At 40.0% G+C, this 144,179-nt stretch overlaps 5 protein-coding genes across 14 annotated transcripts; 1 reads left to right on the top strand and 4 right to left on the bottom strand.

Annotated features, from left to right (window-relative positions):
• Positions 1 to 53,106: 53,106 nt before the first annotated feature.
• Positions 53,107 to 61,233, bottom strand: pfkfb3 (6-phosphofructo-2-kinase/fructose-2,6-biphosphatase 3). 3 transcript variants are annotated; one of them, XM_061029299.1, is made up of 15 exons: positions 60,954 to 61,233; positions 58,998 to 59,126; positions 58,763 to 58,859; positions 58,614 to 58,680; positions 58,438 to 58,512; positions 58,293 to 58,349; positions 58,046 to 58,170; positions 57,627 to 57,834; positions 57,364 to 57,510; positions 57,158 to 57,262; positions 56,840 to 56,969; positions 56,583 to 56,710; positions 56,272 to 56,460; positions 56,031 to 56,053; positions 53,107 to 54,458 (listed from the first exon to the last, which is right to left on the bottom strand). In XM_061029299.1, the coding sequence occupies exons 1-15, from the start codon at positions 61,030 to 61,032 to the stop codon at positions 54,452 to 54,454; spliced, it is 1,566 nt and encodes a 521-aa protein (XP_060885282.1). In that variant the 5' UTR covers positions 61,033 to 61,233; the 3' UTR covers positions 53,107 to 54,451. The 3 variants fall into 3 exon arrangements, with proteins under 3 accessions (XP_060885282.1, XP_060885281.1, XP_060885283.1); XM_061029300.1 differs by lacking the exon at positions 53,107 to 54,458 and adding an exon at positions 54,468 to 55,639; XM_061029298.1 differs by lacking the exon at positions 56,031 to 56,053 and having other exon boundaries at positions 60,954 to 61,231.
• A 5,676-nt stretch (positions 61,234 to 66,909) lies between these two features.
• On the bottom strand, positions 66,910 to 80,479 carry rbm17 (RNA binding motif protein 17). 2 transcript variants are annotated; one of them, XM_061029789.1, is made up of 13 exons: positions 80,352 to 80,479; positions 79,890 to 80,026; positions 79,677 to 79,793; positions 78,846 to 79,012; positions 78,602 to 78,714; positions 77,518 to 77,568; positions 77,029 to 77,167; positions 76,069 to 76,220; positions 75,688 to 75,738; positions 74,763 to 74,842; positions 73,883 to 73,981; positions 73,705 to 73,777; positions 66,910 to 67,197 (listed from the first exon to the last, which is right to left on the bottom strand). In XM_061029789.1, exons 2-13 carry the CDS (start codon positions 80,010 to 80,012, stop codon positions 67,094 to 67,096), a joined length of 1,269 nt encoding a protein of 422 aa, XP_060885772.1. In that variant the 5' UTR covers positions 80,013 to 80,026; positions 80,352 to 80,479; the 3' UTR covers positions 66,910 to 67,093. The 2 variants fall into 2 exon arrangements, with proteins under 2 accessions (XP_060885772.1, XP_060885773.1); XM_061029790.1 differs by having other exon boundaries at positions 74,763 to 74,839.
• Positions 80,480 to 83,470: 2,991 nt separating this feature from the next.
• On the top strand, positions 83,471 to 97,354 carry il15ra (interleukin 15 receptor subunit alpha). 5 transcript variants are annotated; one of them, XM_061029344.1, is made up of 8 exons: positions 83,471 to 83,685; positions 85,392 to 85,586; positions 90,218 to 90,271; positions 90,511 to 90,570; positions 93,491 to 93,595; positions 94,885 to 94,983; positions 95,186 to 95,276; positions 95,482 to 97,354. In XM_061029344.1, the coding sequence occupies exons 1-8, from the start codon at positions 83,604 to 83,606 to the stop codon at positions 95,561 to 95,563; spliced, it is 768 nt and encodes a 255-aa protein (XP_060885327.1). In that variant the 5' UTR covers positions 83,471 to 83,603; the 3' UTR covers positions 95,564 to 97,354. The 5 variants fall into 5 exon arrangements, with proteins under 5 accessions (XP_060885327.1, XP_060885326.1, XP_060885329.1 ...); XM_061029343.1 differs by having other exon boundaries at positions 93,488 to 93,595; XM_061029346.1 differs by lacking the exon at positions 90,511 to 90,570.
• Positions 97,355 to 105,353: 7,999 nt separating this feature from the next.
• On the bottom strand, positions 105,354 to 115,292 carry LOC132956129 (alpha-2,8-sialyltransferase 8E-like). Of its 3 annotated transcripts, XM_061029341.1 has the most exons (9): positions 115,140 to 115,292; positions 114,952 to 115,047; positions 110,661 to 110,734; positions 109,197 to 109,271; positions 109,015 to 109,089; positions 107,758 to 107,899; positions 106,605 to 106,717; positions 106,404 to 106,496; positions 105,354 to 106,320 (listed from the first exon to the last, which is right to left on the bottom strand). In XM_061029341.1, exons 2-9 carry the CDS (start codon positions 114,955 to 114,957, stop codon positions 105,858 to 105,860), a joined length of 1,041 nt encoding a protein of 346 aa, XP_060885324.1. In that variant the 5' UTR covers positions 114,958 to 115,047; positions 115,140 to 115,292; the 3' UTR covers positions 105,354 to 105,857. The 3 variants fall into 3 exon arrangements, with proteins under 3 accessions (XP_060885324.1, XP_060885323.1, XP_060885325.1); XM_061029340.1 differs by lacking the exon at positions 115,140 to 115,292 and having other exon boundaries at positions 114,952 to 115,133; XM_061029342.1 differs by lacking the exons at positions 114,952 to 115,047; positions 115,140 to 115,292 and having other exon boundaries at positions 109,015 to 109,114; positions 110,661 to 110,693.
• Positions 115,293 to 128,309: 13,017 nt separating this feature from the next.
• Positions 128,310 to 137,822, bottom strand: LOC132956455 (alpha-2,8-sialyltransferase 8E-like). Its single transcript, XM_061029918.1, has 9 exons — positions 137,612 to 137,822; positions 137,430 to 137,525; positions 133,773 to 133,846; positions 132,259 to 132,333; positions 132,077 to 132,151; positions 130,813 to 130,954; positions 129,767 to 129,879; positions 129,565 to 129,657; positions 128,310 to 129,481 (listed from the first exon to the last, which is right to left on the bottom strand). Exons 2-9 carry the CDS (start codon positions 137,433 to 137,435, stop codon positions 129,019 to 129,021), a joined length of 1,041 nt encoding a protein of 346 aa, XP_060885901.1. The 5' UTR covers positions 137,436 to 137,525; positions 137,612 to 137,822; the 3' UTR covers positions 128,310 to 129,018.
• Between the last annotated feature and the right edge of the window lie 6,357 nt (positions 137,823 to 144,179).

The following is a 144,179-nucleotide window of genomic DNA, read 5'->3' as shown; positions in this document are numbered from 1 at the left end:
CACTCTCATGCTGACTTAGCCAATTTGTCTGAATAAAGATGATGGGCTCAGAGGGGAGAGGAAACTTTTTCAGGGTTTATTCTGATGCCAGACTATAGTGCTGGGCGATGTATCGTGAAGCTCGATTCGATCGATATTTAATTAATGCTTGATATGGAAAAGGGAACATTTTTTAATTTTTAACTTTTAAATTACTTCAAAGTTATATTGCGATATTTCGCTGCTCCGCGAGATTTCCGCGGCAGCGCTTGTTGCGCGGAGACGATAGAGCGGAGGAGACTCTACTCCTGCTGCTGAGTAGCCTAGCTCTTGTAAGCGACCAACACGGAGGAGAAAGAGAAAGAGAAAGATGCGAGCGAGGCCGAATTACTTCCAAAAAAAGGGCTCATAACGCAGGGCTCGACATTATAACTGGCCAGCTGGCCGGGATGAATGATTGACAGAGTCCAGCTGATTGCACGTTCAGCTGGCGGCTTCACTGCTGTCACTCCCGCGAGTGCGCTTGCTACACTCGAATTGTTCACTCACACACAGATTTTAGCGCAGGCTTTCTCTACCAAAACACACGTTTGGTAAAACGGTTTTAAAACCATCAGATCCCGTCAAAAGCCAAGATAAATCAGAATTCAAAGAAAAAAAATCACAGGAGAAGTTGAGAGTGACAGCAGGGCATGACGAAAACAGAACGGAAAAAAGTTTCAGCCACAGTGACAAACAGCTGGAGGAGCTGGAAGACTAGATCCTGGTAAAGATAAAAGTTATTCACAAAGCATCTTAGCCCTTAAGAGAGCACCTAAAGTAAAGATCTAAAGATGAAGAGTTTCTCACAGAGAAGAAAGAAGGAGAGATTCCAGCTCTATCACAGCCTCATATTAATATCAGATTAAGTAGACTCTTACAGTTAGCAGCATGCTGAATAAACATGAGCACATACATATAAGAAAAATACACAATATTTTTTAAAATTAGAGCTCAATTAATTAAATACAAGTTGTAATTGACTTTTGCATCAGAATGGTTCAAGAGTAAATTGGTGACTGTTATTCTTCAAATCAAAAGTAATGTTCCTGGGCCAGCGGCTACAGTGGTCGGGCCAGTGATATGTTTTTATATACAGTGGAGATTCAGTTTTATAGGCTACATTTATAAACTTTAATTAGATAAATATCGAGTCATATCGAATATCGACATTAGGCAAAAAAATATTGTGATATCAAATTTAGGCCATATCTCCCAGCACTATGCCAGACTTGATAAAATGTAACATGAGAGTTTCACCATTTAACTCAAAGCTCCCACTCTGAATGGAGCGAGTGAGAAAGAAAGAAAAAACCCTGCATCCTTGTGCATAACATCTCCAGACCTCTCCACTAGATAAGTCGTACAGAGACTAAAGTTAGCTCGTCACATCTCTTAGAGATAGGTGGAGGGGGTCAACAGGCGGTTTTGCAATGATTCCTTAAGGGGCACATTTTTACCCAAATGACACCATAACTGCTGATTTAATTATGACAACCAGCCCAAACACATGAAGATCTTGTTTACTCTGCAGCACAGTTATGGATGCATTTAATCCCCTGAGTTTGTTTAGTGAATTAGATTGCAAATAAATCAAAAAGACAAAGGTTTAGGGGGCGCAAAAAATTGTGTTCCTTTTGTGAATCAGGCCCTGCTGTAGTTTGTGTAAAAAGACAGGTATGCTGAAAGGTGGACAAAACCAACAACATGCATCCACAACAATAACACGTAACCACACCTGATGTGAGCCGTGCTGGATCAGGGTTTAAATAGGTCCTCTAAGTGTTTCTCCCTCATCAACAGAGCAGATGGAGCGTTCAGCCACACCGTAGATATGCTCTGCCTGTTGTGGTTTACAGATGATTTACAAGAAGTGGACCAGATAGCATTGAGTTTACAGAGGCTCTGCATGTTGTTCTTTATCGTGCACAAATATGTGTTGATGAAAGTAGAGGTGGAAGGGGTCCAGGTTTGTTCTGGAAGGAGCGAGGTTATTGGGAGGAATGTAGGAGAGTTTGGTAAGTACCTGTGGACATGTTCGACTACCCATGATGCTTTGCCTGATTGAGTTCGAGCGTACCTTATCGGAGTATCTCTCCCTGCTCAGTCTGAAGTCAATGCAGAGTTCTTGTGTCATGACGTCTTCAAACCAGTCAAGTGAGAAGGGGCAGCCTCATAACTCTTTCCCATTTGACATATTCAAGTGGATTAATTCCCTTGTTCACGCAAACCAAAATGGAAGTTTGATGACAGTTGAATAAATTTACCCCGGGGTATAACTGACCTAAAAAAAAAAAAGGAAAAAGTTTTCTGCCTGTTAAAAGCCTCTTAAGGGAAATTAATTTTTGACTAACAAAACAGATTTCAGGTGTTTTTATTTCACTTTGAGGAGTTTAAAGAAACTGTAAACCTTACTTCACAAAGCTAGTGGCTCTATTCAGGTTAAAAATATCGGCATCACTCAATCACATCGAAGTGTGTGTAAGAAAATAGTTTATTAATAAAAAGTCGTGATTTTTTTCACATTAAAAAAACGCAACCAGTGTTGCAATTTTCGCCTGCTGCCGCAATTTAGTTAGTAAAAAACATCGCAACATGCATTGCAATTTCTTTTAAAAGCTGCAGCGAAATCAGGCATTTTAGGCCGCAACAATCCCCTAAAAAGTCTGCAAAATCCTGGAGGGACTGCTTAACAAAACACCTCAGGTTGTTTAAAAAAGTATACCTTGAGAGTGACAAGCGGGTTTATTTACAGCCATTTTTCTTTTGTCCTTCTTGAGTGCACACTTTATAGTATTTAGTACGCAATCATAGACGAGTTCATAGGACCAAGGGGAGGTCACTTGACAGCTCAGCTATAGCATCACACACACAGTATATGCACACACATCATGCAGTGTCGCTGTTAAGTGCATCTGGGTTGTTCGGGTAGCAGGCAGAATGTCAGCTGTTTTGACCTGATTAAAAAGGAGGGAGAAGGTTAGAATGATGACGCAATTTAATGCATAATGCCTCATCTCGCTTAATCACTGATAAGGACCAGTGTTGTAGCCAAGTGTGTGTGTGTGTGTGTGTGTGTGTGTGTGTGTGTGTGTGTACGTGTGTGTGTGTGTGTGGTTGGGCTCAAGGCTTTCTCTCTATTCAGCCTTTTGACTCAGTGTTTCCATCTCAGCATTCTTCCCTTCACCTTTGCTCTGCTCTCTTAACCTTTCAGTGAATAACTGGCAATCAAATATGTATCAATTAATGAAATCTTCCTGCTAATCCATTGGAAATTTCAAATAGTGACGCCCCAGAGGGTTCACCTGTTGTTAAGGCGGAAGGTCAAAGATATCCTGGTATCATATCCTGGCATCAATCAGACATCAGAATCGCTTTGTTGTCTCAATAAATCGATTGGATCTTGTCATGGTGACACTGGTGTACAGAAAGTGGACTTCCATTATGCCAAAATCCATCGTTTGTAGGCGTATGATTAAAAGACATGAGGGTTATGATAATGGTTCTAAAACATTGTTATATAAAAAAACACATGCATCCAGCTAAGACCATATTTGGGAATGCTTTGGACGACCCAGTCCATGTGTTTTGATAATAAAAATACCCACTTAAAGCAAAGCACTGTGAACCTTTAACTTTTTTGATAGCAGTCCAGTAGTCAAACCTGCCTAACAAAAAACTCAAAATAGTCTAAAGCCATGATAATGTGGAGCTGTGGAGCAATTAAACAATGTTTGCAATACAGTCCAGGTAAAAATCCCTGTCATCACATGCATGAATTATAATGGTATTGACCAAAGAGGATATAGGAACATGGAGAAAATGGTTACGTCTTGTTTTGTGTGAAACAGAGAAAATAAAGAGTGGCAAAACGTTTGGGTTTGACGTGCTCAAAGCCTCTTAAATTAGTATCTGAAAAGACAGGACTTACCTTAGCTAATGTTACCCTTCATTGCTTCTCAGAGTTAACTTAGCAAACACTGTTTTGATTATTAGCACTAGCTAGTTGAAACCAACAGGAAGATGATACAGTTGGTAAGATCTGACTTTTTAGAGACACTAGCAAAGCCAAACATGATGGAAAGTTTGGACCACCATGTGAAAATGACAGAAATGAACACATTTGTTCATGTCACAGAGCTTTGTCTCCTTGACTGTTTCTACCTGGAAGTGACTGTATTTGCACGATTTGACAGTAAAGTTCTAACTCCACTACGTTAAGTGATGATGAGCCTCCTTTCAGCTAGTTATTGTTTCTTATACTGGTTTACATATAATGTCAAATACCAAACAATTGACAAACAACTTAGCGATCTGCAAAATGGTTGTATGTCAATTGTTGAGCACATAGACACCTTACAACTCTGTACATTTTGTACGTACTCTGCATCTTATTTGTACCAAAAGTAAAGTGAGAAGTATCCCTCTAGCTAATAATGTTACCTGAAGGCTGACAACAACGTCACTTATGCTATGTTACTCGTTTATTCTGTTTCGACTTCCAGCCCTACAAGAACTGGGGACTATGTGCAGACCACCTGGACTAGGTGTGTTTGTCAGACTTACATGTGTCTGTGTGTTTTAAAAGTCCAGTTTTAGGAATGGGTCCATAGGTGCACTGTCGTTTTGAGCTAAATGTAAATGTGCTAATGTAGACAATTCCAACAACAGGGTTACCATTTCTGTGGTAACCCTACATAAACAAAGCCGCAACATCTCTGTCCAGATGAGGCAGGCAAGACAAGGTAGGAGTTCACTGCATAAATCCACCCAATCTATGAGCAGTGGTTCTACATCTCTGGATGCAATTGTGCTCACTCTCTTCCAGCTCTCTTTCCTTTTTGCAAATTCACATAATAACATTGAGCACATTTGTCAGAAGGATCATCTATATCCAGAATAAACATGGACGCTCTCTGTGATGAGTGCATCACATTGAGAATCATTGTGTGGAAGCTCCAGGAGAAATGTAAAGATGGATTGCTGTATTTCAGGCACCTGATTTGCCAAGTATGCATGGATCCAGTTTGGAAACCAGAACTCTTTAAAGCTCATGAGGGCTGACCTACATACTGTATCTCTGTTACATTTTGTTTTCGAAGGACAAGACATGTAAGTACAAACAAAAAACTACCCAAAAGTGATGGATAATAAGTTAATAAGTCTACAGATGAATAAGAAATGTCCTCATTTTGAAATGGTTAATTTTTCTTTTTTTTTAAAACTGTTCATGAATTGTTCAGTCGTCCACTGTTGTGGTCTCTGGGGTCTACCAGGTCCCAGGTCTTGCTTCTTCCAACTACACCCAATATTGTTCTAGAGTAACCAAACAATTGGCTTTAGCAAATAAGAAATAAGAAATGCATCCAAAAAATAACGCAGGCTACAACTTAGTGCTGTGGTTGGCCATGGTACCTTCCAGCAGAGGTCCCCTAACTTTTCCTGCCGGGCCCCCCTTTGGTGGATGAAAATATTTAAACTATCTGAGAGAAGGACATCACATACAATCTGATAACTAGAGCTGTGGTTCCTCAACTTTTTCCTTGGAGCCTCAGGAATAATTGCCTTTAGATATTTAATGTAATGTGTAGTGCTACAGAATCACAATGTCAGTAAAAGAGTGGAGAAGAACATACTTTACTGGAGGACAGAACATGTGATGCATCCATTTCATTACATGCAGAGTTCGCAGTGGTTGCGTGCAGATAGTCCATGGTCGTGCATCGATTGCAGGGAATAAATGCACCACACCCTCCCACTCGCTCGAGGTGAATTCTCCTGATCATATCCTGCTGCGTTCTCACATCAGCTCACTCTGATTTCATGCAAAATAACAAACAACAAAGAGGCTGGCAGGAGAAACTCCGGATGAAGTCCAAGTGAATAATTTGTCTGTTTGTGATCAGACATACACCTCATCTTGAAAAACTTTAGGAGTTTTGTGAGAGTGTGACCCAGGCTTATATCAGTCAGTACAGAAGACTCTCTTGTAGCTGGTCACTTTGGGACATTAGAGTTTTATAGGTTAGGTTGTATATAGGTGAAAATAAAATATCGTTGACAGATCAGGATAAATATCCACACATCTTCAGGACAGGGTATTAGCACACATCTGCAGTTTTTTGGCAGCCTTTACCCAGTTACTCCGCTCGATTTTTCCACTCAGATCAGACGGTTATTATTGGTGATGATTTGACCTGCTCCTGCTTCTAACTCACATTACCCCTTTCCTGCAGTGAGGGTAAGCCCTCGCCAACACTGAGGCTTAAATGATAAAAAAATGAAATATTTGAGCTCAGGGCTTCATCCATCAAAGGCCGACACACTGGTATCCAACTTTTTTCCACCATGTGTGTGCCTTTTACGCTCTTATCTTAAGTGTGGTTTAAAAAAACATGCATTCAAATTATACAGCCATACATGGAAATGAGTGAGTGTTTGAAGAGTTTTAGTCCAAAGTAAAACTTTCAGCATTCAAGAGAACAACAAGCGTTTTATAAAAATGACTGATGGCACGACATTACCACTAAGTACACAAACCCACATTGGGCAGGGGGTTGATAAAATCACAGCATACTCGCCGACACAAGATATTAAACACGTCATCTAACAAATGTTTTTTGAGCAGCAGGAAGAAAAAAATTCAAGTTATCAAGCACCAAGCTTTCTCCCAGACCTCTGACACACATAGAAGGAAATTCATAAACATGTCTCAGCTGAGCCCTGAACCGGCTGATCCTTCTGTGTGAATTTGTGTGTCTGTGTGGCTTGACCCTCAGCATGCATGTGAATACATGAATATGAAACCAAAGTGATCCGACCGACACTCTGACCTCTTGGATTGCTTTGGCTGTCCGTCAAGATTTAGGTTTCTGTCTTTCTTTGTGCCCCTCCCCTGTCAAACACACACACAGATGTTGGCAAATACCAGAAACACATTTTTCAGCATGTTTACATTAGGAACAGAGTTATTGACTCATCTAATCTTTAAGATCTAAAAGTATTAAAGGCCCTCCTATTGGTTTTCAATGATTTTGATATTCAAGTGGTTGCACACTTACTCAACGTCATGGGAAGAAAAACCGATAAGAGGAGAAAGCTGGGAGTAATTACTTAAATTCAATATGAAAAAGTGCTTAGAGGAGACGTGTGTGTGTGTGTGTCTCTCTCTCTCTGTTAGTGAGAGTCTGAGAGAAAGTGTAGGTATCATTTCTATACCAGGCAGGTGACCGTTTACCTTCCCTGACCCTGACCCTGACTCTGACTCTGACCCTGACCCTGACCCTGACGTCTCCAGGCCCCTGAGGCATGCTGCTCAGTCAGACACCTCTGGATCAAGTTTCTACTTTTCAAATATCTGCAGGGTTTAGTTGTAGGTGTGTTACATTGTAGTGGTGAAATTCAGCGAGTTGTTTTTTTCTGCACATTTAGAGATCATAGTAGGAACACTGTAGACAACGCTGAAAAGAACAGCATGGTTTAATGGCCCCCAATAATAATCGTAGATGTGCCTCAGGTCTAGTGTGTGATGGAAATGTACAAAAAACGTCATTTTAATCCTACATCACAGAGCGGTATGTTGAGGACTGTTTCTGTCTGTATTTTCCTCTGTTCATTATTCGTTTGCTTCCCTCAGCTTGAAGCAGTGGCCTGCAGCAGTAACTTTGATGTTGATCTGTATCTTAGTGAAATACTGCCATGCTTGTTTATTTTGTCTCAACAAGGACTGGTTGTATAGTTCTCGCACAAAACTCCCATTTTAGCCTCGATGCACTTGCTGCCTGTGAAATTCTGGATGTGTTTTCAGATCATTTTAAGCACTTATGAAACACTTAATGGCATTGCTTCTGTTTCCATTTCTGATATTCTAAATCCTGAACACCACTGAGCTCTCCATTCATTCATGAAACCAAAAGCTGTTAAGTAACAGTGTTTCAAACTCTCCTCCCATTACATCAGCTGCTCTAAGTGCTTTTAAAAAAAACTGAGTATAGTACTTTTCTTGTATTAAGTTTTGATTATTTTTTTGTTATTGGTTTGTGTTTTTTTTATAAAGTGCTGTATCAATAAAAAAAAATTGTGATTAATCACAGTAGAGGCTATGATCAAACAGGATTAATCACAAAATTACAATACTTGTATGTAGGTTTAAAAAAAACAAAAAACAGAGGGTGTCGGTAGCCTAGCGGTTCAGATCTGGCCTGTCGCTCCTTCCCGCCTTTTCTTTCTGACTCTCTCCCCTATTTCTCGCTCTATCACTGTCCTATTTCTAAATAAAGGTATAAAAAGCCCAAATTTGACCAAAACAAACATTTAAAAACGTTTAAGCAGTTAAATGTGCTATACTGAAATGGTAAGAAAGCTAATAGCAGCCAATTGTCACTCAGCCAAAATAGCTGATTTGGGATTTTGGTGTGGCGCATCAGATTTCAGTGCAGGCCATGCCCTGGATTTTCTCTTCCTCCGTGGCAAATTTCCTGAGCCAACCAAGTTCATCACGCTAAACCACCGTCCTTACAGAGGCGCCTACTATGCAACATTATGGATACAATCACAGGACCACTTAGACAATAGGTTATCACAGTTTAAGGCACTTGAGTACAGAAAACCTACACCACATTTAGGTCTCTAATTAATCACTTAATGGATTAATGTTAAAAGCCATTATTTTGCAATCGTGTTTAAGTTTTTAATGCTGTGTTTTTTGCTGGTATTGATGTACAGTTGCTTAATGTTAAATGTCAATCACTTTTTAACATTCAGAGAAACAGAGCAGGCGTGTATTTTTCATGAAAACGTAACCTCGTAATTCTGAGATCATTATCTCGTAAATTCATAAAAGCAGAGTTGATTTTTAATTTCTCATGTGAATGCAAAATAATTCTGTAGTAACCTGTTAAGTGTTAAAATGATATTAGGTCTTCTTACTCATTATTTACTTTGTTTGTAGGATTTTTACAGTTAGTCTGGAGCTGGGTGATATAAAAACAACACGTGTGTCTTATAAAAACCTGCTGGGTGTTCACATGGAGTTCATTATTTCTATTTAGAGCCATTTCTCTTCACATATCCAATACTCATCATGCACACTGGGCACCAAACTTTTAGACCATTTTCTTTTATTCTTGTGAGCCATTCCTATCAGTCAGCAAGTCCAGATCATTCATGCAGGACTTCCATTGTTCCAGAAGTTTCCCGAGGTGTGAGGAATATTTGGAGTTATTGGATCTGCTGAAAAGAACGTTGTGGACACATCATTTCCAAATCCCAAATAGTAAACACACTCGATATTTTGGATCCTGTATTTGTGGGATAGTGGGAACCCGGAGGACAGCCAAGAACGCAGATTGTCCTGCTGAATTTAAAGATAGATAATTGGGAAGCAAACCGACAGAAGAGGGAAGAATAAACAACATCAGCATATCTTGTGTCAACGCCTTCTCTACTACTCCAAAATAGATTTTTTCGTTCTTTTTCGTTTGTGAATTTTAAGGAAATAGTCCATAAACTATGATCACCAATTCGTCCAGCCTGTTTGCAGGCTGCAATGTTAGGAACTCCAAAGTTGCATTTAACAGTGTGGAATTTTGTAAAGTTCCAGATTTGAGAGTCAAGACTCGTATTTATTTGTGGACTGAATCTGTTAGTGTGTGGTGTGTTGTTTTGGTATACTGTTGACCTTTAGGATATAAAATGTTCAAGGTCACATATTATTCTCCTCTTCAACCAGTTTAAATAAGTCTCAGAGCTCCCCAAAACATGTCTGTGAAGTTTCTTGTTCTAAATCCACTCTGATCCTGTATTTGATCATGTCTATAAACCCCTCTATTTCAGCCCTGCTCAGAACAGGCTGTTTCTGTGTCTGTACCTTTAAATATGTAAATGAGCTGTGTCTGACCACGCCCCCTCTCTGGAAGGGCCTGGGTGTCTCAGGTTTCTTGCTCCGTGTCCTATTGTTTACTGTGAGAAGGAAGTCTTTAGAGGACAGAACAAACACCCACCTGGGGGAGGGGTTACTGCCCTTTGTGATGTCATGAAGGGAAAATCTCCAAACGGCCTGTTTGAACACATTTTCTGAAAAGTTGAGCAGGTAAAAGACGGCGAGGATGGTGTGTACACAGACTAGGGACACATAGTGTTAAGAAACCATGGTAAAATGTATTTTGCATCATATGTAACCTTTAAATCTATTATTATATGTCGACATGTGTTGGGTCCACATTTTCAACATCTGTTAAGATATTTAAAAATATTTTCAGTGATGGCCTGGTTTTTAGATGTTGGACATTTTAGTTAGTGTAAAGCTGTTACGATTACTGACATTTAAAAGCATGCGTGACTAGTTACTTCATGTGAAATAGCTAAAAACATGCATGCTTGTATGATGCATTAACTACGTTAGTAACTGTTACTAATTTTCAGTTATGGCCCAACACTGGTTCTTGGCCAAGTTGCTCTCGCTGCTGCGTGTGAATGTGTATGCATGGATTAAACCGATGGACACCTTACATAGCATCCTCTGCCATCAGTGTGTGAATGGGTGAATGTCACCTGTGGTGTAAAAAGCACTTTGAGTAGTCAGAGGACTAGAAAAGCACTGTACAAGCTCAAGTCCATTTACCCTTCCTTCTCTTCCTCTCTCTCTGTAATTTTCTCCTCTCCCTCTCTGTTTTCCCAGGGGGTGAACCTTCCTCCTCTTCCACATCCCTGATTCAGAACAAGAAGGCCTGTAACCCCAGACAAACACACACACACAGAGTACCCTCAGCGCAGTCTCAGGATCAATTACTGAATTAGCATCCCAGACTGGAGTGCCAGTAAGAGAATGGTAGAGAGGCAGCAGAGAGTTATTTTTTATTAACTCTTTCCCCTCCGTTACTGTTTCCCTCGTGACTTCCCTCTCCATTAACAACCGTCTTCAACTGCAGCCTTTCGCTTTCATTGTATCACAGCTTAATATTAACAATCTTAACAATCAGGGGACCCAAATTAGTTTTTAAAGGGATGCACAGGGAGTGTTGTGGTACAAATGTTATTTGAGGAAAAATGTTCAAATTCTTCACAAATTCCACACCATAAATAAACCAAACCATTGATATTGAAGACCTATTCATATGCTCACACACACACACACACACACACACACACACACACACACACACACACACACACACACACACACACACACACACGTAACCAGAGCCATGTGATTTTTTTGACAGTAACATGAACCTATTCTTTTTAATCTAATGTATGCTCTCATGCCCCTATAGGAGCCTCTATGGTAATCTGTAGTGTGTGTGTGTGTGTGTGTGTGCGTGCGTGCGTGCATGTTGAGAGACACAGCTACTGTAAATGTTATTTTATCTCATCAAACACATTACCTATATCTCATATCTCACATTCCTGGACTATAATGGGATTAGATTTAATGGGATTATAAGTGAAAACCTTTAGATCACAATGTAAAGGTAATTAAACTGGAGTCTGGAATCTTCTAAGGGGGTCTGAAGAGGGACCACAGAGGCTCCTGAAAGGCTTAAAGTCAAAGTGATAATTGAGGCATTGTTAGACCAGAAAGGGGATCTTTATATGTTTGTGTTACCTATGTACACCTATGTACAATAAGTCAATTATGCTCTTTAGTGGGTCAGCTGCAGAGGCTATTGTGAGCTAAATGCTACAATCTGCATGCAAACATGGTTGCACTGAAAATGCATGATAACCCACTTATTTTACACTACTTAGCTTCTGTGTGTTTGCCAAGCAATGACCTCTAATGCTGAAAAAGAAAAAGAAAAAGAGTCCAGTAACCCCAATTACAATTTTTTCCAATTGCTAAAACATCATTTTGCAAACTAGGCTGGTTTTATCAAAATACTTAACACAATTCACAAAACCACACACCCAAGCTGCAAAATACCTCATATATCCTGCACAATGAAGCACTGCAACCAAAACTACATATAGCATTATCAAAACCAAACTTTTGCACCAAATGGCACACACTTCATTCATATTACCAGATTTTTGTCTAACCAACTACACACTGTTGGGCATAATGAAAAGCACTCTCATCTTTAGTATGCTTTGCCATAATACTAAAATTGTAGAACATTTTTCAGATCGTTCACATGCACAGAAATATTTGCAGATACACACACATACTGTTGAAACATTTATTATTTTATTTTTCAAGTCAGTGCAACATATACCAGTACAGTAAAACGGCTCAAGTTGGACTGCACTCTCTGTCCAGCCTTTCACATTGTCAGCCCATGGTTGATGACATGATCAACTAAGGTTGCTGATTTCATTTGAAAGTTGTTTTCTTCTGTGGCCATGAACTCCTCTACCAGCTCTACCCCTACATCTCACTCTTCCTCCCCCTCTCATTCTCACCCTCCCTCTTCCTCTTCCTCTCTCTGCAACGTCTTCCATTGTTGTAAAAAAAAAAAAAGGTGCTCACTTGTGGTCTTTTCATAGTGCTTACTTCCTGATTGAAGTGATAACAATTAACCATTGAGGTGTTTGGCCAGGTGGCACATACATTGGCCAATTAGCTCATGTAGTGTCATTTTGAATGGCAGTGTTTTGAAATGGCAAACATGTGACTTCATGTCAGATTGTTGTGTCTTATACAGAGAACCGTGTTCAGTGCATTTAAAAAGTGCCAAATGTGTGTAAAGCTGTGTTTAGACTTTTGGAGACTTGAGAAGAGGTTTTGCTCTCTGTAACACCCATGTTAAAATAAAATTTTAAGGCAGCAGTGTTTTCCCTACCGTTATATTAGGGGGGCGGCCTAACACACACAGCTGAATGCATTTTGCTAAATGTTTGTGTATTATTTCCTCCCTGACTTTTAATAGATATGAGACATCAGTAGCTGCTCCTGAGGCGGATGCATGTGTTTACTACCTTTACAAGTAACCAACAGAGAAAATACAAATGCTGATTTTAAAAGTAAATCTTATTGTCTGTATGCTAGCACTCCAGCTGCACTCCAAGTGAAGTTGCAGATGGGTTTTGCATCCTTGAGAGTTTCTAAGGAAAAATTCCTGGAGAAATTAGCTGATTAAGAAACACTATTGACAAAGGGTAAAGGACTATTCCACAATTAAATTCTTTGATTTCAATTCATCAAAACCATCCTAAATACCGTCATCAGCGTTCTCAAACTAAATATCATCTATATCATGAAGTGCGTACAGTAGGTGTCCATGAAAGAGCTGGGTCTTTAGTTTTTTCTTAAAGATGCAAAGGGACTCTGCAGATCAAATGGAGTTTGGTAGTTCATTCCTCCACTTGACAGCAGAGATATGAGATGTAATTTTCTTAGTTTAAGATTTCTATCAGATGTTCATTGAGCGATTGATTGATACAAGAATCACTGAAGACAACTACAAACTAAATCATGAAACACTAAAGACACACAGAACTCAAGAATGAAACAAAACACACTAGAACACAGAGATACATGAGGGTAATAAATGACTAAATAAAACTGAAAATAATGAAGACAAAACTAGGAAACCATGAACACTAGGAAACATTAACACACAAGGGAAACAAGCAACACTGGGATAAAACAGGGAAACTCAAACACAAAACCAAATCATGACAGTATTGGATGTAAGACAGCATAGGTTCAGTCCTTAAAAAGGCCAAACATAACACACATATCCTGAGTCGGTGCGGTATGCTAAAAGCAGTTGGCGAGGCAGCGAAAGGGCCAAGTTTTGACAAGTCTCTCGCTGTCCCACACATGTTCTTTTCTGCTTCACTCTTTCACTCTTCACATCCTTTTTCTCCCTCTCATCCCCTCCTCTATTTTCAGACGTAGCTCTCCTTCCATCTCCTCTCGTCCCAGACATGTCGACAGCATTTTTCTTTTTTGCCCAGGGAGGACAGACACACCATAAATTATTTCAGCACTCCTGTCCTGTATGAAGAGGCAGAGAGAAGGATTTAGGACATCAGAGGAACATCCTCATCCTGAACTTTGAAAAAAAAAGGCATTTCTTTTAGCAGTTTAAGTAAATGAAGACGTTCTGTTCTTAACTTTATTTTTTTGCAGTATATCACTTCATATCTTCTTGGTTCATATCTGCCTAGTTGTTCTGGGTTAAAAAAAATGTATTCCCACATTTGTTTATTGGTGAATGCTACTTTCCAAACCATCAGTCTTACAGCATTGTCCACTTCTGACATATGCCAGGTGTGTGGCTGAGAAAGGAAGTATCACTTAATTCACCACTTAACTTCTTCCATTGCTTTTATGTGTTACAAAAGTAACATTGAAAGCAAAAACATCTTTCCCTGACCCTTGTGTTGTGCGACCGGGTATGAAATACTGGTGCCTCATGGGAAAACATCTTAAGACTTGGGTTGGGAATCGGAGGGACGGTTCAATTCGGATCATAATATGGAAGTTGGTCTGGTAGCTGGAGAGGTGCCGGGGCACTTCCCGAGCACTGCGGACAGCAGTGTCAAAACTTAGTCTGGTGGAGAAATGATGGATAGAGAGAGAGAGAGAGAGAGAGAGAGAGAGAGGCAGAGTGATTATAGCCCTTTCTTTCATTGCCTTTTTCTTAATTCGTTGTTTGAGAAGTTGGTGAAATTTCACGTCTCTTGAGTTTGTGGTTTCACCAAAAAAGGTCTCAGCGGTTTCCCTCAGAGGGGACTGTTGATGTTTTCACATGGAATTAATCTGTTTATTTTCCTTTTTTAAAAACGAGTGCCTCTGCAGGTCCTGTGATGACAGACGGAGGATCTTATTTCACTTCACCACAAGGGGAAATGTCAGAGGTTTCAACACGGGGAATTAATTCACGACAGAAGCAGGAAACTGTCGGCTGACATAACACAGGGAAAAAAATAATATTTGACTTTGCGGTTAAATGCTTTTACAAACTCAGCAAGTTGCAGTTTTTGATGAAGACTTATCCAAAGCTTTTTACCAAGAATATTGTGTTAAGAATAAAGCAGGTAGTCAGTATTTTTTTTTGTGAAAAAAAAACTTTCATCCAACCTCATCAACATCTACTTCTCTCTATAAAAGATTGCAATAGAGGCCTAACCTGTACTGGTGGAAGTGTTTTGTTCTATTGGACCCTAACAAGGTCCAACATTTGAACCACAGTCTTTACCGTGGATGGTCATTAGCATTTCACGCTGTAGCGACCAATGTGCACTGCTGATCTAAAGTGGTCTAACATCTATATGTTAAGTTAGGGCGCACTCACACGAGGTATAGTCGTCATGTACCCCCCTCCCCATTCCCCCGCTGGCCTGCACTCACACTGCTCCAGGACTAACCGGGCCTGAGCATGGTTACCTCTTGAACATAACGTTGTAATACAACACATGCATGGCTTTACCTGATCATAAAGCGTGTTTAGTTTACAAGACAGGCGGACTCAAAATTAAGAAATAAAAAATAAAATCAGAGGACAACACAGATAACATGACAGCTACTTTACTGATTTTCTGGCTTATTTTTAGTCATTTTTAGTCAGAAACAGCCAGAACTCTCCGGGATTTCTCCATAATGAAGGTTGTCCCCGGTGTGTGCTCTTGCATGAACTGTACCGTGCCGAAGCACACCTCTTCAAAGCATGCAGGGACCAAGGGGATCGGAGCACTCACACTGGTCAAACGAACTGGACTTCAGGGGTAAAGCATGCTTAGGCACGGCCCGGATTGCCTAGTGTGAGTGCGCCCTTTAACTTTTGTGGGAATGTCTGTGACTCACTTAAATCTTCAAATCACATCCATAAAGCCTCCACATGCATCTGCTTTAATGGCTGTGTAATAAAGTAGCCTGTTCTATACCCGTTTACAGGAGAAAATGACAAACTGCTATTTCCCACGAGAGTAATATTAGTTCAGTGTTCATTTTCAGAAGAAGCTTTGGGACTGAGAGCTAAAGTTAGTCTTTATTCTGTTCAGCTGGAATCCACATTAAAATATCACTGACGTAAATCAGCAGAACGACCGCCTGAGCTTAAGAGACTAGATTTGTTAAATACTTTTTATCCAGTTGTGATACTTATCACATGGACATTTTTTATTAAAGCATTTAAATTCCGAGTCTCTCTCAGTTTTATTTGGATGCAGTCACACTGGTTGACCTCTTGTCAGTTGTGTGAATCAAACTTTTACATTTGGGAAAAAAAATGACTCAGCTGGGAATTGCTACTAAATTTTTTCCCATGCAGAAGTCTGACACAGGGATGTTCTGAAGCTCACCATGCAAATGCCAGTGAAGTGTGTCTTCTGATTTATGTCTGTGAAAGGGCCAAGGATTTAAGTATGATGTGTGCGTTTGAGTTAGGAGATAAATCACTTGCAGATATTTATATCCTAAGTTATTTATTTAGTCGTAATAATCAGGTGCTTTTTTCTACAGTAGTATGGTTGTGTTCACACTGCCCACCAAGCAGCCATTCAGAAATAATTATAGTCACTTAAACTGTCAATGCAGAGTTTTTCATGAAAGCAACGAGCTGTTTTTTACTTTACAAGGAATGAGTTCTCTGCAGGCTTTCAAAGAGCATTCTGGCTAACACAGGAAATCAGCATTGAAAGCACATGAAGGCAAGGCAGATCAAAGGAAGCTGGGAACAATTATGTTGTAAATTTTAAGGAATGGTTCAACATTTTTGGCATTTATTTGCTGCCAATGACGAGGTTCATACCACCTGTCATGTCTCCACATAAATACAAAGCTACAACCAGCAGCTTGTTAGCTTATGTAAGCACAAAGAGCTAGTCACATCAAAAACGCTCTGCACATTCTGACCTGTTGGTTTAATACTCTGTTTGCAGAGGTTTCTCTGCAACCTCCTTTAATGTGTCTACAGTTTTGCTTTTGTGAAAGTTAAACCATGTTGCCTACATTAGACAGAGTCAGGCTAGCAGTTTGCAGTACTTGTTATAAGCAAAGTTAGCGAAATAAGCTAATGTAACATAGGAGACTCTGCTTATATGAAAGTTATTCTAGATTCATGTTTTATAGTCTGGCGACCAGATTTGGGAAGAATGTCTTCCAAGCCACCTAGAAGGCATTAATGCATTAATGCATGTGTTGCCTATAGGAACCAAGTTGAAAATAATGTAATACATTCCCAAAATTAACATATTTATTTGAGCTTTGCATAAATAATCATCTCGTGATATTTTCTATAGCTTTAATCAATTTGACCCAGCAAATGTATATATTGACACCAAGATTGACCTTCTAAGTGGCTTCGAAGACATATTGGCACTTACAGATTTTACATGGGCGCCCTCTTGGAACCACCATCTTGATGAAGTGGCTCCCACCAAAAATGTAAAGCTTTGGTGATGGGGACTATGTAAATTTGGTGCTTTTGTCCATCATTTTGCTATGCCGCCTGACTATTAAGATACAAGAGTATCATCTCATTAAAACCGCTGCGAGAAAGAAAAAAGAGAATCTTTTTTTTTTAAAAGTCAAATTATATCTTTAAGTTCCTGTGAGGAGTTTTTATCTGGTTATGAAACAGGCTGAAATTAATATTGATGCCTCTTTATGACCTTCAAAAGCAAAAAAGACAATCAGCATAAACGTTGACAATATACATGTTATTTCTAATGTCTAATCGTTCTGCAGGAGGGTTGTTGCCGTGATTGAGTTAAGAACAAATGCTTTATCATCGAGAACAAATGCATGCAAGAGCAAAAACGATTTACAGATGGTTAAAAGGACTGGGTGCTGTCAGATCAAAGATGGAACTTAAAACAGAGTTTCAAATCCTGGTTCCCAGAAAAATATCTGTAAACTTGTTTCTTTCAATTCATGCCTTTCAGCTAGTGGATCTCTAAGCTATTGCATGAAATCAACTGAGCTGACAACTGTTTTATTATCAGGATGCTTAAAAATAAAAATGCCTGAGCTCTCAAAATTCCCCTAAACCAACACATACTGCATTAATAGAAAGATATGGCTTACCACAGTTGAAAATCTGGTGACATCAAAGTCCCTGAAATTGCATAAGGCTCCTGATGAATGTCAAAGTGAATTTGGTGTTATTCTGCAGATCCTAAATATGTGATTGTTTCATGACGTCAAAAGAAGGCCTCAGATCCTGTTTTTCAAAGCCTCCCAGCAGACTTCAGACGCTGTTATGTAATCAGGTTTTATTTCTGAAATGTCTTTATTGATAGATATGGAAGAATAATAAAATGAAGCCCTAAGCGATAAAACATGTCAGCTGAAATAAAAGAAGTATGGTTCAGTCTTGGCCCGTTCTTACTCTCAATCCAATCCAATCCAATCCAATCCTACAGAGTTGACCAAAGTGCTTTACATCAAATACACAAGAAGCAAAATAAGAATAGACAAAGCAAAACGAAACAAACAAACAAAGAATAATACCATAGAAACAAACAAAGTCTTATAGTGGGTAAAGGAACGGAAAAGCATACAGATACGCTTTCAAACTAGATTTAAACATGGGCAACATGGGTGCCAGTCTAACCTGGGGGTGGGGGGGGCAACATGGTTCTACAGTTTAGGGGCTACAACTGAGAAGGCTCCCATGTCTTTGAATACAGCAGCTTGTGTCGGCCAAACTGGTTTAGACACGTGAGGTACATAGAGGTGGGGGTATAAAATGGATTTATGCAAAAATCGTAATTATTATCTTCTGAGATTTTAAATCGATTCATAACTTAGTCTAGGGGCTAGTCAGTCAATCCCTGCTGTGCTATGGCTAGCTCTTAAAGTAGAATGCCAGATGGAGCAGCATCGAATTCAGCCAGTCTCACAGATGACTTGAGTAGAGCCTGATAAACAAACATTTAATCAATAAACTAATCAGAATCTATGAAAGAAAATAATTAGCATTTTATAATGAACATGCCAGTTAGTTGATAGTATTTACATAGAAGTTGGTCTGTGTTCAGAAAGCAGCACACAAGTGAGCTGAATAAGGCTTTGTTCTACACCATCACTGAACCTTGTGAGGAGCATCCCGATATAACCCTGGGTGTCCACAGTAGTGCTGAATTACATAAGAGCTGCAGGAAAAAGATGCCCTGAGAGATCTGATTATAGGGCAGTAAAACAATGTCACTGACTTCACTTCATTATGTTCTGTATCCTAAGAGAAGAGTGTTTATAGATCAAACAGCAGCCTTTTACATCATAGCTGTTATTTACCGTGTAATGGGTTGAATTCACAGAAATAATGGCTGTATTATATATATTATGCAATCTGGTTTTTCCGATAAAACCAGCAGACCGGCATCCTGGGGAGGGGGGGGGGTTGAGTTCTGCTTTCTTTGTGTGCCAAATTTTCATTCAATAAATACCTTCACGCTCAAAGGCAGAACAGCTGTCAAAAAAACGTATAGGCTCATAAATAAGGAATAACGTTTATGTCATTGTCACATCATATGAGAGTTGAAATTATTTTGGTTCCCCCAATGAGATGGTTGACTTTGAGAAGAAAGTGCAGCATGTTTAAACGTGGGCTCTGTTTTGAGGTCTTAATGACTACTTGGTGTGAAGTTCGATCGTCTAAGCCAGAAGCTGATAAACGGGATACAATGGCTTTAAAAATTATTATTTGGAGCACCTGCACCATGTGAAACAAATAAGGTATAAATCAAGTGAAGTTATCTCAAACAGAGTTTATTGCCTGCAATTTCCACATAGTCAGTGCCACCGTCCATCAGCGACGCTCCCTTAGCCGTAGTTCGCTGCCACTCTAGTCAGTCATTGTGTTCCCACAGCGAGCGCAGCAGTCGGTCTCCGGAAACTGCCACTAGCGCAATACGCTCTGTTTCAAATACGTTATTTTCAACGGAGGACACTTGGTAAATCTGCAGTTCCATAAACATTTGCAATCATTTCTATAGCAACATATTTGAGAAAAAAGTCCAGAACAATCCTGAAATCAGTGCTCCTCGAGATGTGGAGCCCAGGGGGAGGCATGGCAACATGAAGGAGGGGTGGCCCAGGCAGGGGCATGGAGGAATGGGAGTCCTGGGCCCCTTGATATCTGTTTGGACACCTCTAGTTCAAAGCAAAGTCTTAAACTATGATTGGCTTTTTGCAAGCTGGTAACTTTCAACTTATTTCAAAATAGCATGTTACCTTTTGTTAGAACTTTATATATATATATATATTATTTATTTATTAATTTATTTATTTATATATATATTATTATTATTTATGTATATATATATATATGTTACTTTGGACATACATCTTCTCTTGAAGATTTAAATGTTGCCCCTATGTTTATTTGAAGGCTTCTAAAATCTTTTAGACAGCTATTTGAAGGAATGAATGAATGATTTTATTTCGAAACAAAAATTTAAATAAGATAAATAAAAAGACAAAAGTAACAGAAAAGGAGTAGGAAGAAGTAAAAACTTACATATCCCTACACCTATGTTACATTTATTCTATTAGTTTATAAATTATTTCAACAAATGCAAATGACCCCACTCTGTTGTGTTTATTTTTAAAGTAAAAAATATATACACCGGATTAAAAAATCTTTTAGACAGCTATTTGAAGTAGATATGATCAGATATAAATATATATATATAATATGTGTTATTGATTCCCTTGTTTGCACAAACACTTAATGGGAAAACTAATTAAAACAATCTTGAGGGTATTTTGATACCATTTGGCTCTTTTATTTACCATTGTGTTTGGTTGAGGGGGATTTTGTCCTGCTTTAAATGGACTCTGTTATGGGATCAAAATAGCAATATGAACTGCCTTTCATAAACACATGATGGACGTAGTACTGTCCTAAGGCTCAGAGCACACCAAGAACTCTAAAACTGCACTGTTATTAAACTGTTGTATTCAGGTCATCAGACATGCTGACTTCCCCTTATGAAGCCCAAAATAACAGCGATAAACAACTGGTAACAAAATGTGATCTCTAAAACTAAGTTCCTGTGCTTGTCTTCATGTTGTCTGATTTGATCTAATTAGCAGCAGATCACTTTTTGAACGTTTCCTAGCTGAGTATCAATCTTTCGACCAATATTTGCTGGCTTCTTTCATCTTTTGATTTGCTCGTCTGCTATAATAACTTGATGTCCTGCCTCAGTTTGCTCATCTTCCATTTTTGTATAATCCCCAAGAAATGGTGGTGATTTAGGTACATGGATTTTTAAACATCAGTTCTCTCAGATAAATTAACTTCAGTAGAGCATTCCAGTTAGATAACAGGGAACAGGGTGAAGAACAGGGCTGTAGTACCATGCTGTGCAATGTATCCCTTCATTGTCCCTGCATCGGTCCATTGTGGGCCCTGTTGCAAATCAATCAGCAGCCACTATTTGATAGTAAGCCATGCAATGAGCCAAGCCAAATGAATGGTAAATGGACTTGAGCTTGCAGAGTTTGTATGAATGAAATGAAGTTGGTCATTGTCTGATGTCAAGTTTTTCCTTTTGGGATCTGCCTAAAACATTAACACATTCTTGTTGGACGTCTTTTTATTTGGCATGAACACTTCTTAAAATGACTTCTCAGAAAGTGTTCTGCATAGTTGAGCTATTGGAGGATTTGAGGATTCTCTTCATATCTCCCACTGAAAGTAAAAGGTTAGTTTTATAATGTCTTATCACAAGATCAGTGGGTTCCCTCCCACACTGCCTACTGTGGACAGATATGGTGTTAAAGTAGCAGTCTAACACTTTGTACTTGGATTTGACCTTTCTTCCCCGAGATGATTGACATTAATGTATGCTCTGGATGTAGATCTGTCACAGAGGATGTTAAACAGGCAACATGTCTCCAGGCAACAGCCAACAATACCCCCACTAAAGTATTTTCCTTTGAGGCTGGAAAACATTTTGTTGAAGCCCTGACAACAGTCCCAAGAGGCAGGATGGTAAAATTAAGAAAATTACCAGTTATAAGAGGAGCAAACATCTGACTATTTTAACAACTACCCACAAGGCTTGTTCTATCTTTGCCAGAATCTTAAAGTAATTTACTTACAATTTCAAGGATCATCATTCTTATCAGGTAGTGGGACCTAAGTTAGAGATATGAAACTTTATGATAAAATACAAATCCAAAAATGTAAGCGGTTCTTCTAGTATATCACGTTTTTGAAAAGGCAAGAATCAGGATGTTGTCATTGACTGAAATGTTTCCTCCATGAAACAGAGTGAGAGTGGTGAAGAGGTGCTGGCCCCATAACGGGTCACAACCTCCTGCGGTTATCGTGACGATACACCCGATGCTCAGAGACTAATCCAGCCGGAAGCAGAGATGAGTGTTAATCACTGCTCGTCTGGCTGCACGCATAGATTACACACGCACACACACACACATGCACGTGGTTATGTCATATTTATAAATTCTGCTCAACACAAATTGGGAAAATTTTACTGTAGCCTCAAACCATTTTTTCATGTGATTATTTCCCCTCCCGCCTTTCAATTTAAGAGTCATTAATACGTCGCTTATAACAAAATATGAATGCTCTAAACCCTACTGTGTTAACATTGAATCATAATTTAAACATTTAAGCCTCAAAAGAATAACTCATAATGTGTCCAGTTCCTTTTAAAACATTGTTCGTCTTGTCTCTTTCGTTGTCTTTTTTGCACCTGAAATTCTGAATTACCTCTTTAAAATGTTAAGATTTAACCCTAATTATAAACAAAAATACTACCTGAATCTGTCTTTTCTGGGACTTTATTGGTTAGCCTACAGCTGTCTGACAGAAACCCACCAGACTGGCATGTTATAAATCCAAGCTGCACCACAAGGGGTTAAAAGTCGTTTTGTTTCTTTTTCCCTCTGCGTAAATGCAGACATAATCTGGAGGGCGTAATCTATCAGAGAGGTGGCAGAGCCGGCCCTTAATCCCCCCCCCCCCCCCCCCCCCCCATCATCATCATCATCATCATCAGGGAAGCCCCTGCCAATCCATGCTGGATTGAACACATCCGTTTGGGCTTTACAATGAATGTCACTACTCTGATGAAGTGGAAAGCATGGGACGGGAGGGGGTAAAGAGGGAAGAGGAACAGTGTGAAGAGGATGGACAGAGATCAGGTGGATGTGGGCGGGCTTCACGATAGACTTGTTTAGAATCGGACGTGCGGATTACGAGGCCTTTTTCATTCACAAAGCGCTTTGCACGTCACAGCAATATCCTCGCTCACATTTGTCTCGGTGGAATCCTCCCTGACGTGACGTCAGAGCGTCTGAGCTGCAGACTGATGTGTTACATGATCAAGGCAATGATACAGGACAATTTCTGTATCTGTATGACAGTGATTCCCAACCTTTTTTACCTGGCACCTCACCCCATTTACAAAAAGCGGAGCTCCCCCATTACCAACAAGAAAGGTTGTACATTGCTGTCAAAGATTAACATCAATCTTAATAGTTTTCATTGATAAAATCCAACAGAATAAACCTACATTCAAGTGTCCCTACCAAAAGATCATTGTATAGACTATCCAGTTAGTGTCATTATTTTAGTTATTTAATATGTTATGTAGCTAATTTTGACAACCTCAGAGCAGACAAAGCCTTGTGCCTCCCTTTGAGATCACAGAATCTCAGAATATCTTTATTTGTCGTTGTACATGTACAACTAAACATGGTCAGTGCAAAAACATATACGTTCATATGCGACAGAGATCAGTAATCATTTGATGACGGATGTATAGTAGCCGGTCGAAATGAGATGTTGGATTGTTTTTTGAAGGATGCAGAAAAGTGCAGATGACTTCACAATAATCAGAGTTATATAACATCGCTTACACTCTGTAATCTTTGTAATCAAAGAGTGCTTGTCTTTGAAGGGGTGTTTAGACTTTGTGGTTAAACCGGCTGATTAACAAGTATCATTTATGGTGGGACACTTCGCCTCCTTCTCAGTGAGGTTAATGTTACAATGGTACCATTTGAGAGATAGCGTTGGTTGAGGGGGAATTTGAAGAGGACAGAAAGACACCCTTTGTTGATCGGGGGTTTCCGGATCTGATACATTTATGTCTCGATCCAGACTTTGCGTTGCAATGATGTTACAACAATGTCAGTGATATGTGTTGGATCACATTCACATTTTTTAAAAGACTTTTGAATTTCTATCAAATATTTTCCAATTCAAACTTCAACGTCTCAACCTGCAAATGGCCAACATTTATAGAGTAGGTGACTTTCTTTCTTTTTTTCTTTCTTCCGAGTCATCTCAAGTATGAGTTGACGTCATACGTCCACCATGTCACCATGTGATGATGCCGCCAGCAAAGAGCTCATGGATAAATCTGTTTTATATCTCATGCAGTTCTGTTCCTTTTTGTTGACAAAAAGAAAACACTGAAGCTGAATCATCATGGTGGGGGTCGGGACCCTTCGGGGAAATAATTTAAAATTGTACATTTTACCCACTATTGTAAAAAATTCCAAATTAAACCCATATTTCGATAGGCGTAGCAGTGCGCTACGTTATGTACATTTACCACTTCCAGGGACAGTGGGGGTCCCCAGACTCTGGCACACTGCCACGGGGCCCCGAGCTGAAAAGTTTTGAAACCCCTGGACTAACCCAATGGTTCTGAAACTGTGGGGAGACGTGACAGGGGGGCGTGGTCAGGGACTATGTCCGGGAAGCCCTTGATTGGTGCAACTCCAAAATCACAAACGATGGATGTCTTTTCCCCTCATCAGAGGCGGGATCTATGTGACAAATCAACTGCTGGGCTGTGTTAGTACACGCTGCTGTCAGCTTTCTTTACATTTCACTGTGGCACATTTCCTTTTGTTAGTTTGTTTAAATTCTGACTCTGGGCAAAACACTTTTGGAGTCCTGAAGAATGAAACTGTGAGGATTCAAATGTGCCACTCTGCTGTTTAACTCTTCAAAGTTCAAACAAATATAAAAGTGAAATTAACAAAAACAAATTATAAGGCGAAAATTTCATCAGAGTCTAAAAGTTATCTACATGAAATTGGTTAATATAGGTAGTGAAGTAAATTTAATGAATGTAGAGAGAAAGCCTAAATAACTGCTGTTCATTCACGTGTTGAAATTCATGTTCACAATGTTGATTGTATTTATTTATTTTTGGCTTTTTGTGCCTTTAATGGAGAGATAGGACAGTGGACAGAGCTGGAAATCAGGGAGAGAGAGTAGGGAACGACATGCGGGAAAGGAGCCACAGGCCAGATTCGAACCTGGGCCGCCCGCCCTGAGGACCAAAGCCTCCATACATGGGGCGCGCGCACCAACCACCGCGCCACCAGCGCCCCGTCGATTGTATTTTAATAAAGCTAAAGTTGGTCTTTCAGTCACCACTTTGTGAGGGGGGAGGGGCATGGACATTTCACCCCTACAAGGAGTGGTGGGGTGAGGGGGGGTGACTTGATAACCACTGGTCTAAACTTCTGCTTTTGGAGGCTACATCAGCTAACACTAAATGACACAACATGTCATGTGAACACAACAGCCTACGACCTCTATGATGCTTGTAAACATAAACTAATCAAATAGGTGACAAGTTTCTACGACCTTCTTCCCATTATAGTGTACTCTCACTTTATTTGGCTTCTGCCTCGTTCACATTTCACATTGTTGCTATTTCTGTTGTGCTTTATTTACAGCTGTGTAAAGGCCCAGTTATGGGAAATGTCTTTTTTCTGTAGCCTTTAATGAAAAAAACAGATTCTTCTTTATTTTCCCAAATCTGTGTGTGTCCTCGTCCTTGGACTTGGACCGATGTGAAGAGAAGGGAAGAGATTTGGTCCTTCAGCTATTTCTATTGGAAGACGTTCAACTATTTCTGAGTGATTACTACCAAATAGGAACATAGTAGGAAGCTGTAGGATGGCTCAGAGCCAAAGACAATACATCTGTCATCAGCTCCAGCTCACTCTGCCACTTGTTCCTCGTGTGCAGTAACAAATCCGGAGAAATACTCTTCTCGGTCACACTGCATTTCACTTCAAGAAGTTCCTGTCACCAGCTGAAGATTTTTTAGATTTGGCTCTTGAGGGGACGGCATATGTGGAAACTAAGCCCACCATGACTTTGTTTCTGATGATTTCAAATGTTCAAGATTACACGATGGTTTCAAACAGGCTATGATCACAAATACTTCGGTCCACTAAACAATTGCGCCTCTTTAGCTTGATTTTTAAGTTTTAAGGCCTCAAAATCTCAACAATCGATCTTAGTGTCTCCTTAGATCTTTACAGGATGTTCTTGCCCAAGTACCAGAACGATCAGAAATAAAAGAGTGCACCTCGAGTTATTCTGGAAGCAACTTGTGATGGGACTAAAGAGTCAAAGAGAGGGTGGGATGCAAAAACTGTATTGGGACAAATTTAAGAAAACATTATTAGAAAAACAAGGACATTTCATGTTCTATCCAAAGCCCTCAGAGAGTGCACAGGAAGAGTTCTTGTTTTCTGTGAGTGCATGTTCAGTTTATTAATCCAAAAAGCACCTAAAACCTACACTTTAGAGTCCATGAAGTGTTAAATCCTGTATTTTTTAATAGATCTTTTTGTGCCATTTTTGCCTTTATCAGATAGGAAAGCTGAAGAGAGACAGGTAATGTTGGAAGGAGAGAGAGTGTGTGTGGGGGGGTGACATGGAGCAAATAAACGAGGTCATATTCAAACCCACAGCTGCTGCTGCGACGAGGTCTACACCCTCCATACGTGGCACGCGACATAACCTCAAGGCTAACCCCCTACTTCCTGTATTTTTGACTGAAACATTAGGCTATAAGTAATAGCCTTATAGCACATTATTATTTGAAATACAATGTCGCCATCTTTTCTTAATCTGAAAGTGACAAAATCCAAATGCCTTTTCTAAGAACAGTTAGAGGATTCTACTAATGATGGTCCATCCAGTCAGACCGGATTAGGTTGGCTTGAGGTAGTTAGGTTTTTTGTTTTAGGCAATTAGCTTCCAAGCTAAAATAAATTAGCATACAAAGTGACTATTGGTATCGGCTCTTTTATCGCATATATGCACCAATATAACTAGATTTATTCACCAGTCAAAGAGCATTTTATTTGAGTCTCATTGCATTACACTAGCATTTCTCACCAGCAGAGGGGGCTATATTCAATTCAATTCAAATAACTTTATTAATAACTTAAGTTGTGTAAAAAAGCATCAGTGTGCACACAGCTCCCATGATTGACAGCTCAGCACAAAAAACAAACCAAACACACATATCACATATCAACATCCAAAACTCAATCAAAGAGCTCTGAGTGAGTGAAGATTGTAAACTATAACAAATAATGCATGACAGATCTTTGGATTACAACAAGAACTTCTTCAGAGTGTCAAGTGGTGATGCACGTACATGCACAGTTTTTTCTCTCCAGTTGAGTGATTGTCTTGTCTTTGTTATACTTTAAATCTTTGGGTATTACTGTAAATGGGTATATCTTCATCCATATCTCTAAAGGTCGAACATAGATCAAAGAAAGATATTTGCAGATTAATCATTATAGGATGTTTTTGCTTCCTAATATCTGTATCAGCCCCAAAACTCCTGTATCAGTCGGGCCTTTCTTAAAACAACTGTAAGACGAGTCCACTGTAGGTAACCATTTAAATCAAGCTTGTGTCAATACCAATAGAGGTGGCTTTGTGCTAGCAAATGAACATCTCAAACGTTCAAACACAAATAAGAAGTGGATGATCTGAAATGAATTAATATTTACTGGAGAGAAAAAAACGATCTGGTTAGCATAAGTTAGCACAAAGATTAACAAAAACATGCCTACCAACACCGAGAACCTGAGTGTTTTACAACTTCAATTTAGCTTTTTCTTAACCACTTGTTTTGACTGTTTGTGGTGTCGGCGTTTCCTTGAGTTTTTACCTTTTGAAAGAGCTTTGAAGCTAACTGTCTCTCAGTGTTTATCAGTCCCTGGAGGATTTTGCGGACTGTTTTGGGGGTTGATTTTGCTGCAACTTTTCAAGAAAATTGCAATGCAAGTTGCAATGTTTTTAGACATTTTTTTGCATTTAAATTGCGACACTAGTTGCGATTTTTTTAATGTAAAAAATCGAGACTTTTTAATATTTAACTATTGATTGAGTGATGCCTTGATTAAGCCATTAGCTTTGGGAAGTTACATATTCCTCTGCCTCACTCAGTGATGTCTCTCTCTCTCACGCGCGCACACACACACACACACACACACACACACACACACACACACACTCACACTCTTGATCTGATTTCATTACACATCCAAATTTATATTTTGCCTTTAAACATTTTACGACTAACTACTTTCATGAATTCACGAACGCACACACACGCACGAGTGCGCGCACACACACACTGTTTGTTTCGCAATCAGACAAGCTCTCTCCATGCTTATTTATTTAACTCGCCTTGCTCCTTTCAGCACTTGTAATCGATTCGGATGTAGCAGCCTCTGTCACTGTGATTTGTCTTGTATGTTGTCAGCGCGATTAAGTCATTCTCCTGGTGTGTTTTGCGGTAGATCGATGACTTTCGTTTGTGTTCCACCACAATGTTGCATGGGGTGCAAAAAAGTTTACCCCTGCATATCGGAGAATTGCCTTGCACGGTCCTTAGCTGAAGTTTTTGTTGGTAAATGTGCAACGTTTGTGTCGGACATGTCTGCATCTGCATATGTAAACAAGGAAGTGAGTTTGGTCAAATTGGTCACCAAACTTTGGTGACTTATGGCTCGCCGTTTTCGAGGGGGACTGCTATGATTGGTGAAACTCGCGGGGGAAACTATTTTGATGAGTCACATTTGCAGAAAAGTTGCGGTGATTGGACAAAATCGCAAGGTCGCCCAGATATCGCGGGGATTGGTTGAATTTGCGTTAATTGTTGTGATCACAACATGCTGCTTTCAGCTGTTACGCTCCGAGACTGTGGAACGACCTTCCTGAGGGTCTGAGAGGAGCCCAGAATATCGAGATTTTTAAACGCAGTCTTAAAACTCATTTATTCAGTCTGGCTTTTATATAGTGTTTTATATCAATTCAAATCTTAACATTAATGTATTGTCTTTTTATCCTACTACAATTTTAAATATTTTCCTCTTATATATTTATTTTAATATCTTGTTGCTTTTATGTGTCGTATTTTATTGTATTTTATTTTTATACATATATTTTATTTTTAATTCTTATTGGTTTGCATTAGTCTCTCAATGATTTTATAAACTACTTTTCATCAATAACTTTTATGCACTCTTGTTAAGCACTTTGAACTGCAATTTAATTTGTCTGAAAGGTGCTGTATAAATAAAGTTTGATTGATTGATTGATTGAACATTGCAAATTTTCAAAGATTTATTTTTGGGCTTTTTGGGCCTTTAATGGAGTGACAGGACAGTGGATAGAGTTAGAAATCAGGGAGAGAGAGAGGGTGGGGAATGACATGCGGAAAGGGAGCCACAGGCTGGATTTGAACCTGGGCCGCCCGCTTTGAGGACTATAGCCTGCATACATGGGGCGCGGGCACTAACCACTGCGCCACCAGCGCCCCAATCGTTATAATTTTTAACACAAATTCCATCCAGTAATTCTTCTGAAAACGCTGAAAAAAAATCATTAACTGTATCCTCTGTACCACGGTGAGTTTGTGTTCTCTTACTCAAAACATCAGTGTCTGGGAGTGAAGAGGCCCCTCCATTCCCAGCCACACATGACATGTTAAACATTGATTTAAGACGCCGGATTCTGGAGAAACCATCACACAGTACAGTGATCCAAGATGGCCACCGGTGGTCCCACAGTTACGTCTGTTCAAGTTTGAGCATAAAGGAACTGCACAGTGAGCAGTAAACATTTATTAAGAGTTCATAACTTCACGTAAGATCTATGCTGTACACATCAAGAAAACAAAAAAACAGAAAGATGAGACAAACTCATATTTAGCATCTGCTGCAGTTGATGCACATAAATGTGTAAGTATCTTAAGATGAACTGATGATTACAGTATTACATAAAATCAGTAATAAAATAGTTTGTTGTTTAATAGTTTCAATACATTATTTGTAAAACACTTGTTTCTCAGGAGCTCTGGATCGGTGGTAAAAGAACAATCATTGTAGGGGGGTGGCATGCCGGTAGCCTAGTGGTTAGTGCGCATGCTCCATGTACAGAAGCTGAAGTCCTTGTATATCGGGCGCCCCCGGTTCAAATCCGACCTTTGGCTCCTGTCGCGCTCTCTCTCTCCCTGTTTTCTGACTCGATCCATTGTCCCTCATCTAAATAAATAAAAACATAAAAAGTCCCAAAATAAATCTTAAGTCATAACACATTAAGTCAATGATTTCAATCATAGTTTAGAAAGTGAATGTGTCACCTGACTTTAAAGCAACTAATGTATTCAATTGAATGTTGATATAAGTATTTAGATTCAGAAATGTAGCTCACAAAAAAGGACAAAAAGTTGAATAACAATTTTTGCAGATAATTAGCGGAGTACCGCTAGAGTAATCACCTTTCTGACGTCATCAACAACTAAAATCTATTAATTTAGGAAAGAGCTGTTCTATTGGATTGCATAGGAGGTCAAAATGTTATGACAAATCGATGTGTATGCAATTTTATCCTATAAGTACTATAATCAATCAATCAATCATTATTTATATAGCGCCAATTCATAGTGGCAATTCAAGTGTTATCTATAGACGCTTTACAAAAGAGCATATGGGATAAGATGCAGGAAGGATTTCTCCTTTGTATTCCTCACGTTCCTGTTGTCCACACTTCCTTGGCGCTGAGGTGGAGGTCGGAGCAGGCGGTGCATGAATGAGGACCGGGGTTGTTTATTGGACGACACAGTCTGATGGTGGTGGCTGTGCGTCAGGGACGTCAGGTGGTAGTAGTGCCAGATCACCTCGCTGAGGGTTGGGGGGAGCTCCGTCTACTCGAGAGCCTGGCTCCTGATGCCGGGACAAGGCCTCCTGGGCTTCTGGCACGGTAACATTTACACCACGCATGGGTCTGTGTGTATGTTTATTTGTGAGTTAGCCTAACATAGACTGCAGCTAGTGTCCTCATGTAACTTCTTATTAAAATAAAGGCAGGCTTCCAACCACCACACAACATTGATCACGCCGGCCCTCCAAACAGAAATGAAGACAATCAAAACATCATTATGCAGCACTTAGACTCGCCCTCAGAGAAACTAAAAATATTGTTCTTCAAACCTGGAACTCATGCGCTTCAATCCTGACAAAAAGAGAACGCTCATTTATTCTCCTGACAGGCAGAAATATGTTTCTGACCCACTCAACTGCAGCGTGTAATGTTCCCTCTTTGTTGTCCTTCTGGACATAAAAACCTCTTGATCATACCACATGACTTTAGTGTTTGTTTACATGGAATTAAATGGCCCTTGTGATTTTGGCATCAGAGTTTCCTGGATAACGATCTCTCAATTTGACCGTAAAATTAAGTTGGGACAGAGAGCCAGACTTCAGCTCATGTCTAGACACTTTTATTACAGACGAGTTATCAGCTGTTATAGCGTTTAATGACCTGTTAAAAACAAAGTAATACATCTTTGAGGAACATTAGAATCTACATTTCAAAGAGGTAAACATATTTGACGTTAATTTGTGTAAGTTAAAATCAGAATATACCATGTCACATATAGTGCTGATTGATTCATTTGATCGTGTAACCTTCTATCAATATAACAAAAATACTTCAGTTATAAGTGGCAGCGTCTCTGTTTTAAGATGAGATGTTATTCAGGACTTTATTTTCAATGGTCTGATAGACATCTGCAGTGTGTGTAATGTACATCATCAAATCTTCAATCCTACAGCTCCATCTAGGGGACACTGTTATATCACACTTTTTAGACTTCTTTCAAACAGTCACAGTCTCAGATGGATAAGAGCACTTATAGTGAAACAGTGTTTCTTGGGGTGATGTTGATTATAAGTTTAACCCTTGGATGTTCTGTTAATTATTCACTTAAAGGTGCACTATGTAGATTTGGTAGAGCAATTTGAAAGTTGGAGAAGTGAAACAATTGTATTCTATATTTTCTGAACTAAATACACAAACTTTATTCAAAGGACAAAATGGGTCCCTGGACACTGTTTGGATCAGTGGTACTCAGCCTTGTTAGACCTGCACTGACAATGTTTCCTTTTTTAAATAATTACTTTGGATTTTTTGTTTCCAAGTAGGACGTAAAAGAGCCACAACTAGTCCCAAATGTGGCACATGTGGCTCGAGAGCCTCAGGTTGAGTATCACTGGTTTAGAGCTAAAAAGCTACCAGGAGAGTTACGGTTTCACTGTTGCGGGCCCCCCACCATAACTTCCTTCGTAGCACAATGTTCCTGGGACCACATTTTCACACTTCTCCAACCTTCACATTTCTCTACCAAAAACTCCAGAGTGCACTTTTAAGGTTTCTGACCAAGTGGAAATCTCTGAACTAGAAAAATTAACCCAATAAAAAGAGGTTAAAACTGAAGTTTTCAAAGCTGCTGTTTAGGAATGTCTCCAAAAGTGAGTCAATCCCCATTAGTCCTCAAAATGCCAAACTTTACAGGTTAATTAAGTTTGTTTATAGCATGGGGTGTGGAATGTTTTCATGTATATATATCTAAAACCTCTGTTAATGAGAACTGCCCTGTAGAGCTTAATAAATCTTCATGCTGGATGTCGACTCAGCTTGTTCACTCAGCAGTTTTTTGTTGTTCTGGTGACATTTGGAGGTTTTTCATGCAAATATCAGACACATTATTTCAGTCAAAGATCCAGAAGAGGTCAGTGTTTAGTTTTTTCCATTCGTGAAAATCTGTATGATTTTTTAAATATGTAAGCACTAATTAGCAGGAATAAATGACCGGGCTTATTACACCTGTCTTTTAAGCTTGTTCAGTGTTACTCACAAAGATGTATTGGTTATGGTCCATCAGTCTCTTGATTGTTGTTGACTTCACCTCCACACAAGATCTTTTGCTGCGGGGAAAAGATGTGAGCAAGAGCACAGGGGAAACTTCTGCGTCTCGTATACTTGAAAGTCTGCATAGCATGACATACCCAGACTGAACAACGACAACAGTGATGCATCGCTTCACCTGCCTTAAAGCAATGTCACTCCGCCAACCGTAACCATGAGCAACCCTAAAGGCAAAGTGCATCATATCAAACAGTTACTCTTCCAATTTAATCCTTAAATTCCTTAAATCAGATAATGTTTATCATCTCAACCTGAGTTTTGAAAATCAAACATCACAAAAATAAATCTCATCTCCATCTCTCACTAGTTTTTAAAAGAAAATAAATGATTACTCTTAATTTTCATTTAGCAGAACAAAGGTACGGTCAGGTCAGTTTTAAATTTAGCGGCCATTTCAACTGAAGATGACTTGACACTCTACATAGCTGTACTTGTTAAAATATTATTCACTGTCCTCTAGTCCTGCAACAGCAACAAGACAAAAATGTACTTTTAACCAGCAGAAAGCTTTGGAGCGGTACGGGAGCCAGGGATAGGGCAATCAGCCCTGAGCCCTAAACTGATTTGGTCGAGCATGAAAAAGAAAAAGTGTCAGAAAGATAGGCAGAAAGAAAGAGGGGAATAGATCAACTGAGAGTAAAAAGAATAAACAAGTATGACAGAAAAAGAGGAAAGACTGATAAGAGAGGCTAGAGTAGTAATAATAATAATAACAATAGAGCACCAAATTCTCAAGATATGTTAGTTATTACTATTTATTTGAAGCCTGACCAAACTGTAAATATCAGCTTGATCAGTAAAAAATAGCTTTGGGGCGCTAGTAGCCTAGTGGTTAGTGCGTGCCCCATATAAGGAGGACATTGACCCCCGAGCGGGCAGCCCGGGCTCAAGCCCGACCTGTGGCTCCTTTCCTGCATGTCGTTCCCCACTCTCTCTCTCTCTGATTTCTGACTCTATAAACTGTTATCTATCAATAAAGCCCTAAAAAAACCTTGAAAATCTAGGTCTACATTAAACTCCAATTTCTAGGCCCTGGCTCAGCCTTTATCTATTGGCTCCTTCCATTGTTACTCATTGTTTTATCGTCGTTAGCCTCTCTCACATCATGACGTTTGTCACTGTCTCGCCCTTTGTTTTTCAGCCTTTGCATTTCAATTCTTATCTACATGTCTACAGTCTCTGGTTGCCAGTCAATCTCAGGGCTGAGAGATAAGAATATAATGGAGTATAATAATGAAAGGATACAGATTGTGGAGTGGACTTCCTCATAGCAACAGTGTGTTAACATGTTTTTGTGTAAATCAAAACTACTAGACAGTGCTTTCAGTTTTCATTACTCAGAACTCAAGAGTATAGGGATTATTCATTTCTAGCCACAGCCTTTTATAACAGCAGACATTTTGCCTCACTTTAACAGCAGAGACATTATGTATACTGTGTTCATAATACGGGTTCCAGGAAGTCTTTCCATTGAGATTACATTTATATACTGTGATGTATTAGTTTTGACACTTTTCTACTGTGACATGTAATAATCTCCTTGGCTAGATTTCCCATTGCAGTTGTTTAATATTCAAACACTACCTACTCTTTCCAGCAGGTGGCATGATTGCTGTAAAGTTGGACTGATTCATAAAACAGGGGAAGGTTCACAGAGTTCAAATACAGTATGATGTCTTTGTGCAATACTCAGCCGCTCAAAGAAGTCACAGAGAAACGCTCCAGCAGAGTATATGGAGGGTACCTGAGGCTTTTCATTCTTTTCTTGCACATTGCATCATGCAGTTTTTCTACCCAGCTGGAGAAATCTAGATGAAGCCCCACAAACAACAATGAGCACTACAGTAATGTTAGAGTTTATTCTATTTTCTCTCATTCTGTAGATATTCAGCAGGTATTTCAACCAAGTTAAGAAAAACATAAAACCAAATACCAAGTGACCAAATCAGACATGTGGTGCAAAAACAATGGATGCCTTGAAGACAGAGGAGAGATGTTGTTATAGTTTTAAACATTGCTTTACTGCTCTGAGATGAAGAAGAAAACACAGGCCATCCTCACTCTGAAAAACCCGCACAGTCATCCTGACATGGAACAATGATCAGCACACATTACACTGCATTGCATCGCTCCCATTAATGGTGCTGACTCATAATCCAATTAGTTAGGACATTTCCTGTTTATATTCCCGTCTGCAGCACAGGTACAACACAGTCACCTTGGTGCTGAGATCATGTGCTGCCAAAGACACTGCAGGACGTCGTCTCATATCCAGATGAGGCTGTTGGCTGGACTCAGAGCCACTAGCCCTAACCCACTTTGTGCCCAAGGCAAGATTTAAGCTGGTGACCCTTGTATTGCAACCAATACCACCACTAATCAAAATATTCATACACTTAAAGAAAACAGACATCCAGCTTTATGTTTTACAGCTTTTCTTCATTAGATATTTATCGGTGTCACTCACTTCTGATAACTCGTCTGCCCTCCTCGCCCACAAAGAGCAGGTAACGAGCATCGGTTATGAGATGCATCAGGTCGAGCAGGGGAGCAAGAAAATATGATTCATTTTCTTCTTATTATCTTCAGTTTTTCTTCCACACTCAATTCAGGCCAAAGGACGCCCCCTATGGACAGCCGGCCTGTCTGCGCCACCTAGCATTTGCCTATGCTCCCTATGCCACGGGCCGGCCCTGACCTGATCTCCTTAAAACAAAACTCAGACTGAAACACCTTCATTGGGACATTATATCCAGTATGTTTCAGCTTTTATCAAAACTAGTACATCAGTAAGAGAATGAATAGAATCATTTGTAATAGTCTAAAAAGAGTCGCCTGATGTAGGGACTTTGCAATGTTGGTATCCCTTCCATCTCACAGACATCATCCTGACTTTGACCTGATGTGGTGGGAGTAAAAGGCATAACATTTTACTGTTTTTCTGTTTTTCTCACTAGCAGTTTAATCATCTCTAGGGATGTTCCTAGCAACTAATCTTCCTGTCAGTTGAACGGAAATTGAAACAGAATAAAAAACTGTCCAAAATCATTAAAAGCACATAAGCACCTAATTCACAGGCTGTTATGGACATTTAATACAGAGAACAATGGGATGTAGGTGTGTGCGTGTGTGTTTGTGTAGTTTAATTGTGTCTTATTAGTTTTATTTTTTGGATCCCGATGATGAGAAACGCTCTCTCATTTTGCTTGCACTACGGTTGTATGTACAACTAAATGACAATAAAGCTTTGAATTGATTAAAATCCTGAGGCTTTTTGAGGTAGGTCTGGTAGAATCAATTATATCTGAACCAGCTCACTTGCCTGCTTTCATCGATGGCGCCACCTGTTGGTTAGCCGTTCACCAGGCAAACCGAGGGGCGAGGGGAAAAACGGACGTGTGGGTGTCGCCTACTTCTCCAGTCAAAACAAAAACAGCCCATCCAGAATCTAAAGTTAGAAGGAGGACATACTGTCTGCTGCGTTGTTGACAGAGAAGCCAGCACATCAGCACAGCATGTTTCCTTAATGTCTGATGATAAAGAAAAGTCATGTTAGGATTACATTCAGTGAATATCGTACATATTGGATCTTTAAGCTAGCCTTTAAAAAAAAATGCATTCATCTTTAACAGTTTTTGATGTCATCTTGCAGTGACCATTGTGAGCAATTTTCTCCTAACTTACTTAGCAGGTTGCTTTTGTTGGTCTGTAATATTTTAGGAATGACCCAGCAAGCAACTCCTTTAATAAATGTCCTACTCACCAAATAAATGACTAAATTTCCCTTTAACGTAGATGCCTTTTATGGAACCAGATCTGAATTTAATGTAAACATTGTTTTCATCTCTTTTCCTTTTATACTTGTTTGTTGTTAAATAGAAAATATAAGTTCATTTTATGCACTATACTCCCCACACTGAGTTGAGTCTTCAGCTTCAGTCCAGCTGGCATGTGTTTCATTGAGTTACAGCACTCTTACATCGTGGCAGCATCACCAAAAGGAAGAGAATTTACATCATGTTGCAACTTGGAAACCGATTTGTGAAACTCCTTTGATCACAACTGATCAACTGAATAATAAGAACAAGTTGCAGAAGATTCAAAGTCAGCGTAAATACAGTAAACTCTTAACATGTGGTTTTGATTTACACCTCAACAGTTTTATTCTCCCCAATCTGTTCTTATAATCTCCCTCCTGTAGAGGGTGCACACACCTTTCATCTGATTGCGTGGAAGAAAAAAACCTTTTGAACAGCTGATGTCCCTTCCTGTCACATGAAAGTCTGACTCATTGATCTGTGTGGTCAGTGAAAGTGAGTCATACCGGGAATTTCTCCATCATGTTTCCGGAGTTTTTCCATGTTATTTGATGTTTAATCTTCAGTATATTCTGAGCCCAGAGATAAGCGACTGTGAGGTAAGGCTTTCAGTTCAGATTAGATGGTATTATGAAGTGAACATGACGCCCTGTTCCCAACACACATAGACCGCCAGACACAGATTAACCCCTCCACTTCTCCAGACGCACACACACCTACATGCATGCAGATGATCGGGGACACAGATAACATGAACAAACATCATAGAGTAGTTTTCCTGAGGCAGAACATGGAGGGTTATCTGATGCAACAGGGCAGCAGGTTGGATGTGCTTCTATCCATCCAGCTGCAGAGAACATCTGTGGAGTCCCTTCACTTAAACACATACATTACATCATTTAATCTCCAAACATTATACGTTAATACAAACTGCATTATAGTGTAGTCTGCTATTCTGTATCTTGTCGCAAAACACTAATCCTACTGCTGCACCCAGATAAACAGTCAGATATAGATGTAAAGGAACTAGTTGTTTTACATTCTTGGAAAGTTTCCTAGAAATAAAACAAAGAACCATGCGGGCCTAACTCAACGGCACATATCAGGGATTGAGACAACAAGGGTTTAAAATCATCAAGTCTTGCTGTTATTCATAAAATACAGTCCAAACCTTTATTGTCCCTTGAAGGGATATTTGATTTACAACAGTGGACACACAGTATTTCCTCTTCTGATGCCTGTTACCGGGAGTTTATGGATTATCCTGCATTTTAATTATAATTTTTTTATTGTTTAAAAACACTACACATCTCATCATGATCAGCATTGCATCTTTCTATCTACTGACCCAGCATGAATACACATTAACACAAAACATAGGAGAGAGACATTTGTTGATTTTCAAAACAGAAAATAAATGTTCTGATTTCAGGAACTTCATTCCACTCATTTGAGGAAGCCTTAACTTTCTACGGAGCGTTTTCTCACAGTTAAATGCTTCTTAGCTCAATATGCACTTACAGTATAATTAAATGTGACATGTTCTAATGGTGTCTCTACCTTCCCCGTTATTAGTACCAAATTACACAGTTCTTTCCAAACTGCTTCTCAGGAAGTTAGAAGTAAGTGTCAGTTCCTTTATAGAGGAGGGAAGATAATTATAGTAAACTCTGGGACCTGTTAAAGAGAGTGCTGCAAATCAGGCTCTTACACTTAAGCCGTGTTTATTTTTAACACTTTTATTGTGACATTTAAATACATGCTCACATGCAAACCCCATCTCAGGGAAAAGTCTAAACATTTAGGCTTTTTTTTGTTACTTGTTGTCTTTAAGATGATAAGATTTCAAATCTGAATGGTAACTTTGTAATAACAGGCAATTAGCTTAGCTTAGCACACAGTGAAAACAACATGTTCAAAAATGAAGCCATAGATAAATGGTAAATGTACTTGAGCTTGTATAGCACATTTCTTGTGGAAAAAAAGCCCTATAGCACTAGCAGTGATTCATTGTCTTGGTACATTTCTTGAAAGTTGTGAGAGAGAAAAATAGCGAGAAATTAAATCAAACTTTTGGGATGTAGAAAAGAGAAGTTGAGGGACTTCTGGTTTTCATATGAGACCATGATTTGTGACCACAGCCATCACAAGACAACCACCATCCAAACTTCTGACTCATCTATCACCTCGGCCACCTCATCCCGCACAGAAGAGCTGATACCAAGTACCAAACAATCAAGAGGAATATCTCAGGGTTAAAGTAAATGACAGCTTCCAAATATGGTCTACCACCCACAGACAAAAAGTTATATAATGTTAAAAAAAACACACTAACAAATGCCATGGCAACAGAAACACTGGTGTCATTATAAACAGGACAGTGTTCATCATTACAAAGGAAGATTCAGTTTAAAAATGCATATCAATATTCACTCAGCACTGTGAAAATAACTGATGATGATGAGTGACCAACAGTACCTTAGACTGACAAGTAGCCTTTTAAACATCTCTGTAAAATAAACCTAAAGTTGTGTTAACACAGTCGTAAACATTGCAACGATCATTGTATTTTTCCCGAGTTTTCATAAATATATGGCTTCTAAACCTACTCAACCATATTAAACTGTACCCGGGGTTAGTGGGCTAGTCCAAAATATATCCCAAAGTACATTTTGGGCTAGCCCAGATTTATACCCCTTTTGTGTCTTTAATCAATGAGTCAGTATTTCAGTGTCCATAACTGTATAATTAGGATGGTAAATTCAGGGGTGACTGTGGCTCAGTTGGTAGAGTCGGTCGTCTCTCAACGCAGCTCCTGCAGCAACATGTCCAATGTGTCTTTTAGCAAGACACCTAACCCAGAATGGATCCCGCTGCTTCATTGGTGGTGTATGAACCGCTTATAAAGCCCTGAAGAAGAGTCAGAAGAATAGAAATGTACTATATAAGCTCAAGTCCATTTACCATTTAACTAGGGCCAGAATAAGTGAATTCAGGTCCCAATAGGGGGGTAGAGTAAAAGTTGCACTAGCCCAAAAAATACCCGATATATTAAACAAGTCACCCCGTAGTGTGAGAAGGGGATATATTTTGGGCTGTTACACCGCCTTGTCTATGGAGACACAGGGTGGGGGTACTTGTTGCCTTAAATCTAAATGTATATATAGGCCAAAAACTGACTGGCTGGTTTTGAGGCTTGAGGCTTCTATATCTCCTTTGAGATTTGAACCTGTATTGTACAGATGCATGTATAGGAAATAAGTGTTTAAACTGAACTATTGGGGCGGCTATGGCTCAGTGGTAGAGTTGGTCGTCTCTCAACGGGAAGGTCGGAGGTTCAAAACATGTAACCCAAGTAGCATTGTATTTGTTGTATGGTTGAATCTGTCCCTATGGCAACCTGTAGAGCATGAAGGACCAAACACAACACACCAGACAAACAAACCAGATGTTTCTTGGGAGGTTGTAAACATTAAACTGAACTCTCATTAAATCACATAGTATTTTGATTTTCCCTTCATGACCAACTGTCAAAAATGTTGTTGTTCAGGCTACACCCCCATGAGTGACAGCAAAGGTGTTGCCTTTTGATGTGAACTCCTGAGCAGGTGTGCAGCTGTGCAGAGGACCATAACGCAGTCAAGTCAGAATGGAACTTCAACAGAGTGATATAATATATTGGCGCTGTCATAGAATAACATAGGAACTAGTCTCATAATTGAAACCTCTGCAAGTCATCAAAGCCTCAATAGCTTAAAGGGGGCGGAGCTTTCTGGGGCCCAGCTGAAAAGGGATGGCCATAGCAATGACATGGTCCTTTTATAACTCAAAGCAATGATAAACACATTTTATTTGAAGCCTCAGTGTTCACAAAAATATACAAAATACAGCTTGTATTCACCATATCACTCTTTCAGTCACTACCCAATGTTTATGAGCAAAGGTGAGGGTTGGATCGTCTATTGACTGGTAAATCAAAAGCTTTGGCTTCGGGCTCAGCTCCCTCTACACCACAACGGTCCGACAAAACGGCTGCAGTCCTGCCGATGCTGCATCAATCCACCTGTCCAACTCACGCTCCATTTTACCCTCACTCATGGACAAGATCCAGAGATACATTAACGCCTTCACTTGAGGCAGGGAATCACTCCCCAATCATGCACTCCACGGTTCCTCTGACTTGGAGGTGTTGACCCCAGTCTTGACCCAACGCCTGCTGGATGACCCAGTCTGAAGAAGCCAATAGAACAACATCATCTAATTCCTCATATGGCGATCAGGGTTGTGTTAGTGGGCCACGCTTCCTGAGTGTTAAGAGGATGCACAGCAGCTAAAAGCAGAAACAGTGCCGTCATGATATGACAAGGATTAAGGAGATGTTGACAAGAGTCAGAGACCAGACACCTGCCTGATGCTCGAGTGCAGAGTGATCTGTTTGGTTGTAGTTTGTTTACCCTTAGGCTTGTTTTTTTTTTTGGTTTTTTTCTCTCACATTTGCTTTAAATAAGTGTAAGTTATAAATAAAGACATGTTTAGATCACCAAATTAATCAGTTGATTAATTGGATGAAGGATAAATCTCGGCTCAGAGAGGTTAAAAGTTTCCTGGAAAGATGGACGTGCTCTGACGCTGGAGGAGTCCGTCATTGACAAAAAGCTTTACGAAGCCACACACGGACCTGCGGCTGTGGATCACTTTTACTTTGGTTGATACGTCACTCGCATAAATCTCCCTAAAAGTCTGTTAAACTGGGCGTTACATCGGTGCCTTGTTATTTTTAGTGTCTTTATAACTAATGTCAACGTCAAACAGTCGTAATACATTAAATCGACTTTAAAAAAAGGAAAACGTATTTTGGAGAGTTAAGCCAAAAAATATGGGGGATCCATTGTTCCAAACCCAAACAGTACGTAATCCTGCAACTTAAAAAACATCCAAAGGTTTAACATTTGCAGAAGTGACTTGTTGCAACACTGGGAGCTTGATCAGCAACTCAATGACACTCAACCTCTCGCAATAGAAACTGTACGATCACAATCATCACTTATTTCAGCATCAGAGGGGTTTGAACTTGAATGCACTGTAACTTTTGGGTTTCACACAGTTTCCAATGAAGTATACTTCCTTAAAATAAATGAGAATTCATTGTAATGCGGAACAATACAACTCTTTTGCAATGACTCAGATAGATTTGTGGATTTGAGGCTCTGACGCAGGCAGAACTGGGGGTCAAGCTGGATATCAAGTATTGTGACGTCAGACATGAAAGATTACATTTTACAAATCTCTGAGTGTTTGTGACAAGCAGCAGAAATGACAGAAAAGCATTACTGACCCTTTGCTGCCCTCAGGGCATCTTGCTTAACTTACCTACCCTCTGTATTTTTTTACCAATTGTCTACCTCTGAGGGGCGGCTGTGGATCAGTGGTAGAGTTGGTTGCGCTCAAGCAGGACGTTGGGGATTCAATCCCCAGCTCCTACAGCCACATGTCCGATGTGTCGTTGGGCAAGACACATGCCTGCTATAAATGTGTATGAATGGATTCTTTTATGTTGATGGTCTCTTTACATAGCAGCCTCTGCCATCAGTGTGTGGATTGGTGTGAATGGGTAGGTGTGACCTGTATGGTAGCTAAAGTCCATTTCTTTCTGTCAATTGCATTTCAAAGTCACTGTTACACTTCTGAAGTGCATAAAAAGGTAGTGTGGATAACATCCAAAATTGAAGGGGCACAGTCAACAATAACAGTGACGCCCTAACAGTGGTCTTTTTTTTTTCCATTGTGGAGAAGCTCGAGGTGTCGAGGTGTCGCCAATCAGCCGTTTGTTTTGGTCTCATGTTGGTGCTCAAGGGCGACATCTACTGGATGAAAAAGTCGCACATTCTTACTTTAATTGAAGATATCTGTTTGAATAAGTTTAGAGTAAATGTGTGACGTCAATATTTAGTTTTATTGGACTTTTTGTGTAACGTTTGGTGAAATGCTTCTCAGTTGTGTTAACTTGTTAATATGATGTCACATTGAGACAGACAGTGCCAGGGGAACACTTAATTTGATCATCCAACATTTAGCCGGTGCACCATTCTGCGTTTGTTCATGCCCTTCTAGCAATGTCAGAATCAAATGACCGACTAAGACAATCGCAGCTCGGAGCGCCCGTTGTTAAACAGTTGCACAAGATCATTAACTAATCGCCTGAAGTGTAAAAGAGACAGCATTTGTTGGTACACAGATCAACTTTGCGCCAACCATGTGGCACATTTGGCTCCGTGGGCGCTTTGGATTTGTGACATAAGCCAGCTCACTGCCCAATGTCTAAAACCCCAGGGTGCTCTTCACCCTCATCCGTAATTATGGTCTGGGTTAGAGGAAATGTTTGGCGACTCTGTTGACACGAAATGTTAAAGTGTACTCCAATATCACTGACGTGTCAGTCAAATAAAACCCAAATTAAACTTAGGTAATAAACTTTTAAAGGAGCACACGTAGGCGTATAAATGTTTTGTTTTGGTAAATGGCTGTTATCTAACGTTTAAAAAAAATCTTAATATTCTGTAACTTCCCAGAATTTGAAATTGTACACAATAAAAAAAGACATTTTCAAGCCATATATTCACTGAAAGTGTTGGAGATTTAAAGTGTTAAAGCAGCAAATGTCATATTACAATAAAGATCATCACATGATAAATAAAACAATGGATTATAAAAAAAAAGTACAAGGACTTTACAGCCTATAGTGAAACATGTTCTCACTCTTCTCCATGATGAACCTGCATGTCATGTAATCCATGGCCTTCCTGTGCACTTTACTGGAATTCAACACACACACACACACACACACATACACACACACACACACACACACACACACACACACACAGATAGAAAGACAATAGCTTGAGGCCACTCAGATTGAACTCTCGGTGCACTGAAAAAATGACCGTCTGGGTTTTCAGCGGACACAAATTCAGTTCATTCCGATGTTTTTCCTCTCACTGAGCACACAGACTGTCCTGTGCAAACACATAGTAGTGCCCGGATTAAGTCTACACACCGTGACTCACATTTTTGTCAATCCATTTTTTTGGCCAGGTGGTACTTTTCCAGCTTGCCTTTTTATATAATTTTAACCCATTTATGTTCATTATATATTAGAACGAAATGAAACCTTGTGCGAGGGTACGGCATGGAAGAGGTTAATGCAGGGCTGTACATCCAAAGGTTAAATATTCTGTGGCTTTGAAATGTTTGACATTTGACCAGAGATTGTACTTTTAACTATGCAAACATTCCCTGAGGCAGAGGTAATCCCATTGTTTGGGTTCTTCTCTTTCAGAGCAAAATATACAGCAGGAGCATCCTGAAATCTGATTGGTCACTTTGAACACATTTAAGCTGTCACTGGTCCCATATCAGAACATTAAGGATACTTACGGTAACTGCATCAAACAAACCCTCAGAACACATTTTAAAAGTTTTCCCATGGACACATTTAAAAAGAGGAAGCACTTGTCACATTGCTCATCAAAGTAAAATTCACCAGATGTCGATCACCGATTCTTTTCCAACCAGATTCTGTTCAGTTTTTCATGATGTTCCTCTCTATAAATCATCAAACAATATTTTCTCTTATTGGACAAAGTTTTTTGTTGTTTATATTATTAATTCAGGACACAAACAAAAGAACACATGAAAGCATGCTAATTTAAAGACTTAAGTAATCTGTATTTTCTATAACAGTGCTTCACATTATTATGTGTCATGTGACATCATGACATCATCAAGTGAAAAGGCAATTGTCATCTTCCTGAAGTTTCCCACAGCTTGAGTGATATGGTGTCTTTTAGCACATTGTTTCGGTTTTACAACATTGTTAAGCCATTTTCAAAATGAACATTTCTAGTGAATTTCAGGACTGCCACCTGAAATCCTCTGGTTGTTCACACATGCACCTCACAGTGGGAGACTATCCCGGTCCGATGGAAGAGGAGAAGGGGGGGTTTCCTGACGCAAGACAGTACCAAAAAAAAAAGTGCAACGCTGCAGTGGCAGGTGAAGAAACAGACTAGGTAAAATTAGGAAAGTATTTGCCTTTATATTAATGCTGTGTAGTTTAACACAATCACAATAACAACAAAAGAGGGGAGAAGAACAAACTGGTGAACAGATAACATAACGCAGCAGTTAAATTACATGTATGTAATATACAGTATGGTCATGCACCAATCATAGGGAATAAACGTCACAACTCCCTAACCAGAGGTGCTGTTTGTCAACAGGCAAGGCAGACACCTGCTTAGGGCCCAAGACCAGTAGGGGGCCCCTGAGGCCTCACAAACTTTAAACCAGAGACGTGGCCCAAAATGTGAAAATCTTACAATGACAGTAGGAATCCTCCCTAAGCGGACACTCATTTTTGTTGCCCTGCTTTGGTGAAAACCAAAGTTTATCAATGAAAATCACGAAAGAAGAATTAAGGAGAATTATCCGTCTATAGGAGAGAAATCAGAAACAGGAAAAAAAAAGGAAGAAGAGTAAGCGCTGGGACGATGGCAGACATTATGGAGATGAATGCTGGTTGGAGGGCCCCAAAATTACTTTTTGCCTAGGGCCCCAACAGACTCTAGAATCGCCACTGGCTCGAGGTGATTTCTCATGATAATATCCTGACGCGTTCTCACGTCAGCTCTCTCCAACTTGCGTAAAAATGCAAACATGTGAGACAAGAATTGGAGTAATGTGATCTTTTCTTTTTGACCGTGTTAACCTTTGGCCCTCAGTTGCCCCCGCAACCCCAAAAGAAATTGCAACCATGCTGCTGTATTTTGTAAAAGCTGAAGATGGGACAGACATGAGTGAGTGATACCAAAATAAAGTGAGTTTCATTCATCGATGCAGGTGGATATAAATGCATGGATTAATAAAGAAGCCCCAGGGCATCTTTTTTTTTTTTTTTTTAAAGTCCCTGGTTGAATCAAATGCTAAATTACCACTGACTATATAACAGCCAACTGAATAAAAAAATAGGAGGAACAGTGGTGAAACAAAGCGACTAAAATAGGAAGTGGAAGAAGAGGAAATCAAGTTGTGAAAAGTCCATTTTCGCAAGTTGGTTGAGGTTTTAATCAACTGGTTTTGTATTTGTATCCTATAGTACAATTTCCCATTATTACTTTGCATGCTTGCTTTCATAATCCTCTGACTTCAGAGAGGAGAAAAGAGATGTAACTTAATCTCCTCTGCTGCTCTAAGTTCCTCCCCACAACTGGTATTACTCCACCTTGGACTTTCTTTTCTTTCTCCGTCTTGCTGAGACTACGTGAGCTTCCACACATCACTCTCGATAATTCATGCAGAAGGGAAAAAGTTAAAGAGACGGAGAAGGAGGAGAGAGATGCAGAGCTGGGTAGAAGGAGGAGGGTCTTACATAGGTGGACGTGACTTTTCTCACCTTCTCACTCCTTCATTTTTCCTCTCCTCCTCGTTCCCTCTCTTCTCTCCTCCCTTCTTTCCTTCTTCATTTTCTTACCTCTTTAATCTCTCTTTTCTAAATGTGTCCTGACTCATTTGTTTGCCCTTTCTTTGTCCCCTGTCTCGCCTCGTCCTAGCCTCTGTCATCTCATGTTGGCATGTCTGCAGCCTGGGACTATCCTATTAGTCTGCTAACTCTAACCCATTAACTTGGCAAGGGAATTAGGAGGAGTCAGGACACTGATATAAGAAGGAGTAAGCTGCTGTTGTCTAATCGTGTCAAGAGAGCCAATGTGGCAACAGACACTATTTTCTTCTTGGGAGATTTAGCTTTCATTCTTTCAATCTGATCCAGTGTATATTTGGGCCTACAGGTGAATAATGTTAACCTGATGACTGCCAAGATGGCTGAAACCAAAATCGGAGAAGAAGCAGAGTATGGCTTTTCTGGCACAACTTCACCAACTACCATGGTGGATGGAGAGTGAAAGTCTTGAAGAGGTCAAAAAGCTCCAGCAACACTTTATTAACTCTATTAGGCCGACGCGTTTCGTCTTGTGGCCTCCATCAGGGTCATCAACACCAAAATCAGACACGTCTGCTTTAGATGAGATTAAATGGTGACCACAACAGTCTACATAAAAAAAACAGGTTTAGAATTTAGATACGTCAGTCAGCGAGAGGTCCCATGCTATGTAAATATATCTGTTGACTGAATTTTTTAAGCATGTGAATGTGTTGACATTCAGCAGTGCCTTATGTCTACAAAGTGTACATTATAGGCTAATAAAACAATAACAGGGTACTTAATTGGAAAAAGTAGATGATGTATTTATTCAACTTTAACACTATAAGATGTTTTCTCCTGATTGAAAGAATAATAAAGGTACCTCTGATTTAAAGCTCTAGTGAGGAACTTTTAGGCTATAGATTTATTTTTTTCGTGTACGGGTTATAAATAGCATTTTTTTTATCAAGGCGGTCATATCCTGCAGTCTTTTAACAGTCAAATGCGTCACTCATCAAGATTCTTTGCATAGTACATAAAGGAGGTTTCAGGCATTAGAAATAACAATATAGAAGTAATCCATCTTTTTGCTGGTGGTCTTGTTTGTTTTGTAGCACATAAAGAGGCATCAATATTAATTCCAGTCTGTTTCATAACAAATGGAAAAAGGCTGACAGGATCTTTAAGCCTTAATCGAGTGAGAATCTTCTCATTCCTCTCTTCTTCAATCAGCTATTTTTATCCCAAATTCTTTCATGCTGGGCCGTGCGGTCCTCCACTCTCTACATAGTAAATCACATCATCCAAGTTTCAAATCCAGACAGAGTCTTTTGTCACGTCCCTCTGTCCCTCAGTGTAACATTGTGGTTTTCTAACGGATGTTGTCTATGGTGTACACATGTTGTTGACTTCCTGTTTTGTGGTGGCTATACACCCTTCAGTGTTGTAATTCTGCCGCTACTTTGGAGAAGTTAAAGACAAGTTGTGTGTGCCCTGATGAAAGGATGAGCTCTCAAGAAAGACACCGCTCACCCCAATGATGATGCCCTAATGATAAGCCAAATAACCTACCATGTGGCTTTTAGCTGCCCCCGCTAAAAAAAAACAGCATTGCCACCATTAACAGTCCCAGGCTCCATTGATGCTCGCTCCAGGTAGTGACAACGCCGATCCTACCTACCCTACCACATTCTGGACCTTCTGGACCCCACAACTCAACCATGTAGACTGACTGGCAGCAAGAACCTGGACATCACCAGAGTTGTCTATTTTAAATATCCTTGTAGTGTCTCGTGAGAAAACAGGATTTGAACAATTTTGGTGGGAAAGGATCCATCACACACGAGGGGGGCTTCATCCTGTTGACCACTTCACCAGGGATGTGACCATTAAAGCAAAGGGTGCCATTGTTTCTGGGGTCAGAAGTGCAGGTAGATCGCAGAGAGTACAACTTGATGGAATACTATGGAGACTACCTTTTCTTTTAAAATGTCAGAAAATGTCTTGAAATTAGTTCACTTCAGTACTTATTGGTGAAGGATTTAAAATTCTGTCAATGCTTGAAAAAGCACTTTGGGATTATTTTGGTTTTCTGAAATGGTCTTGGAGTCTCTCTTTCATGACTGCATTATTGTAAATAAAAACTTGATGTATTTTGCTTTTCCTCCATGGTCTCCCTGCTCTCTGATAATTCCTTTTTAGTTGACAAACAGCAGCATTTCTCCACGGGGGTATGACTAACTATGGTGAGACAATTTTCTGAACGACAATAGAACTGTGCGGGAGGATCACGTAAAAGGGCTCTCATTTCAGTGCCAGTGTAATCAGGGATAACACATGGTCTATTTAATCTGCTCTTCTCCATTCAAGGCCTGCTGAATGACTTATCCTCTCCATTCAGTTCAAAATCTCTCCATCAATGGCCTCTGCACAAAGACAGAGGGATGAGTTTTCACTCTGTTGCACTTATAATGGAGGTAATACATGCTTTACAGAAATGCAAGGTCAACTTGACCATTTACGTAGGCCTGTTCTATTTGTAGTAACACACTGCCTCATATCATAATAGACTTTCACACCTCAGGCACTGTAGGCCAGGAAGGTGGGGGCTGAAGCTTTGGATTTCCCCCTAAAACAACTTCAGCCATCCATGTGTCCATGTGCAGATTACATTTGATTTCATAATGCTGATAAGTTATCCCATTGGTTGAACCAGTTGGCAGATTTAAAATCAGAGACCCACAGGTGATCTGTAGGGCAGCTGGCAGGTTTGAAGATAGTATTATAAATTCCAGTTAAAACCAGTAACTTCCACTCACAAGCTGGAAAGTGTGTCATTGATGTGTCTCAACAGGGAAACAGGCACGTGTATCGTAGACTTTGTGAGCAGATGATTGACCAACAATCATAAAGCCATAAATATGTATTTATTGACAATGACCCAATGCAGGTACAAAGGTAAACTCTATAGGTCAATGGATTCTAACTTTCCCACGTTACTTGTGAGACACAGCAACACGGCCAGGTCAGATTAACCCTATAGATAATGTTGCATGACAGGTGATGATTGGAGAATTAAGAATGATGACAAATCAAAGGACAGAGCATTGAGTGGTAAATTAATGGATGAAAATGTGCTGTAATTTTTTGCTAATTAACCTGACTGTGACAAAGGTCACAAGCTGAAATGTGTCTGACAATAAAGTTTATTACTGATGACAAATGTAACTGAACTGTGACCTTTAGACTTTTTTTATTTTCTTTTTAACATATAAAGAAATCTTCATAAATATATCCTAACGCTATTGTATCTGTAAATTGCTTCACAGCAAAACATCTTATGTTACATTTGGCCAGCAATATTAACCATTTAGGATATCCATTATTCTAAGAATCTAAGCCATAGCTATTATTTTCACGATACTAATATCTTACGATTTCAACTGTTTATCAGCTACTTTTCAGTTGCTTTCAAAAACGTTTATCCATTAGCCTACCTATAGGTCTACTTTTAGCTAGCAATAAAAACCATTTATTCATTATAAGAAGCTAGCTTTACAACTATGGTTTTCACATGGCTACTTTTAGCTTGCTATTTCAACTGTTTATGAACTACAGGTAGCTTTTAAAATGTTCGTCCTTTACATTTAGCTAGGTTTTTTCAACTTTTACAGTCACTTTTAGCTAGCATTTCATCCATTTCTTTAAGCCATTTCAACTATTTTCACTACTTTTAGTTGTTTAAAAACAATATGTTTATTTATTCCTTAGCCAACTATTTCAACCGATTATCAAGTTTAGCAACTATAGGTATTAAACTGTTTGTCTAATACTATTAGCCAGCTTTTTTATAAACCATTTACTGATTACTTTAAGCTTACTACTTCAACTGTTTTTTCCTGACTTTTAGCTAATTCATCCATTTCTTTGCTTGTCTATTTAAACGGAGCGCCTTTAGCAATTTTTGGCTTTTGCTATAAGCAAATTTATTTCACCATTTAAGCTAATCCTATTGATCCACTATTTAACCATTTATTTCAGCTAATTCAAAATGTATCTTTCACCTTTAGCTTGTGATTTAATTCATTTACCAGTATATTTTTTGTTTTTTTATCTCAAACCTTCAGCGATTAAATTATTAACTGTTTGGATTTCTATCCTCCCTAAACCTATTTAGCATTGCGTCAAGACTCGTCTCATTTGTGATACTACCCCCCTGAAAACCACAGCATTGTGAGAGGCATCTATGCATGTTACTGTTTATGTCTGCAGGTTAAAAGAGTTTATGTAAGGGTAAATATGAATGAGTGTAAATGTTAAAGCTGCAAGTTGCCAATATTTCTCTGAACTCAAATGGGACGGGGACACATGACCGGCTAATCAGATGAGCTAAGCAGGTAGATGAGGACGAGCTGCTGAGTCATGTCAAAGGAGAGACAGAGATAGGGCATGGTCACATGGGGCTAGTGAATCGGTTTATGGAGCAGTGTGTGTATTGGTTTTGGAAAATGTCAGAGGACCAACTTTTATATGCCAATTTTTGTTTACCTTTAACTGGAGCGGGTGGGAACGCACACAATCCTTCGTCAGTGCAGTAGCTTATTAGGCAGCTATTTGTGGAGCTGCTGGCTTAGTGCTGCCTGTAACACCAAGCCAAGGTACTATTTGTATGTCTGACTCTTCATCTCCTCTCTCCCACAGAGATTACACACACACCAGCAAAAACATTACTGCTAATGGAAGACAACAGAAAGTCTAGACTGAGCACAACACAGACAGATGAGCCAACATTCATAATATTTCTAATACTCCTTTTATTCAATTTTTATCCATTTGGGAATCAGGGGAAGATGCAAGTTGGTAAAACTTCCCAAGACTTATATTGTACTGATATGAGTGGGTATTGCATGGGTTGAGTGGTACAATATACATGCAAAGCTAGTATGAAATAAAATAGGTTTTCGAGTGCAGTGAACTCGTGACTGCTGAGGAAAAAGTAAACCTGTCAGGAGTCACATACACAAATGTGTATTAGTGTGTCTCCCCGCATGTGTGTGTATGAGTGAGTTGGCAGCGAGTGGTAAACCTGAGAGCAGTCACATAGCCAGTTAGCCCACAGGATGACCGCTCTGAGCCAAGACACTTAGTCTGCCTGTGATTCAGACTTCAGGAAATACCGCGTGCTACTTCCAAACGCAGTGTGTGAATAAATGAGTGTGTGGAATAGAGACAGAGAGACGGGGAGAAGGCTTGGCCTGCCACTGCAGCAACTAATGGCCCCATACATCATTTCTTACCTCCATGAAATGCACCTTTATTCCAGTGAAAATAAATAAGGTGGTCACAAACTCTTTGTAGTTATCACACCATATATTCTTACTAAATTGTTAGTTACTTTTGCAAACTACTTTTTCACTGCACCAATGGCAGTTTAACAAAATGTTAACCTTTAGAAAAAAACATTTACAGAGCAGGGAGCAGTAAAGTTATCAGATAATGTACTCATGGAAAAAGGCCATTGAAAGAAAATATTCATCATTACATAAAGGCTGATTAGTGTAAACACAAGCTAGGCAACAAATTCATGGAAACTTGCAGTAATGTAGCCTATACAGAAATTGCCAAAGACCAAAAAAGTTTGGCTTAATACGTGTTTTACTCCCATGAACTGTGATGTTGACCGAACATTTCAGACTACAATTTTTAATTATTGTTAAGGTCAAAAGTAAATTGTGACTGTCTGCCGTAGTTTGGTTTGAAAAATGTAGACAGTTTGTTGTTTACCTGCACAATATGATCAGCATTTGTGTTTGCTCCTTTTCATATGAATTGAATTGTCGGCATCTTCACCATGGGCGACACTTGAAGATGAATGGAGCATATTCATTGCCTGGTACTTTTCAAAGAAAGTTGTGACTCTCCTGGAGCTCTTTGGAATATGCTGACTTTCTTTTCAGCATGACAGCTAGCCTAGCAGCTCCTGTTAGTATGATAGGCAAGGCTATAGCTAAGCAACAGTCACAGATTAAATTGACACATACAGACAAATCAGTATTAAACTTTGACTCTTTGTGCATTAATTGTGTTTTTCTATTGCAACAGCAATAGCCTTGGCAACGGCGTTGATAGACATCTATACAGACGGACCAGTGGCGCAAGCATGGTGTATAGTTTTGGTTGGTAGAAGCGAAGACAGGGACAGTTCAAAACCAGGACTTATTAGTGTTTTATAGATATTTGTAATTTGACCAGGACACAGAGCTTGGAAAAGGGGCGGTCCTGGTCAAATCAAACGCATGGTCACCCTCGCTGTTTTTACTTTGTCATTTTTAGTCATTGTTGATGGTGTGTAATATCTCAATAGCATCTGCAATGATTTTGTAACATATTATAAGCATTTTTGTATCACTTCTGGAACCAAATGTAGATATATCTTTAATTAATTAAGACCTCCTCCTCATACATAAGTCTGCCCTCAAATTATATATTTTTAATCTGCCTAATAAACCCAAGTCAGAGTTTTAGTCCGTTTACAGCAGCCTTATTTTTCACTCAGTCTTGTTGGAGAGGTAGCTTATTTATTTAGTCTAATGAGATTCCACTGTAACTTCCTGAATGCACCTGGTCACGATCAGCCTGATAAACATGGAACTCGCACTGCATGACTCATGGTTCCTGTGAATGCTCGTTAAGGCAGGACTCACTGTTGACACTTCAGATTAGCTCCATAAAAAGGAAACAAGAAGGGTTGACAGAATATCATAATTGGACAATAAAAAGCAAGCAGTCAAGGAGCAGTGTATATTTTTCCAGGAGTTAATTTATTGGTCCAGCGGATGCAAAATCAACTCTTCAACATACTCTCATGCATAGTCCTCAGGTTAAAACAAGGGGCCTTCGCTCCAAGCAGTCATCCCAAACTAAATACAAATAAATTAAGAATATAATAAAACAGTTTACAAAAAAAACATTCAAGTATCTCAAGCAAACATGTTAACAAAAGTTTTACTGAGAAAGGTAAGCAGTAGCGTCTTTCTCATCAATTCGTGCTTCACATTCAGTCCTGACACATAAGTACAAAAACACACCATCACTCAAAGACTCCCGAGAGAGTCCCATGCCATCGTCCATCCATTTCCAGTTATTCTGTATGTACACTAACATTTACAAAGATATTATTAACAGCACGCGTTGTTTTCACAAAAATATAGGTGCTTACATTTGTGCGTTTCAGACATTGACAGCAAAAGGAAAATTTGAAACATTGAAAATGAAGTTTCCCATCAGTGGAGAGAACTCTTGTTAAATGATTAGCATGTTCTATTGATATGAAACTACATAAAAAAAATCCTCTTCATACTGTGAAAGTTAAGGATTTAAATGATATGTGGAGTTATTAGGTGAAATGTGATGCCTCTTCTCCCAGAGGAAGAGCAAAGAGAAGCAGCATTTAGGCTTGCAAATCAAGCTCTACAGGCACTCTATGGCATAAGTAGTCTCCTCCATTACTGTGAAGTTACATTACATAGAAAACACAAAGTGACACAAAAAAAAAGATCAAAAGTAAAAATGTGTCCCCGACTGTGCAAAACAAAAATCGCTATTTTGTGGCATAAAAAAGGAAGTGAATTACATAATGACGCCCCAGTGCTTCCAAAGAAGTGCCAAAAGGTTAACGAAAAAAAAAGGAGTGCTAAAGTCTTAGGCTGAAAAAAGAAATGCACTGATCATGTAACTAAGAGTCAGGGTTGGTCTTTGGTCTCTTTGAATAATAAACCAGATCTGACTGGTTTGTCAGAGAGCCATCAGAGCGGTGACATGGCCCTTGATCTAAATGAGTCACAGTTTACCTCTTTCAGTCAGAACAAAGACAACAGGAATGACAGATTAAGCAGTCTCAAAGAGAAAAACAATGTTTGACAGTGGCAATGAAGGGAGTATTTAAAGAGTCCCACACTTTGACAATGACACATATGTGAAAGGACATTCAATCCCCATGGTCCTTTTTGAACAATTAAAGGTTAGTTGTGTCCTTCATTGACAACACGATGCGATTATTATCTTCAGTGAGTCTGTTGTCGGGTGAAAAGTTGACAAGCAAGTTCACTGGCAGGCCTGCAGGATTTCATGACGAGATGAGTTTCTCCTCAGGTTCTGTAAACAAGAAGAAACACATATTAAGTAAGACCTTTACATAATTCTTTGCTCAACACAGTACATTTAGTGGCCAAGGAGTTTACAGCACAGAGCTCTTACATAAGTGAACCCTGGCCTTATTGTACCCTCTCATGCAGCGTAATCCCTAAACCACAAGTTTCATCAGCTGTGCTTTCTCAGGCCCTCATATCCTCTGTGATATTTTTAGAGGGCGTGAAATATAGCAACGAGCCCATGAGTGTGGGAACAGGTTGCTGGGTGTGTGAGACGTGCAGCGAGTTGGTCCTCAGGTGATTATGAATGAAGCTGACAAGATCTTCACACGCCCAACAGAGTTAGCCACGCTGTGACGGAGAAGCTAGCGTAGACATGCCACTTCCTCTGATGCAGTCAGTGAAGTTCGTTGTGTGTTTATTTATCCGCCTTTGATAAAATTGTCCGGTATTCTATGGTAAATATCCATCTTTGAAGTCAGTGGAGGACAGATAGAGCCGAGTGAATCCAACAAAATTGGGGACGGTAAACTGACGATAAAAAAGACCAAAATGAGGAAAAAACTTTAACAGTATTTTCATCCAATCCAATGTAGATCTTTTATACGTCTTTGCTTAATGAGGCTGCTGAGGGGCTATTTAGATAACATTCAAGATATATTCATGTTGAATCCATACGATTATTTTCTCTGCCTTTTTCTGAAAGGAAGACAGCCAGGGACAGGGGTTGCAAATTAGCCATGGTTAGAAACCTGTATGCATGGCATCTACTTTGTATCTTTCACATATGAAGCCATGTTCATTGCATGTGTCCCTTTTAAATAAATTAACTAATTAATAAACTAACTAATAAACAGGAACAGAACACCCCGTTAGTGATCTTTTTGATTAAGGGAGGTAGTATTGTCAGCTTGTTAGCATGTAGCACTCTAGTAGCACTAAACAAGTATATCTAGCTCAAGCTTTAGCATGTTGCATTTGTGCTGCTTTAATTATTTGGTTAACTTTTAAATCTGCCTTGAAATGGAGACATTTCTAATGATTAAATAGTGAAACTACTGCAAACTGAAGTTGAGCAGATGTGGCTGCTGGCTGATCTATGAAGCGACTGCAAAGCCTCTAACGTGTGTTTACCTTTGAAAGACTAAGAGTGAAACCAGTTTCAGATATTGGAGGACGGTTCGTCTTAAAGCAGGAAAGCAAGGGCCAAAAATAAAACAAACACACAGAGACAGTCAGCAAGAAACAACATAGTACGACAAGCATGTTGTGATGACGACAGCAGGCAGGAATCAGAGGAATGTAAACTGGGAAGTGAGCGTTCTCCATGAACAAATACAGAAGAAAGGCTTTTTTTTCCTTTTCCCTCACTCCCACTTAAGTCTGAACAAATCAGACTCCTCTGTAGAACGTCAGTTTGCTGCATGTAATTCAATAATCATTACAACTGCAGTCAGGGAAAATAAAAACTCCCACAGTTTCCACAACGTGAACAAAGTCACGGAGACAGGAAGTGAGTAAATGGATGAGACAAAAGAGAGCGAGGCAGACAGAAAAGAAGTGTGCAGATACTTACAGGCAAACTTTGCCCAACCAATGCTGTGAGGTGCAGAGCAGAAGAAGGCAGCAGAGGAACAGAGGATGGGAAACAAGTGAGCAAACATGCATGCAGCGTATATGCAGCCAATCAGAAAGGAAACAGATGAAGAAAAAGAATGACATCAGCTGTTTGCGTCCTATTCAATTGGCTCTAGCCTCAAGAAACCTGAGTCAGTCTACTCCTGGTAATATCTTGTGTGTGTTCAAGAGAAGCCTACCTGTCCAGCCAGGGAGAGAGGGAGGTGTGAGGGGCTACAGAGGGCCAGTGAGGCAACAGATGGAGGCAGATCCTGAATCGGAGCTTCATCGAGGTCATCGATGCGAGGCTTCTTGATGTTTGACTCAGGGCTGGTCAGAGGAGTCACGCTGTTCCTCCTGATCAAGATGCTAGGGCCCCTCTTCACCTCCTGCAGAGTAACAAACACATGTGTCACTTAGACTCAGAGATAGAGCCCAAGCTATGTCCTGTTGTGCTTAACTGTCGCCCACAAATGAGCAGAAACTGAGGAATCGGTCTATCGAGCTTTACCTCGGGTCTGTCCTTGTGGGTGTTCACCGCCTCCACATTCAGAGAGATTGACTCCACTTTGCACCCATAGGCCACAGGGGTGAGCTTCAGCACTGTGTGGAGGGGACACTTCAGGTAGGGCATCTCATCTAGAACAAACAATTTAAAGGAAAAACTTAAATATCAACACATTGGCATCAGTTTGCAGTATCATAACTCATATTTAGATGAAATGATGCCATTTAACCAGTTGGATTATGGGAGTTGAAGTAACCCACCAGCACTCTTATCCAGGAAGTAGGCCAGCAAGCAGCGCATGACGGCCTGGTGGCAGATAACCAGGGCGTTCTCTTGCCTCTCGAGGTCCATGATGACCGGCTCCACCCGCTGCACCAGGTCCTGGTAGGACTGCAATCAGGAGGATGGGCTTGTTTACTGTTGCTTACTTTTCCATGATTCTAGACAATCAAACCCTTCTACTCATAGCTGTTCATGCATTGCACTTTTTTTTTTATTGTATCCAAATAATCTTTTGGTTCCAGTTATGTACTTTTTTAATGTATTTTTTAAGCGAGGTATGCAGTAGCTGTGTTTACCTCTCCAGCAGGGTAGCGATAGTAGAATTTATCTTCATCCCTCAGAGCAAACTCCTCTGGGAATTTTTCCTTCACTTCATCGTACGTCATCTCCTCACACACTCCCTGAAAAAAGAAATACATCCACCGGATAACATATTAGTTAGGCAACATGTTATATAGCTGTGTAAGCAGGTGTGAACAGAGTTTGTGAGAGTTGCACTCACAGCGTCTATCTCGTTGAGAGCCTTCCACTGTTCATACGGGACTCCCAGGTGCTCTGCAGTCTGGATGCTGCGACACAGCTGACTGCTCCAGACTTTCAGATCCTTCAGCTGCTGCTCCTCCACAAACCGAGCCAGAGCAGTCGAAAACTAAAGCAAAAGCACGGAGCACTATTTAAACACCTGAAGTTCATCCATTATGATGTTTTTAAAAAAATACTGTTCACCGTGTGTTCTTTCATGCTTCGGTCTGAGGCTGCGTGTACCTGTTTGCCCCTCGGGGAGAGTCCTGCGTCACCTCCCAGCCGCCCCTCCACGTTGTCGGTGCTCTCGCCGTGCCGGCACAGGTAGATGGTTCTGGGCTGCACGTGGATGTTCATCAGGTAGTAGACGATCTTACTCTGGATGTGATCCTGGATGCGGTTGACGAGGAAACGTCGCCCTACATCTATCACCTTGATGAAGGAGAGGTCCCTGGAAAAAAAGGGTGCAATCAGAATGGGATGGATGTTGTTGGATTTGAATTGTTTTTATTTAAATGAAGGTATTGAGGCAGCTTAATGTGTGGCACTTGAGTCCAAGACAACTTTGCCCAAGGGGACAATAAAGTGCATCCTATCCTATATTCATTTAGGACTTTGTATTAAAAATTGCTTAAAAAAATGTAACAAATGCTGATTATTACCTGTCATAACGATCAGGGTCCAGAGGCTGGTAGCTGGTTTTGTAGCATTCAATCCTCCTCTGGAAATCCAACATGGCGTCGGTCTTGTTGCAGTCGCGGTAGTCGGGACAGGACACCTTTACTTCCTGTAGAGTGAGGGCAGACTGTCAGACGGCAAACAACACGCCTGATTCCAGAGAATTAGAAACGTTTAATGTCGTTTCGCACAGGGCGAGGAAGAAAGGGCGATGTCGTGTCTGTGACTTACCATGATGTTCGATGCGATGACGCTCGGATCGTCGCACACAGACTCGATGAAGAAAATCTGTGCGTGAAGAAATAACACGGTTAAAGTGGCTGACTTTTTTTTCTTCTGATATGTTGACTCCTCTGGTTGCTATGACAACACTCACCTTGAAGCTATTCTCACTGCCAAACTTGAGGATCATGTCACGTCGATCTCTCGTCGTGTTAGTGGCATCAAAGACCTGAAAAATACGGCTCATTAGAAAAGGTTTCCAACATTTCCCACATCACGATGAGGTTTAAAAAAAAAAAAAAAACAAGTCATGCATGATGGGAAACTCACCGCAACTTGGCCTCCCTCATCCTTCAAATAGGACTTGACATCCCTCAAGGCGGCTAAGGCACACTGCCTGAAGAACAGAGACAGTGGAAGTCTTACTTTTTGCGTTATTAATACATTAAACCGGCTATATGTATTTGTGTTGCACTTACTGCCTAATTTTCACGGCACACTCGTTATCAGGCTTGAAGAAATCATAGGAGCTGTAATTCTTGACCGCCTCCCTTCGGTACTCTCCAACATTGAACACTACAAGCAGAAGGAGCAACACATATTAACACAAAGTCCTGGAGGTGGGAACAGGAGTTATGCTGTTAGGAACAGAGTGTCACCCTGCAACTGATACGCTACTAAACACACGGACTGTGCTCAAGGGTGTTTGTGTACCTTTGGTAGGCATGCCGATCCAGTTGAGGTAGCGGGTGAGCTTCTTTGACATGTACGTCTTGCCGCGAGCTGGAAGACCCACCATCACGATGACGGTGGGGGGGTTGGAAAAGTGGGGAGCGCATGCCGCTGCAGAGAGGAATGCAAAAGGTGCACATGTCATCAGAACAAGCAGAGTATGTAGTGCAGCACAAATAGAATCAGTAACCTGAGAATCCCCAGCCTGAGAAAAACACAAATCAAGAGCGGCATCCTCTCCAAAAGCAGTGATTAAAGCAACCTCTGCCGCTGTAATCTCTATTTCTCTTCACGCTGACACACTCCCAGCATGCACGTGGCCGTCTGCTGTCGCCAGACGATAATTCACATCTCACAGCACATTGACCCACTTCTGAATCTTCACTTTGAATCTGCTCACCCGAGCCGATTCACATTGACCAAATATACTGTAACCCCACCCTTGAGGCACATGAGAGACTTTAATTTAAGATATGTTAGTGCTGCTAGTTCCCCTCTTTTCTGAGGGTCACTAAAATTGTGCAAAAACAATTGAAGAAATTCACCTTTCCCTGAAGCAGTCCTGACTTTTAATGCCTTATTTCCTTAGCGAGTTATTTTCCAGAGATTTCCAGCAATGCAGATTACCTGTCAACCCCGAGAGCTAATCCATACCTGCTCACACTGCTGCTAATCTTCTGTAGAACACAAAACCACATCATCTACACTCAAAATTTGGCTCATCATCCTCCATCACTCTCTTGCATCACCGTATCAGCTACTGTACAGCATCCCATCCAATGTCCTCCTACCAGTTTTTGAAAATAATTGTCTTTTGATAAAAGGTTTTATTACGCTGACCCAACTCAGAAGTCTGAATCAGATCTCATGCACAAGAAAATGAAAGCATAGAAAATGTGATTCTCTCCTCACAGATCAATAAACCACTAGGCCTATATCCTAATAATCAATGAGCAGCAGAAGCACAAACGTGAATCCAGATTTGCAGCTACTCCATTTCAATATAATAATTGTAGTCATCTTCATCATACAGTTGCTTTGATATTTATATAAAGATTTTGAGTTTCCTTAGTTGTAGCATTAATTCATTTACCATTTAAAAACAAAGATAATGGGGAAAACCTTCCTCTGTTGTTCAATAATTGAGCTGCAATGTTTACAAACCTATTTATCCGAGTTTGGTTGACAAATTTGAGAGAACAGGATGAGAGGGACCAGGCTGAGAGTTGCTTGGTTTTCTTTATTTTGGTTTAATTTACATATATTGAAATTCTGTCCTCAGCTTTGATAAACAAATGATAAAGGAAGAGGCTATTGATGATATTCAGTGGTGATAAACTGCTTAATCACTTTAAAAATCCCAGTTTTCTGCGCATACTATAGGCTACACCCCTTGTTAATAATCTCATCCCTATACTCTCTGATTTCCAGCTGCAGCCTCGCACCATGCACACGCGCTTCGTTCCGACCAATTAGAAGACAGCACCCCTTCTAAAGCACCAGACACAGGTTGCGGGGAAATGTTGTATCCATGGTGACCGGAGCGGTCTGTGACGATAAAAAGATGAGTAAAAAGACAAGAGTAGGAAACAGAATCCCACCTCACAGCAGAAATGGGTCGTATTTAACCAACTTTAATACAACTAAAGCGGCGATACGCTATTGAAGAATACATGAGAGAAATTAGGCTTTAAAGTTACTTTATTACTTCCACTAACCGGCGTTTTTAAGGTGGTATTACAGGAACAGAAGTCTCGTGTTGCTACGCGCTTCAGTAGTAGTTACAATCACCATAGCAACACAATTCCAAAGTCTTTAAGACAAAAGGAGCCGATAACTGAAACCTTAAAGAACAGACAGAAACTGACCACTAATCATTGTGTGGTGTTACAGTATGCGAAAATACACGAAAGCTAAAAGAATATGAGAGGACTTTACCTCTTCTTGGTGACGGCTTGTCATCCTTAGTGGGAATCCAGATCTTTTGGATCCTGTTCTGGGTCAGTTCCCGGGGCATTCCTCAGGAACTGGAGAGCCGCGCAGTAAAACGGGAACCGAGTCGCTTAAGTCCTGATTAATAAAACTAAAAAAAAAAGACCTCTGGAGTACCGGTGGTTGTTGGAGAAAAGCCTCGTCCGTTCAGGCGAAGTGAAACCGGGTCGTACAGAAAAATGTCGGCAGAACACACTGAGCCGGGATAATCTGCCGGTCTGCGGCACACATCCGCTATTTAACCCCGCTCGGCCGGGAAGCAACGTGACCGCGATGACGACTTGACGCACACAGAGGGAGCCACAGCGCCACACTGTGGTGAAATGGGTTAAATGCATCATCAGGATGAGGAGTTTACATGTTTTCTATTGTTATTTAGTGGAAAAAGTTCATAAACATGATATGAGTCGCTTCACTTGGTTGATCGTACAGTATATCATCAGAATCGTATTAACATGTTCAAACTATGAACATTTGATTTAATATAAACGTCTAAATTTGAAGTATGCATTATTTGGAAAATGCCTTAATCCGTTTATTTACTTCGTTCATTTAAAAACAAGCTTTTTTTCTTGATATAAAAGTTATAAGTTAAGTTATTTTCGAGTATTATATTAATCATTAATGCTTGTGTTGATTAGTTTGTTTACTGCGATTGAGACGGACATATCTACTTTCCCGTTTCGAAAGCGCGATATTTAGAATGAAGTTACATTTTATTCTACCTTAACCAACACAAAATAATCACGTTCTCCCATACCTCCACGTAAAGTGCTACCATAAACTTGAGTTTGTTCAGTGTGAGATTAAACCTGCAGGGAACGGGCAGTCTTACATCTCCTCACTCTGCCTTCTCATGTTCCCATTGACTCAGGCATGATTAAATATAGTCCTATGTGGCAAGAACCTCAAAATCCCCACTCTGACCATTCGTGTATAACGTGAACGAAATCATTTTCTTTTTTTGGTAGTTAATTTAGACCAAATAAATAAATTCCTTTTCTTTGCAGTGTATCCGTGCAGCTACCTGGACTGAGACTAAATATAACATCTCATTGAGTTTCTGCTGGTTTACGGTTTCAGCCTGACCCCCATGAGGGCAGACTGTGAATGAGTACATAGTGTGTGTGTGTGGTAACATCACAGTCTAAGATAAGAAGATACACACACATGCAGACCATCTCATCACACTTGCAGTGTTTTAAACTTTATTTTAAAATGTGCAAACCCTTAATGATACAGTGAATCTTAAAAAACAAAACAAATCTGTTATTTGCTGGTGAGTTCAAATGCATCTATATAATTCATCACTACTGACCTCATTATGACCTCGATCTGTTTTATACTTTCAGTTTTGATTCTTACTGTTGCCATGTGAAGCATGCGGTTACGTCTTTTTCTTTTTACAGTCGGAGAACTTACACTAAATTGAATTCAAATTAAATTCAATGTAGTTTCTCATTTTTTACAGTGTGCTGAAATTCCTGCGTTGCCTCAGTTTGAACTTGTTCTTTTAAATTCCTCTGATCTCTCTCCAAACTTTTGCTACACACTCAATTCCTCAGTGCACTGTGACGTGTTTCCTGCTTGTTTTGATGGGTTTATAATAAAAGTAACAAACGTTTTCCTGTTGACAAGTTGAACAAAGGGCAGCTGGGTAGTTGTGATATTTATGTGTTGAATATCCTCCTCATATAATCACTGCAGGGGGTTCTATCGACACATACAGAATCCAAAGACACTTGGTCAAGGTCAGGTTGTGATCTTTCTTTCAGACCTGAAACCTGTCTCAGTCTGAACTGCGGGAGTTTAGGTGGAGAATATGTGATTGTGAAACAAAACTGCTGATAGTGAAAGACATTTTTAAACTTCACCCTCAGAAGAAAGAGCATGAATACAGTCTGAGACAGAGATGAAAGTGGACTTTTAGCTCTTAAGATTAGCACATTCATTCTACTTAAGTAGCATTCTTATTTTTGACTGGACTTATTGACAGAATAAAGACGGTTAAAACTGCTTCAGGCTTTATGTCTAAAAGTTTTCTTATGAATTAACCGTGATTACCTTAACTAAAGTTTATAGAAGCACAGAGAGTTTGACCGTGACTCAGATTGTATTTAGTCTCAAGAGAAAAACTGCTCGTCCATCTTGGCCAAAAATCCCTAAAATTAGCTGTGAGTCCAAATGAGCCTAGTTGAATGGAGAGTAATGAAATCATATTTACAAGGACAACATTTAATTAAGCCTTTAAACGGTAAAGAAAACTTTGATTGACTTCTCTCTTTCTTGTAAGTGAAGACAAGAGTATAACAAAAAAAGAAGAAGTTTGGTATTGTTGTCTGAGAAAACAGATTTACTGGTTCAAATAAACTTTAAGTTTGCTACCAACTGAAAGATATCATTGTAGACATTAAGAGGACTTTTTATGTTAAACTTTTCTTTACCACTCAGCCCAAAAGGATGCTAAAAAATCTATTATATAAGTGGAAACTCCTCTCGTGTTAATATGGATTACATAGTACAAGTGGACACAACCACTTTCTAAAAATGAAGCCTTTGCAGAATTGTCTTGCACCTGTAGTCTATCAAATGGCCAGGTGACTGCACTGGTTGTTAAGGCGTCCTACTTCTTGATACATAACCTCCATAAACAAATACAGAATGAGTTTATGGCCTCCATAACTGCCTCCTCTTCTTCAATACCACATGATGGTCATTTTATGGGTTTATTTTTACTTTAGAGTCAAATAGACGACAAATGGCTACCTGTGATTTACAGCTCGTAACTATGGCGACCTGTCATTAGGGCCGGGGGCTTAATAATGCATACCCATCCTCTTACGGTTACGTAAATTACGGTCAATTTTGACCCAAATCAAGTGGGAAATTCCAAAATAGAGGCTTTGAACTGGTAGTCAGCTCCAGTGTGTGCTCATCAAGCAAGGACTGAAACGTTCGCCGATATATTTACCGCCTACATTCTTGACCACTCATGTCTGAATTAAAAAGACCATCTAGCTCAGCCTGTGGACGTTTTTTGTGCTTTTGTTTTTTTGCTTTTTAGCCCATCAGCAATTTTTCACTATTACCTGCAGCACAGAAGCACCTAAGTATAACTTCTTTTGATGTCCTGAGTAGACGCAGTCCCACACCCCCTGACTGCATCACATTTCTATATCCTAAAAATACGGTTAACTTACTTACTATGTGTCTATGGTCAAAGGTCATTACGGCACCATAACCTGCTTTAAATGTAAACATTTCCAAGATTTCATTTAAAAAATGTATCAAGGACGAAAGAGGAATAAGAATAGTTTATTTCTCAATGAAAGTGAATAACCGAGAAAAGTCCTCAACGAAAAATAAAAAAGTTAACTGTATATAATCAAGCCTCCCCCAATGCCTGACTTCTTGATGGTAGATGGAGTGACGAGAGTCCGACACTGTATGACAGCTTCTTAACTTTTATATCAATGCCACGTGTAATTGGACTTAGTCACAGTATCAGCGAACGAGTGAGAAAGAGTACAGAGCCGCTTTCTTTACCTGCACAAAGAACGCACCAGTCGCTCCCCCGTCATGGGATGAAAACATTTGCACTGAAGTTTCATGAACATCTCATCAGTTTGCCCCAAAAAATTTGAGAAATTTCTGTAGTTTTGTGCATGTGTGAAAACACCATAAAAACAAAGCAGCTCTACATTGACCAGCAGCTCAATGCAATAGTGAAACCAATGCATTGATGCATGAGTGATACAATCTTCATATGATTACATATCAGTTACTGTTTACTTCCTATGTCTAACTAACTAAATCTCTTTAGACATCGAGACATCTTCAGCTGCATGTTGGATGTCGAACATACATTCAGTGACCGCCAACCTCTTGAGTGACACCATACACATCATGACCTTTTGACCCCGGCTCAGGTCACACCCACTGGAATGTAGGTCAGGGTAAAATAGGCCACTGTCGGCCAATCACAACACCCTGCTCTGCGATGCACGTTCAAGACACGCTCCCACCATCAGTTTTACACATGCATGGCTCCAATTTATGCATACACACACACACACACACACACACAAACACTTACTACTGCAGGCCTTGACTGGAGCCATAAGCAACGTGCTGCTGACCCTGAAACTCAACGTGAACTTGTGTATGTGTGTGGCAGTAATGTGTCTGTGGCAGAACGTCTTTTAAAATCACAACGAAAATAAAAAAAAACATTACACTGATATAAAACAAAACAACATTTTTACAAAGCAGTTAATATTTTACGACATGTTTGAATATATATGCACTAGTATTTGGATTAAAAAAAAAGGAAATCGTCCTGTAATGGGTGTAATGTATTGTGTGAATCTGAGTAGTGTCTGTCTACAGAGATGAGATGTCCGAGTGCCGTCAATACAACATGGTGTCAGACGAAGGATATCACTTCTAAGTTCATGACATGCAGCACAGGAACTTTTTTTAAGTCATTTGATGTCACTGTGGGCATCTTTTAGATTGTCTTGATTGTGGCGCCCCTTGTGGACATGCACCGGCTAAGGCTCTGAAGTGCCCACGTTCAGAGTCCCCACGTGTGCCAAGTCTGATCTGATTGGTCGGCCTGTCAGCTCTGCCGTAATTGGTCAGTCGCTCAGCCACTCTGGCTCCGTCTGAGGGGAGCAAAAACATTAGCACCTTAGCACTACTGTGCTACCGCAGGCTACGGCATATCGTGGGCGTGCTACAGAAGTTAACGGGCGTGCAGCATGAGCTGCTGGGCTTGCCACAACGAGCCAATGGGCTTAGATCAGTGATATCACACTGACAATGACGTCACACTGACACATTTTTTTCGGGGGGGCTAGAACCGAGCGTTACATGCAGCTAATGCTACAGCTAACAGGAGGACGTAGGAGAAGCCGCGTTTCCGCGGACTTTGAATTTTTGCAAATAGATGTGCCTAAACATGCACAGGACACTTGGAAAACACACTAAAGAGCATATAAAACCAGGAAAAGCTTAATATGGGCCCTTTAAATAGTCCAAGCTCAGGTTGATCCTATCCAGTTTTTCTTTGGAAAAAAAACAGAATAAAAGTGAGCTGGATTACATGATTCTAGAAAACAAAAAGGGTTTTCAAATGTGGATCATTATTCCCACGATCAACTCTTTTGAGCAACCAAATGTTTTCTTCAGCTGATGTAATCTGTACTCTGAGTGGATTCGTTTTTGGGTTATTTTAGGCTCTTTTAATAGATTTCATCTTCTAGCCGAGCTCCTGTCCTTTTAAGATAGCAGACCTTTATCAGATTCATTCTTCAGGAACATGTTCTCGATTAGTCTGAGCTCTGAGTAACAATCATTACAGTCCTGTTACTTGAGCTGGAATGTTTCAGCTGATCAAAACATCTGAATGAAGGATTTCTTATTTCTGAAACCTGTTTCTCCTGATCTGAACTAAACCTGCTCCGGTGAGTTCTTTCCTGACATTTTATTTTTCTTATTATTGGAGCCTCGAGGGCCCTGTTGGCGCACTTGCATAACGTCTGAATGAGGCTCACTGTCCCAGTCCCCTACCCCTACCCATAATCCATCAGGGCTAAGTTAAGACTGTGGAGCCCTGGGGACATGTTATGGCTGCTGTGTAACCGATGTTATATCAGGAGTGAATTCAGAGAGGGAATCTAGGCTTCTTGGATATGAAAGAGGTGCTCCGGGAAAGGATGTGTGCGAGCCTGGAGTTTAATTTATGATTCTGCAGGGAAGTGTTTATGCAGGGATGCTGAAAAACAACCAAACTCCAACTCAGCATGACTAGGCTGGATTTTTAATCACCGATACTAACCCAACATTAAAGATTTTGGAACGTAACATTAGATAAGAAAAGAAATCAGTCAAGGACATATATAGTTTGTAACCTTTATTTTGGCTTTACACAAAGGTATGACAGGAAACAAATGCCTCAATAATCTGCAAGATGCCTCATCACTACCCACAGACTCTTCACAGCTGTTCAGGAAATATAAAAAAAAGGGTGTAATATGTACAAGTGAGGGGGTGATGATGATGTGAGTTCAGAGGGATTGACATCACACCTGCTCGCCCAGGTTCAAAACACGAAACTTGTCTAGGTTGTAGAAGCAGGCCTTGACGACTCGACCCCCGAAATATCGTCCGTTCAGATCCACCACGGCTGCAGAGGAGAGAGAGAGAGAGACGCAGAGGTCACAGATAAAACTTTCAATAACAGCATACCTACTGCCGTAAAAAAAAAACAAAAAAAAAAAAAAACACACAAAAATGTGCCCACAGATTATTTGACAAGGTTATACACTAGTGTGATAGGGTTCAGTTTGAGCTATTTCTGAGGATTATAAATACACGTTTTCTTTTTGCATTTTGAGAACAAAGCAGAAATGTTGAGAATTTGTGGATTATTTCAAATGACAAAAAATCCTTTTACTTTAAGAATAAAGTCGTATCTTCTGTGGCATTGTCAGGCATGAGAACAACCCCTGAAAAAATCTTTTTTTTTTTTTTTTTTTTTTTTTAAGAATAGAGTTAAATACAAAGATATCTCGCTTAAAGCGCAGGCAAGGGATGTTTGGTTTGTGTTGTGTTTGGCGCCCCCTGTGGACAAAGTGGTACCTGCAGAGCTTGAGACATCAAAAAAATATTAATCAAATTCACAGAAAGGTGATCAGAACCCCTCTGTCTCAAAGAGTACAAGTGCCACAGAGATGACTACGTGCATCATAGTGTTTTTAATATTTGGGCTTTTTTTTTTTTTTTTTTAAACTTTCTTCATTGCGTTTACATATTAACAACATTTCCACTTAGCAATGTCCATACAGAATGTGTGTGTTTTTTTCCAACAAGAACAAGATAAACAAACAGATACATACAAACAATTAGACCCCTCACCCCCACCCCTCCCCTGGCACATATCCCCTAAAGAGAAAAAAAAAAAAAACCAAGAAAAAAAACCAAAAAAACAAAACAGGGTTGATAATAACAAAAAGTAGGTTCTCAGTCTAGATTAAAGTGACATTCTGTGCTTTTGACATATGACAAAAAAGGATTCCAAGTTTTTCCAAAGGACCTCTCAGATCCAGACAGTGTTAACCTGATTGTTTCCAGTTTAAGAAAGTGAAGCACCTCTTTAATCCAGTACACATGTGTAGGTGGGGCAGATGATTTCCATCTCAACAGAATCAGCCTCCTGGCCAGCAGGGTTGAGAATGCTACCAGGTCTTTTTTATTTGAGGGAAGACAATATTTGGGCTTCTGAGTAACAAGTTCAAGTTCACTTTTCAAAAGCGAAAATGAAAACTTTGATTATCGGCGCTTCAATGCCAAAGACAGGCTGCAGCTCTGTTCATGTAAAAAAACTTGTCCCTGTTTAACGTGATTCAGGATTTGTTTTAAAATCTCTCTATTTAAAACAAAAGTGTCAAAAAGATATTTTTTCATAAGACATGATCAGTCATTTCTTGAAAAGAAAACAACAACACTGTATGTTGATATTTAGATTCCAAATTCAAAAGTATCACTCATATCTACGAAGCAAAATAAGGGAAAGGAATATTTAGCATTTTTCTTGTCAGAAAACTGAAATAAAAGATTTGAATTCATGCATGAATTGACTTCAATCTCATGTCTTTTCAAAAATGTGGCTAATCAAAATCAAATCGTGAACCCAATGTCGTGATACGGATCATATTGTGAGTTAAGTGAATGGCTACATCCCAAGTCAAAGATCACTCGTGAATCTGCTGAGGAAAATGTCAACAAAAATCTTTTTCAGATTGGGAGTCCAAAATTATCTGAACATAACTCCGCCCTCAATACATCTTTGTACTTTCATATTGATCCTGCAATGGAGAAATATTGAAATTTAATTGATTGAATTTTTAGTCTTCGTAGCTGACACTTATGAAGTTGGACTTATTCTCAGAGTTCAGACTCAATCTCCACATTGTCACTCTGGAAATGCAAAATGTTAATATATCTTCTTATTCCTGGCGACAATAGTCTTCTTTATTTTACAGCGGGTGTTTCTCAGTGTCCCAGAATGCCTTTCAGCAAACTCTTCCACATAGACTTTAACGTGTATGTTTGCTGTTTACATCAGTGGTTCTCCACTGAGGTCGCCTCAGGACCAACCATCAGCTGCTTCATGACAAATCGCGACCCAAACTGATGCTATTTTCAACCAATCAGACTTATTGTGCAGATTTTTCCTCAGACGGTTCAAAACAAATATGTTTAAAATCCATTTATAGACCACTTTTGGGTCCCGACCCACCAGTTGAGAACCACTGCTTTAAATCCTTATTTTCCCTGTTTGGATGTTAAACAGCAGGACAAAGATGAATCAAAGACTGAACTGTCTTCGTCTTCTCAGCCCAAGTTGCAGGAAATAAATGCACATGATGTCACATAATTTATTCCTAGAGAGAGAAGAAGTTCATCAAGATAATGAAGACAAAATGTGTTTTCAAGAGTTCAAGAGTTTCACGGCAGATTCTCCAAGGCCGTGAATGTGTGTGTCTTGTTCTATGAAAAGGAGTTTTTGATTTGTGTTGCAAACACTCTGCGGTGATAAAAGCTCTGAAAAAGAAAAACAACTTTGCTCTGGCTCATCCTCTTCTAGGAAAAAGGGGAAAATTTGACGTCAATGTCATTTCCGAGGACTGTCATGGTCTGTGTGCGCCTACTAACGCCACGACAATAAGTGGAGTCCTTAAGTCCACACACACAAACAGTTAACTTTCCTTATAAAAGCACAGACAGGACAGAGTGAACGCTCAATGAAATGAACAATCTCACATTGCTTGTGGCTCGTTGGTTTCATTCATGTACATGCACATAAACTCGAGTGTTCTGACATCGAAACAGAGTGCGTAATGTTCTATGATTAGACTATCTGAGTTACAGAGTTACTCTGAATGCAGTGTGTGATCGTGACAGAATAATATTTTCTATTTGAGGAACAGGTTCAACCTTCAGGTGAAGACATGTACTGTCCAAAGAGTTGAATGAAGATGAATACGATACTGTTCTCATGTTTGTAGTTTAAAACGGAGCGACAGCCAGGAGACGGTTAACAAAAAGAGGAGCTACAGACACTCCGGGAAATCAATGCACCCAACCAAGAAATATTCCCGCAAGTCATCCCCTTTCAAAACACAGCCAGTCTGTTTTTTTACACTTAAAACTCTGGATCTGGGTGGTTTTTTTTTCTTCTTTAAAGTTTCCCATGACTCATAGAGAAGACATCATTACTTCATAATATGTACACAAACCAAACTGTATTATACAATGTTTTTCTGTATTAATACTTAATACACTTGGATGTGATCATCTTTTGCAGTCTTACACAAAAACTATTCAAGATGAGCTTCAACTCAAACAGCTCCAGCAGCTGGTTATATCTAATATTATATTGTTCAATTAAACACAAATTAAATACATTCATCCAATTAAAAGTCCATGAGGAGTTTTGTTAATTTCACAAAATGTCAGGGTCTGGAGAATAAGTTATTAAGTTAAGTTTTTACACGTCATCTTAGATTGTAGGAAAAACTTCTTTGACAGTTTCAGACAGCTGGTTCTTCTCATTTACCGTCTTTAGCTAAGCTAACTATATCTTTTACTTATTTATCTGAGAGACATGAAAGTGTTATTAATCTTCTTTTCTAACTCACAGCAGGAAATTGAAAATGTTTTTTTTGCGATACAATTGGAATCGATACCAACCGATTAGTTACAAAACGATAAGATAAAATACAATACAATGTGATACGGTAAAAGATGTCAGTTCTAAGTCAAATCCACATGAGCCAAATATCACACTGGCACCTTTATTAACAGCCAGCTGCACAATGTCCAAAATGTTCATGGAAAATTACATTAAAATAATGGGCAATAATATACCTGTGTGATATAATACGATAAGATACGATGCAATGTGACACTATAGGATACGACGTGATACAATAAGATGCCATACCAACGGATTAGGTACGCTACGATAAAACATGTCCGTTAAATGTTTATTTTTGGGGGGCTTTTTTGTCTTCATTTTGCAGATCGGAGGTGGATAGAGCTGGAAATCAGGGAGAGAGAGAGGGAGAGTGGGGAACGACATGCGGGAAAGGAGCCAGATGTCGGGCTCGAACCCAGGTCACACACTTTGAGGTACACAGCCTCCGCACATGGGGCGTGCACACTAACCACAACGCTACCGGCGCCCCAAAACATGTCAAGTCCACATGAGCCAAATATCACACTGGCACCTTTATTAACAGCCAGCTGCACAATGTCGGAAATGTTCATGGAAAATTACATTAAAATAAAATACCCTCTTTTGAAATAAAAATATAATACTATCTGATGGTGGAATGCCTCCGCCCTGTAATGATAATGATAAAGTCACACAGTTCAGATTACCCACAGCCAGAAAAGAAAATCAACTTAAACTGAGTTTACACTCTCCTTGACCAAGACTCTCCATGCCAAGGTCATCTCCAACCCGTCACTGACCTGACCTTTGCAGAGGGCCGCTAAGCACCAACCAGACTTTCCTTCTTTAAGAGCAATACAATGTTTGATCATCGTCAAAGAGTGTAATGTGTATGACTGTGTCCCGCCGTTTCTGTTCTTTGAGTGTCTGTCCCGCTTTCTCAGAGCTGTGATGTCAGCGCGGTGCTGACGGTGCCGCAGGGGGACGACTGGGTTCCTGGGCCGCGTGTGATGTAACCCCACAGGGAGCTGAGTCTCACCTTGTTTCTGATCTGGGCCAACCCATTTAGTAATGGACACACCATCAGCCACATCATCAGAGCAGTTACACAATGAAGAGGAAAGTGACGCAGTTATGCAAAGATGATCGACAGAACGGCTGCTCTGATTTTTTTTAATGGGAATGGAAAACTGGGAGAAGATGGTTTTCCATCGGGTGAATTGTCTCTGACAACAAATGCAAAGTTTGGAGTGTCAACAAGAGTTGTTTTATTTTTTGGGGGGCTTCTCAAGCTCCTGTGACATATAGGCCATTTTTAGGCCACATACAAATCTACTGCGATGGAAGATAAAGGTCTCGGTGTAGCCTCTTTATATATTCTGTCCTAACTCCTAGTCTCAGTTGAGAAAGCACAGAGTCTACTTGCATTTTGTCATTGAATATCAGCACTTCTGTATTGTTTTTGTACAGATTGTGGGTGTGAGAAAATACCAATACATCAATATATCGCCGTCCTGACTCGTGTGATACAGATATTGAATCACTGGTGCAAAACTTCTACATTTTATTATAAAATAAAATTTGCAACAAACAGATTTCAGAGTCACCGGGTCACGACTCCTCATGGTGGCACTTGTGACATGAATGAGGGCAACATGGACAGAAGTTAAGAGACCAAAGACGAAGTTGACAGCGGGATAATATTACACAACGGTGGAAAGAAATTAAGAGCTGAAGCATGATAAGAGGTGAAACTAACACCAAAGACAAGAGTTACAGAAGTAATCGAGCTAGGTTCATGATAACTGTAAGGTTTACAGGGAGCAGAAAAATGCACAGTGGTCTCCTCCTCTTAAATATGAAGACCAAGTGATTAAAAGTAATGTTTTACAGTAAACACTAAATATAGAGTTTCATATGACTAATATTACGTCTCCAAAACTCTTTGATTGACACAGGAAACTTTGAGGGGCTGGGAGCTGAGCTGCTTAAAGGGTTTTTTTTGTAACTGCTGAGCTTGTTTTTCGGCCATGATTCCTTATTACCTGTCAAGGTCTCCAAAACAACAGACCAGGACATAAAAACAAGTTAAAAACGGGGTGCTGGTGGCGCAGTGGTTAGTGCGCGCGCCCCATGTATGGAGGCTGTTTTTGGGGCGGCCCGGGATCACATCCCACCTGTGGCTTCTTTCCCGCATGTCGTTCCCCACTCTCTCTCCCTGATTTCCAACTCTGTCCACTGTCCTATCTCTCCATTAAAGGCACAAAAAAGCCCAAAAATAAAAAAAGTTAAAAACACTAAATAAGGGCCGTCGGTAGCCTAGCGGTTAATGCGCCTCCCAAGCAGGCAGCCGGCATGTCCTTCCTCTCTCTCTCGCTCCCTGATTTCTGACTCTATCCACTGTCCTATCTCTAAAAAAACACTAAATAAAATAGATTCTTATTCAAATCAGTAACTTTCAGCAGGGACTCTGGATCTGGGAGCTGAGCTATGGTCATTGCATCTCTAAAGCAAAAAAAAAATCCTTCATCTGGTTAAATGACCTTTGACTCTTTATGAGTCGTTGATGATGTTTTTCTTTTATTTATTTATTTATTTTTGTTCTGTGGCTCTTATGCCCTTTAATGACAGGACAGTGGATACAGTAGGGAACTACATGTAGGCAAGGAGCCGAAGGTCGGACATGAACCCGGCTGCCAGCTTGAAGGACTGTAGCTTCAATACATTGGGTTTAACGTCTGCGCCCCCTTGATAATGAGTTTTGTTAATAAATAATAAAAGATAGTTAAAATGTGATGCAAATTTAAAAAGCAGAAAAAGAAGTACTCTGAATGTTTCTGTGTGTTTTACAGGTGCAACATGAGACCCATGTAGTTTGGTATTAATATGTAAACAATCTGAATCGGGGTCAGCTATACTCCAACCTCCTGAGAAGAAGAAGAAGACACTAACCTTTGATGGCAGACTCCACCCTCTCAAACTCCAGAAATATCCGCACGGCTTCATCATCCATCACTTCGGCAATCTGAGAAGCAAAGCGGTATTTTATTTTCACGAGTGGCCTTTTTCTTTGATCAGTAGATTTGTACTAAAGTCACCCATCCTGACTCGAGCCTCCTTCGATTCTCACCTCAAAAATGACACATCTGGTCACTTTGCCGTATTTCTCACACTCTTCTTTCGTTTCTCCCTCCAGGTCTTCGTCCACCTCTCCTGGGCCCACCATGTTCTGCAGGACAAAATACAGTGGGTTAGGACGACTTGAATAGGGCAGTCGAAGAAATTAAGATTTTTTTTTTTACAAACATATGCATTATGTTTCTCTGCTTAAATGTAAATTTGTTGAGGTTCTTGCAATATTTTTAGGTGATATATAATCTATGTATTGGGCGCCTTTGGGTAAATGGTAGAACTGGTCGTCTCTAAACTGGAAGGTCTGGGTTTGATCCCCAGTTCCTACACCAACATGTCCGATGTGGGGGCAAGACACTTAACCCCAAGTTGCTCCCACTGCTTTGTTGGCAGCATATGAATGTAAATGGACTTGAGCTTTCTAGTCTTCTGACTACTCAAAGTGCTTTTACACTGCAGGTCACACCTACACATTCACACACTGATGGTAGAGGCTGCTGTGGGACGTGACCATCAGAGGTAACTATCCCCATTCACAAGCATTCATATGACACTGACGGAGCAGCAGGAGCAACTTGGGGTTAAGTGTCTTGCCGAAGGACACATCGGACATGTGACTGCTGGAGCTGGGGATCGGACCCAGGACCTTCCAGTTAGGAAACGACTGACTCTACCCACTGAGCCACAGCCGCCCTGAATGTGTATGAAGGTATTAGTTAATTCTGATGGACACTTTACATAGCAGCCTCTACCATCAGTGTGTAAATTGGTAGATGTGACCATCAGTGTAAAAGTGCTTTACAAGCTCAAGTCCATACACCACATGATTAATCTCGGAAATAGCATTCAAGAACAGGACAGAACGGACACAGACATACCCTGAGCAGGACCACTTTAGTCGGGTTCTTGAGGATCTCTGTGAGTGGGTTGGCCTCTGACTTCTTACAGGAATCTGCTGCTTGGATGGAAACAGAGAAAAAGGTTTTTTTTAATTTTTTTTTTTATCCTTCCTCTAAAGAAAATATTCACAGGCTGTTGGTGAGCTGAGTGAAGCAACTGAAGGTGTGACACAAGAAGTTTTATCGTATTGCACTGAGACTGACTCAATACATTTGATAAAATGAAACAATTATTTTATTTGTTCACTGAACCAAACTGATATAAAATCTTTTGTTGCATATTTCAAAGCACTGCTTTTTATTATGCTGGAAACGCATCTAAAGGTCACTCAACTGCAAAACAAATGTTAGTGTTACTGGAAAAATGAGTAAGAGGATGAAAATATACATGTCTTTCAAATCTCATCTTGTAGTTAGTTCTCTGATAGATACACTAGCGATCCTCAAACACGTTATCAGAGACCACACATTGTTGCTCAGGCGGGTACCTGGCCGGTGTAACCAGTTTTCAGTCTTATCCAAGTCAAGCCAAACAGCTGGTGATAACAGCCTTTTATTTAACAGTCAAATTTGAAAATGGTGTAAATTATTGTTTTACTAAATGGAAGAACGTAAATCAGCATACCCCATATAAACGCAACAATCTATACTGATTGGTGTTGTGAATGTAGCTTTATTTTAAAACTGTCAAAGGGTCGGTAGAATCGGTTAAAGGAATCTGACAATATTAAATTAAAGTCCAAAGCAAGTCTTTTCTTAGTACACATCTCTGAAAGGCGATAAACGTGCAAAACACGCACACACTCCTCTACAATCAAAGATTAAGAGGGGAGGACACTCAATAAGTAAGAACAGGAGAGAGAGAGAGAGAGAGAGAGAGAGAGAATATGAGATGGAGGCCAACCTGAAAAGCCTCCGCCTGAAGCCTCAGCAACACCTGACTGGCTGGAACCTGCTGCTCAGACACACACACACACACACACCCGCATGTCAAATGAAAAAGTACAAATGTTTGCATACAAAGTCACAGTACAACATTGAACTGATCTTAGAATAACACTAGGTGTCACTGATAGAGCCGAACCAGTTGTGTAGCAAAAAAACCGACAGAGACAAAAAAAAACACACACATAAGAGCAGGAAGGGGGAACTAGCATAAAGCCAACAAAGCACAGTGAGAGGACAAAAAGTAGACATGGACAAACTGAATGTTGCATATAGTATATAACTCTGACCATGAGAGGAGAGTAAATTAGCAGACACACACAGGAAAGGTAGTACTCACGCTTTTCTGCAGCGTCACCTATGATGATCTTCCCGCCTCTCTTGCTCGTCTTCTCCACAGACAGCGCCGTGCTGAGGCCCTGCTCGTGCTTCCCCAGACCCTGGCCTTCTTTGAAGCCATACTTCTGCATGATCTTATGGGCCACCGTACCTCTGCAGAGGGTAGAAAGGAAGAAAAGTCGATTTAGTTTTAAATAAGCAAGCCTATACTGCAATCACAAGGGTGCAATACTAATGCTCTTTAACCAGTTTATTATGCCCTTGTACGGGCGTGGTAGTAAAAGTGAAAGTGTAAATTATAGGTCACTCCTTCAGTAAACTCAGGACCCATCAGCTTTTGTCTGCCTCTGAGGTGAAGCATGTAGTTCTTTGGATATCTGTGTGCTGCTCATTATGAAGAGTGCAGCCAGGCACCAGACTAAAGACACTGAAAGCATGGAGCTGGACCGCAGATAAAACTATCTAAGGCCCTATTCGCAGGCAAAAAAAATGTTATTTGTATTATATTTTTTAATCTTTTTATACTTAGCTTGCACCGTGGTTCAGAGAGAAAAGTTTTTTCGATTTTTCTGTATGTCTAGCACATACAAAATGGACAATAAAGACGACTTTGACTTGACAAAGTGTGTGAACAGAAACAGAAATGTAGGTTATGGCTAGAATGACATTCTGTAGTTTACACCTGATGGGAATAAAAAAGTAAATCAGCATGGCTAAACAAACAGCAATTACATGAGTTGGATTTTTTTTCTCTATAATATTTGAAAGTTTAGTCTTATTTGTTGTTTATATTTTGTCAAATGAATGTTTATGATTGTGTATAAACCTCTTATCTGTCTGTGTGTTTTTGTTGTGTGTGTGTGTGTGTGTGTGTGTGTGTGTGTGTGTGTGTGTGTGTGTGTGTGTGTGTGTGTGTGTGTGTGTGTGTGTGTGTGTGTATGTGTATGTGTGTCCCACCCACCCCATGTTAGCCAGGAAGGAGCTGGTTGGTCCGGGTGGCGAGCGAGGCCGGTCTGAGTCCTCGTACATCGGTGGAGGGATGGCAGCCTTTGAGCCTCTGGCAGGACGTCCTTCATCCTCATACGAGTACAAAGATGGGCCTAAAAACACAAACACATTTAAACAGAGTTCTTCACAGACACTGACAAAGTGAAAGAGAACTGAACGCTGATTATGTAGACTATGCTGCCCCCTGCTGTTGACTGACTGCCACTGATGAAACACTTAAAAAGTACTCTTAACATCTGTGTCAGAGTCGAGCACTTCCTCTGTGATCATCGGGAAAGACACAAATAAATACAAACAACTTTTTATTAATTTCTTCATTTGTAAACAACTCTTTCCCCCTCGTCTTCAGGGTTACCATGTAATAAAATGCTGCTACTTCTCTGTTTGTCCGAACATTGTTCAGGAGTTCTGAGCAGAGCACAAGAGAACTTATGACACTTACCATCCCTGTCAACAAGTGAAGACGGAGGGGCGATTGCTGCTCCACCTATACCTTTAAGAGAGAGAGAGAGAGAGAGAGAGAGAGAGAGATGATTTGTTGTGTTGGTTTTCACATGGTGATAGTTAAAATGTTTGATAAGTTTTTGGTTCTTCACTTCAAGACATGAAAGTTTGTGTAAACAAGACGACTTTTCTTTGTTATTATGATCATTGTTTACACGTTAACTCAACGGGAAACATGTCATTCATGGTAGCCAACCATTAGACATGTCACCGTGCACGTTTTAAAAAGGATATAATCCTCACATTTAACTGATGTTCAATGTTATCTACAAACGTGTGTCTATAAATTGTAAATGGACTTGAGCTTGTAAAGTACTTTTCTAGTCTTCTGACTACTCAAAGCTCTTTTACACCACAGGTCACACCTACACATTCACACACTGATGGTAAAGTCTGATATGTAAAGTGTCCATCAGAAGTAACTAATTCCATTCATACACATTTATACTCCGCCTTAGCAGAGGGAGCAACTTGGGGTGTCTTGTATGAGGACACACCAGACATGTAGCTGCAGGAGCTGGGGATCTAACCCTCGACCTGCCAGTATAGAGACTGCCGACGATGCCTATGACCTACAGCCGCCCCAATATACTGTTATATATCTGCCACTAAGCAATTTTCTCCTAAACGATCACTTTATTTATTTTTGATTTAACAAGTAAAAATATAGAATGTTACCATGTTAGGCCACACTTTAAAGTTTTCTAAACAAGAAATATCTCAAAAGGTTCATTTGAGAAAATGGCATTTCATAGTCTTTTTTACTCCTGCAGTTGATCTCTAACTGTTCGATTTTTAAAACTGAAAATCACTTCAAAAAGTGGACCCCAATCATCTTGAGGGACAATAGCTTTAAATCAGGCGATGACAAAAACCGACTAGATCTTCGGTGCACAGCCTTCAGTCTATATCTCTTACTCACAGCAGGAATCACTGTTACAACAACTGTCTTGAAACTCAAACAAACCCCAGGATGGTGTTTATTTTTTGTCCACCTTTAAACACGGGGGTTAAATACTCACTTCTTTTCCGTCGCTCTTTCTCGTATTCATCGTCCTCATCAGAATCGCCCTCTGCTGCTGGGAAACGAGAGAAACCACTTGGAGCTCCAGTGTCATGCCTGTCTTTCCTCTTCCTGCAACACAACAAGTTTTAGATGAAAAGACTCATCAAAAAATATTGCAAGCAGATGGCAACAAACAAACATGGAGCTCATCCTGCATATATGAGGAGTGTGAAAGCCCTCTTAGTAAAGTATGATCATACTTTTCCCTCTCCTCTATCTCCTTCTGTCGCTCCTGCTCCCTCTGTCGCTGTCGTTCCTCCCGGTGCCGTTTCACAACTTTCTCATAGTCGTTGGGAAACATTGGATCATACTCGTCCGCCAACGGGATTAGCACATCGCTGGAGGAGAAACCACTTGGCACTGAATCCTGCAGCACACACAAACACACACAAGAGTGAGAAAAAGATTTATTTCTACAAACATCGCTGTTGAGTTATTTTTGATGGTTTTTACATTTATTTTAGGCAGAAAACAAGTTGAGCCTATGAGTAGATGCATCACAAACAAATAGAGGTCAGCCGGTAATGGGCCTGGTCAATTATCAGGGGCCTTTATTTGACATTTGGCCGATTATCTGTATCTGCATTTTGTGTTATTTATTGCCAATAAACTTTCCCTCCGCTGCAGTTTTGTCTTTCCCTCTGGGTCTGTTTTACTCACCACTCTGTCTCACCGAATGCCCCGCCCACAATACAATCTGATTGGCTACAGTAGAAGTCATACCTGTAATAGTCAATCAATAGTCACTCAATCGGAGGAGAGTCTCCGATTGAGCATTTAAACACAGTCTTGTGTTTTACTGTAAACGCATATCAGTTCCAAAAATCTGTCATCTGTTTCATGAACTACTAGTACCCAGTATCAGCCGTGAAAAAACAATATCGGTCGACCCCTACAAACAAATATTCTGCTGTGCATCACATTTTAATAACACGTATTTTCATTCAGCATCAAGAGCAAGTCATATCAAATCCAGGAACAACCAAGCAGCCTGATACACACTGATGACCAGATCCCCGCATGAGACACACCTTGAGTCCAGCTGCAGCATGCGGAGGAGTGTCTGAGATCTGTCTGTCATCGCTGGAGCCTCCTCTTTTTAGATCGATGACTGGAGCCAAGACAGTGGTCTGCTTCATCCGCTGGGTCTACACAAACATGCACACACATATAAACACAGTCACTGGACGTGAGCACATTAGGTTTACACGGTGTCTCTGTAGCTTGCATTGTAAGTTACTTACCTTGGCCTGGGTCAGAGCAGCTTTCTTCACCTTCAGCTGGGACTGCAGCAGCTTGAAGTTCTTGGACCAGCCTTCAGTCTTGGTGTCGCTGGCACCCACACCGAGGTCATCATACAGCGACATTGTTGCACTGATTCCTGCAGACACAAAATGCAAAACAATCATCCTCAACTTATTCATGTCTGTCTGGAGTACTTGAGGTTTCAGTTTATGCTCGTAGTCTGGAAGCTGAATGAATGAAAACACAATAAATATATATATATATATTAAAAAGGCCGTCGAAGGCTTTATCTACAATTATTTTGTCCAGGTTAGGTACCAAAACGCAAGGTGAAAAGTGTCTGAAATATTGATGTAGCTAACGTTGGCTAATGCAAACACAGCTACCAAACTCCTTTTTTTACTCCCACAATACTAATTATTTCAAAACAAACACCACATGTTTGCTTGTTTTCAACCTACCAGATTATGGAGTATCCAGTGATAACACAATGTAAGTGCCAATAACAATAATAAAAAGGTTTCAGCTGCAGCTGGAGCTAACGTGCGAGCAGGCGGAAGTTAGCAACACAACAACAAAACTGAGAGCGACAGAGCTCTGGATGTTTTCCCTCTGGCGCCACCTAGCGGGCGGATGACTTAAAAATATAACCAGAATCAGCTGACTCGCTTTATTGACCAGGTATGTGTGCACACACTGATTTGACTTCAGTAAGCTCTCTCTGTACACGCATTGAATTATATTATATATTATATATTATATTATATTGTTATATTAATATTTCAAAAACAACAACAGTATAGGCCTAATTACTAAAATAGCCCACATGAGTCAAAGGTCCAATGGTACGGAGTGCAAAGGGTGCTAAAGCAACAGCACAATAATAAATTATCGAGTTACGTAACATTGATTTATTTACATGAGGCGGAGGGTTTTTTTGTTTTTACATTAAAAGAGCGTGCACTGTCATATCAGATGAGTGATAAATGGTAATGTAACAATTTTAACAAGGAAACCACAGATAAAATGTTGAGCATATAGTAATGAAGTAACAAAAAGAAAGACAGTGCACAGCTTCTCCTTGAGATAAGGACAGGGAGAGAACATTGATAGCAGGGGAAAGTTGTGTTAATGTTTTATAGGCCTACAGTCAATGGTTATTGTATGCCTAGAGAGCTGTAAGTGTAAATCATTTCAGGGTTGTTTGATAAAATTATTAGCCTATTATTGCTTTATAGCATCTAGATCAGTGGTTCCCAAGGTGGGGGTCGGGACCCCAAGGGGGGTTGCCAGCCACCAAGATGGGGGTCGCGAGATGCCTTCCATAAAAAATTTAAAAATCATTCAAAAGTATATATTTTTACCCATTTTTGTAAATATACAAAAAGTAGTCCATTGTCATATAAGACAGTATCATTAAGTGAAATGGAAATGAAATGAATGTGTGCATTTTTTATAGTTTTTAGGCTGTTGTATTATTTTGTGTTACTAGTTTTTGGATAGGTTTATTAGTGTGTGCGTGGCTGTCGCTACGTTATATACCCAACTAAACACCTTAAAGAACAGTGGGGGGTCCCCAGTTTCTGTCACCCTTATTTTGGGGGTCACAGCCTGACAATTTTGGGAACCCCTGATCTAGATAGTAGGCCTATCTATTATGTATTATTACATATTTAACAACGGTGGCTTCTGTAGAAGAAGATAGTAACTTCTTCAATTCAATTCAAAAAGGCTTTTATTGGAATGATGGTGATGGGCGATGTGATACACAGATGGATTGATTGTCTTGTTTATGGGTGTTTTGTTTATTGATTGTATTGTTTATGGGTGTTTTGTTTATTGATTGTATTGTTTATGGGTGTTTTGTTTATTGATTGTATTGTTTATGGGTGTTTTGTTTATTGGTTGTATTGTTTATGGGTGTTTTGTTTATTGATTGTATTGTTTATGGGTGTTTTGTTTATTGATTGTCTTGTTTATGGGTGTTTTGTTTATTCATTGTCTTGTTTATGGGTGTTTTGTTTATTGATTGTATTGTTTATGGGTGTTTTGTTTATTGATTGTATTGTTTATGGGTGTTTTGTTTATTGGTTCAATTGTTTATGGGTGTTTTGTTTATTGATTGTATTGTTTATGGGTGTTTTGTTTATTGATTGTATTGTTTATGGGTGTTTTGTTTATTGATTGTATTGTTTATGGGTGTTTTGTTTATTGGTTTAATTGTTTATGGGGTTTTTGTTTATTGGTTGTATTGTTTATGGGTGTTTTGTTTATTGGTTGTATTGTTTATGGGTGTTTTGTTTATTGATTGTATTGTTTATGGGTGTTTTGTTTATTGATTGTATTGTTTATGGGTTTTTTGTTTTGTTTATTGATTTTATTGTTTATGGGGGTTTTGTTTATTGATTGTATTGTTTATGGGGGTTTTGTTTATTGATTGTATTGTTTATGGGTGTTTTGTTTATTGATTGTATTGTTTATGGGGTTTTTGTTTATTGATTGTATTGTTTATGGGTGTTTTGTTTATTGATTGTATTGTTTATGGGGGTTTTGTTTATTGATTGTATTGTTTATGGGGGTTTTGTTTATTGGTTGTATTGTTTATGGGGGTTTTGTTTACTGATTGTATTGTTTATGGGGGTTTTGTTTTGTTTATTGATTGTATTGTTTATTGGTGTTTTGTTTACTGATTGTATTGTTTATGGGGGTTTTGTTTATTGATTGTATTGTTTATGGGTGTTTTGTTTATTGATTTTATTGTTTATGGGGGTTTTGTTTATTGATTGTATTGTTTATGGGGGTTTTGTTTATTGATTGTATTGTTTATGGGGGTTTTGTTTATTGATTGTATTGTTTATGGGGGTTTTGTTTATTGATTGTATTGTTTATGGGTGTTTTGTTTATTGATTGTATTGTTTATGGGGTTTTTGTTTATTGATTGTATTGTTTATGGGTGTTTTGTTTATTGATTGTATTGTTTATGGGGGTTTTGTTTATTGATTGTATTGTTTATGGGGGTTTTGTTTATTGGTTGTATTGTTTATGGGGGTTTTGTTTACTGATTGTATTGTTTATGGGGGTTTTGTTTTGTTTATTGATTGTATTGTTTATTGGTGTTTTGTTTACTGATTGTATTGTTTATGGGGGTTTTGTGCTGCTGGATCAGTAACAGCTGCTCACATGACGTGTTGCCGTGTTTAAACATTGATGTACTTCACCCAGCAGGTACACACGTCATTTTGTCAAGTCCTTCTTGTCGAGTCTGTAGGCTACATCGTCAAACACTTCCTCACTTTTGGATCAGTCTGTTAAGGTGCTCAGGTAGGCTATTCTGCCACTGTGTAATCTCTATTTAGGGCCAGATAACAATCTCTCTTTGTTTCCTTTTTTGGGGTGATTCATTCCAATGTGTTACATAGTTTTACCTTTGTTTGTTTTATGATTTGGTTTATTGGACTCTGCTTGTGAACAGAGTCTCCTCTCTTGTCTAACCATCTATCTTTTCACCATGCACCGTCACTCCTCTAGGTGGCGGTACGTACTTTAAAAATCTTCTCTTCTTTTTGGGCGTCCATCGCAGAGAGAAAAGAAGAAGAGAAAGTGAAAGCAGAAGTGCTTTAGGCAGCTGGGTGACAAGAGTTGAGGATGGTCTTCACGGGTCTCGGTGTATTTGGCGAACATGTTTTAGGTCTTCATGCTCACAGGGGTGTCAGATGGATCTGGGTTCCCCTTCATTCATTTCCGTTGGCATGGTGATAATCTGTGTGCTTGGAGCTGCGCACGGCTCCAACAGCGGTAAGTGTTAAATAAACACAAGTGGACCTCAGATTCAAAGGGTTTTATGTTGTATTGTTAACTAGGTTTGTGTGGCTGTTGTTATTTTTACACACCACGACACATATCAGCGAAATATTGTAACATAGCCTACTTTCTACACCTCCACCTGGCCTATTAGATCATTATTATCATGATCATTATTTTTTATCTAACTAGGATAATTTGTCTTAATTCTGTAATGATCCCAGAAGTACAAATTTCTGAACAGTTTATTTGTTTTTCACAACAGATTATAATTTCTCATTCATTCAGGGTTATTTTTTCATTTTTGTGGTACATACATGCGACAGATTATGTAGAATATAATTATAGTGTACAATTGTTTACAAATGTACACTATAATGCCTCAAACACTGCACATTATCTGAGTGGTCACAAGCAAAATAGTCCACAAGTCCTCAAAAATATGGGCCACACATGTAGCCTGTAGGCCTTAAATATCGAAAACGGGGCTGTTTGTGAAGTCTGCTGAGTTGGCAAGTGAGATAATGATCAGAGTGAGGGAACACATGGGAGTCATTTTGTGGAAAATGTATTGCGAAATGACTTAACATGAAAGACTAAAAGTGAGGCTAGACATTTCTATAAATGTAACACAGGCACATATTTGTTGCATATGTACACAGGGCCGCCCACATAAATGGATGGGCCCCTGACAGGCTAAGTGAATAAGCCTCCTGGCTAACATTCCCCTCCTCTGCCTGGCTCCCATCATCTGTTTGGAGTTTACTGAAAAAGGTTTACTAACATGTTACTTGTGAGATGAAAAGCCTTCTTTTGTCTGGCATCTTGGAGTAGCTTTACCCAGCCTGATACAACTGGCAAAGGGCTCACCATCAACTTGGATGTCAATAAAAAAAAAAAGGGAACCAACCATTTTAAGAAGAGGAGATTTCCATTTCCTACGTGTACTGCTGTACTGTACAGTCTGGATTTGTCCCTGTAAACTTTGACCTCATGTTGCAATCTGAATCTAAAGAGCTGAGGATGATACAGAATAAAGGAGCATTCAGCGAGTCGGAAAAGAATTGTACAGAGCAGTAAAGCAGCAGTCACTGACAACAACAATGTAGAAACTTTTCCGGGGTTGACTGACTCGGTGACAAAAACATCAAAAAGAGGGAAAAAAAACATTTTGAGCAGTGCAGAACACACACGATGACAAAACCATGTTTCATTTTTGGTGGCGCTGACCAGTTTACTGACACGACTCCATTCAGACACAAGAATGAAATGTTTGGGGTGAATTACCACCTTCTACAGATGTGAAACAGAGTGTTAATGTCACATTAAACAGTTCTGACTATTGTAGTTTAAAGAATGTTAAAACTGTTCCAAAATATGAGCCTAAACTATTGAGAAAACTGTCATTTCACTTCCCCTTTGTCACTTAGAAATATCATTTTTTACTTATTAAGCACATTTCATTACAGGTAAGCTCAGTAGAACACTTAAGGCATCACTAGTCGCTCACTGAAGGAGCTTTGGAGTCCATTAAAAACGCAGTGCAAAGGATTGCCTTCAAAGATCAGAACGGGTTTTAAGTGTGGTCCTCGTTCTAAGATAACCTCAAGTCAGTCTGGGGTCATGCCGATCACAGACATCACAAACCATTTCATTTCTGTTGTTGCCGTCTCATGATTTTCTTTTTCTTCTTCTTTCAGGTCACATCAACTGTCCTTGCCCAGAAATTCCTCAAATTCCTCTGACTGAACCTCCACCTGAGACCTGTTTCCAAAAGGGTGAAAGGTTTCGCTACACATGTGTGGAAGATTACCTGAGGAAAGCAGGAACCTCAAATCTCATCAAATGCAAAGAAAGTGACGGCAGTTGGTCAACTCCCTCCCTCGTGTGTATACGTAAGATTTATTTATGTAGTACATTTTTTATACTACGTATGAACTTAAGAGAACCGACCTCTCAGAGTAATCTTTGATTCTTCAGGTGGTAGAGAAATAGTGCTCATGAATATATGGATTTTACTCTAGAAGAACTACAATAAAATAAAATAAAATAGCAGAGAACAATAAAAAGCAGAGGGGAGAACTGTTTAAAATCATAACAATGAAACAAATGAGGGCAGTGATGCTTACAAAGGAAATGCCACTGAGAAATAAAAGCAGAACAAATAAGACAATTGATGCAGACCGGGAGGAACAGCTTGGAAGGTAGTCACAATGTGTTTAAAAAACGGGTATGGGGAACGGCCAGTACATTTTGGTCAGACGACCTGAGAGGCCTATGGTGAGGGTATGGGAGGAGGAGCTCGGCAACGCACTGGGGTGTTATGCCGCGTTCCATTTACCTCGGAAGTCGGAACTGGGAATGACGTCACACCCGAGCAACATGGACGCGTCCAGGAGTACCTTTGTTTTGTTAGCTAATACCAGACAATAACAACACACTACGTGATAGTTTCTGACCAAACATGTAAACACCTCCACAGAGAGAACTTGCACGATACCATCGGTCTGATTGATTTAATTACACAAAAAGACGACTAAGCTGCTAATAAACTCAACAGTTACATCTTAAACATCCCTTGAGATGCACGTTGCAGCCATATTCAATTCAATCAATCAATTTTTATTTGTATAGTGTCAACTCATAACAAGTGTTATCTCGAGACACTTTACAAAAAGCAGGTAAAATACCTTACTCTTTGTCTGTTAACATTACAAAAGAGCAGGTAAAAAGACCTTACTCATTGTTATGTTACAAAAAGCAGGTAAAAGACCTTACTTATTGCTATGTTACAAAGATCCGGCCTATCCATCATGAGCACTTTAGCAAAGCAGCAAAAGTTACAGTGGTAAGAAAAAACTGCCTTATTAAAAGGCAGAAATCTTCGGCCGGATCCCCGGCTCATGACGAAACAGTCTTCACAGGCCTAGACTGCGCCGGGCTTGGAAAGGGATAGAGGGAGAGATGGGATAAGATGCAGGAAGAGGGATAGAGAGCAAGGGGGTGGGGGGGGGGAAACCGGCCATCAGCAATCCGGTGGAGAGGGGTGTGTGTGTGTGTGTGTGTGTGTGTGTGTGTGTGTGTGTGTGTGGGGGGGGGGGGGGGGGGGGGGGGGTTGTTCTGGCAGGCCGCCAACCCACGATCTGGTGGGGTAGGGGTGGGGTGGGGGTCGTTCTGGCAGGCCGTCAACCGACAATCTTGAGGAGCCTAAGAGAGCTCAAGAGCTCCCAGGAAAGTAGGTGGTTAGTATTATTGGATCTGAACTCGGGCTACTTTTTTTTCTCAGAGTTTCCGAGTCGTAATTACGACTTCAGGGGGCGTTCCAGTTGACTCTGCCGACTGGGAACTGGGAATTTCCCACTTACGAGATCAACTGGAACACACCATTAGGCCATGTAGGGCTCATACAGAATGTTCCACTATAGGGTTGTTAGTTTCACCTGGTGGCACACACGAGTCATTCCTAAAAGGAAAAGCAAGAAAAACTTCTCCAAAGGTGGTCAGATTCCAGAGCAGAAAGGAAGAATGTGCGGCATGTAAATGTGTCTCTGCGTCATGACTGTCTACAACGAGTGAGAAGCTCGAGTCCCGCTGGCTGTGTTGTTGTCAGAACTGTGTTTACATGGACGGGACGGTCGGCTCCTCCCCTTGTGTATAGAAGCTGTTTTAGTCAAGGACTAGAGAGAAGAAGAACATACTCACTGATTATTTGAATGTCACATTAAGTGTGGTTAAATCCCAGTCCTTCTTTGTCAGTGAACATGCAATGTGAAGCTACAAGTTAACCAAAGTGTACTAACATTAGCATGCTAACACAACAACGCAGGCCACAGGCAATTGCAGCTCGAGCAAAGGACAATTTTGTCCGCTGCTTGCGCTTTATGCTGCTTAATTATGGTGCGTTCTTATGGATAACTCCGAGGGGGTTGGTGGTGTGTTGCTCAGAATAGCGGAGGTAGTTTCATGCTGGTGCTCAAGGGCACCATCTACTGGATCAAAGAGTCATGCATTCTTCCTTTAAAACTCACAAGGTTATCATTAAATGTGATGTTATTACAGCCATGAGTTATTAGAAATGATTGTTTTTAGCAGTAAAGTGTTGAAGCATTAAACAAGGTGTTTAACCATTTCAATATTATTCACAACCTATTCAAATAATCAATAGAAAGGTTTTTTTTTATTTGTTTGTTTGTTTACTAAACTTTTCATGCACACCCCTAATAACCGCGGGTGGATTTGTGCCCACAGTTTTCTGAGGGTGTTCTTATATTTCTTAGGGTAATTGTTTCTCGTTGCACTGCTTACTTCTGCAGACTTTCTAACCCAGCAAAATAATCCATATGAAAGCCCCCCCCCCCCCCCCTTTTGGACACACCTCAAAGAGAAACAGCAGTGTCGTCATCCAGAAGTTCAAGCTGAGAGCACATATTTTTGTGTCCTGCTCAAACTTGTGAAACTGATGTGTGCTCTGAAGAAAAACACCAGAGTGCATGCCCTGCAGCCTGCAGGTGTTATAAGGGGTATGTGTGAGAATGAGCCGCCCACTCATGAGCTAGTTTGCAGCTCATCCTGTCCACATATTGAAGAGACTTCTGAACTCAAAGTTCTAATGATTGAAAGGCCAGCAATTTGCTTGGCAACTCCGATACCATGTGTGTTTGTGAGTGTGTGTATGTATGAACGAGAGGCCAAGTGGTCGCATATAGCTGGATTAAAACAATAATGCCAACCACAATACACTTAGAAAGCTGGATCAGGTTTACTCTTGGCAGCATCTCTGAGAATGATGTCACCACTGTCAGCGGTGTAAACAGACCTCCTTTAAGCCCTGAGAACCAGCGTGCGTGCTGTGACAGATGTGTGTGTGTGTGTGTGTGTGTGTGTGTTGGAACAGATGTGTGTGTGTGTGTGTGTGTGTTTGTGTGTGTGTGCGCGTGCGTGCTGGGACAGATGTGTGTGTGTGTGTGTGTGTGTGTGTTGGGACAGATGTGTGTGTGTGTGTGTGTGTGTGTGTGTTGGAACAGATGTGTGTGTGTGTGTTGGGACAGATGTGTGTGTGTGTGCGTGTGTGCTGGGACAGATGTGTGTGTGTGTGTGTGTGTGTGTGTGTTGGGACAGGTGTGTGTGTGTTGGGACAGGTGTGTGTGTGTTCACACACGCCCTTCAGTAACTGAAACGTGTAGAGCCACCCATATGTGGACAGTCGATGTGTTTGTGTTGATACTCATCAGCTGACTCTAGTGGAACAGGCTGTGTCCCGTCCAAAAGGGCAGAGGAAGAGAGTTAAAACTCTTAAAACTGAAGTGGAGGCTCTGCATTTTTAAAATTACGCTGATTTGATGCGTTATTGTATCGACTTCTCTGGATATCATCATTTAGTTTCTTTAACAGATTTTAAAACAGTTGAGTGACAGAGTGCAAGCATAAGACAAATGTTTATGCATTTATTTTTAAAAGCTTAGGGATTGAGTTTTCACATAACTTCAATATATTGATGTATTTTTAGTTCCAACCAAGCAATCTGATTGGACGAGAAGCATTCCATGAGTAACGTCGGAGAACAACATCACTCACATCACATCAAAGACTTGTGTAAATCAGTGTACTTCTTGTGATGAAAGATACAACAGAAAACTCAAAGTGTTTGGTCTTTTTCGATTCTCTGATTTTTTAAAATTTTCAAAATCCAAAACAAAAACCGCCAACCAGAATTGACATTTTTAGACACTTCAAATCCATTATTACCTACCCCTTTACCGTTTCTGAAGATTATTTCCTTTTTTAATATAGATGTAAATGGAAATAACAGGAGCAAAATGTACTGTTTCATACTGAAACATTAAGAAGTGACACAAAATACAACAACCGGTATTCCCAGGATAAAGTGCAATAAAAAAGGAGACGAGACATTTTAGGAGAGCTGTGCTCAGCAGGATCACTCTGAATGTGATGAATACTTTGATATTTGCAGCTGACATTGTTGGCCTGCAGCCTTGTGCCTACGATCCAATCACAGCAGTGCTAATATTCAGTACAACATCTCAACCTTGAGTTTGATATTGCTTAATTATAACCAGTACTGATGAGATGGAACCTTTGGTTTGCTCCATGAAGCTAGAGAAGTCTCATAAAGCCCTAATTTGGTTTATATTTGGAGTTAGTCATGCATCCAATTTGCATTTGACGACCACAGAAGAAGAAATGCAAATCAAATGGTCATGATTAGAGGATTGTGCAACAGGCAGAGGAGTCAAGTGCAGAACAAAAATAATTTATTTTAACTAAAGACAAACCTTCTCAAATTCCAAAACCAACACTAAAAGTTAAACACAAGGAAAAAAACACAGAATGAGCCAAGAGAAAAAAAATCCAAAGCAAACAGGAGAAGCAATCGCAGAAGAATTCAAGCTCGGAGTTTGGAGACTAGATGAAGGTTTCTGACGCAGACTGACGCTAGGTAGAGTTTAATACTGTCAAAGTTCATGTGGTGACAATGCTGCTCAACTTCCTATTTGTTGTGTTTCAGCGGACCCAAAGAGACCGCCTAAACAGCCACCAACGCCAAACACCGCAGCACCATGTAAGTGTTTCTGTATGCAGTGAATGAGGGATGATGCAGTAATGTTAATGCCATGTTAGTTTAGGTGTGTGATCACATTAGAGCATGGCGATTGGTTGGTTATTTAAGTCGTTTCCATGTAGCTTCAGTGCCTGTTCTAAAAGTTCATCCTACAACTACTGAGCAATATTTCTTAATATTTTTTAAATGTATGAGCTGAAGTTTTTTTTCATATGGTTAACGATGGTCTGGTCTTTCAGCTCGTCATGCTGATATTCCCACTGATATTCCACACGACTCCATCTTTACCACCACAATCAGTGAGTTCTGTATTCGCATGAATTTTGAAGACAGAAAAAAACTACTACAATACTAATAAACCAATTAATAATAAGTACTAATGATGAATCTGAAACACTATCTACTTTTTGAGAAGTGTTTGTGTGAGGAGTCAGCAGCAGTCAGGTTAGAATTAATAAATCAAAGCAGCAGTAAAGTCGTAAAGGGAGAAGCAACAACAGTTGTGACAGTAGCTTTAGATGTAGCGGTAGTAGCTAAGAGGTAGGGTTGGGAAATTAATCGAAAATTAATTGAAACCGCCATTCAGAACCTCTAACCGACGTAATCTTCCCATGTTGATTATTTCAATTATTTTCAGGGCAGAGTCCAGTGACGACACGTCCAATCAGCAACATGGAAGCAATGTCTGTCGTTTGGACACATTTTGTCTTTAGGGAAGACGCCACAGAACAAAAATAAGTCAAATGTAAACAGTGCAGAAAACTGTTTGCAAGAAATGCAAGTTATTTATTTTCTACTGTTTTAGAGAAGTTAATTTTAAACTTTAAAACTAAAACTATTTTAATACTTTAAAACTAAAAGGTGTTGTTTTCATTTCAAGCGATGCTTTGATTTCAGTTTGAAATATTCAATGAATAACCACAAAATAGTTAATCAGTTATGAACTCTTCCATTAGAAAACATGTCCCAGCTTTAATAGTTGAGCATATTTACAGTAGCGACCTCGTCAGTGAACTATGAGGGCAAAAAACTAAAACAAAATAATCATTCATTAATCATAATTGAGGTCAAATGTTCAATTAATTGTGATATTGATTTGAGGTCATATCGCCCAGCTCTACTAAGAGGCACCATGTATTGTGTTAAATCTCTGAAAGGTTATTTAAATGTCTTAGGTCCCGTGTCCACCTAGTGTCATTTTCTGGATCTGGTTGTTTTTTTTTCTAATTGTTTTCAATGAGGAGAGAGGGTTTTGTTGTGTCTTCCCTTGTAGACATGTACGTTTCTATCTTAATAATCAACTAAGGCTAGAAATGCACAATGCCTATATACATGAATAAGACCTCAGACTCGGGTCTAAAGGCAGGGTCACATCAGGTCATATCAGTGTGAGAGAAAGTATAGCTCGGAGAGTCCCAAGAGAAATCCCAGCAGCAGAAAAAGCACATGGACACTGCACCTGGTCAGATAAGGAGCATGGGGATGAAAAATCCCAGCATTAGAAAAAGTGAGGTCACTACACTTGGACTGATATGAACCCTGGGAAAGAACTTCACAACTCATGAGATCATTAGACACGGAAGTCCCTAAAATGGTTCTAAAAGATTGATGTGTCGGACCACCAATGAATTCAAGCTGTACTGAGGTAGATGATGAGAAATGAAGCATGTGGAGGCCTCTATTCACGCCTACAACTAGCAAATATGTTCAACCATGTGTGTCAGTTCTCCAGCTGGAAACCCACCGCTTTGTGACTCTGTTAAGGATGAATAAAGCTAACTGTGCTCGGATATTGTGGTCTCCAGGTCCTGTCTCTGAAGAATATCTAGCGAACTCTCAGACTCCAATTAGAACTTGAAGAAGACAGCTAGACTTAGGCCGTGTTCACACTGGACAGTGTCTTTTCCGGGTAGCCGCCCCAAGCGCAAGTTGAAAATCTTTCAAATTGTCAGACCTTCTTTAAAAAAATCAACGATATTCCCCTGTATTTTTGACCTCCTACAGAATTGTCTTGTACTCTTTGCTCCGTGTCTGATCGGGAAAAAAGTCAAATCTCAGATTAAAAAAAAAACATATAGTAAAACGCTACAGAGCAGTGTCATGCAGTGGTTGTTGTCAGAATGTTGTCATAGAGACAGGATGGATGTGCAGCACTTTTATTGTCAGTGCACAAGCGTTTCATTCAAGCACAAACAACATTCCAGAGACTTTGACTTGTCAATGAATGTCTTGTTATTGGTCCTATCCCATTTCAGTTGTAAATACGTCACGACACGGCAGTTAGATACTCTCAAAGTTCCGTTTCATGGGAACCTTAAAGGCGCAATCTGTCAGATATCTACTGAATTAAGTGACCTTAATATATGATCAGACATTAAGGAAACATGCTATGTTGAAGTGCTGGCTTCTCTGACAAAAATGCAGCAGCCAGTATGTCCTCCTTCTAAGTTAAGAAACCGGTGCAGAATGGTCTGTATTTGTTTTAATTATAGGAGATCATTCGTTATGAGAAAACCACAGAGAATTATCACTTGACTCTAGTTACCCTTGACTCTTATGAGCATGTTTAAAAGTATTGTTTTGGCCTTACTGTCCTTAACTTAGCATAACTGACCTTAAAGCAGAAAAAATATGCTACCTGCATAGCAACAAAAGGTATGCATGTCAAATTAGCCACAAGCCAACAACAATAGCGGAGAGATAGCCCAATAGTTTCCAAAGGAGTGAATTGAGTCCAAAACAACAGCTAATATAAGAGCAAACATAGGACTTCATCTCATTCAGGCAAAAGGAAACTCAACTATTATTATTGGATTATTATTATTTTGCTTTGTGTCTGATAAGTGAATAATAAACTGTTGGCCAACACCTTTACCTTATCAAAAGACATAATAAGTCAACATTGCCTTTTTTTGGCTACCTTATTCTGCTTCCCCAAAGTGGCCATTACTATAGGAAGAAGTAGCAGCAGTTGTAACAGTGGTAATAATATTAACAAACTAACACAAAACTCTTGCATGTTTTTTTGTTTTGTAAAATTGTGCAGTTATGATAACATATTTCCAAAGTTTTCTAACCAAATGATGTAGCACACTTGTTTTTAGTTTTGCAAATAGCAGCTATGGTAGAAGAACTAACATGAAATAACAGAGAGAAAATTCCAGCTGTATAGGCTAGATGCAGTCATAAAAAGTAAATGTTTTTTCTTATCCGCAGCAGCCTCCACCAGCCTACAGATGACTCAGAGTATAAGCCCCTCAGCTTCAATGGCTGGAGAAACAAATGGCACAGAGCCAACACCACTAATGTCAGATCAATTACAGGGTAAATATCTGAGTCACACATGCTATATTTGCTCATAACTGATGTGTGTTAGGTCAAATGATTTTACTGGCTACTTAACACAAATAATTAAATCTGGATATGTATTAAATATTATATAATAATATAGTTGTAATTGTTGAGGCAACATTAGGGAACACAAGAACATGTTTATGTGTAGCTTCTTGAAGGCTATTATAAGATTCATCAACACAATTTGATCATAGTATAAAAAGACACTTAAGCATTAAAACAAGATTAAATGATAAGACAGATAACACCAAGTGCATCTTTAGTGCAGTGCAAATATGAATAAATGACACCAAATGTAACTCTTGCAGTTAAATTGTGGTCAATTTCAGTTTCTTACTCGATTTCGGTCCGGGGTTACAACAACTTTTGCCTGTAAATCCTTCTAATCTGAAGGATTCAGTCGGTTTGTAAAAATATAAAACCACCACAAAAAGGAAATTAATGGATCGCAACAACTCTCAAATGAAACACAAAAGTCTACAACCCTAAACTATAGGACAAAAAACATAATTTTTTCTTAACTTCTGTCTTTGCCTTTGTTACTGTAGCCTAGATGTAGAAACTTTAACACTGACAGCGTGAACAGCGTCACGTATTAGGCTATAACTTCTGCTAGGGAGTGTGGGCTCACAGTAGGCTATTTGGGGCTATCCAAAAAGAACAGTGACGTGGAGGGGTTTGCTACTTTGCTACTTTCTATGTTGAAGCAGATTTTGTTAAAGACCTTAACGAGAAGTGCAAGTGCTGTGGTGCCGTCCTCATTTTCACAGACAAAGGTCACAAAGTGCTTTGCGTCAACAAAAAACAACATACAGAGTAATAAAAACAAATGTGTGAACATTTAAACTTTCCTGTCTTGAGCCTTTTTTTGTAGAGTAGGACAAACAGTTAATTTTCTAGACATGGAAATAATGTAACTGCTAACAGTGGTGGACTTAGGAGACTGCTGGAGTTCTCTGAAATGGTTTGGGTGCTGACACAAAGGCATAAATTTATATTTCTGATGTAAGACCAAATATTTACTCAAATTAGATTTCTCTAGTAAATCAGCCCAGTGTAATCTGCTTCCACCGTTGCTCTCCTCTGGGTTTTAGCTATGTGTGTTTGGTGGTTTGAAAAGCATGTCTTTGAATCTTCAAATTGATAAAAACAGTTCATATATTGGGCCATCCTCAATATTATAGTAACCTATGTGACATTTGGTATATGATATGGTCACAGCCTTATTCTCTTATGTGATTATGCTGATTTTGTGACAGGCACCACAGCAAAGGACAGGACGACACCAAGCACAATGCCAAGCGCAACCACAGCTGTGCCTTCAGGAAACGGGACAGCCAATCCTATTGTGTCCAACAGTAAGCTTTGTCACTGTTTTTGTCCAATTAACAAAAATACCATCAGGGTATAATTGAAGTTATACTGGGCCTCTTTTTTTGTCAGTTTCCCGTAAAATGCTGACCAAATGCTAAATATGTTAATTAATACACACCTTACTCTCAACAAAGAATCAGAATACTGGGGAACATTTAAGGTCCAGTAATTGTCCTTTCTTGACAGGTATGAGCAGCAAGACAACAGCAGGAATCACATGTGCTTTGCTCATGATTGTCTGTGCTGTGATCGGAATCAGCATTTGGTGTTGCAAGAGGTAATCTAATCAAAATAATAATGGTTGGTTAAGTAGTTGATTTTGGAGGTGATATTTTGCAGTGAACATTGAGAATGCATGTTAGCCATCTGACATCACAAAGTTAGTTCAATAGTGAGAATATGTAACTATCAAGTAAGTTCCTATTTGTTTTGTTTTCTTTCTTTCGTTATAATCTCATCACTATTTCCCCCCCTTTTTTTAGGAAGTTAAGAAGCAACATCCCACCACCAACAACAGAAGAACTGCAACCCATGAGTCCCCTTCCATCTGAGCTGCCAATGTAGTGATTTTGTCCATACTGGTGCCATTACAGAGAGGTATTACATTGTGCTCCTGTCTTCATCTCCATTGGGTGAAGAATAAGTGATTTCCTGCACACAGGACTGCTGACAGCGTGATTGGCTGAAGACCCATTTGACATTCTATGAGCATTACCAGAGAACACAATGGCTGCCTCAACAGACTGTTTTTTATATTATTTTTTGGAGGCATTTTGTCTTTGATAGGAAAACTGAAGACCGAGAGGAAAGGTGAGGAGAAGGGATGGCATCCAGCAGACAGGGCAGGAGTTGGAATGAAAGCATTAAGGATCTAACCTCGCGCTCTGCAACATAAGCTTCCAGGGCGCCCTGAGTTTAAGACTCTTGCACTGCCCATAATGAGCTTAAGTTTTGCAACTAGTTACTTGGTGCTACAACCCGACTGAGCCTTTGAAATCAAACCGCTGCATATTTGGGTATAGGAGTTTGGGTATTGATGCATAAAGGGAAATTGGATGAACTGTCAGACAGTAGGTTCTATTCATTCTTATGAAAGCAAAGCAAAAACAAATGACTAAATGCCTCATATCTACCTATGTTGTGGGGCCAACAGAGCACTCGCAAATTTTGACACTGCTTCCCAACTCCTGTGGATCTGTTGATGCGTTGTTCCATGGAAAAAAAATGCAGAATTGGCTTTTGTTAAACTATACAACCTTGTGACCGAATGATTTCAATAAGGACTTAAAGGGTGTACCTCCAGAGATTACAGGTTTACAGATTTCCCTTTCACAAGTGACAGTACATGGGAAGAAAAGCCTTTGCGAACCAGTGTGGGTGATTGGACAGACCAGGACTGCTACGTCACATTGGCATCAAGACGTGGATGTGTGAGGCTGTCAGGACCGGTTGCTAAGAGACTGATTATGACATGACAAAGATCAGTTCCCGGAGGTCAACACTTGTCTCTGAAATTCAAAGACTGATTTACACAAGTTGATTGCTTGCTCTTAATCTATGAAATTTCATTTGTCATACATTTGTCATATATGTCAGCATCAAACACCATTATTGATGTGTTTTATCCTGGTACAATCGTATAATTTACTAGCTTAAAAATATGTTTAAAGCTCCTTTGAGGAGTTTTCAGCTGGTCATGAAACAGACTGTAATTAATGCTGATCCCTCTGTATGGGCTACAAAAGTAAACTAGACCATAATTGACAAGATTGATTATCTGTATGTAGTAGATTTTAACAGTGGTGATTCCAGAGTCTGATGGGGGCCCTAGGCAAAAATCCAGTGCTGTCAGAAGGTGCCTCCTTAGGGATGTTTCCTAGTGTCGTTGCAAAAAATGCACATTTTGGGCCACTGCTTCGGTTTAAGATTGTAAGCCTTGGGGGGCCCCAAGTGATTACCTGCCTTGCCTGTTGACAAGCAGCGACTCTGCTTTGAAACTACTTCAAATGGTAGGAGTCAGAAGAAGTGGGTTTCTGCATGCCACCAAATACATCCTTTACTTACAGTGTGTAGCAAAGATTCTCAGTGAGGGATATGTTTGGCTGCTAAAAGAAAGCAGGAGGAGATTTGTTTTTGTTTCAAACATTATGTACACTTGAACAGGACAAAATCAGCAAAGACATTCAAGGTATGACTTTATCCACTAACTAAAAGGTCCTCACAGAAGCTTTAAGTCTGCAGTAGCTCTTTTTTATCCCTATGAACTGGTTTAGTCCAGCATTCCTGTTCCATTGTTCATGTATCTGCCATTATCTACCAAATATATTTCAATAAAGCATTATCCAAGTATTTATACATCAGAATAACTCTACTTTCTCTTCCTGAGCCGTCGGATGGTTTGCCAGAACCTCCTTGAGGCCAACCGAAAGTCCTTCTCCAAAGCCTCCCCTAACTCCTCCGACACCCGGGTTTTTGCTTCTACAACCACTGAAGCCACGGCCCACAGCTAACCAAGCCCGAAAGGTCTCCTTCTTCAGCCTGGCGGCTTCCTTCACCACTGGTGTCCACCAGCGGGTTGTGAGGTTGCCGCCACGACAGGCACCGACGGTCTTCTGGCCGCAACTCCTAGCCGCAGCTTCTACAATGGAGGCTTTGAACATGGACCACTTGGACTCCATGTCCCCAACCTCCCTCGGGATGAGGGAGAAGTTCTTGTGGAGGTGGGAGTTGAAGACCCCACGGACAGGGGCCTCTGCCAGACGTTCCCAGTCTGTCCGGCAGCCTTCCCCGCCATCTGATCCAGCTCACCACCAGGTGGTGATCAGTTGACAGCTCTGCTCCTCTCTTTACCCGAGTGTCCAAAACATGCTGCCGCAGATCTGACGAAACAACTACAAAGTCGATCATCGACCTTTGGCCTAGGGTGCTCTGGTACCAGGTACACTTATGAACATCCCTATGCTTGAACATGGTGTTTGTTAGAGCCAATCCATGACTAGCACAGAAGTCCAACAACAAAACACCAGTCGGGTTCAGATCGGGCAGGCCGTTCCTCCCAGTCACTTTTCTTTTGCAATGAAATATGCAAATGTGTCCGTTTTCTCTTTATGTTTTTGCCTACACTTATCCCTGCGATATGATTGGCTGTTAGTTGTCTTCTTCTTGATCTTTTAAATGTCGAGTTGCAACTTCAGTTTAAGGCTCCCCTTTCCTAGCTTTTGGCTGGTGTAATTACAGGTTTAAATATGTCAAACTTTTATTGAACATTTGTTATTTTTCCATTACATCACGATAATTAGTCTAGTCTAGCTGCTGTTTCTTGAGCATCCGTACTATCTGTACAAAAGTTTGCCAAAGCCACAGCAAACATTTGTTAGCAGCAGAGAGCCACGAGCATTGGCGTACTGTATTTGTCCTAAGAAAAGTCATTTCTCTATTTTGTCAATTATCTATGGGCTCTTGCCTTGCAAATTTGTCTCCTGAGATTTTGAGATGCAGATGGAAATTTAAACCGCCCCTGCTCTGGATGTCCGGCTCCTCAAACTTAGCTGCCCGTCTCGGCTACAACAGACATCTCTGACATCATAACAGCTGGTCCTCTTTGTGATGTTGTAATGAAAGACACCAGCTCATATTGACAAGGGGAACTAGTTAAATATGACGAGGTCAAAGGCCACTTATTAGTGTTGGGGTTGTATCAAGTCAACTTTGGTTATATTCTTTAATAATTATACTTAATTATTAATAATATAAATAAAATATCATTAAACTATGTTTAATCTCGTTTTGGGGCACCAACCTGCACTCAGGTAAATATAACCAAAATATCACTCAAATCAGTCTCAAATTAGTTATTTAATTACTAATATTATTAATAATTAATAACTATATTTAATAAATTGAAGGCGTGAAATCCGTACACAGAGCCTTCGCACCCAGCTTATATCACAATGCAAATACACCAGTAATCACAAACAACTGCTCTCTTAAATTATAACAGAATTTATTTAAACAAAGCAACATCAATCCAAAATCAATGAACTTAATCAAACAAATAACTATCATAAACTAATCTAAGCAACAAACATTATCAAGCAAGGCTTGTGAAAGGGGTGTGAATGTGTGTGTGTGTGTGTGTGTGTGTGTGTGTTTCTGTGTCTGTGGATGAAAGAGAGAGAGAAGGGGGAAGAGGGGGGAGATTGCTTCGTCCCACGTGGTCGCCCTTCCGATGGCGCACACCTAACAAAGACCTAATGTGGCCTTAATGTCTAAAAGACTGAGTTTGGCCCTACACGATCTGTGTGTCTGAGGCGTCTGGATGGCCGCGAGTGTATAGATCTCTGTGTGTGTGTGTGTGTGTGTGTGTGTGTGTGTGTGTGTGTGTGTGTTAGTCAAAGGGGAAGAAAAGAGGACAGAAGAGGAGCATAGAGGAGGAGAGAAATGCGTGCCTGAAGAGGCCGGATCACAGTCCGAATCCCGCGCCACAACTCGGAGTAATTCCCTTCATTCACAGAAACAAACCAATGGCCGAATTCAAGTTAATACGGCTTACACTGGCCTTTCTGATCAGAAGAGTAATACCCGGTTATAACGCTGTTACGCTAAACACATATAGGACGCAGCGGTCTGAAACAGGAACAACAAGAGTTTTAAACAGGTACAACTCAGGACGCGACGGTCCAACAAAGAGAAAAAATACAGTTTCTGCATCAATCAAACAATTGTTAAAAACACACTCTAAAGCTAATTCTGCCCAGGCCTAATTAAGCCTCACTTGTGAATCGCTTTGCCTGCGATCGGTGAAGGGAAAAGGAGTCCGGCGATAAAACAGATCTTCTGTCTGTCCTGGTGTAGAGGCGTCTGATGGCGGCGAGGGTCCCTTACGGCAAGAGCGGCTTCGTTGGTTCTCCGTCGAGTGGAAAGATGTCCGTTGATGTCCTTTCGTTGCAGGACGGAATAAGACCGTTATCTTTCTGATAATCTGTTATAGTCTGACACTCTCCGAGAAACTGAGATGCGTTCACTGGACAATCCGAGCTCGGGATTTGGAACACTGCTGGCCGCGGATTACCTGCGCGCCAAAACTTAAAACAAAGGAAGATTTTTGCAGGAAACAGGAGTTGAGCTTGTGTCTCCGAGCACTTGAAGTCAGCGCGTGGAAAGAGAGAGAACGAGGGGAGTCTCAGAGTTTTGTCACCTGGCCGCCTTCCTGTGGGGTCTCCCTCAGGTTCCGGTCCCCCCTTTACGTCACACGTAGGTGTGAAGTACCGCAGGGGATTCTGGGATAAAGAGTCCTTTTAGGCCTCTTTGTGATCTCAGTAAATAACTCAAAGGCACAGAGGTGCAGGCCCAAGTCCATGGTTTGACTGTCCTAAGCCTGCGTGGCCCAACATTAGCCTACTTGCTAGCAGGGCTGTAACCAGAATCATTGTTGGTGTAAAAACTGTTTCAGTCTTCAAAGTCCAACATATTTGATTAGATTTTTTTTATTTCAAACATGTAACAAAAGACAAAAGGTGAACAGAAAATAAATCATAAAGTATAATACAGGAAAAAAATGTCAGACACTGTGCTATTTAATGAACAAACATAATATCAAGGAAATTACCACATCGACTAAACTATTAGCTCTAAGGCTTTGGTGTAGCTCAGATAGACTTTGTATAAATGTTTATACTGTCACTGACTAACAAACACAAACATAAAGCTCTCCCATCTCCTCTCCACACACACATCTCAGCTGATGACCGGAACAAGCACTCATCAGAACAGAGGACAGTGTGCCTTTTGATTGATTCCCTCTCTCTCTCTCTCTCTCTCTCTCTCTCTCTCACACACACACACACACACACACACACACACACACTACAAATCCCATCAGGAAACTGCAGCCATTGAAACAACAAGGAGGAACAACAACACATCATGTGGATGTTTTTTTTACTTGTTGCTTAGAAGGTTGTAGTTGAAATTGTAGTGTATCTAGCTTTTCAATTATCTGCAAGCTTGTTTTACACAGTCACTTTAAGCAACTTTAATAGTCTGATAAAACTTAGTGCTAATCAGAAAGCAACCTATTCTGCATTTATAAATGATGCTTATATTGTATTGTTTTGTTTGTGTATTCTGTATTGATCCTTGGGTCCCTTAAAAGGGGCAAAACAATCTCCCATATCATGAAATGGTCTTAATTTATATCTATGGTACACAATACTGCCTTTTTGATTACTTTAATGACTTGAATTGCAATACAAAGTCTGTAAATGCATCTTTGGGTAACTTTATTTGTTAATTTAAGGACCTTAAAATTCCATCGTGGGGTGGATGAATGGTAAAGGAGACAGTGACAGCGGAACGAGCACCACAAGGATCAGCTTCCTCGCCCTCTACAGCTTCCTGATCAGATCCATCCTGGCTGCGGCCTCTAGCCTCATGGGGGACCCGGAGCTCTGGGTCGGATCGGTCACTACTCAGCAGAACCGGTTGTGAAAGTCACAAACTGGCTGACGGGGAAAGTCTCTGAGAGCCAGCGAGCGCTGAGGGCTGGAGGAAGGTCTCCTGGGAGCGCGTAAAGTTCTGTTTCGGCTGTGTGCTTTAACGCACAGAAGGTGGACGGTGACCGGATCTGAGTGCGTCTCTTAGAGAGGTGAGTCAACTCGGCTGAAGTTGCTTCTGAGAACCTGAGTTTAACTTCCCCCTCGTGTAACCTTCGTGCCATGCACTTCAGATGAAGCCCCTCTGCTCCTGCTCTTTGTGTGTCTGATGCTGTTCGGAGCATCAGATAATTTATTAGCCTTGTTAGGTATGCTAATGAACCACGACTTTGCCCCACCCTCTGCTTGTGAGTCGGTTATGGGATATAACTGTGTGCCTGTCGTCGCCTGTGCACAGTGCACACCTGACTGGAGTGTACTGTGGTCAAGTGAGCCGTCATTTGCAAAAAGTAGTCCATGGGTCTACTTTTTTCTTTGTTGATGTTATGACCAGCCTAGGGGAAACCAGCTGTAACATAAAAGTGACCCTCTCCTTCCTCACTCCCAATGATTAAACACCAAACAACAAATTTGCAGTTCACAATGTGCTAATTATTTAGCAAAAGGGTGCGAAACACTTGGGGTCTGAGACCCACTTGAAACACCCTAAAGCCTCAACAGCAAAGTGTTGGGGGGTCTCTGTGACTCTCTAATTGACTTCATACTCTGCATTGGACCAGAGAGAGATAGAGAGATGTCCGTTGTTATGTCTTTGCAATGCAAAGCACAAAACTATAAACGATGTATTTTGTGGTTTTGTGCAGCTGAAAAAAAAAGATCATGTCTTCACTACATGATCATGTGTCAGAAATTAATCAAATTCTGTATTATCTAAGGTCCTAGCCCGTCGTCTGGAGGCTATTATGCCCACAGTAATCTCAGAAGATCAGACAGGATTCATAAAGGGGAGGCACTCTTTTTCTAATGTCAGAAGGCTTCTCGGGATCATTCACACCCCGTCCTCTTCTACTGAGCCTGAGGCTGTAATATCTCTCGACGCAGAGAAGGCCTTCGACAGGGTGGAGTGGGCATATCTCTTTTTCACTTTGCAACGGTTCAGTTTTAGTGCCAGCTTCATCTCCTGGATTAAGCTACTCTACTCCTCCCCCTACGCATCTGTGTGTACAAACACACAGTGTTCAAGACCTTTTCCTCTTTTTCGCGGCACTAGGCAAGGCTGTCCGCTCTCTCCGCTGTTGTTTGCACTCGCCATTGAGCCGTTATCAGTTGCTTTAAAGTCGGTTGGAGGGTTCAAAGGGATCAAAAGGGGGGTGGGGGGGTTGAACATCGCGTCTCGCTTTATACTGACGATCTCCTCCTTTATGTGTGTGACCCCCTGACAAGTATTCCGCCTATCCTTTCGCTCCTGAACACTTTTGGCGTTATTTCTGGATATAAATTAAATATTTTGAAAAGTGAATGTCTTCCGATTAATCAACTGGCCGCAGAAATGTCACCGTCGTCCATACCATTTAAAATATCTAACACAGGGATAAAGTACCTAGGTGTGATGATCATGCATACCATTCGTACACTCCGTGAAAAAAATGTCACTGCTTTAACTGCTGCAGTCAAATCAGATCTACAGAGGTGGAATTGTTTGCCACTATCTCTGGCGGGAAGGGTACAGACTGTAAAAATGAACGTGCTACCCAGATATTTGTATTTATTTCAATGTCTCCCCATATTTCTCCCTAAGTCCTATTTTAAATCTATTAACAACATTATTTCTTCTTTTATTTGGGCTGGTAAGCGTGCGAGAACGGGTAACATTTTACTCCAGAGGAGCAGGTCAGTGGGTGGGCTTGGGCTACCTAATTTTATCAGCTACTATTGGGCAGCCAATGTTCACAAAATTATACTTTATCTCACCCCAGTGCAGCTGGTGCCGATTAGAGGCTGACTCCTGCTCTTCTTCTCTCCCATCTCTGGTGTGTGGCACCCTTCCCCTCTCTCCCTCTAGCTTCACGTCTAATACTGTGGTAATAGGCACACTTAAAATATGGTCACAAATTAGATGACACTTTGGGTGGCTCTCCCTCCCTAAAGCGACGCCCATCTGTAATAATCACCTTTTTTTACCAGCTTGGATTGACCCACGATTTGCATCTTTGGAGAGGAATGGCCTGCGCTGTCTGGGTGACTTATACATTAATGATGTTTTTGCCAGTTTCGACCAATTACGTTCTGCATTCCATTTAAATGGCTCAGACTTTTTTCGATATTTTCAGCTCTGTGATTTTGCTAGGACCCACTCACCGGCATTTCCTCATGTTCCAAACCCCAGTGGCATTGATCTGGCACTCAAGGCAAGAGTCTTGCCCAAAGGTCAGGTTTCCTTCCTTTATGACCTCCTGTTCACAACTGACGAGTCCGTGGTAAAAAAGATCAAGGCTGATTGGGAAAGCAAATTACAAACCAACCTTTCTGAGGATTTCTGGGAAAAGGCGCTTGGGGCTGTTAATTCTTCTTCTAGCTGCGCTAGGCTGTCTCTTATCCAGTTTAAAGTGCTCCACAGACTTCATTACAGCAAATATAAACTCTCCAGAATATTTCTGGATACAATTGATGAAACTTGTGGTAGATGCTCTCAGGCTCCTTGCAACCTGACTCACATGTTTTGGTCCTGTTCTAAATTAGTTCATTATTGGCAATCCTTCTTTAAGTCCATCTCCGACATTTTAGGTATAAACATTAATCCATCCCCACATATAGCTATTTTCGGTAGGTCTCCTGACGATCTTGCCACCTCGACCACTCAGGACAATGTTATTGCTTTTGCCTCTTTAATTGCACGCAGGAAAATCCTTCTCTTATGGAAATCTTCACAACCTCCCTCCTTCAAAGCATGGCTGCACGATGTCTTATTTCTCCTTAAGTTGGAGAAAATTAAATTCTCTCTTAGAGGGTGCTCTGATAGGTTTTACACTGACGAGAAACTCTCACCTGACGAGGTATTGTAGTAGTACACCTTCGCCTGCCGATACTGATCCTGTCCTCTCGTGCCTGTCCAGCCGCCCCCCCCTTTTTCTCCCCCTGAGTCAGGGCAAACCTGTGCGTAATTAAATACCACATTTTATGTTCTGACCATACTTCTTTCTGTGCGCGGGTTCTTCAGCCGCTTAGGTGGTAGCCTGGATGTGAGCAGCTGTTGTCTTTCCTTTTATTGATCAAGTTGAGCAGTGTGTGTGAGTGATTTTGTCTCTTTTACAGGTTATACTGTTTTTCCTATTTACTTATGTTGTATGCACATAACGACTTTCATTCCTGTTAATGTTGTTTGTTCATTTTTTATTTATGTTTGTCTCGTCAATTTTCATTATTATTATTTATTTATTTTTATTTGGTTATTGTATATATATTTTTTTTTCTGTGAGTTTTCCAATCTTGCACTTTTATTCTTGTCTTTAAACTAAGAGGTCTATTTGTTGGTCTGGGAGGGTTGTTTACAGGGCGAAGTGATACTGGGTTTTTGACTGTTTCTGAGGAAAAAATAAAAATGTTGACTGCATCCCAATTGCACTGTATATTTTGAACTTGCTTTAATAAAAGTATGTTGAAAAAAAAAAAATCTGTATTATATTGTAGAAAACCCTTCGAAAGATAGACTCTTCAACTGATGATTTTTATCTGCTTTATTGTAAAGATCACACATAATTCAAAACCACCGTAAGAGATTATTGTCCGGTGGGGGGCTGCAAAACTTTAACATTCACCTTTTACCATAACTTTTTTGTTGTTTACCATCTCTTAATACATACATCACGTTCATTTCTCGAAGTTAAGTTAAACAACATTCAAAACCGGAAGTTGCTTTAAAATACCAAAAAGGAAGCAAGGTAACCTTAGCATGACATGTTCTAAAATACAAAATAAAAGCATGAGAAATGACCGTTTCTTGAGCAAGTCTCAGATTTATCTTACCTTAACTAGATTACTTACACATATTGTTATCTAACTAGTATGCAAACAAACCAAAATAATGTCAAACCAAAAACTGAGTTACATATCAGTTATACATAGACTAGTTGTATAAAAAAATATCAGAGTTGGAATAGTGCAAAAACCCTACAGCTCTCCAGTCCACATGTTTATAGAAGTATTCAAAGGAATGCATTCTTGTGTGAACATGTGTCTGATGAACACTTGAAGCGTTAATAAAAAGATTGGATCATAATTGTTTTGCAGAAAACATTAGCAACCATCCGGGTTTCTCCAATCAGGGCTGGGCACCTGAAACACAGCACAAAGACAGACGCACAAACGAAACACCGAACACAAAGCAGACCAACATAATAACACTTATATACAATTATGACTCATAGTCATAACCGTTGACAATCTCCCAGATGAAGCTTGAGCACCCCCTGTCTGTGCAGCTGCATCAGGAGCCCAAACTCCTTGGGCATGGCGTGGGACCTTTTAGCTTTTCTGTCATCATAGTAGTGATTCGTCAGGTCGTAGAGGCCATAGGGGTGATTATCGAAGGGCCAAAACCCATACAGATGCACATTTTCACAGACCTCCAAAGCTATGCTAGTCATAATTAGCCCGGTGCTCATCCATGCTGATCCCAAGCCTTGTACACGCCAGAAGGCAGCCAGTCTGTTGAAGTACTTAGGGTTAATGAAGACGGGCCTAATGGGGCTTCCAAAGTCCTCAACACTGTAGATGGCCCGCAGAAATATAGCAGTGGTTCCACGAGAGAATGGAAAGAGTAGCAAGGAGTTGCGGTAAATATGCAGACTTTCCACAAACGGACGACGACGCTTCATCAGAGACTCATACCTGGAGACACGAAAGCAGATATAAATCAACAAGACAAAAGAACTCTGTAATGACAGTGAAGTGAAATCCAGCCTCTTGCTCACTTCTCCCTGAGGATGCTTGGGTTCGCTGTCACAAGGTCCGTTTTGACACCGACATGCTTCTCATAACCATCTCCCAAAGGAGGAAGGTTGCACCTGAAGAAGCAAGAAAAAAAAGTCAGAGATCTTTTTTGTGGAATCTCAGCATAAATGATTTTTGACACTATGAGTTGACATTGTCACCACAATGGACACCTTTCTCACCTCATGACAAACTGAGCGGAATCAATTCTCTCTCCACAGCTGCTGTCAGTCAGGATTCCTCCGTTCCCAACAACAGAACACGTGTCCCATGTTTTATTTGAGAAAGGATGCTCCTGGAATTGTAATCAATGGTTATGTATTACCACATAATGATAATTATACTGATGATATAATACAGTAGATCAAATTTACTGCTGGATCTCATTTGCAAATGTTTCCCTCTTGGAAATGCCCTGCAGCAGACACCCCTAAAAGAGGTTGCCAGCTGAAATATGAGTGCCCCTGGAAGTCTTCAGGTTTTAATTTCCAACATCTACTTGGGCTTCACACTTGTTTTTAATGGATAAATTCAGCAGTATATCACTTCGTTGTGAAGTATACTGGCAGCTTTAAACTTGCTGATGACACAGTTGTTAATTTGTGTACATACATGCTGTAAGCGGTTGGGGGAACATTTCCTGAGATTTGGATTGAAAAGAGTTCCTCACTTCCAATTTATTTGTGGAAAGAGTTGAGTTTCAAATACCTCATACGTTTTCACTTAATTTAAAAATACTTTGGTTTATTATTTTGTATAAGAAAATCAGATGGATTCATGTGGATTAATAGTTCAACCTTGTTGTCAACCTGTTTCCAGTTGCAGCATAACAAAGTACACATTTTGTTTTAGTAACTAGCAATAATAATCTGGATTGCCATGAAACTTTGTACAGAAAATCACAATTCCCTCACAATATTTCGATACCTTAGCAATACCTCAATTTTTCACCACATCCACCGTATCCAGAGCCATGCATGCACCGAAGAGAGTAAGAAAGCATAAGTTAAGAGCTGCTAAGTGTCACTTCCTTCAGCTGCAGCACAGTTAGCCACGTGACTAGCGGTGCTATCAGATGGCTATGCCCAATGTCTGGCTCAAAGGACAGGGATTGTATTAGCAAAGGAGCTCTGTGAACCCTCCAGCTAGCTCGAGGCATCCCGAGTCTACCAACATATTACTTGTGTAAATACACATGTGAAGTGTTAGTGTTTAATGTTTCGTTTAATTAATGTGTGATCTTTTAGTCAGACATTACAGGAACAATCACAATGCCAAACAAGTAGCAGATATTGTGGATGTGTTGGTTATATTCATGAGTGCCAAACAAAATACCTTTGTAAAGGTGTTAAAAACCTCCGGAGACACCTGGAGGCTGCTCTTTCCCCAATCATAAACGAGCTCTGGTTCCACTACAGTGTTGGCCTGGTTAAGGATGGCTTTGTCAAAACCACTGCAGCTGTTGCTCAGCTGAGATCTGGGGAACCACAAGGACTTTGTTAAACCATGTACAAGTGACTCTGATGTTTTGATGCTCCCTCAAATGTTTGTTTAGTTTTTGTTTTTTTTAAAGAGCAAATAAACATTAAGGGCAGTCATGTGTGTTTCAGGCAAAGTCCTCTCTGTTTTATCAACACACACATGATTTTAATGTGTGTTATATTTAGACCAAGTGTTAAACATTTACAGAGAAGTTCCTCAACTTCACTCCACATGTATTTCCACTTCTCTTTCCCACTTCTTCAGCTGTTCTTCTTTCTATCCGTCTAAAGAGGAAACTATTCTGATCCTGCACAGATTCTGATTTTGTTCAAACATTCAATGTTTACAGTTTAAGGTCATGAATCACATTCATTTTTCGAGGACAGACTTAATATGTGACAATCAGACGAGGGCACTCTGACTCATCTTTTCTGAGCTTGTCCTCGAGTAAAACATGCAAAGAGTAAAGTTTTTTTTAGCCATTCAAATTATTGGGTTGTATCTTAACCTTGATTGTGTGATTGATATTTCTGTCTTCTCTTATCTCTTTACTTACCCAGCTAGTAAAGTTACATGGAAAAGGCCCAAAGAGGGATTTTAGAAGACTGTACACCTCCCCCTCCCCTCTTTCTTATAAAAAGTGACTAACTCTTATTCTGTGGAGGAACATTTGATGATCCTTATTTGACCCATTGTGTATATTGTGGGCTCCTATCACAATGTAAATGGACTAAGCTGTAAACAAGTTGTGTTTGTTGATCTGCACAGGCAGACTCAGGTTTTCTGAGGGGCATGGATAAAAATAACTATATTTTCTTTGTTTTTTTTAAGTCACCAGCTGCATGCTGTTGGGCACCAAAACCCAAAAGTTGTGTTGCATTTTTTTGGAACAGGCCCAAACACTGGTAATAGTTCTATAATGTGATTCATGTTTCATTCTGTTTAACCTTTTAATCACACTTGGCCATCTTATTAGGCACTATGTTGGGTTTTATTACCCTTTTGACCTCCTTTACCACCCAGCGTCATGGAACTTAAAAGTACGTAATTCTTACCTTCTTTTATTTTTTCCCCTTAAAGTTCAAAACCAATACGACCTTTTTGTTTTACCTGAATTTTTTAAAATTGTCCTCCTGCTTCTTCCAGGCTTGGGAGTAATTCTGCATTACTTTTATGATCGTATTACTGTGAAAAAACAAAAACATTCAAACTAAGATACACATACACAACCAGGTGAGTAATCCCTTCATCTGATGGCAGTCATGAAGCAGTGATGGTGTTTGCACACTCACTTGCATTCTTTGCAGAGGTCAAAGGTCTTGGGGGCTCTTTTCCTCTGAGGGGCTAGTAAGTGCTGGTCCACATCACTGTGGAACAAACAAAAGAAAAAGAAGGACAGATGTGTTGATTCAGAAGCAAGGCACACATCAGATAATGTAAACGTGTGTAACACCACATTCTGGACCCTGCATACAGACTATGAACCACTCCCCACATTTACAGTTATGAATAGTTACTTTGTGGACAGACCCTCCTCAAAAAGACAGCCAACACAAAGAAAATCACCCCTAAATCCAAAAGCTCACATAGGCCAACATGTTAGCTTTATAATTAGTTTTCATCACTTGAGAACAAAAACTCCCATTTTGAGTGTGCTGTGTTCTTTGTTCAAAACATACAGAAGACATAATGAATCAGCATTTAACAAGTGAAAGATTTGATGCCATTCTGTAGAAATTTCAAACTCCAACTAATGCTAAAGCCAATGGAGTAAACATCATGAATTCAGTGTTCAGCAGCTGTCAACTTCATACACCATGAATGAACAACCAGTCTACAAACTCTTGAGCAGAGATTTTTGCTATGTAGCTACATGTCATCTGCAAAAATCTGTGTTACTTTTACAGCTATCATCATCTTCTGTTACTGTTTTCAACTTCCTAAGAAACTGTTTTGGTCAGTGGTGATTCTAGAGTCTGTTGGGGCCCTCCAACCAGAATTCATAACCATCATGTCTGCCAGCCGAAGCTTCATTTTTCTTCAGTGACTTTCATTGAAAAACTTTGGTTTTCTCAGCAATTGAGTGAGTGCTTTCAGATGGGGCACCCAAAGGGAGGTTTCCTACTGTCATTGCAAAATTTGCACATTTTGAGCCACTGCTTTGGTTGAAGTTTGTGAGCCCTCTGGGGCCCCCTACTGGTCTGGGGTCCCGAGCAGTTGCCTGCCTTGCCTGTTGACAAGCAGCGCCTCTGGTTTTGGTCGACTGACTACAAAATCCACGGCCATATGAACGATTGTGATTGATTGATAAATACCCTGTAATGTAATTGGGGAAATTGCAGCTGTTAAGCTCCTCTTGCATCACGTCCAATGAGTGGCATTACCATGGCATCATTGTAACACAGAAAAATAAAGCGTATGGGCTATTCTGTAGCTGTGCAAAGTTTTTGTTTTTGCAATGTAGGCCTACTTGATCAAGTGATATTTCAGCAGCTTCATTTGACAATCTTCTTTGCTCTTATCTCCACTGTTTAAGAACACAGACACACGTGGTGCCTAATAAGATATCCTATACGCATATGAATGAAGCCCAGAAAAAGAAAAGATTAACACGTCTACAAAGGCTACGTGCATATTAGCAGTATGAACGGCTAAAGGGTGCCGAAAGAAGTAAAACAACATATCTGCAATGTGGTTTGACAGTCTATGTGTGAGAGTGTGCATGTAGCCAAGGGAAATGCCATTTTCACACTTACCTGTCCAGTAAGTACCAGATCAGTAGGCTTGACAAACACAGGAGAGTCATCACAGGAGAGAAGAGTGACTTGAGCTGGATGAAAATGAGTAACAATAAAACTCATGTATTAGCATTCCATACATGATCTGCACATACAACAAAGAAAAGTCTACCTGAAACACTTCTGTATTTCTTGTCCACATTCTTTATTAGAATAGTAGCATTTATATAAATGCTTTCCTGTACTTTATTCTTCTTCTGTAACTCTGCCAAACTAATGTTAACCAAGAAACAACTTCAAGTGCTCAGAAAGTAAGTAAAGCTGAAGTGCCAAAATCGCAGTTCCTCGAGTGGCCACGTGGAGCTGGTTCCAAAAGCAAGTAAATCCCTGTTTTGATCCCGATGGCTGATTTTTCAAGTTGTGACAACTGGAAGGATACTTCATTTTCAATAACTTACTCATTATTTTTCATTTTTCAATACCAATTTAAATCCTGTTTAATTTGGACTTTGGTGTCTTAAAGCTCCTGTGGGAAGTTTTTAAACTTTTGATCAAACTGACCAAAATACATATTGATGCCTCTTTTTGACCTACAAAAGCAAAATAGACCATCAGCTAAAAGATGAACTATTTCTATATTGTAGATTGTTTTCATGCCTGTAACTGCTGCCACAGGGTAGGAGTCAGATGAGACAATCGACAGCTTGTAAACAAACAGCTTGTTTTTAGAAACATTTTCTAAGCATATATTTACAATAAGTGATACAATACTTATACAGTCTTAGAATTTATCATCGCTTGAGAAGTGGGATTAAAGTCAAATACTTTAACCACACCACTATGGCTACTGTATCCATGATCTTGTTACTGGTTTGTTGTGTAACACGGTTTGTGTTTTGAATTCCCAGATAGTCCCACAAGTGCTCGATTGTAGACAATTGCAGCTTGTCATGTTTTAATGTTTGGGTTATAATGCTACATTTTAATTCTTAATGATGCATTATAATGTAAACCATTAAGGATAAAACATCCAGTTTTATAGTATCAACTATAAAGGCCCTGACACACCAAGCAGACGTCCAAAAACTGGTGGAAACAAGGCCGTCTGGGGTGTCGGCTTCGCATTTTGTCTTGGCCAAAAAGTTGCACTAGAACACACCGCAAAGACGACAGCCGACGGCCAACGACCATGTACGTTCTGCGCATGCGTGAGAGGCAATAACTCTCCGTGCCAGCAGGTGGCGGTAGTCTGTATTCGTCACTCCAAAAGGGTAAAGTTGGAAAACGACGAGGAAGAACGCGGATAAAAAAAACGTTGTTTTGACACGAGAAGACAATTCTCTCACCGCTGTCGCTCAACACTCGTAGTATAGGTACTTCTAATGGAGAATAATGTCTGATAGAAAGTTGAAAATGGCGCTGCCGTTGTCAGCTCTTGGTCTTTTAATAGTGGAACTAGAATAGAAGAGGCGCTTCCGTATTTCTTCTTGTGCACTGGCTCTCCTGTTTCGCTTAGCTGAACAGCCAATCAGAGAGATTCTTACCCCCAACTGAGCCAGCGACGGGTCCTCCGATTCAATATGTAGGGTCGCCCAAAAAAAGGCCAACTGGGGCCGACTGTATCACAGTCTCGAGCCTGACTAAAGTTATTTTGAAGGCAACTAAACAAAGGGGTCTTAGCCCAGCAACCCCCCAACAGAAACTAACAAATAGGTGTGAAAAGTGGGGGGGTTGGGGGCTTCTGAATTCTCTATCCTCATTGGAGGAGGCCTGAGGTTAACCCACAGGCAGCTCCAGTCTTTAAAAGCAATCACCAGGCATTGCTTCCTTCTCTTCAAGTGTGGTCTGCCGACACCAGAGGATACCCTCTCCAACAAGATGGACTCCAGCATTCGAGACAAACCCTTTCCTCCTCTTGACTTACATAGGTTAAACTCCAGAGCTGAGGTTGCTCAGTATAGGTAGCTCTTCACATGCTGAATTCAAGCATCAGAGGATTCAGCTGACTACTTCCACGGCATATTTTTAGGAGTTTTGGGCGCAATCAGATGCTATCAGGTTCGAGCAAAAAGAAGAGTTTCTTTCCTTTGATTTTTCGTAAGACGTCATTGAACGCAACTGGACAGGAGCGCTGAAGGAAGCCCACTGATCCCTGAATCCACAAGGACACATAAAGAACTCGGCTCCTGCAACCAGAAGACCCTATAGAGCAGCGCTCTGGTTGAAGATCTGAATCCCGCTACCCTCCTCCTACATCTGCCACGAAGGAAAACTGCCTGAATCTGTTGATTCAACATTCAACAGAGTGACGATCTAACCAGCTTTGCAACGATCACCAGGAGTTACCCCAAGTAAGAGCTTTGGTCTGGGCATAAATAGTTTCAGAAATAGTTGTTTCTTTTATAACCACTGATAATTATGCATCATTGTTGACAAGACGTCACATCCTGTTTATTATCTGTTGTAAGCTGCTGCATTTGTTTTATTGTGATGAACCGCTGTGTTTGCCTATGTGTGTAACGCTATCCTAATTTACCTTCAGTCAACGGCTTTCACAATCAGAAAGACCAGTGTACCCGCCGTTGAATCAAAGTCCGGCCACTGGCTTTCTGGTGTTTAAGTAACAGTTACTGAACTCAGCTCAGAGAGCTCAAACTATTTCAAAAGATAACAACACGGCTTCCTTTGTTGTCCACCATTTTGTCACCATGTGACGAAGCCACATGGTGCATTGTCTCTCTCCAGCCATCTTGTTTTGTCTCTCTCTCTCTCTCTCTCTCTCTCTCTCTCTCATCTACACACACACACACACACACACACATTTACACCTCATCCACAAGCCTTGCTTGATAATGTTTGTTGCTTAGATTAGTTTATAATAGTTATTTGTTTGATTAAGTTCATTGATTTTGGATTGATGTTGCTTTGTTTAAATAAATTCTGTTATAATTTAAGAGAGCAGTTGTTTGTGATTACTGGTGTATTTGCATTGTGATATAAGCTGGGTGCGAAGGCTTTGTGTACGGATTTCACGCCTTCAATTTATTAAATATAGTTATTAATTATTAATAATATTAGTAATTAAATAACTGATTTGAGACTGATTTGAGTGATCTTTTGGTTATATTTACCTGAGTACAGGGTGGTGCCCCAAAACGAGATTAAACATAGTTTAATTATATTTTATTTATATTATTAATAATTAAGTATAATTATTAAAGAATATAACCAAAGTTGACTTGATACAACCCCAACACTGTCGTCTTTGCAGTGTGTTCTAGTGCAACTTTTTGGCCAAGACAAGAGGCGTCGCCCGCCGACGCCACAGGCAGACTTCGTCGCCACCAGTTCTTGGCTGTCTGCTTGGTGTGTCAGGGCCTTAAGAGAATCAGAATCATCTTTATTGGCCAGGTATGCTTAAACACACAAATAATTTTACTTTGGTAAACTGTGCTCTCTTTGTACAAAGGTATAATATTAAATATCTTCAGCCAGTCAATTGCTACCGGCAGGGTGGGGGGTGGATCTCCTGTAGCTTGTTACTTCTCACAGGCCTTTCCAGACTTCTGAAGGGTCGTTAGCTGAGAAGCTTTGTTTTAACTTCTCAGTGTAGCTCCTCTTAGGTACTCAGATCGCCTTCGTCAGTTTGTGTCTGGCCTGCTTGAACAGGTCCCGGTCCCCACTCCTGTAGGCCTCCTCCTTGGCCTGATGCAGCTTCCTTAGATGAGGTGTAAACCAGGGATTGTTGTTGTTGTTTGTGCAGAAGGTCTTGGTCTACACACACATGTCCTCACAGAAGCTGATGTATGATGTCACAGTGTCAGTGAGTTCATTGAGATTTACTGATGCAGCTTCAAAAACACTCCAATCAGTGCAGTCAAAGCAGGCCTGTAACTCCTGTTTTGACTCCTCTGTCCATTTCCTTACAGTCCTTACTACAGGCTTAGCAGTTTTTAACTTCTGCCTGTAGGTCGGAATGAGGTGAATTAGGCAGTGATCAGAGAGTCCCAAAGCTGCACGGGGAACATAGCGATATGAGTCCTTTATTCCTGTATAGCAGTGGTCCAGTGTGTTAGCTCCTCTGGTGGGACACTTTATGTGCTGTCTGTACTTAGGAAGTTCGTGTTGAATTGCTGTTACTTGCAAACCTGATAAGAAGGTGAACCTGATGCTAAAGATGAAACTAATTTTCTCCCATGAACACTTGAACACTCATATAATTTTTATGACATTGAATGTCACTGAGTTAGCACTTGTCAATGCTTCGGGCCCTAATAATTTACAAACTACAAAAAGAGTTGATTCTTACCTTCATGTTCCAGGTAAAAAGCTAGTCCTTTGATTATGGATCCAGTCAATGTTTCTCTCTTGCCTGCTTCTCTTTCACTGTCACTGTCGTCTTTCACTGTAAGATATCCCTGCAGTGTCACCACACAGTAAAAAAAAAAAAAAAAAGTCTTGAGTGTATCCTCACTTCTGCCAAATTTCAAGATTTACCTGAGCAAGCAGACAGGAGGCTGAAATATGTCAGAACAGTCACTCAAACATCAAGTAAAACACAAAAATGTTAGATAGGAAGTCGTTGACACCACAAGACACCACGAACCTAAAATCAACTACCTTGACAATAAAACAAGTCTTCACTTTAACTTTGAAGGTTTACCTTGTGACGACCAGCAATTCCTGTTTGTCAACAGTGCAGGGTTGATTGTCAATGTTGATGCAAAGTGTGTATTTGAAAGAATTTTATGATGTCTATGATTATCTATGAATGTTTGTTATGGCACTCCTCTAACCAGTGGCAGACTTCACCATTAGGCATAGGTAGGTAATTGTATTGGCCCCCCAACCTGCATGGGCTCTATAAAATGGCCTAAAAAAATCAAGTTTAAGAATTATTATTATTATTATTATTATTATTATTATTAATAATTTATTATTATTTAACTTTGTGGTAAGTTATTACGTTTTTCTAAAAAAACACTTACGCAAAAAATGTAATCAGAAGAATGGCTAATTCATCTATAACTCGTGTCTCAGGGCCCCCTCCCCCTCCAGCCGCACTACATGGACTATTCCATGATGCACATCAGCGTGTTTGATGCACAGTGCTGCCCCGAAGTCCTGCAACATCATAAACACAAGCTTACAGATTCCTACAAGTGAAGATGGTGAAATAAAGAAACACACAGAGACAAAGGAGATGAAGAGAGAGGCAGAAAGAGGAGATAAAGAGAAATGAAATACATTTTTAATCGGCCACACACTGGCTCACTTCAGCTGTATGAGCCCGAGATAGAAACGGTCTTTCTTGTGATTACTCGCAAATTACGGGAATAAGGTTTGCAGAAATAACAGCATCATAATGCAGACAGTGGCGGATTTAGTCATTTGGGGGCCCTCCTGCATTTGTTGGGCTGATGTAGTGGTTCTCAACTGATGGGTCGGGACCCTAAAGTGGGTCGAGGAGCCTTTTTCAGTGGGTACTGAATGTGTACTGAAAACAAAAGGTCTAAAAGGCTGTGAATTTGAAGCATGTTTGTGTTGTTCTGTTCCTTTGATCAGTCACATTTTTGTACCTTCTGAAGTCCAAACTTGCACACTTTTCTATTGAATAAATCTGATTGGTTGAAAATATTAGAAATTTGGGTAGGCCTATTGATTTTTCATGAAGAGGTTGGTAGTGGGTCCTGAAGTTAGACCAGTTGAGAACCACTGGTGTAATGTTCTGTTCTAGCAGGTTGCAGGAGGTTGATTGTGATCATCCTGTGTTTTATCTTAGTGAATGGATAACACACAAGAAAATACAATTATGGAGACACAAAAGTAATACACATAGGGCCTACTAGTCATAAATATTTACCCTTTCTCTGCCTCATCCAGGAATTTCTCTCTGTCTCTGTGTTTCTCTTCTTCCTCTCTGTCTCTGTGTTTCTCTTCATCCTCTCTGTCTCTGTGTTTCTCTTCTTCCTCTCTGTCTCTGTGTTTCTCTTCTTCCTCTCTATCTCTGTGTTTCTCTTCTTCCTCTCTGTCTCTGTGTTTCTCTTCTTCCTCTCTGTCTCTGTATTTCTCTTCATCCTCTCTGTCTCTGTGTTTCTCTTCTTCCTCTCTGTCTCTGTATTTCTCTTCTTCCTCTCTGTCTCTGTGTTTCTCTTCTTCCTCTCTGTCTGTGTCATCACTAAAATAATCTTAATATAACCAACTGTAATTTTCACATTTTCTTGCATTTCTTTGTTTTTATAAAATAAATTACTTAAAGCTCCTCGTCCTCTCCACTGTTTAAGAACACAGACACACGTAGTTCCTAATAAGATATCCTATATGCATATGAATGAAGCCGAGAAAAAGAAAAGATTAACACGTCGACAAAGGCTACGTGCATTTTAGCAGTATGAACGGCTAAAGGGTGCAGGAAGAAGTAAAACAACATATCTGTGATGTGGTTTGGCAGTCTATGTTTGTGAGAGTGTGCATGTAGCCAAGGTAAATGCCATTTTCACACTTACTTGTCCAGTAAGTACCAGATCAGCAGGTTCGACAAACACAGGAGAGTCATCACCGGAGAGAAGAGTGACTTGAGCTGGATGAAAATGAGTAACAATAAAACTCATGTATTAACATTCTATACATGATCTGCACATACAACAAAGAAAAGTCTACCTGATACACTTCTGTATTTCTTGTCCACATGCTTTATTAGAATAATAACATTTATATAAATGCTTTCCTGTACTTTATTCTTCTTCTGTAACTCTGCCAAACTAATGTTAACCAAGAAACAACTTCAAGTGCTCAGAAAGTAAGTAAAGCTGAAGTGCCAAAATCGCAGTTCCTCAAGTGGCCACTTGGAGCTGGTTCCAAAAGCAAGTAAATCCCAGTTTTGATCCCGCTGGCTGATTTCTCAAGTTTTGACAACTGGAAGGATACTTCATTTTCAATAACTTAATCACTATTTTTCATTTTTCAATACCAATTTAAATCCTGCTTAATTTGGACTTTGGTGTCTTAAAGCTCCTGTGGGAAGTTTTTAAACTTTTGATCAAACTGACCAAAATACATATTGATGCCTCTTTTTGACCTACAAAAGCAAAAAAGACCATCAGCTGAAAGATGAACTATTTCTATATTGTAGATTGTTTTCATGCCTGTAATGCTGCCACAGGGTAGGAGTCAGATGAGACAATCGACAGCTTGTAAACAAACAGCTTGTTTTTAGAAACATTTTCTAAGAATATATTGACAATAAGTGATACAATACGTATACAGTCTTAGAATCTATCATCACTTGAGCAGTGGGATTAAAGTCAAATACTTTAACCACACCACTATGGCTACTGTATCCATGATCTTGTTACTGGTTTGTTGTGTAACACGGTTTGTGTTTTGAATTCCCAGATAGTCCCACAAGTGCTCGATTGTAGACGGTTGCAGCTTGTCATGTTTTAATGTTTGGGTTATAATGCTACATTTTAATTCTTAATAATGCATTATAATGTAAACCATTAAGGATAAAACATCCAGTTTTTATAGTATCAACTATCATTTCATATCATATATCATATGAAGGCTAATTGCTGTTACTTGCAAACCACATACGAGGAACCACAAGCGTTTGTTTCTAGAGACTGCTGAGATGAAAGTGAACCTGATGCTAAAGATGAAACTTTTCTCCCATGAACACTTGTTGAACAATTGTTCTGCTCATTAAGTGAGCCATGCCAGGTTCTTGTGTTTGAAGTGTAACTGGTATTTTTCCAGTTGGTTTCATGTCAAGCTTACTCCTGTTGGTTTCTCTAATTCTAGTTCACGATTATGTTTCAATTGGAAACAGCACTATACACATCCCTTACAAGCTAGAAGCTCCTTTCCAACTATAGCTAACTTTTAAGAAATCCCTAAAAACTCACCTCTTCAACATCACCAACCACTGACCAACTCTGTTCTCATCCTCCTTCTCTTATATCATCTTTATTGTTTTCATTGTTTTGTTTTGTTGTTATTCTTTGTTAAGTGTCTTTGAGTACTTAGAAAAGCGTTATTAAAGTCTAATACATTATTATTACTTTCTTACTTTCGTCTCAGTAGGCCTACTAACTTACAGTAAAACGTTTACTGTCTTTAAAGGCACACAGGACATGAGAAAAAAATAATCCATTGAAAGTTTCTTGTCACCTGTCACAGATTTTTCAAAATAAAATATTAAATATCACTAAAATATTAGTGTCTTAATGCAATGTGAGCAGTCTGTACCTTTCATTATCTCAAACACTATACAGTCAAATATGTTAAAGATTGTCAGGGCCACATCCAGGGACATGAGGAACAAGAACCAATTGAAAGTTTCTTGTCACCTATCACAGATTTTTAAAAATAAAAGATCAAAAATGACAAAAAAATATCAAAGCGGCTTAATGCAATTTAAGCCGACTTTGCCTTTAATTTTTAACAAACTATACAGTAAAATATGCTGAAAATTCTCAGGACTAGAGACATGGAGACGAGGAACAACAATTGTCTTGTCTTAACTTTGTGTTTTTTTTTCTGTCAGCCGTTATTATTGATGGTGTCTTTTGCTGAAATACGCGGCCGCATTTTTGGGTGCTCCAAGCACCTGTACCGTAAACCCTGGTATAGACACGTATCATCTTTCAAGCGGCGGCTGACTTGACCTGGGTTTTACAAAGTTGTTAAAGTTGGAATGTATTTGGGCGAAAAGGTAAAAACTGGGATGTGATGAATGTTATAGATTTTAATATAAAGAGGAATTTATTGAGACATAAAATGTAAGAGTAAGATTAAAATTGAAACATATTCAGGGACCAGTCCAGGATGGACAAATTTAGTGCTGCAGTCAGATACTGCCCTCTAGAGGATTCACTTAGTCAATGCATCAGGTGCTTTTCTCTGAAAGGCTTAGTGGAGAAAAATCAACTGAAAGGCAACATAACGGTCACACAGTCAATATATGTGTTTGTGTGTATGTATATGGCTAAATTTATAATGGGATAATAACACACTTCAAGTTTTTTCTGAAGTTATAACTCATGTTGCTGCCTTATAACTCTTTTTTGTGTAGCATATTGTATTTATTTTTCACTTATCCAGCAGGTTTTTTTGAGTAATCTTCAGCTGAATGTGGAGTGAATAGGAGGCCAATGCAGGGGGGCCAGGATTGGTTTTATGTAGTCCATGAATGTTTTGATTCCTGTTGGTAACAGTCTCAGTATTAATGTGTCTGTGTGTAGAAGTCACATCAGGCCATCGTCTTTAGGCCGACAGATGCCTGTGGAGCCTCTCAGCAGGTGAAGTTAGTCCTACATTTGGCAGCTCTAAGTTTGTCCCTTTGCTCCTCCCCTCTGCTTTTGATTGGATTAGAGTCTGGCTGTGATGCACCTGAGCTGCAGCACCTTCTTCTTTGGATTGACTGTGAAATAGTCTGCAGGATTATAGTTGCTGCCAAGTACTCATGAGGCTGTTTTCAGGGTTTTAGTTATACTGTTTTCATGCACTGAGAGTGGAAATAACCCAAGAGTTAGACTGCGGTCAAGCCAGCCGCTCCTCGCTTTTACATGGTGAAGTGAGCCGCCCCTAAATATGAAGTGCTCACGTATTCTGATCTTTATGGTAAATGCTCCGGACTCCAGAGCGAGCAGGATTAACAGACAGAGAGAGCGATGACGTGAAGTGCTAAATGCCTAGGTCTTACCATAAAAATGAATACACGTGTATGAAACGGCTTCCTTTTTTCAAAATAAGGTGTTCACAATTTTAAAAAAAACAAATCAGTTTTCTTGGAGAAAACAATAATTATATATATGTTTTCTTCCATAAGTACACCATGATTCTGAAATGGTTGGACAAAGTACTTCTTGGACTACATGCACAGGTACTATGAAGTACTTTTACTGTGTACTTTTTGAGACATCCACTGTCAACGTTCTTTATAAATCACTATAATGAGTATTTGAATTTGATATCTTGTAAAAACAGGTCTGTCCGGCAGCCTTCCCCACCATCTGATCCAACTCACCACCAGGTGGTGATCAGTTGACAGCTCTGCTCCTCTCTTTACCCGAGTGTCCAAAACATGCGGCCGCAGATCTGACGAAACAACTACAAAGTCGATCATCGATCTTTGGCTTATGAACGAACTTATGAACATCCCTATACATGGTGTTTGTTATAGTCAATCCATGACTAGCACAGAAGTCCAACAACAAAACACCAGTCGGGTTCAGATCGGGCAGGCCGTTCCTCCCAATCACTTTTCTTTTGCAATGAAATATGCAAATACTTATGTTTTTGCCTACACTTATCCCTGGGATATGATTGGCTGTTAGTTGTCTTCTTCTTGATCTTTAAAATGTCTAGTTGCAACTTCAGTTTAAGGCTCCCCTTTCCTAGCTTTTGGCTGGTGTAATTACAGGTTTTTACTTTTATTGAACATTTGTTATTTTTCCATTACATCACGATAATTAGTCTAGTCTAGCTGCTGTTTCTTGAGCATCCGTACTATCTGTACAAAAGTTTGCCAAAGCCACAGCAAACATTTGTATTGTTAGCAGCTGGGTGCCACGAGCATTGGCGTACTGTATTTGTCCTAAGAAAAGTCATTTCTCTATTTTGTCAATTATCTATGGGCTCTAGCCTTGAAAATTTGTCCCCTGAGATTTTGAGATGCAGATGGAAATTTAAACCGCCCCTGCTCTGGATGTCCGGCTCCTCAAACTTAGCTGCCTGTCTCGGCTACAACAGACATCTCTGACATCATAACAGCTGGTCCTCTTTGTGATATGTTGTAATGAAAGACACCAGCTCATATCGACAAGGGGAACTAGTTAAATATGATGAGGTCAAAGGCCACTTATTAGCCTACTTGCTAGCAGGGTTGTAACCAGAATCACCCTTGGTGTAAAAACTGTGAACGAGTCTTCAAAGTCCAACATATTTGATTAGATTTTTTTTATTTCAAACATGTAACAAAAGACAAAAGGTGAACAGAAAATAAATCATAGGCTAACTAAAAACAGTGGAAAGTATAATACAGGAAAAAAATGTCGGACACTGTGCTATTTAATGAACAAACATAATATCAAGGAAATTATCACATCGACTAAAATATTAGCTCTAAGGCTTTGGATGTAGCCCAGATAGACTTTGTATAAATGTTTATACTGTCACTGACTAACAAACACAAACATAAACCTCTCCCATCCGTTAACAAAACAATGCGGTCATTGTCATTGTCTGCAGTCAGCCTGAAAAGTCAGAGAAAGTAGTTTACTTTATGTTCATGTCTTATTTACATACCCATCTTAACGAGTGACGTGAAGAGACAGATGGATCTCTTCTCAAAACCTGAGAACATTTACATTAATACCTGTGTCAATGTGAAAATAGTTTCCTCCTGATTAATTTGTTTCCCTTTATGTAAAATGTTAACTGAGGAAGCAACAGTCAGCTTTGAGCAGGAGCTGTATCTGGTATAGATATCCTGTATCCACGGGTCGGCAAGTAAGTTTGGCCTCTGGTCACATTTTTTCTAAGCAACTAGATAACAAAAGAGCAGGTAAAAGACCTTACTCTTTGATATACTATCATTCTTATGTTTTGGCCATTTATGCTTTAACCAACCGGAGGCTTATTATAACATTTTTTTGACTTGTGAATGCCCCTCCTGACTTACTCGTAGCATTATTATTGTTTAACTGCCCAAAAGCACGCACACACACACACTTTTTTTTGTTTTATTGTAGAGGTAGATACAAATTATTCTCCGAAAAAATCTTTATTATTTTGAATCAAGGTGCATGAAGGAGGATGGAAGATAAAAAGTAAGCTGCAATGACACCTTATGTACACAAGTTGGTGCTGTTTAGTTCCACAGCGTGGGGGATAGAGGTGAGATCTGCTGCTTGGTCTGTTGTTTACAAAATGAAAACTCTGCACAAGCTTTCGTTTATGTGAGAAACTAGTTTTTAAATGTCTGAGCAGAGAAAATGTGTTATTTCTGACCGAGCACTTTGAGAAACCAGATAATGATTTTTATCGTAGCTTCCTTTAGATAGATAGATAGGCAAAATGAAAACTCTGCACAAGCTTTAGTTTTTATGAGAAACTAATTGTTTTAAATGTGTTAATCCGTCATGAGCCCAAAGCATTTAGCAACATTTAGCAATGATGCATGATTTAGCTCATGATGAACAGACATCTACCGACACTGTGCCGGGCTTGACAATGGGATAAGATGCAGGAAGAATTGGACAAAGATTTTTTTCATCTTTATGGGATGGAAAAAAGAAAGGAGAATTAATAATGAACGCTGGTTGGAGGGGGGCCCTCACGGACTTCCTTCATACCTTCTGACCTCCATCAGTCAGAGGAGTACCGGGACCCTTTTCTCACTGTCTGGTCCAAAAGTCGGAACTGAACTGTGGAAAAAGGCGTCTAAGTTACAAAAAGAGCTGAAACTTAACGAACTGCTCTCATTGGATGCTTTTAAGAAGACGTTTAATGACTTGGAGGCAGAAACATCTGGCTGTAGATGATCTCCCTGATATGTTTGTGAATGATCTTGACAAACATTTGATGTTTAAATCTGCTTTTAATTTCTAATTGTGTTTTTTTTTATTTGTATGTGTGGCTGCTCATTGTTTGTGTGCTGCTCTGTAAATGGGTGTGCAGCCTGTCTTGGTCAGGACACTCTTGAGAGATTAATAAAATAGAAATAATTCACATTAGCCTATTCACACCTATGCTAAGCTACAAGTGCCCAACCGACCAACAATAGGACTCCTTTCACATGCTGGTGAGTTTTTAAAAAATCGGAGAGTGCTGTGACTCTGATTTAGTGGTACTATACGACTTGCTTTTTGGTAGTACTGCTCATCCTCATACTTGAGCCTGATCCCAGTCAAGCTTTTCTCAAGATATGACACAGCAGCACACGCTTTCCATAGGATGTCACTTCAACAAGGAGCATGTTGACAATCCAGGGAGTTTATGCTCATTCCTGACATTAAACCAGACAAATCTCACAGGTGTGAGCCTCATGAAACATGATCCTGACTTAATTCTAAAACCCCAAACACAACTCTTTTTGAATCAAGACACAACAGACAAACTTCAGCCATTGAACCAAGACATTTAAACAAGAATCAATTCAGTTTGGATTGAAAACTAAAGGTAACAAGAATAAAACCTTTAAAAACTCTTAATCATTGTAATCATCTCGTCTTCAAGCCTCTGTGTCTCGGTCACATTGAGCAACAACTTCTGAACAGATTTATTCAGTGTGATGTTGTTTCCCATGTTCTTTCACATCTCAGAGACTTGAAACAAGCTGAGCCGGCAATATGAGACAGATTTTGTTCTTTTCAGTGTCTCTTACAGAAAACTATCAAACTGAGTGTGAGTGTCATGTTGTTCACTCTTTCTCTCTCTTACTGATCTCCATCTCATCAACATCATATCACGACATCTCCTCTCCACACACACATCTCAGCTGATGACCGGGACAAGCACTCATCAGAACAGAGGACAAAGTGCTTTTGATTGATTCCCTCTCTGCTTATAACCATGGTTTGATTCAATCCATGAAATCTCTGTAAATTAATTCACAGGCAACATGATAATTACCTTCAAGAAATCCGAGACACAAAAACCATCCACATGATGTGTTGTTGTTCCTCCTTGTTGTTTCAATGGCTGCAGTTTCATGATGGGATTTGTAGTGTGTGTGTGTGTGTGTGTGTGTGTGTGAGAGAGTTATGGAAGACATTCTTCATACTTGTTGCTTAGAAGGTTGTAGTTGAAACTGTAGTGTATCTAGCTTTTCAATTATCTGCAAGCTTGTTTTACACAGTCACTTTAAGCAACTTTAATAGTCTGATAAAACTTAGTGCTAATCAGAAAGCGACCTATTCTGCGTTTATAAATGATGCTTATATTGTGTTGTTTTGTTTGTGTATTCTGTATTGATCCTTGGGTCCCTTAAAAGGGGCAAAACAATCTCCCATATCATGAAATGGCCTTAATTTATATCTATGGTACACAATACTGCCTTTTTGATTACTTTAATGACTTGAATTGCAATACAAAGTCTGTAAATGCATCTTTGGGTAACTTGAACTTTATTTGTTAATTTAAGGACCTTAAAATTCCATCGTGGGGTGGATGAGCGGTAAAGGAGACAGTGACAGCGGAACGAGCACCACAAGGATCAGCTTCCTCGCCCTCCACAGCTTCCTGATCAGATCCATCCTGGCTGCGGCCTCTAGCCTCATGGGGGACCCGGAGCTCTGGGTCGGATCGGTCACTACTCAGCAGAACCGGTTGTGAAAGTCACAAACCGGCTGACGGGGAAAGTCTCTGAGTGCCAGCGAGCACTGAGGGCTGGAGGAAGGTCTCCTGGGAGCGCATAAAGTTCTGTTTCGGCTGTGCGCTTTAACGCACAGAAGGTGGACGGTGACCGGATCTGAGTGCGTCTCTTAGAGAGGTGAGTCAACTCGGCTGAATTTGCTTCTCAGAACCTGAGTTTAACTTCCCCCTCGTGTAACCTTCGTGCCATGCACTTCAGATGAAGCCCCTCTGCTCCTGCTCTTTGTGTGTCTGATGCTGTTCGGAGCATCAGGTAATTTATTAGCCTTGTTAGGTATGCTAATGAACCACGACTTTGCCCCACCCTCTGTGCTTGTGAGTCGGTTATGGGATATAACTGTGTGCCTGTCGTCGCCTGTGCACAGTGCACACCTGACTGGAGTGTACTGCGGTCAAGTGAGCCGTCATTTGCAAAAAGTAGTCCATGGGTCTACTTTTTTCTTTGTTGATGTTGTGACCAGCCTAGGGGAAACCAGCTGTAACATAAAAGTGACCCTCTCCTTCCTCACTCCCAATGATTAAACACCAAACAACGAATTTGCAGTTCACAATGTGCTAATTATTTAGCAAAAGGGTGCGAAACACTTGGGGGTCTGAGACCCACTTGAAACACCCTGAAAGCCTCAACAGCAAAGTGTTGGGGGGTCTCTGGGAAAAAAGAATTCACCTCTAATTGACTTCATACTCTGCATTGGACCAGAGAGAGATAGAGAGATGTCCGCTGTTATGTCTTTGCAATGCAAAGCTGAAAAAAAAAGATCATGTCTTCACTACATGATCATGTGTCAGAAATTAATCAAATTCTGTATTATCTAAGGTCCTAGCCCGTCGTCTGGAGGCTATTATGCCCACAGTAATCTCAGAAGATCAGACAGGATTCATAAAGGGGAGGCACTCTTTTTCTAATGTCAGAAGGCTTCTCGGGATCATTCACACCCCGTCCTCTTCTACTGAGCCTGAGGCTGTAATATATCTCGACGCAGAGAAGGCCTTCGACAGGGTGGAGTGGGCATATCTCTTTTTCACTTTGCAACGGTTCAGTTTTAGTGCCAGCTTCATCTCCTGGATTAAGCTACTCTACTCCTCCCCCTACGCATCTGTGTGTACAAACACAGTGTTCAAGACCTTTTCCTCTTTTTCGCGGCACTAGGCAAGGCTGTCCGCTCTCTCCGCTGTTGTTTGCACTCGCCATTGAGCCGTTATCAGTTGCTTTAAAGTCGGTTGGAGGGTTCAAAGGGATCAAAAGGGGGGCGGGGGGGTTGAACATCGCGTCTCGCTTTATACTGACGATCTCCTCCTTTATGTGTGTGACCCCCTGACAAGTATTCCGCCTATCCTTTCGCTCCTGAACACTTTTGGCGTTATTTCTGGATATAAATTAAATATTTTGAAAAGTGAATGTCTTCCGATTAATCAACTGGCCGCAGAAATGTCACCGTCGTCCATACCATTTAAAATATCTAACACAGGGATAAAGTACCTAGGTGTGATGATCATGCATACCATTCGTACACTCCGTGAAAAAAATGTCACTGCTTTAACTGCTGCAGTCAAATCAGATCTACAGAGGTGGAATTGTTTGCCACTATCTCTGGCGGGAAGGGTACAGACTGTAAAAATGAACGTGCTACCCAGATATTTGTATTTATTTCAATGTCTCCCCATATTTCTCCCTAAGTCCTATTTTAAATCTATTAACGACATTATTTCTTCTTTTATTTGGGCTGGTAAGCGTGCGAGAACGGGTCACATTTTACTCCAGAGGAGCAGGTCAGTGGGTGGGCTTGGGCTACCTAATTTTATCAGCTACTATTGGGCAGCCAATGTTCACAAAATTATACTTTATCTCACCCCAGTGCAGCTGGTGCCGATTAGAGGCTGACTCCTGCTCTTCTTCTCTCCCATCTCTGGTGTGTGGCACCCTTCCCCTCTCTCCCTCTAGCTTCACGTCTAATACTGTGGTAATAGGCACACTTAAAATATGGTCACAAATTAGATGACACTTTGGGTGGCTCTCCCTCCCTAAAGCGACGCCCATCTGTAATAATCACCTTTTTATACCAGCTTGGATTGACCCACGATTTGCATCTTTGGAGAGGAATGGCCTGCGCTGTCTGGGTGACTTATACGTTAATGATGTTTTTGCCAGTTTCGACCAATTACGTTCTGCATTCCATTTAAATGGCTCAGACTTTTTTCGATATTTTCAGCTCTGTGATTTTGCTAGGACCCACTCACCGGCATTTCCTCATGTTCCAAACCCCAGTGGCATTGATCTGGCACTCAAGGCAAGAGTCTTGCCCAAAGGTCAGGTTTCCTTCCTTTATGACCTCCTGTTCACAACTGACGAGTCCGTGGTAAAAAAGATCAAGGCTGATTGGGAAAGCAAATTACAAACCAACCTTTCTGAGGATTTCTGGGAAAAGGCGCTTGGGGCTGTTAATTCTTCTTCTAGCTGCGCTAGGCTGTCTCTTATCCAGTTTAAAGTGCTCCACAGACTTCATTACAGCAAATATAAACTCTCCAGAATATTTCCGGATACAATTGATGAAACTTGTGGTAGATGCTCTCAGGCTCCTTGCAACCTGACTCACATGTTTTGGTCCTGTTCTAAATTAGTTCATTATTGGCAATCCTTCTTTAAGTCCATCTCCGACATTTTAGGTATAAACATTAATCCATCCCCACATATAGCTATTTTCGGTAGGTCTCCTGATGATCTTGCCACCTCGACCACTCAGGACAATGTTATTGCTTTTGCCTCTTTAATTGCACGCAGGAAAATCCTTCTCTTATGGAAATCTTCACAACCTCCCTCCTTCAAAGCATGGCTGCACGATGTCTTATTTCTCCTTAAGTTGGAGAAAATTAAATTCTCTCTTAGAGGGTGCTCTGATAGGTTTTACACTGACGAGAAACTCTCACCTGACGAGGTATTGTAGTAGTACACCTTCGCCTGCCGATACTGATCCTGTCCTCTCGTGCCTGTCCAGCCGCCCCCCCCCCCCCCCCTTTTTCTCCTTTTTTCTTTATTTTTTTTCTGTGAGTTTTCCAATCTTGCACTTTTATTCTTGTCTTTAAACTAAGAGGTCTATTTGTTGGTCTGGGAGGGTTGTTTACAGGGCGAAGTGATACTGGGTTTTTGACTGTTTCTGAGGAAAAAATAAAAATGTTGACTGCATCCCAATTGCACTGTATATTTTGAACTTGCTTTAATAAAAATATGTTGAAAAAAAAAATCTGTATTATATTGTAGAAAACCCTTCGAAAGATAGACTCTTCAACTGATGATTTTTATCTGCTTTATTGTAAAGCTCACTCATAATTCAAAACCACCGTAAGAGATTATTGTCCGGTGGGGGGCTGCAAAACTTTAACATTCACCTTTTACCGTAACTTTTTTGTTGTTTACCATCTCTTAATATATACATCACGTTCATTTCTCGAAGTTAAGTTACCTAAACAACATTCAAAACCGGAAGTTGCTTCAAAATACCAAAAAGGAAGCAAGGTAACCTTAGCATGACATGTTCTAAAATACAAAATTAAAGCACGAGAAATTACCGTTTCTTGAGCAAGTCTCAGATTTATCTTACCTTAACTAGATTACTTAGACATATTGTTATCTAACTAGTATGCAAACAAACCAAAATAATGTCAAACCAAAAACTGAGTTACATATCAGTTATACATAGACTAGTTGTATAAAAAAAAATCAGAGTTGGAATAGTGCAAAAACCCTACAGCTCTCCAGTCCACATGTTTATAGAAGTATTCAAAGGAATGCATTCTTGTGTGAACATGTGTCTGATGAACACTTGAAGCGTTAATAAAAAGATTGGATCATAATTGTTTTACAGAAAACATTAGCAACCATCCGGGTTTCTCCAATCAGGGCTGGGCACCTGAAACACAGCACAAAGACAGACGCACAAACGAAACACCGAACACAAAGCAGACCAACATAATAACACTTATATACAATTATGACTCATAGTCATAACCGTTGACAATCTCCCAGATGAAGCTTGAGCACCCCCTTTCTGTGCAGCTGCATCAGGAGCCCAAACTCCTTGGGCATGGCGTGGAACCTTTTAGCTTTTCTGTCATCATAGTAGTGGTGCGTCAGGTCGTAGAGTCCATAGGGGTGATTATCGAAGGGCCAGAACCCATACAGATGCACATTTTCACAGACCTCCAAAGCTATGCTAGTCATAACTAGCCCGGTGCTCATCAATGCTGATCCCAAGCCTTGTACACTCCAGAAGGCACCCAGTCTTATCTGGTACTCAGGGTTAAGGAAGACGGGCCTAATGGGGCTTCCAAAGTCCTCAACACTGTAGATGGCCCGCAGACATACAGGAGTGTTTCCACGAGAGAAGGGAAAGACTAGCAAGGAGTTGTCATAAATATGCAGACTTTCCACAAACGGACGACGACGCTTCATCAGAGACTCATACCTGGAGACACAACAGCAGATATAAATCAACAAGACAAAAGAACTCTGTAATGACAGTGAAGTGAAATCCAGCCTCTTGCTCACTTCTCCTTGAGGATGCTTGGGTTCGCTGTCACAAGGTCCGTTTTGACACCGACATGCTTCTCATAACCATTTCCCAAAGGAGGAAGGTTGCACCTGAAGAAGCAAGAAAAAAAAAGTCAGAGATCTTTTTTGTGGAATCTCAACATAAATGATTTTTGACACTGTGAGTTGACATTGTCACCACAATGGACACCTTTCTCACCTCATGACAAACTGAGCTGAATCAATTCTCTCTCCACAGCTGCTGTCAGTCAGGATTCCTCCGTTCCCAACAACAGAACACGTGTCCCATGTTTTATTTGAGAAAGGATGCTCCTGGAATTGTAATCAATGGTTATGTATTACCACATAATGATAATTATACTGATGATATAATACAGTAGATCAAATTTACTGCTGGGTCTCATTTGCAAATGTTTCCCTCTTGGAAATGCCCTGCAGCAGACACCCCTAAAAGAGGTTGCCAGCTGAAATATGAGTGCTCCTGGAAGTCTTCAGGTTTTAATTTCCAACATCTACTTGGGCGTCACACTTGTTTTTAATGGATAAATTCAGCAGTATATCACTTTGTTGTGAAGTATACTGGCAGCTTTAAACTTGCTGATGACACAGTTGTTAATTTGTGTACATACATGCTGTAAGCGGTTGGGGGAACATTTCCTGAGATTTGGATTGAAAAGAGTTCCTCACTTCCAATTTATTTGTGGAAAGAGTTGAGTTTCAAATACCTCATACGTTTACACTTAATTAAAAAATACTTTGGTTTAGTATTTTGTATAAGAAATTCAGATGGATTCATGTGGATTAATAGTTCAACCTTGTTGTCAACCTGTTTCCAGTTGCAGCATAACAAAGTACACATTTTGTTTGTGTATCCAGAGCCATGCATGCGGCGTAGAGAGTATGAAAGCTTAAGTTAAGAGCTGCTAAGTGTCACATAGTTAGCCACGCGGCTAGCGGTACTATCAGCTGGCTATGCCCAATGTCTGGCTCAAAGGACAGGGATTGTATTAGCAAAGGAGCTCTGTGAACCCTCCAGCTAGCTCGAGGCATCCCGAGTCTACCAACATATTACTTGTGTAAATACACATGTGAAGTGTATGCTAAGTTGTTTTTTGTATTTATTTAATGTTTCGTTTAATTAATGTGTAATCTTTTAGTCAGACATTACAGGAACAATCACAATGCCAAACAAGTAGCAGATATTGTGGATGTGTTGGTTATATTCATGAGTACCAAACAAAATACCTTTGTAAAGGTGTTAAAAACCTCCGGAGACACCTGGAAGCTGCTCTTTCCCCAATTATAAACGAGCTTTGATCCCACTGGAGTGTTGGCCTGGGTAAGGATGGCATTGTCAAAACCACTGCTGTTGTTGCTCAGCTGAGATCTAGGGAACCACAAGGACTTTGTTAAACCATGTACAAGTGACTCTGATGTTTTGATGCTCCCTCAAATGTTTGTTTAGTTTTTTTTTTTTTTTAAAAGAGCAAATAAACATTAAGGGCAGTCATGTGTGTTTCAGGCAAAGTCCTCTCTGTTTTATCAACACACACATGATTTTAATGTGTGTTATATTTAGACCAAGTGTTTAACATTCACAGAGAAGTTCCTCAACTTCACTCCACATGTATTTCCACTTCTCTTTCCCACTTCTTCAGCTGTTCTTCTTTCTATCTGTCTAAAGAGGAAACTATTCTGATCCTGCACAGATTCTAATTTTGTTCAAACATTCAATGTTTACAGTTTAAGGTCATGAATCACATTCATTTTTCGAGGACAGACTCAATATGTGACAATCAGACGAGGGCACTCTGACTCATCTTTTCTGAGCTTGTCCTCGAGTAAAACATGCAAAGAGTAAAGTCTTTTTTTAGCCATTCAAATTATTGGGTTGTATCTTAACCTTGATTGTGTGATTGATATTTCTGTCTTCACTTATCTCTTTACTTACCCAGCTAGTAAAGTTACATGGAAAAGGCCCAAAGAGGGATTTTAGAAGACTGTACATCTCCCCCTCCCCTCTTTCTTATAAAAAGTGACTAACTCTCATTCTGTGGAGGAACCTTTGATGATCCTTATTTGACCCATTGTGTATATTGTGGGCTCCTATCACAATGTAAATGGACTAAGCTGTAACCAAGTTGTGTTTGTTGATCTGCACAGGCAGACTCAGGTTTTCTGAGGGGCATGGATAAAAATAACTATATTTTCTTTGGTTTTTTTTTTAAGTCACCAGCTGCATGCTGTTGTGCACCAAAACCCAAAAGTTGTGTTGCATTTTTTTTGGAACAGGCCCAAACACTGGTAATAGTTCTATAATGTGATTCATGTTTCATTCTGTTTAACCTTTTAATCACACTTGGCCATCTTATTAGGCACTATGTTGGGTTTTATTACCCTTTTGACCTCCTTTACCACCCAGCATCATGGAACTTAAAAGTACGTAATTCTTACCTTCTTTTATTTTTTCCCCTTAAAGTTCAAAACCAAGACGACCTTTTTGTTTTACCTGAACTTTTTAAAATTGTCCTCCTGCTTCTTCCAGGCTTGGGAGTAATTCTGCATTACTTTTATGATCGTATTACTGTGAAAAAACAAAAACATTCAAACTAAGATACACATACACAACCAGGTGAGTAATCCCTTCATCTGATGGCAGTCATGAAGCAGTGATGGTGTTTGCACACTCACTTGCATTCTTTGCAGAGGTCAAAGGTCTTGGAGGCTCTTCTCCTCTGAGGGGCTGGTAAGTGCTGGTCCACATCACTGTGGAACAAACAAAAGAAAAAGAAGGACAGATGTGTTGATTCAGAAGCAAGGCACACATAGATAATGTAAACGTGTGTAACACCACATTCTGGACCCTGCATATAGACTATGAACCACTCCCCACATTTACAGTTATGAATAGTTACTTTGTGGACAGACCCTCCTCAAAAAGACAGCCAACACAAAGAAAATCACCCCTAAATCCAAAAGCTCACATAGGCCAACATGTTAGCTTTATAATTAGTTTTCATCACTTGAGAACAAAAACTCCCATTTTGAGTGTGCTGTGTTCTTTGTTCAAAACATACAGAAGACATAATGAATCAGCATTTAACAAGTGAAAGATTTGATGCCATTCTGTAGAAATTTCAAACTCCAACTAACGCTAAAGCCAATGGAGTAAACATCATGAATTCAGTGTTCAGTAGCTGTCAACTTCATACACCATGAATGAACAACCAGTCTACAAACTCTTGAGCAGAGATTTTTGCTACGTAGCTACATGTCATCTGCAAAAATCTGTGGTCTGCGGTGTTACTTTTACAGCTATCATCATCTTCTGTTCCTGTTTTCAACTTCCTAAGAAACTGTTTTGGTCAGTGGCGATTCTAAAGTCTGTTGGGGCCCTCCAACCAGAGTTCATCACCATCATGTCTGCCAGCCGACGCTTACTCCTCTTCCTTTCTCTCCTATAGACGGCTAATTCTTCTTCATTTTTCTTCAGTGACTTTCATTGATACACCTTGGTTTTCTCAGCAATAGAGTGAGTGCTTTCAGATGGGGCACCCAAAGGGAGGTTTCCTACTGTCATTGCAAAATTTGCACATTTTGAGCCACTGCTTTGGTTGAAGTTTGTGAGCCCTCTGGGGCCCCCTACTGGTCTGGGGTCCCGAGCAGTTGCCTGCCTTGCCTGTTGACAAGCAGTGCCTCTGGTTTTGGTCGACTGACTACAAAATCCACGGCCATATGAACGATTGTGATTGATTGCTAAATACCCTGTAATGTAATTGGGGAAATTGCAGCTGTTAAGCTCCTCTTGCATCACGTCCAATGAGTGGCATTACCATGGCATCATTGTAACACAGAAAAATAAAGTGTATGGGCTATTCTGTAGCTGTGCAAAGTTTTTGTTTTTGCAATGTAGGCCTACTTGATCAAGTGATATTTCAGCAGCTTCATTTGACAATCTTCTTTCCTCTTACCTCCACTGTTTAAGAACACAGACACACATGGTGCCTAATAAGATATCCTATATGCATATGAATGAAGCCGAGAAAAAGAAAAGATTAACACGTCGACAAAGGCTACGTGCATATTAGCAGTATGAACGGCTAAAGGGTGCCGAAAGAAGTAAAACAACATATCTGTGATGTGGTTTGACAGTCTGTGTGTGAGAGTGTGCATGTAGCCAAGGGAAATGCCATTTTCAGACTTACCTTTCCAGTAAGTACCACATCAGCAGGCTCAACAAACACAGGAGAGTCATCACCGGAGAGAAGAGTGACTTGAGCTGGATGAAAATGAGTAACAATAAAACTCATGTATCAGCATTCCATACATGATCTGCACATACAACAAAGAAAAGTCTACCTGAAACACTTCTGTATATCTTGTCCACATGCTTTATTAGAATAGTAGCATTTATATAAATGCTTTCCTGTATTTTATTCTTCTTCTGTAACTTTGCCAAACTAATGTTAACCAAGAAACAACTTCAAGTGCTCAGAAAGTAAGTAAAGCTGAAGTGCCAAAATCGCAGTTCCTCGAGTGGCCACGTGGAGCTGGTTCCAAAAGCAAGTAAATCCCTGTTTTGATCCCGATGGCTGATTTTTCAAGTTGTGACAACTGGAAGGATACTTCATTTTCAATAACTTACTCATTATTTTTCATTTTTCAATACCAATTTAAATCCTGCTTAATTTGGATTTTGGTGTCTTAAAGCTCCTGTGGGAAGTTTTTAAACTTTTGATCTAACTGACCAAAATACATATTGATGCCTCTTTTTGACCTAAAAAAGCAAAAAAGACCATCAGCTAAAAGATGAACTATTTCTATATTGTAGATTGTTTTCATGCCTGTAATGCTGCCACAGGGTAGGAGTCAGATGAGACAATCGACAGCTTGTAAACAAACAGCTTGTTTTTTAGAAACATTTTCTCAGCATATATTTACAATAAGTGATACAATACGTATACAGTCTTAGAATTTATCATCGCTTGAGCAGTGGGATTAAAGTCAAATACTTTAACCACACCACTATGGCTACTGTATCCATGATCTTGTTACTGGTTTGTTGTGTAACACGGTTTGTGTTTTGAATTCCCAGATAGTCCCACAAGTGCTCGATTGTAGACAATTGCAGCTTGTCATGTTTTAATGTTTGGGTTATAATGCTACATTTTAATTCTTAATGATGCATTATAATGTAAACCATTAAGGATAAAACATAAAACAAAGGGGTCTTAGCCCAGCAACCCCCCAACAGAAACTAACAAATAGGTGTGAAAAGTGGGGGGGTTGGGGGCTTCTGAATTCTCTATCCTCATTGGAGGAGGCCTGAGGTTAACCCACAGGCAGCTCCAGTCTTTAAAAGCAATCACCAGGCATTGCTTCCTTCTCTTCAAGTGTGGTCTGCCGACACCAGAGGATACCCTCTCCAACAAGATGGACTCCAGCATTCGAGACAAACCCTTTCCTCCTCTTGACTTACATAGGTTAAACTCCAGAGCTGAGGTTGCTCAGTATAGGTAGCTCTTCACATGCTGAATTCAAGCATCAGAGGATTCAGCTGACTACTTCCACGGCATATTTTTAGGAGTTTTGGGCGCAATCAGATGCTATCAGGTTCGAGCAAAAAGAAAAGTTTCTTTCCTTTGATTTTTCGTAAGACGTCATTGAACGCAACTGGACAGGAGCGCTGAAGGAAGCCCACTGATCCCTGAATCCACAAGGACACATAAAGAACTCGGCTCCTGCAACCAGAAGACCCTATAGAGCAGCGCTCTGGTCGAAGGTCTGAATCCCGCTACCCTCCTCCTACATCTGCCACGAAGGAAAACTGCCTGAATCTGTTGATTCAACATTCAACAGAGTGACGATCTAACCAGCTTTGCAACGATCACCAGGAGTTACCCCAAGTAAGAGCTTTGGTCTGGGCATAAATAGTTTCAGAAATAGTTGTTTCTTTTATAACCACTGATAATTATGCATCATTGTTGACAAGACGTCACATCCTGTTTATTATCTGTTGTAAGCTGCTGCATTTGTTTTATTGTGATGAACCGCTGTGTTCGCCTATGTGTGTAACGCTATCCTAATTTACCTTCAGTCAACGGCTTTCACAATCAGAAAGACCAGTGTACCCGCCGTTGAATCAAAGTCCGGCCACTGGCTTTCTGGTGTTTAAGTAACAGTTACTGAACTCAGCTCAGAGAGCTCAAACTATTTCAAAAGATAACAACACGGCTTCCTTTGTTGTCCACCATTTTGTCACCATTTTGTCACCATGTGACGAAGCCACAAGGTGCATTGTCTCTCTCCACCATCTTGTTTTCTTTCTCTCTTTTTCTCTCTCTCTCTCTCTCATCTACATACACACACACACACAAACACATTTACACCTCATTCACAAGGTTTGCTTGATAATGTTTGTTGCTTAGATTAGTTTGTAATAGTTATTTGTTTGATTAAGTTCATTGATTTTGGATTGATGTTGCTTTGTTTAAATAATGCTTTGTTATAATTTAAGAGAGCAGTTGTTTGTGATAACTGCTGTATTTGCATTGTGATATAAGCTGGGTGCGAAGGCTTTGTGTACGGATTTCAATTTATTAAATATAGTTATTAATTATTAATAATATTAGTAATTAAATAACTGATTTGAGACTGATTCGAGTGATATTTTGGTTATATTTACCTGAGTACAGGTTGGTGCCCCAAAACGAGATTAAACACAGTTTAATTATATCTTATTTATATTATTAATAATTAAGTATAATTATTAAAGAATATAACCAAAGTTGACTTGATACAACCCCAACACTGTCGTCTTTGCAGTGTGTTCTAGTGCAACTTTTTGGCCAAGACAAGAGGCGTCGCCCGCCGACGCCACAGGCAGACTTAATCGCCACCAGTTCTTGGCCGTCTGCTTGGTGTGTCAGGGCCTTAAGAGAATCAGTATCAGCTTTATTGGCCAGGTATGCTTAAACACACAAGGAATTTTACTTTGGTAAACTGTGCTCTCTTTGTACAAAGGTATAATATTAAATATCTTCAGCCAGTCAATTGCTACCGGCAGGGTGGGGGGTGGGTCTCCTGTTACTTCTCGCAGGCTTTTCCAGACTTCTGAAGGGTCGTTAGCTGAGAAGCTTTGTTTTAACTTCTCAGTGTAGCTCCTCTTAGCTACTCAGATCGCCTTCGTCAGTTTGTGTCTGGCCTGCTTGAACAGGTCCCGGTCCACACTCCTGTAGGCCTCCTCCTTGGTCTGACGCAGCTTCCTTAGATGAGGTGTAAACCAGGGCTTGTTGTTGTTGTATGTGCAGAAGGTCTTGGTCTACACACACATGTCTTCACAGAAGCTGATCTATGATGTCACAGTGTCAGTGAGTCCATTGAGATTTACTGATGCAGCTTCAAAAACACTCCAATCAGTGCAGTCAAAGCAGGCCTGTAACTCCTGTTTTGACTCCTTTGTCCATTTACTTACAGTCCTTACTACAGGCTTAGCAGTTTTTAACTTCTGCCTGTAGGTCAGCATGAGGTGAATTAGGCAGTGATCAGAGAGTCCCAAAGCTGCACGGGGAACATAGTGATATGAGTCCTTTATTACTGTGTAGCAGTGGTCCAGTGTGTTAGCTCCTCTGGTGGGACACTTCATGTGCTGTCTGTACTTAGGAAGTTCGTGTTCGTGTTGAATTGCTGTTACTTGCAAACCTGATAAGAAGGTGAACCTGATGCTAAAGATGAAACTAATTTTCTCCCATGAACACTTGAACATTCATATATTTTTTATGACATTGAATGTCACTGAGTTGGCACCTGTCAATGCTTCGGGCCCGAATAATTTACAAGCTACAAAAAGAGTTGATTCTTACCTTCATGTTCCAGGTAAAAAGCTAGTCCTTTGATTATGGATCCAGTCAATGTTTCTCTCTTGCCTGCTTCTCTTTCACTGTCACTGTCGTCTTTCACTGTAAGATATCCCTGCAGTGTCACCACACAGTAAAAAAAAAAAAGTCTGAGTGTATCCTCACTTCTGCCAAATTTCAAGATTTACCTGAGCAAGCAGACAGGAGGCTGAAATATGTCAGAACAGTCACTCAAACATCAAGTAAAACACAAAAATGTTCGATAAGAAGTCGTTGACACCACAAGACACCACGAACCTAAAATCAACTACCTTGACAAAAAAACAAGCCTTCACTTTAAGTTTAAAGGTTTACCTTGTGATGAGCAGCTATTCCTGTTTGTCAAGAGTGCAGGGTTGATTGTCAATGTTGATATAGAGTGGGTACTAGAATTTTATGATGGTATCTTTTTCTATGAATGTTTGTTGTGGCACTCCTCAAAACCAGTGGCGGACTTAACCATTAGGCATAGGTAGGCAATTGTAATGGGCCCCCAAACTGCAGGGGCTCTATAAAATGCCCTAAAAAAATTTCAAGTTTAAGAATTATTATTATTATTATTATTATTATTATTATTAATAATTTATTATTATTTAACTTTGTGTTAAGTTATGTTTTTCTAAAAAATGTAATCAGAAGAATGGCTAATTAATCTATAACTCATGTCTCACGGCCCCTTTCCCCTCCAGCCGCACTACATGGACTTTTCCATGATGCACATCAGGGTGTTTGATGCACAGTACTGCCCCAAAGTCCTGTAACATCATAAACACAAGCTTACAGATTCCTACAAGTGAAGATGGTGAAATAAAGAAACACACAGAGACAAAGGAGATGAAGAAAGAGGAGATAAAGAGAAATTAAATACATTTTTAAGCGGCCGCACGCTGGCTCACTTCAGCTGTATGAGCCCGAGATAGAAACGGTCTTTCTTGTGATTACTAGTGGCGGATTTAGTCATTTGGGGGCCCTCCTGCATTTGTTGGGCTGATGTAGTGGTTCTCAACTGATGGGTCGGGACCCTAAAGTGGGTCGAGGAGCCTTTTTCAGTGGGTACTGAATGCGTACTGAAAACAAAAGGTCTAAAAGGCTGTGAATTTGAAGCATGTTTGTGTTGTTCTGTTCCTTTGATCAGTCACATTTTTGTACCTTCTGAAGTCCAAACTTGCACACTTTTCTATTGAATAAATCTGATTGGTTGAAAATATTAGAAATTTGGGTAGGCCTACTGATTTTTCATGAAGAGGTTGGTAGTGGGTCCTGAAGTTAGACCAGTTGAGAACCAATGGTGTAATGTTCTGTTCTAGCAGGTTGCAGGAGGTTGATTGTGATCATCCTGTGTTTTATCTTAGTGAATGGATAACACACAAGAAAATACAATTATGGAGACACAAAAGTAATACACATAGGGCCTACTAGTCAGAAATATTTACCCTTTCTCTGCCTCATCCAGGAATTTCTCTCTGTCTCTGTATTTCTCTTCTTCCTCTCTGTCTCTGTGTTTCTCTTCTTCCTCTCTGTCTCTGTATTTCTCTTCTTCCTCTCTGTCTCTGTGTTTCTCTTCTTCCTCTCTGTCTCTATGTTTCTCTTCTTCCTCTCTGTCTCTGTATTTCTCTTCTTCCTCTCTGTCTCTGTGTTTCTCTTCTTCCTCTCTGTCTGTGTGTTTCTCTTCTTCCTCTCTGTCTCTGTATTTCTCTTCTTCCTCTCTGTCTCTGTGTTTCTCTTCTTCCTCTCTGTCTGTGTGTTTCTCTTCTTCCTCTCTGTCTCTGTGTTTCTCTTCTTCCTCTCTGTCTCTGTGTTTCTCTTCTTCCTCTCTGTCTGTGTGTTTCTCTTCTTCCTCTCTGTCTCTGTGTTTCTCTTCTTCCTCTCTGTCTCTGTGTTTCTCTTCTTCCTCTCTGTCTGTGTGTTTCTCTTCTTCCTCTCTGTCTCTGTGTTTCTCTTCTTCCTCTCTGTCTGTGTCATCACTAAAATAATCTTAATATAACCAACTGTAATTTTCACATTTTCTTGCATTTATATGTTTTTATAAAATAAATTACTTAAAGCTCCTCGTCCTCTCCACTGTTTAAGAACACAGACACACGTAGGTCCTAATAAGATATCCTATACGCATATGAATGAAGCCGAGAAAAAGAAAAGATTAAACCGTCTACAAAGGCTACGTGCATTTTAGCAGTATGAACGGCTAAAGGGTGCAGGAAGAAATAAAACAACATATCTGTGATGTGGTTTGGCAGTCTGTGTGTGAGAGTGTGCACGTAGCCAAGGTAAATGTCATTTTCACACTTACCTGTCCAGTAAGTACCACATCAGCAGGCTCGACAAACACAGGAGAGTCATCACAGGAGAGAAGAGTGACTTGAGCTGGATGAAAATGAGTAACAATAAAACTCATGTATTAACATTCTATACATGATCTGCACATACAACAAAGAAAAGTCTACCTGAAACACTTCTGTATTTCTTGTCCACATGCTTTATTAGAATAATAGCATTTATATAAATGCTTTCCTGTACTTTATTCTTCTTCTGTAACTCTGCCAAACTAATGTTAACCAAGAAACAACTTCAAGTGCTCAGAAAGTAAGTAAAGCTGAAGTGCCAAAATCGCAGTTCCTCGAGTGGCCACGTGGAGCTGGTTCCAAAAGCAAGTAAATCCCAGTTTTGATCCCGCTGGCTGATTTCTCAAGTTGTGACAACTGGAAGGATACTTCATTTTCAATAACTTCCTCATTATTTTTCATTTTTCAATACCAATTTAAATCCTGCTTAGTTTGGACTTTGGTGTCTTAAAGCTCCTGTGGGAAGTTTTTAAACTTTTGATCAAATTGAACAAAATACATATTGATGCCTCTTTTTGACCTACAAAAGCAAAAAAGACCATCAGCTAAAAGATGAACTATTTCTATATTGTAGATTGTTTTTTATACCTGTAATGCTGCCACAGGGTAGGAGTCAGATGAGACAATCGACAGCTTGTAAACAAACAGCTTGTTTTTAGAAACATTTTCTAAGAATATATTTACAATAAGTGATACAATACTTATACAGTTTTAGAATTTATCATCGCTTGAGCAGTGGGATTAAAGTCAAATACTTTAACCACACCACTATAGCTACTGTATCCATGATCTTGTTACTGGTTTGTTGTGTAACACGGTTTGTGTTTTGAATTCCCAGATAGTCCCACAAGTGCTCGATTGTAGACGGTTGCAGCTTGTCATGTTTTAATGTTTGGGTTAAAATGCTACATTTTAATTCTTAATGATGCATTATAATGTACCATTAAAGATAAAACATCCAGTTTTTATAGTATCAACTATCATTTCATATCATATATCATATGAAGGCTAATTGCTGTTACTTGCAAACCACATACGAGGAACCACAAGCGTTTGTTTCTAGAGACTGCTGAGATGAAAGTGAACCTGATGCTAAAGATGAAACTTTTCTCCCATGAACACTTGTTGAACAATTGTTCTGCTCATTAAGTGAGCCATACCAGGTTCTTGTGTTTGAAGTGTAACTGGTATTTTTCCAGTTGGTTTCATGTCAAGCTTACTCCTGTTGGTTTCTCTAATTCTAGTTCACGATTATGTTTCAATTGGAAACAGCACTATACACATCCCTTACAAGCTAGAAGCTCCTTTCCAACTATAGCTAACTTTTAAGAAATCCCTAAAAACTCACCTCTTCAACATCACCAACCACTGACCAACTCTGTTCTCATCCTCCTTCTCTTATATCATCTTTATTGTTTTCACTGTTTTGTTTTGTTGTTATTCTTTGTTAAGTGTCTTTGAGTACTTAGAAAAGCGTTATTAAAGTCTAATACATTATTATTACTTTCTTACTTTCGTCTCAGTAGGCCTACTAACTTACAGTAAAACGTTTACTGTCTTTAAAGGCACACAGGACATGAGAAAAAAAGTTATCCATTGAAAGTTTCTTGTCACCTGTCACAGATTTTTCAAAATAAAATATTAAATATCACTAAAATATTAGTGTCTTAATGCAATGTGAGCAGTCTGTGCCTTTAATTATCTCAAACACTATACAGTAAAATATGTTAAAGATTCTCAGGGCCACAGCCAGGGACATGAGGAACAAGAACCAATTGAAAGTTTCTTGTCACCTATCACAGATTTTTAAAAATAAAAGATCAAAAATGACAAAAAAATATCAAAGCGGCTTAATGCAATTTAAGCAGACTTTGCCTTTAATTTTTAACAAACTATACAGTAAAATATGCTGAAAATTCTCAGGACTAGAGACATGGAGACGAGGAACAACAATTGTCTTGTCTTAACTTTGTGTTTTTTTTCTGTCAGCCGTTATTATTGATGGTGTCTTTTGCTGAAATACGCGGCTGCATTCATTCTTTTTGGGTGCTCCAAGCACCTGTACTGTAAACCCCGGTATAGACACGTATCATCTTTCAAGCGGCGGCTGACTTGACCTGGGTTTTACAAAGTTGTTAAAGTTATAATGTATTTGGGCTAAAAGGTAAAAACTGGGATGTGATGAATGTTATAGATTTTAATATAAAGAGGAATTTATTGAGACATAAAATGTAAGAGTAAGATTAAAATTGAAACATATTCAGGGACCAGTCCAGGATGGACAAATTTAGTGCTGCAGTCAGATACTGCCCTCTAGAGGATTCACTTAGTCAATGCATCAGGTGCTTTTCTCTGAAAGGCTTAGTGGAGAAAAATCAACTGAAAGGCAACATAACGGTCACACAGTCAATATATGTGTTTGTGTGTATGTATATGGCTAAATTTATAATGGGATAATAACACACTTCAAGTTTTTTCTGAAGTTATAACTCATGTTGCTGCCTTATAACTCTTTTTTGTGTAGCATATTGTATTCATTTTTCACTTATCCAGCAGGTTTTTTTGAGTAATCTTCAGCTGAATGTGGAGTGAATAGGAGGCCAATGCAGGGAGGCCAGGATTGGTTTTATGTGGTCCATGAATGTTTTGCTTCCTGTTGGTAACAGTCTCAGTATTAATGTGTCTGTGTGTAGAAGTCACATCAGGCCATCGTCTGTAGGCCGACAGCTGCCTGTGGAGCCTCTCAGCAGGTGAAGTTAGTCCTACATTTGGCGGCTCTAAGTTTGTTCCTTTGCTCCTCCCCTCTGCTTTTGATTGGATTAGAGTCTGGCTGTGATGCACCTGAGCTGCATCACCTTCTTCTTTGGATTGACTGTGAAATAGTCTGCAAGTACTGCCAAGTACTCATGAGGCTGTTTTCAGGGTTTTAGTTATACTGTTTTCATGCACTGAGAGTGGAAATAACCCAAGAGTTAGACTGCGGTCAAGCCAGTGCTCACGTATTCTGATCTTTATGGTAAATGCTCCGGACTCCAGAGCGAGCAGGATTAACAGACAGAGAGAGCGATGACGTGAAGTGCTAAATGCCTAGGTCTTACCATAAAACTGGCTATGAGATACACGTGTATGAAACGGCTTCCTTTTTTCAAAATAAGGTGTTCACAATTTAAAAAAAAACAAATCAGTTTTCTTGGAGAAAACAATAATTATATATATGTTTTCTTCCATAAGTACACCATGATTCTGAAATGGTTGGACTTAGAACTTCTTAGACTACATGCACAGGTACTATGAAGTACTTTTACTGTGTACTTTTTGAGACATCCACTGTCAAAGTTCTTTATAAATCACTATAATGAGTATTTGAATTTGATATCTTGTAAAAACAGGTCTGTCCGGCAGCCTTCCCCACCATCTGATCCAACTCACCACCAGGTGGTGATCAGTTGACAGCTCTGCTCCTCTCTTTACCCGAGTGTCCAAAACATGCGGCCGCAGATCTGACGAAACAACTACAAAGTCGATCATCGATCTTTGGCTTATGAACGAACTTATGAACATCCCTATACATGGTGTTTGTTATAGTCAATCCATGACTAGCACAGAAGTCCAACAACAAAACACCAGTCGGGTTCAGATCGGGCAGGCCTTTCCTCCCAATCACTTTTCTTTTGCAATGAAATATGCAAATACTTATGTTTTTGCCTACACTTATCCCTGGGATATGATTGGCTGTTAGTTGTCTTCTTCTTGATCTTTAAAATGTCTAGTTGCAACTTCAGTTTAAGGCTCCCCTTTCCTAGCTTTTGGCTGGTGTAATTACAGGTTTTTACTTTTATTGAACATTTGTTATTTTTCCATTACATCACGATAATTAGTCTAGTCTAGCTGCTGTTTCTTGAGCATCCGTACTATCTGTACAAAAGTTTGCCAAAGCCACAGCAAACATTTGTATTGTTAGCAGCTGGGTGCCACGAGCATTGGCGTACTGTATTTGTCCTAAGAAAAGTCATTTCTCTATTTTGTCAATTATCTATGGGCTCTAGCCTTGAAAATTTGTCCCCTGAGATTTTGAGATGCAGATGGAAATTTAAACCGCCCCTGCTCTGGATGTCCGGCTCCTCAAACTTAGCTGCCCGTCTCGGCTACAACAGACATCTCTGACATCATAACAGCTGGTCCTCTTTGTGATATGTTGTAATGAAAGACACCAGCTCATATCGACAAGGGGAGCTAGTTAAATATGATGAGGTCAAAGGCCACTTATTAGCCTACTTGCTAGCAGGGTTGTAACCAGAATCACCCTTGGTGTAAAAACTGTGAACGAGTCTTCAAAGTCCAACATATTTGATTAGATTTTTTTTATTTCAAACAT

The sequence above is a fragment of the Labrus mixtus genome, chromosome 22, assembly GCF_963584025.1.
Source record: "Labrus mixtus chromosome 22, fLabMix1.1, whole genome shotgun sequence".
NCBI lineage: Eukaryota > Metazoa > Chordata > Actinopteri > Labriformes > Labridae > Labrus > Labrus mixtus.
This window is presented reverse-complemented; position numbering and strand designations above follow the sequence as displayed.

Excerpts from the sequence above, each read along its gene's own strand:
- pfkfb3 (XM_061029300.1), bottom strand. The coding sequence starts at position 61,032 with ATGCCCCGGGAACTGACCCAGAACAGGATCCAAAAGATCTGGATTCCC. Across the intron at positions 59,127-60,953 it reads CAAGCCGTCACCAAGAAGAG|CGGCATGCGCTCCCCACTTT; the intron begins GTAAAGTCCTCT and ends TCCTCTCTGCAG. Across the intron at positions 57,511-57,626 it reads TCTCCCCGAGGGGCAAACAG|TTTTCGACTGCTCTGGCTCG; the intron begins GTACACGCAGCC and ends CTTTTGCTTTAG.
- rbm17 (XM_061029789.1), bottom strand. The coding sequence starts at position 80,012 with ATGTCGCTGTATGATGACCTCGGTGTGGGTGCCAGCGACACCAAGACT. Across the intron at positions 79,794-79,889 it reads CTGCTCTGACCCAGGCCAAG|ACCCAGCGGATGAAGCAGAC; the intron begins GTAAGTAACTTA and ends ATGTTTGTGTAG. Across the intron at positions 78,715-78,845 it reads GAGATAGAGGAGAGGGAAAA|GAAGAGGAAAGACAGGCATG; the intron begins GTATGATCATAC and ends GTTGTGTTGCAG.
- il15ra (XM_061029343.1), top strand. The coding sequence starts at position 83,604 with ATGGATCTGGGTTCCCCTTCATTCATTTCCGTTGGCATGGTGATAATC. Across the intron at positions 90,571-93,487 it reads CATCTTTACCACCACAATCA|CAGCCTCCACCAGCCTACAG; the intron begins GTGAGTTCTGTA and ends TCTTATCCGCAG. Across the intron at positions 95,277-95,481 it reads AGCATTTGGTGTTGCAAGAG|GAAGTTAAGAAGCAACATCC; the intron begins GTAATCTAATCA and ends CCCTTTTTTTAG.
- LOC132956129 (XM_061029341.1), bottom strand. Across the intron at positions 107,900-109,014 it reads GACAATTTTAAAAAATTCAG|ATCTCAGCTGAGCAACAGCT; the intron begins GTAAAACAAAAA and ends GTGGTTCCCCAG. Across the intron at positions 106,497-106,604 it reads TCCGCTCAGTTTGTCATGAG|GTGCAACCTTCCTCCTTTGG; the intron begins GTGAGAAAGGTG and ends TTGCTTCTTCAG.
- LOC132956455 (XM_061029918.1), bottom strand. Across the intron at positions 132,152-132,258 it reads GACCTCTGCAAAGAATGCAA|TAATACGATCATAAAAGTAA; the intron begins GTGAGTGTGCAA and ends GTTTTTTCACAG. Across the intron at positions 129,482-129,564 it reads CCAAGCATCCTCAAGGAGAA|GTATGAGTCTCTGATGAAGC; the intron begins GTGAGCAAGAGG and ends TTGTGTCTCCAG.